We start from the raw sequence: 144,179 nt of genomic DNA, 5'->3' as shown, positions 1-144,179 counted from the left end.
ACAAAATTTTGACATAAATCATAGTACAGTACTTTAAAAAAAGATGAGGGGAAAGAAACCTACACTAAAAAGAGCTCCTTTAACTCCCGCACTCAGGAGGCAGAGGCAGGTGGATCTCTGAGTCTGAGACCAGCCTCATAAAGGCTAGGTTTGCAACTAAAATGTTGAGACGGTTCCCGGGAACCAGTGAGACCCTGTCACAAAGAAGTAAATAAGGTTACTCCATTCTTTATTCAGTTCAAATGATCATTATTTGTTGAGAAACTAAAACATTTAAGGGAATTATATGAATTCTCTAGACATAATCAACTCCCTTAAGAATTGTATTTATTCATTCATTTACAATCTAATATCAGCCCTTCCTCTCCTCCCAGTACCCCCTCACGCAAGTACCACCCACATTCCGTCTTTCCCTTCTCTTTCAGAAGGGGAAGCCCCCCTCTGGGTGTCACCTTCCCACCAACAGCCCCGTCATATACACCTGCCTTCCCAACACCCCAAATACTCCCCACACTCCCCACACCCCACACCCCCAAACTCCCCCATCTGGGCACATCAAGTTGCTGCTGGAGTAGGCACATCCTCTCCCACTGAGACCAGGTAGGCTCCATCATTTAGGGGCACGGAATCCAGACAGGCAGGCAACAAGCTCAGGGACAGCCCACGCTCCAGTTGTCGGAGGATTACTAGGCAGACCAAGCTGCTCATCTGTTACATATGTGCAGGGGACCTAGGTTCACCTGTGCTCGATCTTTGGTGGGTGGTTCAGTCTCTGGGAGCCTCCAAGGGTCCAGGTTAGTTGACTCTGTTGGTCTTCCTGTGGAGTCTCTGTCCTCTTGCAGTCCCTCAATCCTTCTCCCAACTCTTCTGTTGTGTTTTGTTTTGTTTTCCTTTCGGAGCTGAGGACCGAACCCAGGGCCTTGAGCTTGCTAGGCAAGCACTCTACCACTGAGCTAAATCCCCAACCCCCCAACTCTTCTATAAGACTCCCAGAGCTCCATTTAATGTTTGGGTCTCGGCACCTCTTTCTGATGGCTGCTGAGTAGAGCCTGTCAGAGCCTGCCAGTTATGCTAGGTTCCTGTCTCTGTAGGTTGTCCCAGGAAGACCTACAATAATCAACTTTTTCAAATAGCCCATGGAAACATTAGAAGAGAGAAACATTGCCAGAAGGTGGTGGTGCACGCCTATAATCCCAGCACCCGGGAGACTGAGGTAGGCCAATCCTTTGAGTTCTAGAGAAACCAGGTCCACAGAGGGAGTTCCATGGCAACTGGGATTACACAGAGAAACCCTATCTCAGGACAACACCACCCCCAAGGGAGTAGAGGGTAGAGAGAGAAAAGAGAAATGGGATACTACTTATTCTTGTTCACAAATGGATTGGTAAATGTTGAAACTCAACCTTTAAACTCAGATTCTGGGTTATAATGACTTTATACTCCTGGTGGCACAGTAAATGACATTGTTATTTTTATTAACTTCTGGTTAAAGTTTAACACCACCATCCCTCCAATGAAGATGACAAAAACACCTACATCCCTTTTCTTTGGATGCATGTCTGAGGGTTTTACTGCTGTGAACAGACACCATGACCAAGGCAAGTCTTATTAGGACAACATTTAATTGGGGCTGGCTTACAGGTTCAGAGGTTCAGTCCATTATCATCAAGGTAGGAACATGGCAGCATCCAGGCAGACATGGTGCTGGAGAAGCTGAGAAGTTCTACATCTTCATTTGAAGGCTGCTAGCAGAATACTGACCTCCAGGCAGCTAGGGCGGGTATATTAAAGCCCATGCCCACAGTGACACATCCACTCCAAGGCCACTAATAGTGCCACTTCCGGGGCCAAGTAAATATAAAACCATCACAATGCATATAAGTGAAGTTTCCCTTGTGGTCATCATCAAACCCACCTGTGGACTTCACATGATCTCCAAGTTCCTGGCTTCCAGATGATCCTGCAAGGGAGCTGGCTGGCTCTCTGTTGTCAAATATGCCCAGTTGCCAATGTCTCACAATAGTGACTCAGGGGCCTCTATTTTGATTTCTGAAATTCTTGTCTCTATTCACAGAGATAATGAAAGGAAGCAAGTCTAGGACACAGATGACTTATGAACTGCAAGTACAAACCTTGTAATACGAAGTAACTACATAACAGAGGCAACTTTCTGAAGTGCTCTTTAAAGAACGTGGACTGCTAAGATGGCCGAGTGGGTAAAAATGCTTGCCACCATGCCTGACATTCTTAGTTCAATATCTGGGACCCATGTGGTAGAAGAGAATGAAATTCTACAAGTTGTCCTCTGACCTCTCATGTATAAAGTGGCCTGGTTACAACAGCCTCCCACTTCCGTACACAAAATAACTGATGTAGTAAACAAATTTAAAAACAAAAAAACCTCCTTCCCAGATCACAGGGCAGCGGAAGCCACCCCTGTTGCACGGCCCAGGGCAGTGAAGGCCATCGTCTTACTGGCCTGGCTATTTGCTTCCTTTTCTCTGTTCGAAATGCTATGTGTTATACATAGTACCTTATACAAAAAAGATTTAGTCCATGAAGTTACTGAGTATATCGTAAATAACACTTTGAAAGGGTTATAAACATGATCAGGAAACACGCACATATTATCTTAATAAAGTTTTTGGTTTTAATGAACAAGAAGGAAATGTCCTTAGACTTCAGATGTCTAGGGCTGTGTAGGCCTTTTTTATGAGGACGCAAGTGACCTAAAGGACTCTGACAAACAGGAAGAAAGCTGAGACCTTAGCAAGGGGAAGAGGAGGAGGAGGAAGAGGAAGAGGAAGAAGAGGGGAGAATCAACGATGTACACGCCCATATTCACCCATGCGTCGTCACCTGGAGCTCTACCAAAGCCCGTTCTCTAAGTGCTGCTTCACTTGGCTCTTTAAATTCTTGAACGCTTCAAAAAAGGAATAACTAATATAAAATCCCCCAATTTATTTTGCGACTCAAACAGAGTAACCCTGATATCAAGAAAAGAAAGTAGTTATAAAGAAGAGAACTAATAAACTAATGAAACATACAAAATTTCTAGATAAAACATCGAAGTACAAAGCAGGTGAAAGTTCACGCACTGCAACCAAAGAGGAGGGGCGGGGAGGGGAGGAGGGGAGGGGGGAAGGGGAGGAGGGGCGGGGAGGGAAAGGAGGGGAGGGGAGGAGGAGGAAGCAGGAAGCAGGAAGAAAAGAAATGACTTAGAAACTTTAGAAATTGTTTAGGTATTTTCTCTAAATTAGGAGGTAGATCAAGCTCTGGGAGACAGACTTTGGAAGAGATGGGATAAGTCTTACTGTTGAAGCAAAGACAACAATTTCTCAGAGAAAGTAGGCCTGCCAGGTGTTGGGTCTTCTGGAGGTGAACCACTGCAGCCCCCAGGCAAGCTTTTCCTCCACTAAGTATCTGTTTAGCTGTAGGGCAGTGGGAGTTGCCAGTCTTCACTATGGACAGGTGTTAAGAAAAAGTATTTGGTCAAGCACGTGGCTCACCCTGTAATTTATTACTTGAGAAGTTGAGGAAGGAGGATGAAGTGTGCGTGCACATGTGTGTGTGTGTGTGTGTGTGTGTGTGTGTGTACGCACGTGTGTGTATGTGCGCATGTGTGTGTATGTCTACATGTGCATGTGTGCCTACTTGTGTGTGTCTACATGTGTGTGCGTGCGTGTGTGTGTGTGTGTGTATGTGTGTGTGTGTATGTGTATGTGTGTCTGAGTACATGTGCCAACGAGCGTGTTTCTGTGAGTCTTGTGTGTTTGTGTTTGTCTCCCTGTGCAGGGAGCAGAGCTTCAAATTTATTTTACTTTCTTACAGTTTCAAATTTCTATACCTACTATACTAAGTAGTTTTAAAACCTAAAAATGTAAAGTTACTTCCAAGTTGGAAAAATGTCATGAATAATTCCGTTATTTGGGAAACTACTTACTGTTAATGCTCCAATTTGTTTTCATCCGGTGTTTTTGATGTAAAAAAAAAAAAGTATTTTTTAAAAATAGAACCTTCATTGAACCTTCTGTTTTTTAGCCAGCTTCCCCACCTTCTGTGACATTAAATATTACTCTAGTATCATTTTTAATGGCTGAATAGAGCCTGCTTGTTAAATATTTATGTTTTATCCAGTTCTTGTTCATACAAAAAAAAACTTCCATAAAAATCTTATAGCTAAAATTTTGCAAACATTTATGACTATTTTCTTAGCATGAATCCCCTAAAGTGAAAACACTGGTTTAAAGGTTTTATACAAAATTCTAAGGCATTCAAAAGATATGGCCAAACTGCCTTCCAGAAAGATTTTTAAAAATTTACACTCTCACCAACAGCATATGACAGTTCTTCTTTTCATACCATTTTGCCAACACTGGAAAATACACTATTTTTTTTAATCTTAAAAATCCAGTTGAGGGACCAGAAGATGGCTCAGCTGGTAAAAACTCTTTGCCATCCAAGCCTGACAATCTGAGTTCCGTCCGGAGTCCAGATGTGTAATTCCAGCGGTCCTACAGCCAACACGCCAGGCCAGCGAAGGAGACAATACTAGCACAAAGCATCCCAGGGCTCATACCAAAGCAGACAGCACAAAACCGAGGCGGAAGGTGAGATCAACTCCTACAAGGTTTCCTCTGACACTCACATGTGTGCCATGGACGGTCTGTGTGTACTTGTACACACAAGAGATAAATACGTTTTCCAACGCAGTTTTTAGCATCACGTCCTTCAGAGCAGACTTCCGAGCTTGTAAGCAGATAACGTCTGTGAACTCTGTGGGGCTACGTGAAAGCGGGCAGCTGGCCTCTTTGGGTTGGAGGAATGAAGACAAGACTTTCATTTCTATTTGCAGACTTCTTAAAATTTTGGTTCTTTGCTAATCAGTTACTTTAAAAGACCAACCTTTCAGTTTTGAGAGTCTGGTGATCACTAACTCTATTAAAATTTAAACATTACTTTTAAAAGTGTGCCTTGGATCTCTGTGCCTTCGAAGGTCAAGTTCAAGCCCCTTATTTAAAAGAACACCTCCCTCCGAGACAGAGGGAACCCGTTTACCATTACAACCTGCTTTTCCTTTCTTCTTTGTTCATTGTAAAGCACAGTGATGTGGCCCAAGGCAGGAAGCAGCCACAGTACACTGTCTAGCCTCACAGTGGACAGTGCTCCCTTGAATGAAATTCACGTGCCCATCAGTGGGAATCCTCGATGTGTTATCCACCTAAAAAACCATCCATGACTTCGTTTTCAGAATGATACTGGAAAGGACCTATAAAACAGCAGTTTTGCCAGTTTTTGACTTTGAACTCACCTATGAAAGGAAATTGGGTACTAGATACCTCCTTATCCCTGTAAGAATCACTCCGTAAGTTTTCTAACACTGATGCTCATTCTGCCACAACCTTTAAGACCATGAAGTGATCCAAACACTTACAAACCCTGTTCATTTTATAAGTAGCATGTGGGCTGCGGCTACAGGAAGGCACCATTCCTGCGAAGAAAGAAGACCGGAGAAAAAGACAAGAAGGGTGGTTGCGAATGGTTTTTTTGTGTAAACAGAGCCACACTCCGTACATCTGTGATGGCAGTACTAAGTATTGCTGTTCACATGCATGTAAAAAGTTTTAAAACTGCTACAATGCTAAAGGAAAAAAGAGAGCAGCTGCGGAGATCAAAGACGATCAAACAGTGAGAACCTCTGGTGTCTTAACAGTTATCAAAGGAAATCACACAGCTCTTGAAACATTCAATGGTTATTACTTCATTAAAAACACACAACAGAAAAGGGGGAGGAGAGAGTGACAGAGAGACACACAGAGACAAAGGACAACAAAATATTACTTTCTCCTCATATTTAACCTAGGATCTTTGCGAACATATAAAAATCACAAAACTCTTAAACTAAAAACTTTATTTCTTGGACTGCTTACCTAGACATCACCTCTTTTTTTTTTTTTTTTTAACATCTCCAAGCTCCGATTATAATGGGCCTGCATTAACCACGTCTATTCCGTTCATTCCCAGCACAACTTATCCTGATATAATCAGGTCTATCAAAATACTAAATCAGTAGTTTCAGGTGGCTTACCACATTAGAGCCTTTCGCGGCACAAAAGAGGTACTAGGCCAGATGGAAATTTACAAAAGCCCTAGGTGAAAGTTGATGACATATTTACTGGAAACTTTGGGCCACCTGGAGTATATAGGTGTGTCAGATTTGAAGTTCAAAGACAGCTAGCTATGTAGGGAGAACGAATTTAAATGGAATTACCCTTGAATCCACCTCCCACGGCTGTGCAGAAAACTCTACTACCTTCCCCAAACCTGTTGCAAAGGTCTAAGAAAGAACCGGTGGCCACTGTTGAGCCTATGACCAAGGAGTTGAGCATGTGTGGGGCTGGTATAGTCGGACTGCTGCACCTCAGACTGCGTGATGAGAGGACCATTGCTAGCCTAGATAATTCCTGCAAATTCTCTTTGACAGAAGGAGTTTGAGGGGCAGGGAATACGGGGAAGTTGTTATGGGGAAGAGAAACAGAGTTCAGATAGGAGTAGGGAAATATTCTTCCCAAGAGGGCCTGTAGGCCAGATAATCAGAGACCCAGGCAGAGGAAGGCTAAGTGGGAGGTGGCTACACCTCTTTCAGATGCCACCACATCAAAAGAAGCTCTTGAGAGACCCAGAAGAGGAAACGTTCAACAACCCTCCACAGTGTCAGCAGAGAAAGTGTCAGTTTGTGATGTCTGCCCTTCGAGAACTGCACCATCTTAATCCGGCCTCAGTGAAATGGGCTTCTCGTATCCTCTGCCTCTCCCCTCCATGCTCTGGGGCTCATGGGCATTAGCAGGTTGGAGGAAGAAGAAAAACAAAGGATAGTATGGAGCTTTACAGCCTTCAGGTTGGAGACCCTGGCTATAATGCCCAGAGACGGGAGGACAGGAAGAATGCACGAACTTGTCTAAACGTTTAACCCGGGCAAAGAGAGCCACCACCAGAGCAGATCTGAGGAGAGTGTAGAGAAGGAGCGTACATGTGTTTATTAAGGACTGTTGTTACACATTCCACTGGGTTCACGTGTACCCGAGTTTTCTAAAATCAAGGATCTTTAAAAGGCAGACAAAGACATCTTTAAAAGGGCATTGCGAAGTAATAAGAAAAGAAGGCAAGAGCTGATTCTGAAATCTGAACAGCCTGACTAAATTCTGAACTTTTAAAGGTTTTGCATGAGAGCATTAAGAGCTTAGGATAGGGGGCTGGTGAGATGGCTCCGTGGTTAAGAGCACTGGCTACCCTTCCAGAGGTCCTGAGTTCAATTCCCAGCAACCACATGGTGGCTCACAACCATCTTTAGTGAGATCTGATGCCCTCTACAGACAGGTGGACGTACATGCAGCAGAGCACTCATACATTAAATAAATAAACTTATTTTAAAAAGAGAGAGAGAGCTTAGGATAGAATAGACTTGTTCCTGTTCTCAGTGTTGTTGGTCAAGGAAAAAAACCACAGGGCCAAATGCCTATTATCCTATCACTTGGGAGGAAGAGGCTTATATTTCCAGGTTCACCTTGACTTCAAGTGAAATTGAACTTCATAGTGAGTCCTAGGCCAGTCTGAGAAACCTAGGGAGAGCTTGTTTCAGCACACAAAACAAAATACAAACGACGAGACTCAGACTGAGAAAGGCATCACCTCGGGAGAACTAGAAGGAGAGAGGAGGAGCTAGGAGAGGAAGCTGATGAGGCCTGCATTACCCTGCCTCTTAGTTCTAGTGGGAACTAGGGACCTAGTAGGTGACACCTATCCCATAGAAATACAATGCAAGCCAGATTGGCAGCGTCAAACCTTTCCCTAGCCATATTAAAAAAAAAAAGAGAAAACCGTTAGCCAGATGTGGTGAGTTATACCTTTGACCTTAGCGCTTGGGAGGCAGAAGAATGCAAATCTCTGTGACTTCATGGCCAGCCTTGAATACCCAGTAAGTTCCAGGTCAGTGAGAGCTATATACTGAGGCTATTTTCTTTTAAAGTAAGCTGTTTTCTTTATTAATTATTGTATATGTCTTTAGAATAGGAGGAAGGATAGGAACTCCACAGGAAGACCAACAGAATTTACTAACCTAGACCCTTGGGGCTCTCAAAAACTGAACCACCAACCAAAGAACACACATAGGTTGGACCCAGGGCTCCCTGCACATATGTAGCAGATGTGCAGCTTGGCCTTCATGTGGGCTCTCCCAAAAGCTGTTGCCTCTGTGTGGAATATGTTCTTCCAGCCGGGCTGCCTCGTCTGGCCTCAGCCAGAGAGGAAGACTTGAAGCGCTAGGGGGTGGGGGGCACACCCAGGGGGACCCCACCTGCTCAAAGAAGGAGAGAGGGGGGGGCAGGGATGGGATGTAAAGTGAATAAGTAAAGAAATAAAAATAAAAAAGGAGCAAAGCAGGTTAAATAATTGATTTTATTACCGTTTCTCTTACACCATTAAATCCAACATATCACATTTCAATGATTATTTGTGATATACTGAATTTTTGATAGCCTTTGAAAGTAAGGATGTATTTTATACTTACAGCATAACTCAATTAGGATACCCCCACTCCATCTTGATGTGCATTTCCTAGCATGTATTTACTCTAGCCAAGGATTTTGTAATCATGCTCAAAAGATTTCCATATGCTGGAATAAGGGGTTTTGCTCTGTTTGCTTTTGAGACGGGGTAACATTGGCTGACTTAGAACTCCGTGATCCACCTACCTTACCTCCCAGTGGTGGAATTAAAGGTATGCACCGTCTTGTCTGGCGGGATTATTTTAAAATGTTGAATTAATAGAAATCAAGTGGGATTTAAAGTGGCATCCCTCTGGCACACCGGTCTTTGCTTATGTGTCCAGTATGTCAGTGGCTACTGTCCCAAGGGAGAACGTGCTCTGAGTTATTCCACCGGGGCAGTGGGAATGTGGGGTAATTACCCACCACGTGGATCAACTGTGGACCGCGGATGACAACCGAGCACACTGAGGTTGAGTACCCATGCTGATGGGCATGGGTGCTTGGTGAGAGAAGTTCTTTGCCTATAGAGGTGAACTCCGGGGAATGTGGTCAGATGAGGCGGGGCTGGCTGGCTTCATGAAACAACCATTTTAGACTCTAGACCGCTTTGCCAAGTCTCCTCTTCTTGAACAGCTAACGATAGCTAACCTTTAGCCTTCCTGGTACTGATGGCTTGGGGGAAGGGGAGTGGCCGCCCAGCACCTCCTTGAAGGCTGCAACAGTCTCCTTGCAATTAAAGTCCCGTGATTCAGGCAGCTGCCAAATGGCGGGAGCTTGGGGGTGGGGGTGGGGGTCTGTAGATACACCGTGTGGCCACGCCCACTGCAGTCTCTAGTCTAAGCAGGAGCTAGGTAGCTAAGCTCCAATTTGGTCCTGAAGGACTTGGCATGTCATTGCCTCTGTGCTGGGTTGAGCTCAAAGCCTAAGAGCTGGCTGGTTCTGGTCTTCAGAAGACCACGGTTCTGGTATTCACAAGACCAGTTCACCAGCTGTTGGATTCTCTTAGCTCTTCCCTGAAGCCCCAGGTTGACTAAGGGCTCTCTCCTAATTGCAGACCCCTGACTTCTCTGGTCACTGGGGCTTAACTGCTTGCCTTGTGGGCCTCCAGATGGCTGATGACTCTGCCCAGCCCCACTTTGTCCCTAGGGGCTTGTTGGTCTCAGTTATCTGCCTCTTTCTGGCTTGTGTGAGGCTAAGTCCTCTGAATACTGAGTTTCACCTGCCAGATTAAATCTCCCATCTTCTCCCGTCTGTCCTGAGTCACCTAACCGGATCTCTTACCAGGTTCCGGGCTCTTCCACCGTCTCAGCTGCGCGTAGTCAGGCCTTATAACACCCCATCCCCCAAGGCTTAAAGCACATAAGCTGCTATTCTTCTTCTTTCTAACTCATCCTGCACTATGAAGTCAGATTCATTTCTTAAAATCCTGTACTTGACATGTCAAAATTTGCCAAAGAAATAATTCATAACTGTCCTACATGGCATCAGGTGCCAGAGAGACAAAAGGAGCATATGACAGTGTTCCTGGCTTCAAGTAGATTTCAAGTGAATTTGAGAGGCAGGATTCATGTGCATGATAGAGTCGGCAGAGAGCTCAGAACAAAGATTCCGATTGGCAAATTTCATCTGTGCAGGGCCAGATAGTAAATATTTTAGTTACTGTGAGCCATATATTCTGTGTTGTAGCTATCAGCTCTGTTGTAGCGCCACGGCTACAGGCGGTTCATAAATGAATGGTGTGGTTGGGTTTCAATTAAACTTTATTGGACAATGAGGGGGTCACTAAAATCTGAATTTTATATAATTGAAGCATGCCATAAATATTACTCTTCTTCTGATCTTTTCCAGTCATTTAAAAGCGTAAGCATTATCCTTAGCTTCCAGGCCATACAAAAACAGGCAGTGGGCCAGGATTTGTTTGGCTTTCATAGTTTCCCAACTCTTGGTGTAGAATATAATTTAGTACTTAATAGGGGAGTTCAGATCCAGTGATTCAGATGTAAGGGGGGGGGGAATGGCTGCCTGCTTATACACCATGATATGGGATAATAAGACAGAAATGAGATGCCATTAAGGCTCCTTCATAGGAGAATCAGGCTGGAATCCCAGTCTAAAGGATAGCAAAGATTTTGGGGAATGGAAGAAAGGGTGTGTCAGGTCTCCTTGTAGAACTGCTTCTAAAGAAACACGCTTGTGTGTGTGTGTGTGTGTGTGTGTGTGTGTGTGTGTGTGTGTGTTTATGGTGCACATGTGGAGGTCAAAGAACAACTTGTGATAGTGAGTTCTTTCTTCCCACCTTGTGGGTCCTGAGGATCAACTGTGGGTCATTCGGCGGTGACAAGCACTTTTTATCTGCTTTTATGCACTGGTTCTTACTTTCCTAATGCTGTGACCCTTTAATGCCCATGGTATGGTGACCCTCAACCATAAAAGTATTTCAATTCTGCTTTGTAACTGCAACTTTGCTACTGTTATGAATCATAATATAACTATCTAACATGCAAGATATCGTATGTGCACCCTATGCCCCCAAGGGAGTCTCCATTCATAGGTTGAGAACCTCTGTGCTAAGGCATCTCACAGACTCAAGATTATGTATTTTTAACTTTTTATTGTTTCTGATTATTTTTCTTTCGGTATAGTGTAGTTCATTTAGGTAAGGAGCTGTATCTCATTCTCTCAGGTACGTCAGCAGTGCCTGAAGCTTAGTATGTCTGTGTAGGGCAGCAGTTGAAGAGGGAAGACTCTGGGAGCATTCTTATCTGTGCAAGAATGCTAAAACCGACTCCAGATCCAGAGCAGGACTAGCTAGGCCAGTGTTACTGTGTCTAGTGATATTGTAAGAAAGGGTAACCATGAGTGAGAGAAGTTATTTCTCACCAGGAAATAGTTCACCAAGGTATTCATGGCTTATCTGACTGATAGATGATGTCACTTTACTACTCCACACAACTACTTGCTTTGTTTTAGAATAATCACCTGACCTATTTATACTCTCTCTTTTTTTCTTTTTCAGTGTTTTGAGGAGCTAACATAATTTGTGAATATACTTTCAATTTTTAGGCTTTTGCAGTATATTCTATGTCCGTAATATAAGAAGTGCAAAGATTTATTCCTATGTATAAGTTATGTGCTGTGGCTTCCTTCCTTCCTTCCTCCCTCCCTCCCTCCCTCCCTCCCTCTCTCTCTCTCTCTCTCTCTCTCTCTCTCTCTCTCTCTCTCTCTCTGTGTGTGTGTGTGTGTGTGTGTGTCTTACTCGAGATCAAATCCAAGCCTTCATTCTTCAGAGGCATACACCCTAAAATTGAGCTATATCCTAGCTCTAGAATTCATTTTTCAAAGGTAAATTATTATTCTCTGTGGAGCATAAATGGATCCTGAGTGAATAAGTACTGTTGACTTGGATAAAGCCTTGTTAAGGGAGCTAAAGCCTCAGACCCAGGGAAAGTCTTCCTTTCATCCACGGGTAAACGTAGGAGGCTGTCAACCACAGCTTCCACCCCCAGGAAGACTGCATCCCGGGACCACTCCCCTACAGTCTTCCAAGATTAGCTATCTATCTCCCTGTTGAGTTGTACACCACGAGCCTACCTTCTTGATTCAAATGTGTACGATAAGCAAGCTGACCTCTGCATGTAGTTAGTGTTCTGCATTAGCACCAGCACAGCCCATCCCATCCCAGCTTTTCTGTGTGCCTATCTGCAGTGCCTTCACTCCCTCCTTGCCCCAGTTAGGTCAGTCCCTGAATCTGTGCAGAGTGAGGGGGTTCTCCTTAATGGAAACATAAGGCTGGACTGGCCAGACAGCTCAGCGAGTAAAAGCTCTCTTGCATGAGTTTGATGAGTTTTTAACCCCTGGACACATGGTGGAAGAAGAAACATGGCTCCAACAAGAGTCGATTCTCTCTTTCCTCTGGAGATTCTAGGAATGGAGCTTGGGTTGTCAGATGCAGCAGCAAGGGCTTTACGCACTGAGCACCTCAGTCCCCACAAGTCCTTTATCCACGGAGCATCTTGGTGCCCCCCAAGGGCTTTTCCCCCTGAGCCTAGTGACCCACAAGTTAGTTTTGAGTTTTCCTTTGGATTCATGATAATACTGTTTTCAGTGGTTACATATTTTTCTACATGACTAGCTCCTTTTGGTAGTGAAGAGATTTTCAGCTTAGATATCATAAGTTATTAAATGACTCTCAGTGCTTGGACATTCGTGGGTTTCCTACTTTCCTTTAGTGGATGCTATGCCAAGATGAACATGTTTGCTTAATTTTGAACACACTCATAATTGTTTCCTTTGTAGAGGAATGTTTTTACATGGATAGCCTCCACGACCACCCCCACTCCCCTTTTTAAAGGACCAGTGTCTCCCTCCCTATCAGAAATATTGTCGATCTACCATCCCATTCATTGGTAGTTGAAGCAATTTTCACACAAAATATCATTTTGTATTTTTTATAAAGTTTGTTTATTCATGCAAACATGCACATGTGTGTAGGTGTATGCATTTGAACATGCTGTGTGTGTGTGTGTGTGTGTGTGTGTGTGTGTGTGTGTGTGTGTGATGCACACCCCTGTGTGCTGTGGAGTCAGCTCTTTCCTTCCACCATACAGGGCTGGGGATTTAACTCAAGTTATCAGCCTTGGCAGCAGGCACCGTCTTCACTCATTGAGCCATCCTGGCAGGGACCACATATCTCTCTAAAGAATCTCACAAAAGGTGACAAAGTCAAGCCACACTTTCCTCTTCCTATTACGGGGGTGCTCTTTTGCCCTCTAACTTTTATTAATTTTTAAGCACTTGCTTCCTGAAACAAACGTCACCCACTGTGGGCTTCGCAGAAAGCACAAGGCCAAGGCAACATGGCTGCAGCTAAGAGAGGTGATGCAGCCCAACAAGTACGCTCCTAACTACATGTTTATACATTTCTTTTTTTTTTTTTTTTTTTTTTTGGTTCTTTTTTTCGGAGCTGGGGACCGAACCCAGGGCCTTGCGCTTCCTAGGTAAGCGCTCTACCACTGAGCTAAATCCCCAGCCCCTATACATTTCTTATCAAGGACATCATTTGGGGGTCTAGGTAAGATTGCCCAAGCAAGGCCCTAGATTCAGTCCAGAGTTTAGGGGGATAAAGGGGCAAAGAGAAGAAACAATTTCTCAACTTGCCTGACTGCTTTCTGTGTTCGTAGTATATTTGTGTTAAAGACCATATTCTTCACCTTTAGTTAAGATCCCTCAACTCTGCTTCTCAGAAACAGCAGGGATCAGCTAACAATTACTTATGCACAGAGTCCTGACTAAGGGATCGCAGTTCCACTTGCATAGAAAATGACTGTGAAATGTGATCACTTGCTACTTATTTGTATTTAGTTACACACTGAACTTTACACAAAGAATTTGAAACAACATATTTATATTTTATTATGTGACACAACACCAGATGAAATAATGGGTCAAATCTACTATTATAATGAACCAATAGTTGCAAGAAAAAAAATTAAAACACATCAAATATTACCTGTACTTGAACTTGGCTTTGTGACTCATTTGTTTCTATTCGAGACTCCAATCTTCATGGCTAATACACACATCAGACTTCTTGCTTGTAAAACATTAAAACCACATTTTAATAATTTATAATTATTGATATTTATTTCACAAGAAAAAATGAACAGCTATACTTCAAAGGGACAAAGCTGCCACAGCACACACCTTCACATCCCTACAGATAACCTCAAGCAAATAAATAAGATTTAGACTGCTTCCAAACATCTTTTTCAAGCCATGTTGCAGAAAAGCCAATCAGATTCTACCAGTTTGCTGTGCCTATCGGTAGTCGGAGAGGGGGAGGATGAGACACAATATACATTGCTTTTTCCTATTTGTACGATTCCAGTCCTAGGAGACTTTAAACCTCTTTAAAGGGAACGACCCTTTATACAAATGCTGCACTGTTAAAGGGAAATTATGCCAGGTCTTGGTGCACACCTCTAATCTCAGCACTACTTTGGAGAAAAGCAGGGAAAAGCACATGTCCCCAGGTAGCACTTCAAGGTTCGGGCGTGCACGTGTGCCCTTGGCATCCGGTTCAGTGGCAGGCAAGAGGCAGTAGGTTTGGAGTGAAGTCCAATATTATGATTTCCTCCCACAGACCTTATCATGCCAGACAGTTGCTGGGCATGGTATAGTGTGGGCCTTCTCTGTGGCAGAGGCAGGTAGAACTCTGAGTTCAAGGCCACCCTGGTCTACAGAGCAAGTTCTCAAACACAAGGCCACACAGAGAAACCCTGTCTTGAGAAACAAAACCAACCAACCAAACAAACAAAAAAATCAAACAACTCAACACAAAAGAGGGATGAGGCTGGTTCCTAGGGAAGAAGAAAATTTTACTGATCCCCAGAGATGCTGAGTAAGTGAAAGGTCAAAGGAGCTGAACAATGGTGGGAGATGCTTTAGGAGAATCTATCATGAACTTGACTCTGCCGTCGGGACAAAGGAGCGTATGTCAATTTTCTGAAAACTAGACGATACATATTTGGGGAGACAAGAATGGTTCCTTCTTTGACAAAGAAACTGGAGACAGAAGAATGGACGAACAATTAGGTAAGTTGGATGTACTGGGGTCAAGACGATCCTTCTATCAGTAAGTCATGAAAAGGGCGGCCAGAGCATCCATGGAATCTAGGAAATGCCTTGACATTTTTACCTTGGAAGAGTCTAGTTATGTAAAGTAAAACCACACACACACACACACACACACACACACACACACCAATGACACTTAATTATCTTCTAAATTCTAAAACATTTTTCTTGTTTTTCTAGCAATTTTTGGTTTTATTGATTATTCTTCTTTATATAATTTTATTATTGTCTTATTTTATGTGTATGGGTCTATGGCTTGCATGTAGGTCTGTGTACTACATGCCTATGGGGACCAGAAGAGGAAGCTCTGGAATTGGAGCCACAAATGGTTGTGAGCCGCCAGGTGAGTGCTGGGAATAGAACCCTCAGTCTACTTCAAGAGCAGCAAATGCTCTTAACCCCTGAGCCTTTATACTTTATTCTATGGGTTAAAAGTATGTAGTGAAAAGGGAATGTATTACTTTTCAGAAACTCTCACCCTTTGGAACGGGTAGGAGCTTCATGGTAGTCAGCACCGTGCAGCTCTGATTCTCTTCCCCAGTGATAGGGCAAGTGACTAGATCTAAGGATCCCTGCAGGGAACATAAGCTTGGGAGGCAATGGCTGCCTGGCAGGTCCATCACTGCCTCCACCCCTTCCCTGTGTGAGCAATAACACTGTTTCCATGAGTGTTTCTGCTTTAGCACCTTGTGTTGGGTCTAGCCTTCCTAAGTGTGCTCTGTTTGCTGTTTCCGGTGCTTCAGACCAGAAGGTATGTTCCCTCTTCAGACTCTGCCTCAGAGAGGGCCCACACTAAGCCACACCAGCAGCTATCTGACATTATGGGGCCTATGGTCGGAATTCAGAATATCAAGGCTCCTTGGGAACATAGGCTCTTCTCTCCAGTAGAAAGAGATGCTACATGAACAGGGGCCCATTTTCAGAGCGACGAGGGCTTACTTCTCCTTGCACAGATCTGCTTTCTGGGCATGTGACTGCCTTTGCTGCCCAAGGTTACCTGCTCGCAGGATGCAGAGATGAAGGTTTCTAGAGCAAAACCATAGAGAAAACAAGGGTTAGTATTTAGTCTATGAATTTCCAAGACACTCTTTACTCTGTAAAAAGATAAGAGACTCAAGAGCCAAACTTTGTTAAGAGGAAAGCATCTTTCCACGGTCCCTATCTGTTCTCCTTATCATACCACAAAGCAGGTGGCTGCAGAACAGTTTTCCACAGAATAGATGTTCCTTTTCACCAACGAGGCATGGGTCCTTCTTCATTCGCTTTACTTTGAAATTGTTTTATAGTTTTAGAAATGTTACAAAGACAGAACAGAGCGATTCGCCTGATGTCTGTATCCTACGGTAACCGGGTGCAGTGACTGAAAGTAAGGCGTGAGCATCCATTCATACAATGCTAGACTCCGCCCATTTCCCAAAGCTCTCTGATAGCGTCTGTCCCCTTCATTTCTAAGCTGTGGTCATTTCCTGACCGTGTCTTATCTTCTACGGCCTTGACTGTTTTTGAATAAACCTGGGCATGTATTTTGTATTCTGCCCCTCAGCTTTAGTCAACTGCTTATAGATTTCAGTGAAGAAAACCAGGGGTTATGTTAGGCTATGAGTGTTTATCTTGCAAAAGGCTAAGCTGTGAGAGAAACAGAGAGCCAGAAGTTTGTTCCTTCTGGTATAGAGAAGATAGGGAAGGTAACTAGGGTAAATGGCTGAGACGGTATTAGCAACAGAGCCCCACTCAAAATTCCCCTGAGCTGCCTACACCCACCTTGGCTCTTCTGCGTTCATATTCAGCACTACCTGCCGTCTGTCTCCACAGCACAGGGATAGCACACCAGACACGTTCCTGCCCCAACACAGGCTTTGTATGGGAAGGGACTCAAGGGCATCTAATTCCCTCTCCAGGGTGCAGATGGATCAGTGGGACTCGTACCCTCCAGCCAGGATATTTGATTCCAAAAGAAATTCAGCTTCTATAGTAGAAAGCGCCTGTGTGAAGAAATCTATGGGTGTCATAAAGGAACAAGGCCCCCACTGGGCACCCAGATATTGTCCCGAGAAAGGAAGGCTAAAAGTCTGAGCAAACCCATGCATCTTCCCTTGTCATCTATAATACAGTTACTCAATGAGTGTTTCAAAGACCAGTATCACTTTACTACCTGAAAATGGTCTGAAGTAAGATTAATAGAAGGGAGAACTTGTGGTTAGAAACTTATATTATGGGGTTGGAGAGATGGCTCAACAGTTAAGAGCACTGACTGCCCTTCCAGAGATCCTGAGTTCAATTCCCAGCAACCACATAGTGGCTCTCAACCATCTGTAAAGGAATCAGATGCCCTTCTCTAGTATGTCTGAAGACAGTTACAATGTATTCATATAAATAAAATAAACTGTAAGAATAAAACCCTTATACAACCAGAGAAAGGAAGGAGGAAAGGTTGGTTCTGCTACAGATTGATGTCATGACATCCTTGTTCTTTATCGGAGGACATGCATGGGTGATTAGGGAACAGCCCGGTTCGGGTGTGATGAACTGGCATGGTAAATTCCTTATGGCACAGTTGAGAACCTTCCCTATGTGGCTCACAACCAACTGGCAAGACCAATCAGTTTAAGAACCATCACTCTAAAGACTTACTAGGCGGCTGCCCTTGGCAGCTGGGACTTCAACCCCAAATAGGTTGCATTGGAGGTGCTGGAGTTTGAACTGCGGACCAGACATATCAACACTATCTGAGAACTTATTAGAAATGGAAATTCTAGGGCTCCACCCAAGATATCCTGAATCAGAAACCCTGGGAGGAGGCCCAGCAATCTGTTTTAACAAGCCCTCCAAGAGAGTCGGAAGCTTGTTTGACTCTAGCCACAGCTGTCTTCAAGGCTCCAAGTGAACCATCTATGTCAGGCTAGAGGAGAATGGAACTATTCATTAAGCGTTTATTGTCCCTGCTAGACTCTCGAACTGGGCCTAAAGAGATCAGATCGGGTAAAGAGAAATAGAAAATGGAGCTTTCTTTACATGCTGGAGTGACACCAAGATAGCAAGATGGCACAGTTAGTGGATAGGTTTTTTTGTTTGTTTTGGTTTTTTGTTATTTAATTCTGTACACGTTTACCCATATGGCTTGTCGATCCACTTTCCCAAGCTCAACCCACTTTTCCAGCCCACATCAGTTTAGAATCCTTAGATTCTAGTTACATAGTTACAAAATGAGCGGCTTGCTAGCTTCACCTCACCACACAATTCCTGGCTATCTCCACCAAGTTGGTTCGTGTTCTAACTTGCCTGCTGGGGGCAGGAGTTTTCTCTTAGCTAACTGGTACCATCTTCTCTTCTCTCTGCCTGGGCCATGAGCATAATCTTCCTGATGATTTCCTGGAGGGCTGATAATCAACCTGCACACTAACCATCTATGTACCATGTTATCTTACTAGGGGATGCTGCTTGCTAGGTACAGGCTTCTGAAAGCAGTCGCTACTGACAAGCACACAAGTCACCCAGGGCCCTTGGCAATGTGTAGTTCAGAGAGAGCAGGTCTAGGGTGTGGCTTAAGAACCTTCCTTCCTTTCTCACCCTCTTCCATGACTTTACTTTTTGTTGGTGGTGGTCTTTCTGTTTGTTTGTTTGCAATGGGTTTGGGATGTGGCCCCGATGAGCTAGAATTTATAACTTCCCTGCCTCAGCCTACTGAGGGTTGGGATTACAGGCCCACCATTACACACCTGAAAGTCTGCAGGCTCCCAGGCCTATGTTGCCAGTTGCTTTTGACAATCAAGGTTAGCTGCAGTCTTTTTTAGGCTTTCACCCGGCTTTCTCCCCAGGTTTTGAACACAGGTGGTAAGGCCTCACGTAGGGACCAACTACCCTTGTTTGACCTAGCCTGTCCTTCAAGTCTTTCTCAATTGGGTGTGCTGAGGCAGGGCTATACTCCCCGGGCAGTATAGGTTCCTGGGATGCCTATCCCCTGAGTAGTCTAGATGTGTCATTTAACAATCTCAGCTGCTCACACCTGCTTTCTCTGTGACCCACACAGTCACTCATAAAAATCGTTCTGTCATGACTCATCTTCCCAGTAGGAAAAAAGTTTCCCTGGAAGCTCATTTCTCTTCCAGGAAATGTGAGCCTACTTCTCACCCTAGAGTGCGTTCTGCAGGGCCTGTGGCGAACAGGTGTCTACTTGGTTTGGGCGGTTCTATTACTGTCTTACGGGGCCAGGAAGACTGGGGTCTCTCTTATTTCTACTGAAACTCCACCCTTACCAGATGCCACAGACCAAGCAGTTTCCCAGGGCTCATCCACTCTGGGCCTAGTGACGATGTGGATATTATTTGGAATTAGAAAAATAAAAGAATGGCAACTCTGGGGTTGGCACTCTATGTGTCTTTTGTTTGTTTGTTTCGGGGTACCCTTATGTACCTCAGAATGGACTGGAATGTCCATTGTCCTTTCTAAGTTAGAGTCATAGCACAGTAAGTATCTCTTAGATATAACCTCCTGCCTGTAGGGAGATACTAGAACTATGACCTTGATCTTGACCATTCACATTTAAAAACACTCATTAGCATGGGATTTACAACACAGCCTAACCCAGAGAGATTGTTAAAAGGTGCTGTGCCTACCCGGAGAGGCACATCCGGTAAGTGGGGGTTACATTTCTTTTAAGCTCCTAGAGATAAGAATGCTGACTGCGGTGGCTCTCTGGCCGCACTGCCCGTCCCTTTCCAGGAAACCACATCTGCATTCCTGACTCTCAGCTCTAGGTCACATTTTCAGGGCGGAAGTCCTCCTTCCCTGTTTTCACAGCCTCTTCTTCCTACTCCCGGCCTTCCTATGACTCATCCGTCAGTCACTCATTCATGGACTCATGCAATCGATGGATTATTATTTCAACAAACAGTTTAAAAACGTTTCATGACTTTTTAAAAAAACTGTGTATGTGTTGGGGGTGAGGAACATATACTATGTATTTGCTTAGGTGCATGTGTGGAGGTCAGAGGGCAACTTGCAGGAGTCCATTCTGTCCTATTGCCATTGCAGGTACTGGGCACCAAACTAAGATCACGGAGCTTGCTGGCCAGCACTCTTACGTGCTGAGCTATCTCACTGACCCTCACCAAAGTCTTTAGGATGGGAGTCTCACTGTGTAACCTTGGCTGGCCTGGAACTCATAGAGATCCCCCTGACTGCCTCCCAAGTGCCCGCATTAAAAGACCCAGCTCTGCTTTTGAAGACCAAGATGAGCAGTTCCTCCAAACATCTACCTTCAGCTTGGACTCCCTCGGTCCCTCTCACTCTGTTTCCCCAGGGCTCGTTTGTTTTGTAAGCCCGCTCGCACAAGTCTCCTCTGAGAATCATTCCCTTAACTCCCTTTACCAGTCCTTATTCGGCTGGCCACCTCCTTTGTTATAACCAGAGTTTACCCGGGGTCACCAATGTCCTTGACAACCTCAGCCCTTTAGTCTCTCGTGGGACCAGTTCCTCTAGAGGGCAAACTTACTAAGCTGCCCAGAAACAAATGAATGAAAGGTGAGAATTCCACCTCTTTTCAGGTTTATTTATGAGCTGGTCAGTGCTTGTCTTACTTTAACTTGTTGGGTGGTGTTCTGTGGATATCCCCTGGGAGGCCTGCTATTTTGTTTTTAAGGTAGGAAGAATGGATCTGGAGGAAAGAGGAAGTGTGGAGAGGGGCTGGGAGGAATGGAGGGAGGAAAAACTGCAGGCAGGATGTAATTGTATGAGTGGGGGGGGGGAAAGCTGGCCAACACAGGCCAGTTACTGACTAGTATGAGCTTGAAATTTCAGCACTCAGGAGTCAGAGTCATGAGTTCCAGGCCAACCAGGCCTACACAAGACCTGTCTCAAGCAAATAAAAAGATAGTCAGTAACAGGTGGCATTGTGTCATCTCAGAACAGAAGTACCAGAAAGACAATCACACAGCTGGCTGGAGAGCTGAATGAGCCTGAAAGAAATAATAGTTTTAGGAAGACACAACATCCTGACGTTACAGCAGCAGGCTAAATATTGACCATAGCACAGAACAGCGAGTACTGTGGACTTGCCTAGAGCTGGGAGCAACTCTCGTATGGAAACTTTGGAAACAGCAGAGCCTTGCAACCTCCCAGAAACACAACAGATCCACCAGAGGTGACTGTTCTCCCAGGTAGAAGACATCACCGTGTAAACTCTTCCTTCCTTTTCGATTTTGCAACAGACTCTCTAGTTAACCTCGGTTAGTTCAATTGGCCAAGGTTATTTCAAAGTCTTGCCATTTCATTAGCCAACAAGTTAGCTAACCACGAACTCTGACATCGATTAAAGATGTATGTATGTTTTTTTTTACAGTTTTAGTGAAGCTATTTCAAATAATGAAGATTTTTTTACCAAAAGCTTCCAAAGCTTCCATACCGGGGAAAAAAGTGTCAGATAGGCCTCAATTCACAGCAAAGGTCTTACATTTTTTAACTCCTTAAGAAAGGGTTTCTCTGTGTAATCCTGGCTGTCCTAAAACTTACTCTGTAGACCAGGCTGGCCTCAAATTCATGAAGATCCATTTACCTACCTCTGTCTCCTAAGTGTTGGGACTAAAGGGGGTCTTCTTTTTGAAGCAGCTTTTCCTGATACTCATTCAGCCCATCAGATGAAGGAGCTGGTGAAAGCAGACCTACGGGCTACCAGGAGCAGGGTGATGGAGATAGCTGTCATCTAGTGCTTGGTGGGGTTAATACAACGCTCCCTCCCAGGTTGCTTCAGTTACTCATGTGCATGTGCCCAGAGGTGGGATGCAAGCAGGAAGCCCGGAATGCTTGCAAACCAAGACCCAGGTACTTGATTTTTGTCAGTTTCTTTGAACAAACAGACTCTCAACTGAGGGTAGGTTGGTTGGTTCCTAGATATGCCTGTTGGAGAACCTACAGTAAGCACGGATTGAGAACCATGTAAAGACACACAGGTTCTTTCTATTTCGAGTGCTTACAGGTGGAAGAACTGTCATTTCTGCCAAGTCACCAAAGTACTCTAGAAAATGGGTTTGCTTGTAAGAGAACAACTTACCTGTATTAAGAACCAGACTTGAGTTCTACACTTTTGAAGGTGGATTTATGTTACAATCATCTCATTAGGTAGTCGCTGGAATAATCTTCATTTTTTTTTCATATTCACACTGGAATCTTAGGAAGAGTCTTTGCTAAGGCCATGCACCGAGACAGAGAAGACACATGCAACAACGCACAGCTTAAGCTGCGCTCTTGCTTAATTTACTCTTGAAACACGCAGGCTAATATGCACTTCCCATGTAAGAGATAATAACTTCTAAGATTTTGAGAGAATGAGGAAAGGGGTTGCTGTGTGACTGTCTTCATATCACCATGCTTACCTTTTTGAATATTTGTTTCCAATCATTTTCTTCCTATGTTGTAGCCAGAACCCAGGCATTATGTATGAATCCTATGCAATTGACATCCTCAGTCAAGGCATATTTATAATTTGTCTTACTTCTATGATTTTTTTTTCTGTTTTGTGTCAGCAGTAACCCCAATTCTGATAATGTTTAGGGTGATTTTTTCCTTCCTTCCTTCCTTCCTCCCTCCCTCCTTCACTCCCTCCTTCCTGTCTTTCAGACAAAAGCTGGGGACACAAAGGAGCTGCTATCCCAGGTTATAAGTCTTCCTTAGGGTTCCTATTGCTGCAATAAACACCATTACGAAAAAGCAAGTTATTCTGCTTACAGCTCTTCATCCAAGGAGGTCTGGACAGGAACTCAAACAGGGCAGGAATCTAGAAGCTGGAGCTGATGCAGAGTCTATCCACAGAGGGATGCTGCTTACTAACTTGCTCAGCCTATTTTCTTATAGAACCCAGGACCCCCCAATCCAGGAATGGTACCACTCACAACGGCTAGGGCCCTCTCCCATTGATCACTAATTAAGAAAATTCCTTGCCTCTGGGTATTATGGAAGCATCGTCTCAATTGAGGTTTCCTCCTTTCAGATGGCTCCAGATGACCTAAAACTAGCCAGGACATGTAGTGCCACAGATAGAACTCAGTGCTCTGGGTATGCCATCTCCAGCTCAAGACCATTTTTAATACTTACAAAAAACTCACACCCATTGGGCACACCTGGCTTATGTAGCATCTGTGGGGGTTCTAGAGTGTTTCCAAATGCCTAGGGCAGGCTCCAGTGTCTATGAAGCCAGACAAGCTCTCTATTCTTGACCACAGCCTCTATCACCTTGACCAAGGTTCTTGACCTGTCAGTTTTAGTTTTCTCTCTATGGTGTACTTAGTAACAGCAAGTCCACCTGGACTTGTTGTGGGCATTAAGTGCACCAGGATGCCAAACACAGTCTGCAGAGAGCCCTTCCTATCAGGAATCAGCATGAGTAAGTTACTGTCATGCATGAGACAATGCAGTATTTTATAAAGAAATAGCGTGTGTACTAAGTCAAAAGATAGAAATCTTTTATTGTTATTGGTCTTAGGGTTTCATTGCTGTGAAGGCACACTACGGCCAAGGCAACTCTTTAGGACAGCATTTAGTTGGGGCTGGCTGACAGTTTCAGAGGTTCAGTCTGTTAGCATCATGTCGTGCAGACAGGCAGACGTGATGCTGGAGGAGCCAAGAATCCTAGCTTGTCCGAAGGCAGCCGGGGAAGACTGTCTTCCATGGGCAGCCAGGAGGAGAGTCCCTCTGCAGTGGGCAGACCTTGAGCACCAGGAGTCCTCAAGCCCAGTTACTTCCTCCAACAAGACTACTGCTATTCCAATAAAACCACACCTCCTAATAGTGCCATTTTCCATGGGCCAAGCATATTCACAGCGTCGTATTATTGTTTCGTTGATTTATGTGGCCAGTCATTTCTAAAACGGGTGTGCTTACCACGGTGGGAAATTAAGGTTTAGAGCCTCTTAGCTCCTGGCAGGTAACGCTTCCTCCTGAACTCCCGGCATTCTTAGATTCTTCCCTCTTGAGCTCTCTCATCCTATAGCTCTTGACATCTTTAAATAAATCTTTGCTGGATTTCATCCATTTTGATCTGAACGTAGTAGCTGGGAGGATAAGTCCTTGACATTAATTTAAAGATAATCTATTAAACTGCAATACAACTTATTTTTGTTTCAGTGAACATTCACTCCATGATTAAGGAAAGATGTTTTTCTATGTTTGCAAATCTGCCACTCTTCATCCTCCGGAAAGTATGATTCCGTTCCTATGTCCTGAACTCTGGCTGGTCGCTGTTTTGAATCTACAGATGCTCATGTGTAATGAGCATACTGACTTTTCCTGCTATGTTCAGATGATTGTGGATAGGCTACTGTTGCTTGTTTTGGTTTGAAATGTAATCGAGTATATTTTATTGTTTTCTTTGTCCATACTACAACACTCTAACCCTATGAAAATAGCTCCCTCAGACTTCCTGTACTTTGAGTTTTGATAATTTATTATATATATATATGTATATATATGAGAGTGAACATTGATTTTTCTTTTTTGCAAATTAATCTGTCTGTACTTTGCAAGATGCTCATCTCAACATTGATTTGTGCTCTTATCACTATCAAACAATTCATTCTTTTGTAAAATTTATTTGGACACTATTTTTGTCTCAATCTTTTTTACTGCCAGTATCACATAGTTTTAACTTTTATAATTTTACGATACATCTTAACAATTTGATAAGGATAGTCCTCCTTACTAACATTCCTTCTCAAACAAACGAGGTTTGTTTGTTTGTGTTTTTACTTATTTTCTCTTTCAGAATTCTGTTAACGTTTCCTTCTCCACTATCCCAAGCTATGAAGAGAGCTTGCTATCAGATATTCACTGAATTCATTCTTTGGAAGAAATGAGCAATTATAAATATATTTTAGGTGGATAATCTTTTGTACATCCAGCACTTGGAAGGCAGAGGCTGGTTCCTTCAAGGCAGACTGATCTAAAATTATTTCAAGCCAGGCAGGGCTACACAGTGAGCTCCAGTCTCAAACAAAAACAAACACATATACACACATAAAAAATCTTTTAAATTTAGAGCCAGCCTTTGGACTAATTTAAGGTTACTATAATTCTTAAGATTTTTGTTTAGGGTCAGGAGTGCTAGCCCACACCTTTAATTCCAGCACTGCAGGCCGATCTGGGTGATTTCAAGGTCAGTCTGGTAACTTAATTCCAGGCCAGCTAGTTAGCTACCTTGTCTCAAAAACAAGGATACAAAGCAAACAAACAAATAACAAAGAGTCCCTGTGTTTCTGTATACTTATGGGGTAAGTATGGGTCACATACTTCTGGGTTAAAATCAGTCAGGGAGAGTCATGGATTTTGTTGCTCTTGTAAAAGTGAGTTTGAATTTTGCTCCAGTTAACGGTTGGTTGCCCTTGTTTTTAAATACTGTTGACTTTTGTTCATATTTATGACTTCTAATATTTTACTAATTTGCTAAGTTTATTCGTGTTTTCATTAAGGTTTCAAAGTGTAACTTTTTTTTCCCGGTACATATTCATCAGCCACATCATTTCTCCTTTAGATAGCTCTTCCTTCATTTCTTATTACATTAATCAGGGCTTTTAAAATTCTACTAAGTAACACTGTAGCAAAACTATTATAGTAACTTTGTCTACTTCAATTATGTAATTCCTAAAACCTTTGCATTCATTGTAATATTGATAGCAAAACTAAAATTTGATTATCATGTTGAGAAATACTTTCTTTTTCATATTTTATCTTTTCTATCAGGGATAGTTAAAATAATATTATTTAATGCTTTCAAAAATACTCCACCATGAGCCAGCAAAATGGCTCAGTGGGAAAAAGACACTTATTGCCAAGACCATTGCCATTTTCTTTAAATGCGACTTGCCTAACACAGCACCCAGCCACTAGACTTCCACCCCTCTCTTTCCATTTGAACAGGAAAGTTTAGATTATATGTTTCATATTTTTCCATCTTGATTGGACTTTTCAGTAGCGCTCTATCATTTCCTATCCCGTATTTTTTTTTTGTATGTGGACTATGTTTATTTACATTTGTCTCCTGAAATTATTAGGGAAAACAAACATCCCAAGTAGCGCTTACATGGGATGGCGGTCAAGTACTGTAAAGTGCATTGCTGTCTAGTGACTGAACGCTTTGCTTGTGGCCTGGGCCTGCTTGCCCTTGCTGGTTGTTAGTTAACAGCCTCCCGTTCGGAACTACACTGAACAGACTGCCCTCCACTCACGGTATCAGCTTTTAATCCACCGTGACGTCATCCTACCCGATCCACTTACTCCTCTGTCTTCGCCCTCCGAGCGGAGCACTCATCTTTTAAGCTGAATTTCCCATTCTTGAATTGTCCCCCGCCCCTGGAGTTCTGAACGACACCACGCCGCGGGTTTTGCAGAAGCAGCTCCCAGTGGCTGTCTTCTGATATCTGGAAGATGTAAAACGTTTATTTGGCTGCTTTCTCAGATAAGCTAAAACTGGGCGTGAAACATGCAGAATTAAGCCGGTTTCTCCTGTAATGGCAAATCTTTGAGTGAAAAAGATTGTGATCTTTTAAGAAGGCTGATGACAAGCACAGTGGTGCACACTTACCATCCATTACCTGGGACAAGCAGGGCAGCTGAGGCAGGAGGATTATGCGTTTGAGGCCAGTTGTGTTGTATACTGACTTGGAGCTAACCTAAGCCTGTCCGAAGAAGGGGTTGCAGCTCATTCTCCATGATGGGGCACTTGCCAGTGTCCTACTTGGGCTCTCTATTGCTATGGCGAATCACAGTGACCAAAAATCAAGATGGGGAGGAAAGGGTTTATTTGGCTTAGACTTCTAAATTATAGTGTATCATTGGAGGAAGTCAAGACAGGAACCTAAGCAGGGCTGGAACCTAGAGGTAGGAGCTGATGCCGAAGCTATGGGGGTTGAGGGTGCTGCGTACTGGCTTGCTTCCCACAGCTTGCTCAGCTTGCTTTCTTACAGAACCCTGGACTACCAGGCCAGGCGTGATACTACCAACCTTGGGCTGGGCCTTCCCTTACTGATCACAAACTGAGAACATGCCTTACAGCTGGATCTATCTCATGGAGGCATTTTTTCAACCGAGGCTCCTTCCTCTCTGATGACACTATCCTGAGTCAAGTTGACACCAAACCAGCCAGTACACCTGGTATGCAAAGGGACCTACATTTTACCTCAGCATTGCCAAACACCACATTTCAGGAGACATGCAGATGTGTGTCCCTCTCCCCTCAATGCACTTGCAGGAACGCTTTTGTTCTAAAAATTTAACAGTTAATCTCCCATGAAAGGCATTCATCTGAAGTCCTTCATTTTGCTATGAAGAACTTTACAATGTTAGCTGTTTCTTACAAGGTTTATTCTAAGGCTGGGTATGATGTTGCATGAGGCTGAGACAGGTGGATCTCTGTGAGTTTGAGGCCAGCCTGCTGTACATAGTAGGTTTCAGGACAGCCAGGGTTAGAGACCCTGTCTCAAAAAAACAAGCAAGTGCAAAATTTATTTATCTCTCTAATTACATGTATCAATGTATGTATGAATGTGTGCAGGGGGGGTATACACATGAGTGTATGTGCCCTTGGCTACGAGGTGTTGGATCTGGCGATGAGGTTACAGGGAACCGTGAGCTGCCTGCCATGATGCTGGGAACTGAACTCCTCTGGGGAAGCAGCAGGTGTCCCTAACCACTGAGCAATCGCTCTAGCCCCTCCATCAGCACAATTTTATGCACAAAATGATTTCTTCTGTTACAATGTTCATTATTTTATTCTAGTTGGTCTGCTCCATTTTTTAGGGGAGAACTCTTTATTTTATTCATAAATTAAAGACTCCTTCAAATAGAATACTGCTAGTATTATATGACACAGTACTTTGTGTAGTACCCCAGTCAGCAGTAGAGTGGTAGGAAAGTGATGTTTGCTGCCGGAGGAGGCACATTCTACACTGAAACACACAACTACATTCTTTTTTTTAAACTTTTATTTATTTTCTAGAAAGGACTCAGATTTTTTTTCTCTGTGTACCTCTAATATCTACAGAAATTTTCCTTACTGTATTTTTTAAATTTATTATTATCCATTCGTGTTTTTACCTGCTCTTGTTTGACTAAAAGCAACAATCCCTCTTGCTATGTTGTTCCAATCACATTCCTAAGAAGCCCTGGATTACAAAAGGTTATTGCAAAAGCAATTATTTCAAATGGGGAAATAGCCCAAGGCTAAAGTTTCAATGATAAGGTTTCTCTTTAACCATACTCCTCAGTGATATGGGTTTTTATGCCAACTCAAAATATAACTAATTTATCAAAGCAGTAAACTACAGTCTTATCCATTATTAATTACTAGTTAGTAGATGTAATCTACATTATTAATTAGGCCGTGTAAGCAACAATAGGTCTTAGACCGAGTTTCTAGTTGGTCACCGTACTAGATTTTTCTAGTTTCCAACTGGTCACCATAAAGGCAGGAGCAGAGCACTGGTGAACAATTAACATGTCCACAAATCTATTCCTGGTCATGGAGATGACTCTTCCAATAAAAGAGCTTGCTGCCAGGTTCAATGACCTAAATTCAATCCCTGGTATCCACATGATGGGAGGAGAAACCAACTTCCACAAACTGTCCTCTGGCATGGCCCGCGACCAATCCATAAGCAAATGTAAAAACAACTGAAAAATAAACCAATCTATTGGAAATCGTTTAAGGGCGCGCCTCCGTTTCTAACAGCTCGGGTCTTATTTAAACTAATATCAAATGCAGTGCAACCGCTTCTCTTACTGTAGCAGTGGTACCATCTCTAAATCTGTATAAAATCTGGAGAAGTCATGACCGAGCTTTCACTGGGGAAGCAGGCATAGCTTCTTGTGCTGTGCTGTGTCTGCTGTACAAGTGCAAGAGCTGTGAAGTAACCCATCCTAGTGAACAGGTGAGGAGCCTCGACTCCATGCTTTCCTGTACATCCAACGAAAAACAAAAACAAACCCCCCAAACCAAAAAAAAAAAAAAAAAAAACCAAAAAACAGTAGAACACTGCGAAGAAAAGAGTGGAGGGGACGATGTTAGTGAAGCGAACATATTTCAATCTACTGGGGTACCTCATCCAGAAGACCTCACAGGTGTCTGAGAGGAAGGTAGGGAAATGCAGTTCTGGCCAGCGGTGGCTTCATTCTGCAGGCGCAAGGAACTCCCAAGGCAGGTGAAGGAGCTCAGGAACACAGTGGAGAGCGAATGAGAACGTAAGAAACAGATGCCGTGTCTGCCCAGTATCTAGAAATGCTTATTTCTTATATTTTTATTGCTGATACATAAAATTATTTTTCAGATGATTCTAAAGCTTTTAAAAAAGTAATTCAATGGAAGAGTGTTCATATATTGCAACTCATTTGGTATCTTTCCAGAAGTTCCCCGAATTGGAATCTTAAAATTCGCTTACTAGGATGAAAAACCAGCTTAAAAACAGTTTGTCAAATAATTCTGGTTTTTTTTTTTTATTCAATGAATGATTTTAAAAATTAGCTTCATTGTTTTTTAATTTACCATCTGTTAACGCAATAAATATGAGTTCTTAAAGTTAACCTAATTGTCTTGGAATTTGCTGTTTTTTGAAGTTGATTAAAGTTATTTAAAACAATTTTATTGTATATTCAGACTGAAACAAGCATGTCTGCCTGTGGACAGATCTTGGCTAATATTTTGCAAATAAATGTGCCCATTCGTAAAATGAAGCACTGTTTATGGCTCTTGAGACGTATGAGTCAATTGTGAATATGCAAGATGCAGTAATAGTATGGCCTTGAAAGCCTACCACCACCAAGCACGAGGGACTCTTCCCCATGTTTTGCCGCTGATCTGCTTACAAACTACAGAAGGAATATCAACCGGAAGTGCTACTTTTAGTCTTACTTTCTCATGGCTAAAAGGTGCTGCGTGCTCCTGTAAATATTCTGCCTTTGGTCAGCGTATGAGACCAACAGTGGATGCTGGACCTAAGTGTGCCAGTCAGAGTCTTCTAGGAAACACGTGAGAGACAGAAAGATGCTCTTCTCTCTCAGTAGCTAACCACTAATAGGCAGCATGTCTACCAAGCACTTTTACCAACAGAGCCACTTCCCTGGCCCCAAGCGTCTGTGTTTAATTCTAGAATCTACAAATGAACTTTGAGTACGATGCAGGAAGGTAGTGAACTATGCCCACCCTCTCCAGGATCCCCAGTTATTCTGACACCGTTTGCTGAGAGCCCTTGTTGTTCATAGCGCTGCTTTGGTTGGTGTGGCTAAGCCATGTGAAACTAATAAATTCTAGGAGGAAGACTATACATATTAATTTTATAATGGGTTTTAGAAAAATCACAGTACCTTCACTAACAAAAAACGGCCTTGAAATTCATCACCAGAACTGACATTTTCCACGAACTCACAGGAAACACACACCTCAGATGTGTCTGACATCAGAGAACTTATAGTACTGCTTTATTTCAGACTGCTGCCTGATCATTGTCTGCTGAAGGATCTTTCTTGGGCTCTAAACACTTGAAAAAAAAAAAAAACCAGGCCTGAAGAGATACAGGCTGGGATAGACACTATATGTAACAGACTGTGTCAACCAAGCATTACTAAACACAGTAAGCAGGGGATAGTGTACATGCCTTTAATGCCAGCACTTGAGATTAACACTGGCAAGAGGCTTTCTCTGTTCAGGTCCACCCTGTATTCACAGTGAACTCTAAACTGTCTGGAACACAACTAGAGCTTTGGTTGTCTTTTCCGGTACCTAAACCTACCTAAACCAGATATTTTCCTGTGGGTCTTACTCCACAACCTTATGCCTCTGCCTCCTAGGTCTGGGATTACATGTGAGTGCTACCCTTCTTATCTATGTGTAAGAGAACTCAGAGCAAGAATGGGTCTTAAAGGCCACTGACTGGCATAGAGCAGAGACCACCTGGGTCTATGTTATCTTTACAGCACACTGTGGTGGCTTGAGTAGGAATAGTCTTCACAGGCTCATGTATTTGAATGACTGGTGTTAGGCAGTGGTACTACTTTACTGGGATCAGGAGGTGTGGCCTTGTTGGAGGAAATGTTTCACAGTGGATAGGCTTTGGGGTTTCAAATGCTCAAGCAAGATGTAGAGCTCTCAGCAGTACCCGCCTGCCTTTGTGCTACCATGCTCCCCGCTCTGGGGATAATGGGCTAAACTTCGGAAACTGTAAGGCAGGCCCAATGAAATGCTGTCCTTTACAAGAGTTCTGGTGTCTCTTCATAGCAACTGGGCATCAACTAAGATGAACACATAGGAGATATTTACCCTCAAATACTGCTCTAAACAGATGAGCTCACCTCGGACTGTGAGCGTCCCAGGAAGTCCCAGACCTTGCCTGGGGTCTTGAGATTTTCCTCTCTTGAGTTTACAGCTGCACTGTAGCATTCTGGGTCCTTCACGGAAGTATTTCTCAAAATACTTAGCAGTGAATGGAGGACTAGAGTTCTGACTAACAGGCACCCACTTTGCCATTTTAGAAAACTTTACCTTCATTTCCTCTGAAAAGCAATCTTTATTGATTTTTTTTTTGGGAGGGTGGCCATGTGCCCTACACCTCCAGCTATTTGAGCTATGGCTGCTCGGTAGCAAAAGGACCACAGTGGTGAGGGCAGGTGACGACCACAACACAGGAGAATATCCCAGTCAGGTACAAAGAGGCAGGGAATGGAGGCTGTAACGTGTAACCACCTCGGACAAACCAAGACTAAGTAACAGAAATCAGCAGATATTTTCCCTGTTAAAAACAAATCATGTAAAAATGTTGCATTCTAATCCATTATATAAGAAACCCTCCTTTTTATAATAGAATATCTCTACTAAAATCTTTACAAAAAAAGCCACAGGGGTATTTCTGTATTTGTGATGTGAGGCTGCTATCAGAAAAGTATCCTCCAAGCACATCACTAACTCATACTGGCAGCCCACTCCCACCCCCCACCCCCACCCCCACCTTGTACCATATTCAGTCCCCCCTGCTTTTCTTGTTCTGTCCTTGAATTTTACTTCTGTAAGAATTGGATAATGACAAACACAGAACTAGTGAGAAAGGAACAGCTGTTGTGTTTGAGCTCCGACTCCACGGTCCGAGCACTGTCTATCCAGCAGTTCCTACAGATGGATACACCAGCATCACCATCAGGCTAGGAGGAAACTGAGGCACAGAGCGCCTTTGCTTAAGGCCACACAGGAAGTAACTAGTTAAACTATGATTTCAGTCCAGGTAGTTGGACACCTTAGGCTGTTTTGCCCACGTGTGCTTGCTTCTTTTGCTTAAAATATGATTTGGTCATGTGGCCTTTCATCTTCAAAATTTATGAAGCACACAAAGGGGATAGTTCTTACTGTATATAATTTATACAATAAAAATCAACTTTATTGACTTTTTCAAGTCGAGACACCTGAAGAAAAGTATGACCCTTGGAGCCAAGTTATTAAGAATTTAAAGAGATGGAGAGACGGCTCAATGGTCGGGTGTTTGCTGATCTTCCAGAAAGCCCATTTTCGTCTCCCGGCGCCCACACATGGCTCACAACCATGTACAGCTCCAGTTCTAAGGAATGTGATAGCCTCTTGCTTCCCAGGACACAAGTGCATATGCACACATGTACACCTCCCCTACACACACACAAAATAAATCTTTAAAAGGAAAAATTAGATACACGTAACTCACAAGGAACTGAGCAGCAAGCTGGAGTGATGGCTCAGCGGTTAAGAGTACTGACTGCTCTCCCAGAGGTCCTGAGTTCAATTCCCAGCAACCACATGGTGGCTCACAACCATCTGTAATGGGATCTGATGCCCTCTTCTGGTGGGCAGCAACAGTGTGCTCACACAAAATTAAAAAAAAAAAATAAACAAAAGAGACTGAGCAGCATGCTTTACAAAGGGCAAGTTTCTAACATATTAGGGTTCATAAGGAAAGTGTGGGGGCATTGTCATGTATTTCTGGTATTTGAGTAGCTGAGAAATATGGCCTCAAAGCAAGAGAGGCAGAGAGAATAAGCAATTGGCGGATTACTTTTTGCTGACTAATTTTGCTATTTGATAATTTCACATGGGTATATATTTGGTTACTCTTACCCCCCCCCCCCCCCCGGCTGAGAACAAAACCCAGGGCCTTGTGCTTGCTAGGCAATCACTCTACCACTGAGCTAAATCCCCAACCCCCTACTCTTTCTTTTTTATCTCATCCATCTCTGTCTGCCCCAACCCTATCTGTCTTTTTCCCAGTTTTATGACTTTTGGTTTCACTTTGTAACCCATTTAGTTTAGCTAAGGCCATCTGTGTGAGCACAGGCTACGATCTATCCACTGAAATCTGTTGGGGCTATCACTAGGAACAGAATTGAAGATGACGGTTACCCTTTCTCTGAATCTATCCATAGAATGCAGCCCCACCGTGGGTGAAGAGATCCCTGAATTAGTTCCTTCAGGCCTGACTGTTGAGGAATCAATTTTTATTCATTAATTTTTTATAATAAATCTTTATTACATTTGTTTATGCATATGCTATGTGTGTATGAGTATATTTTGGAGCCATGGTGGTCTCCTTCTAATGTATACGTCACAGGCATCCAACTTAGGTGGGAAAGCTTGAGGGCAAGCCCCTTTTATCTGCTAAGCCATCTAATCAGTTCCTGAATCAATTTTTAAAGAAAAAATCTCAAAAGTCTATGGCATATGACTATGGGGAGTCTGAACTGAAACATACTCTGCTGTTATTACTGGAGAGCCTAGCCTCACTAGAAATGTACATGCATAAACTATACAAAATATGTCTACAGGCCAAAATCATCTTAGCACGTGTACTTTACCATGTAGTTAAGCTAATGATATTTATTTACTATTTCACTTTCTCATATAAACATGGGATTTAGTTTTTCTTTAGACAGAATCCATTCTTCGGACTACTGTGGTTCTTCCTTTGATGCTTAATCTTAAGTCAACGGGACAGTGTTTATAATTACCGTGGACACGCACCTCTCAGTATGTCTTCTCAACTTTTTTTTTTCTTTTTTCTTTTTTTTCCGGAGCTGGGGACCGAACCCAGGGCCTTGCGTTTGCTAGGCAAGCGCTCTACCTCTGAGCTAAATCCCCAACTCCTCAGTATGTCTTTAAGACGGTTTCCAGCGAGGCTTCACGGAACAGGGAAGGCCCATACTGGACAGCAGCATCCTGTGGGCTAGGGCCTTGGACTAAAGAAGATGAGAAAGTGAGGTGAACCCAATACTCATCTCTCTGCTTCCTGCATGGGGCCAGAGGCCTCAAGCTCCCCAGCCCTGCCTGCCCTGTTGTAACCCCAAAGAAACCCTTAAGTTGCTTCTCTGAGATGTTTTGTCACAGTGATGAGAAGAAGTAATTAATATGCCTTCACTGTTTAAGATCTTGATTTGGTCAGTTTCATTCATTTATGTGAATGCTTCACTGGATGAAAATTTAAAAGTTTGCAATCCTGGGGATATGGGATGGTCAGACTCCAAAGAACAAATGCAAAACCTTTCACGTTGAGGATCGGCTTGGGGTCAGTCTTTACATATATTCAATGAGGATCCAGTCTACAGTTCCCTAATCAAGGGCTAGTGGCCACACCGATCTCTGCTTCAGATAACCTTCCTGCCTATCCTTTCTATCAAGGAATCCCACTTTAAAGTGTTAGTTCCTTTAAGGAACTTTAAAAAGGCCTCCAGCTGGAATGCCTGCCTCACCCTAGCTCTGTCCTCCCAGAGGCCCCAGTGCCTCTATTAACATTGCAATAGTGTTTTCCAGCCCAATCGCGAATGTGTTCTTTGAGAAAAACTCTTAATCAAGTCCTTATCCCCAGCCCCCAGTAGAGCTCCCAACTTTTACCAGGTATTAAATGAGTATTTATCAAATGAACACAATGTGGGATAAATGGTGAATGAACACGTTTTTTTCATTACAGGGGAAGATAAGCCATTTGATGATCACAGTGTGAGGTGGGGCTGCTCAAGGTCAATGTTCAGATTTTGATAATGATCACATTTTTACAGTTCTGTTTTTATCATACCTCTGCCAGGAAAACAAGTCTTAAGAAAAAAGAAATGTGCAGTATTAGTCAACGTGAAAGATGCTGTGACTTTGGTGGAGGTGGGAGCTGTGCTTCACTAGAAGTCACATTATGTCTCCTTGTCAGTTGGTGCCCTTCGGGAGAGGCTCAAATAGGACAATGGAAGACTTGGGCCACAGAGTGATGGTTCAGGATGGCAGGCAATCAGAGGACAGGAGGTACCACCGGTCTAGAGTCCTTAGATCTGTGTTTCGAATACCACAGCTCTTCTGCACAAGGTAATGGGCACTATCGTATGATGAGTCTATAGGACCACACGAATCCTAGTTTGAGTACTGCTGAGACCCAATCATGTATGTTCCCTCACTGTGTTAGCATGCCACCCTCCAGAATGACCATTAGTTCCCCCTAGCACATGAAACTTTCAAGCTGTGATTTCCATTAGCTTGAATGGTGGGCTTGTGGCTGATCACGAGGTACAAGAAATCTGAATTGTTACTAAAGCCAAAAAGCCCACCCTGACAAAAATGCTCTGTTCTTTTACAAACACAAGACTATAAATTATGGTTGTGAGCTTCAAGAACACCGATTCCGTACAGCTTGAGAAAAAAAAAAGTCAAGCGCATAAAGATGGAATGAATGAAATTGACTCATTCTCCCACTAAATTTTGTGGGAAGTGAACTGAACTCTACTCTGTGTAAGCTCTGAACCTGGAAGCCCTGCCATTATGAGGGTATCCCCTTAAAGCATCTGATTAAATGCTCTGTAAAGGTCTGACAAGGCAAAGTAGCCATAAAACTAACATCTAACCCCATCTTCTGTGTTCTCCTTAAAAACAAATTTGAAAGTTACATTTGTTTATTGTGTGTGTGGGTGGGCCTGGTTCTTGAATTGAGGTCAGAGAGTAGCTTTGAGGAGTTGGTTCTCTCTTTCCATCAAGTAGGACCTGGGGACCAAACTCAGGTGGGTAGGTTTGGTGGCAAACACCTTTACCCACCACAGGCCCGGTTTCCTCAGCCCTAGAGACCAGGCATGTTCAGGGTTTTACCACAGTCAGAAAGGGGAATACGTCTTTTTCCTTGACTCAAAGCCTTCACTCAAATCAGTTATCATTTCCGTCTCATGCTTCTTACCCACCAAGGCCAATTCCGTTTTACCCCTTCCTTAGATGTAGTGTAGAAGGCAAAACTGTACTCTCTCTTTTCTGAAAGATCAGTGGCTATTGATATTAACTACTATGATCTATATTTTGATATGTTTCAGATTTGCGTGTCTTTCAACTACGTACACTACATCTGGGTCTGTTAGAAACGTGTACTAGGGGCTAGTGAGATGTTTCAGGGCTTTGGAGCACGGCGTGTCCTCAGAGACTCAGGTTCAATTCCCAGCACCTACGTGCTATCTCACAAGCATCTGTAAGTTCAGTCCCAGGGGATGTGATACAGATCTCCTCTTCTGATCTTCACTGGTATCAGCCATGCAGATGAACAGACATACATGTAGGCAAAAGGTCCACACACATAAGATGATTAAAAATACCTTAAACATAATTATCCCACTTCATGTTGGCTCCTGTACCAAAATACCTTAGACCCGGAAATTTTTTTAAAAAGATATGTGTATTGCTGTGTAAATTTATGCCACGTCAGTGTGGGTGCCTATATGCTTAGAGAGCCTAGACACTGCCTGCACATGGTTGTTAGGGATGTAAGGAAAGGGGAAGAGAAGAACATTCGGGAGGTTGGGAGCACGGTGTCCTCTTGTTTTAAGTCAGGAGAGATCTTACTCTAAATTATGGGGTTTAGCTGATAATCCGAGCTACCAGGTAAACATATGAGTGTATAAAGAGGGCTATGTTAATATACTTTTGGGTTTCTGTTACACCTCAACTTTAGGCGTTCACAATAATAATCAGTAAAGCCTCAGCATGCATGGCCTCCATGTTCGCTCGCCTAGCTCTTCTCAGTGGAGACACTGGTACTAGTTAGACCATTCAGCATTTTGGCAACCAAGGCAAGAGAATTTGATGTCACTCAGGACTTGCAGAGGAAAAACTGAGCCAGGAAGGGGAACTCATGGTTTACTTTGTTTTGCTGTTTGCTTTGCTTTGCAGGGGGCTCTTTGTCTTGGGGGGAGGAGGAGGAAGTAGTTCCCCAAATGAACACCAGTTCATATTTGTTTATATCCTTATGCCTTTGGAATGGTCTCTTGAATTAAAAAAAAGAAAAGTTGAGAAAAAAAAACGACTAGAGAATTCCAGGAGAATTCAAGGAGAGACGGGGGTGGGGGGGTGGTGTTGTTTCAGGAAGCAGCCAGCCCTATGTCATTTTGCTTCATTTAGAATGACCACACACACACACACACACACACACACACACACACACACTATCGACGTGTTTGCTACCAAGGCTCAAATCGCTAGTCACCCACCGTGTCATGTTTGATTCATAGGCAACCAACAGAAGAGGACCTGACAGAGCTTTTAGGAAAAACTGTATTCTCAGCCCACAGTCACTTTCCAGGAACTTGCCTGCAAACAGCTCTGCGCTGGAGGGATGGAACTCCTAGCAACCTCAATCCTGCCACCCTAACTGCCTTCGCTCCACATACAATTATTTATGGGGACTTAATGAGAGAGCAAGCCTTATGTGAAAGAACGCAAGAAAGTGCAGCTGCTGAAAACAGACCCAGGCAGTTCTACAGTCCTTATTTTTACCACTGAGCTTCTGCAATTCCTGCCACGAACCTAACAGCTCCACTCCTTGCCAAACACACAAAGAGAAAAGTAAAAACTGTTTTCGTTCTGCAATCCCCTTAACTTCGAGTAAACAGTAGTAATTTTCTGTCGTCACGTTCAATGCAAATTTCTTGAAGGCGACACAACAGGAAACAAAAGACCTGTTAGTTGATAGCTTCCTTAGAGCTGGGGATTGGAGGGGCCGGGGGAGTGGCAGGGGAGTGGGTTAAAGTTGATAGAGTCCAATTTCTCCTTAGCTTGGGGGTCCCGAGCCTCCAGTTAGTTTGATCTTTGAGAGTTCTTTGGAGCTTCACCACGTGGAAAGGTCCCTGGGCCCTGCCTCCCCTCCCACGAAATCCTCATTTCTTGACCTTTTGCCCCAGCTTTTGGGTGGATCAGAGTGGGAGAAGTGACTTGGACATCCGCTTAAGCATCTCCTTCTGGTTGGGTCTGTCGACCTACAGCTGCCGACCGGAAAATGATACTGATACAAATAACTGGGGGCTTCCTGCAGACCCCCTCATCCTACATCCACTATGTGTTCCTCAATAGGGGTGCCCAGGAGAAGAGGATGGGAAGAGGGGAGAGCCCATCAGCCTGAAGGGAAGGAGGTCCCCTCTAGGAAAGATCTCCATCAAACATTGAAGAGAGGGGAAAACTTGGCCTGCATGCCCCTACTGGGGAGCGACACACCCCACACTGGCTGGCTTGCGGGGTGCTGGGGTTGTTCTCAGGCCTCTCACCTGACTTCCTCCTCTGCTGGCACACACACCAATGCCCCGCGCTTTGCACCCCCAAAGCCCAGGCAAACAACGACAAGAGGAAGCGGCGGGCGGTGAGGGTGCGCGGCGGGGGCGGTGCAGGTGAGGGCCCGGGCGGTGGGGCTCCGGGGCTCGCCCACACTTACCCTGGCGGCCGCGGGGTCGCTCTCCCGCAGCGACCCTGCACCGGGGCGGCGCTCAGGGATGTGGCGGCCACGGTGGCTCGGGCTCGGCTCGGCTCGGGCTCCACTGCGCGCTCTCGGAGCCACCGGCGGCCCAGGATCCTGCCGCCAGGGGGAGAAGCGGCTGCGGGCGCGGGGGAGGCAGGCCGGGCCCGGTCGCTCGGGCTGTGGGGTCCGCAAGCCCCCCACGCCGGCAAGCGGCGAGTGCCCCAGGCACTCACGGCCCCCGGCCGGCGTTGGGGGGCTCTCGTGGGGGCGCTCGGATCGCTTGCGCTGCGCTCTACACTGCGGGCTCTGAGCGGCTCCCGCGCCCCCTCCCGCGCCCCGCCCCGCCCCCGCCCCTTCCCTTCCCCCTCGGCCCCGCGCGCTACCCGCTCGCTGCTCGCCGCGCTCTGCCCCCTTTAAACGCCCACTTCGGATGGGGAGAGGAGACAACTTGAAGTCAAGTTGCCATTAACTTCCGCGGCGGCCGCCAGTTCGGCGGCGGGGAGGTGGCAGCAGCTGCAGCCGCCGCCCGGGAAGTCCGCCGCCCGGCGCGCCCGCGCGGGGAGCCGACCCGGCCTCGGCCCGCACCGCTGGCCCGCGCTGCCCCGGTTCCACGCCTGAGTGAGTCCCGCTTCTTTGCTCCCTACCGGTGCTGCTCTTGCTCTGGGTCTCTTTCTCGGCTTGCCTCCGTTTTCTGCGGATGCGGAACCGATCCAAACTTCTCAGTGGCTCCAGCTGGGGCGACTCTGCACCCCTAGGGTGCCGCGGTCTTGCTAGCCCTTCTCTCGCGCCCGCTCTGGTACTCGGGGGGACTGGACTGGTGAAGTGAGGGACGTGGCCGGGATGCGGACTTACTTGGTGTCCTTGCCTCTCCCGCACACCTGCCCCGCAGTCCCTGGTTAGACACTTTCGTCCAGGTCGTGGGCATGGCCCGCTTGAGAGGACGAAGGCGGAGTGGGGGGAAGCCCTCGGCGGGCAAGCGGGGAAAGGGGAGCCGCTCCGTGAGCCCCGGTGTCGGGAAGGCGGCGAGGTGCCGGGTGGAGTTGGAAAGGTCGGGCGCCCGATCTAAGAGTTCACTCATCATCCTCTCCCAGCCCATCTCCTCCTGTTCTTTTCTGGCCAGCCTTTCTTCTGGTGGCGAGCGGAGGTGGAGGGGGACCTGGGAAGTTTGTGGCAACTTCTCTATCCCGGGAGCCACTCGGGCGTTGGGCGCTCAAGTTGGAGCCCAGAGTTTAAGAGCCGAAGTACAGCGCTCGTGCAGCCCACGCGGGCGATCGCGGGTCGATCCTGGAGGTGTTTGGGCTTGGGCGGGAAGCTGGAGGAGGTACGTGGTGTCTTAGTTTTGGGGCTATGGCCGCACAGGTGCAGCCCCAGGGTCAACTCTTCATTTCCCTGTGACAGTACACAACCAAGAGCGGCGGCCTTCTACAGTGTTCCTCTACTGCAGGGCTCCCAGAGTGGCCAAACTGGGGTTGGGGAGCCCGAATGCAAGGGATTAAAGGGCAAGTGGCAGGTTCGGACAGTGACACGTGCGTGTGCCTGGCCGAGCAAAACAGGTCCCTTCTGGGATGATCCCAGAAGACCGAGAGGACAGCAGCTTAGAGCTCAGGGTAGAGGTTTTGGCCCTGGCCTCCACTAGGGCCACGTTTTACTTAACAAGATGTCAGCCACAGGGTCATCTTCCAAAAATGCCCGGTTGACAATTTTGACCCCTGCGCCCTTCCTGGGAGAACTTTCTCTGTGGTATACCGGATTCCCAGGGTTAAGACTTGGATTTCACTTGTCCATAGGGACAGGAAGACACCTAATTCCCTGGAGAGAACCTCTTCTGCTCCCGATTGATTGGCTGAGGTTCCATATTTGTACCCTTGGAGGCCAGAGCACCCGACTTTCCCAGAAAGACAGAAGAGGGGAATGAGCTAGTCTGGCCTCTCTCCGCCAGGAGTCAGGTTCTGTCTTTAAGCAGTATCTGGGTTTTACAGAGTTTGCACCTGGTGACAGACTTCCAAACTTTACTTAAATTCACACCTTGCTCAAAGTGATTTTCTGAAAGAGTGAAATTTTATTTCGTAGTCAGATTCTCCAGATAGATAGATGGATTCAGTAAGTATGTAAGTTGTGGCCATAATTTAAACCCAAGGAAAGCGGTGTTGTGGTGTTGACTCTAAACCCCTTTATGAATCCTCCATGTAGGACTCGTGCTATGACTTAGCAGCGGTTCTTTATTTCTATGGCATATTATTTTTGTAGAACAGTAGTAAGTGCATACACTGGCTGCTCCAGTCTGCTGGCAAACATTAGCATTCAAGCTTACATTTTTGACAAATGTGCAGACAGGAATAGCATGAATAGGCATCTTAAATATTAACAACCCAAGCATCTGTTGTGAAACAAATTTAATATATTTACTCAGTCTTTCTCACATTGTTAGGAAAGGTTATAATAAGTGCTTAATTTCAACTTAACTTAGCAGAAGTAACTGGCGGCATCATTCACTACCTCCCAAGCTCTAACACAGTTACCCGGCAGAAAGACTTTAATTAACTTGGTTAAGGGCATTGTTAAGTAAATACACTTTAAGCAATGTGCATGCTATATAACATGCAAAAGTGGCGAAATAGCCATCCTGTTTGTGTGCATTTTAAATGACCTCATCTTATAAATATACCAAGTATGTTTGTTCTTCATCTCCATTTGACACTTATTAGTTCATTTTTCTAATGGCAACAATATTTTAAATGTAGAGTTGTTCAGTCATATGTAATACATAATATGTAAACAGTAGCAATAAAATACAAGGCATTGTTAAATTTGAATATGGCTACATGTAACAAGGTTATGCAAGAGAAATAAAATCACTGCTCAATTTTGTTTTCCTTTCTGAATAATGAATCCAGATGATGGATGAAAAAAGAACAAATAGGGATTTCCTCCCTGAAGTAATAGCTTCTTAAAATGTATGCGAGGTAGGAGAGGGAGAACAATGATAAAGACCTAAAGAACTTCCCAAATCCACACAGCTATTTCCAGAATCAATGCATTCCTTACTTTCCCACAAGCTGAAATATGTAATAAATAATAGTTCTTTGTATGTAAAAGTATTCACAAGGAATGCCTTTTGTTCCCTTGTAATAAATTAATATATTCTTCTTCAGTTGATAATCTACAAAAGTAGTTCCTTGTCTCTTGGCATTTTCAACAAAAGCAACAACAAAATGAATATTGGTTTAGTCTTCAAAGAAGTCTGTTGCCAGCTCTGTGAACCTGTGACTGAATAGGACATGCTGTCGCTGAGTGATAGCTGAGAAACACCACATTCAACTAGCAAGGGCTGAAGATCTAGGGGGAGTCTCAATGCTGTTTTCATGTGACAGGTTGTGGGTTGTAAATTAGGCCTAAAAGGTCAGGTGACAGGCACCTGCTCCTCATTATTGTAGAAATCTTTTGGTTACAAACAGCGTTAAGCTAAACACAACATGGGTATGGAACAGGGGCTGTCTAAAGCACTCCAGTAGTTTTACCTGCTTTGTAAATGTCTAAACAGCACATACACAGAAGCCATTTCTTCCCTACATGTTATCTTGTATGATTGCAATTAATATTATGTTAGTACTTGGAACTGATGAAGTACATAAGTGCATGACTAAATCAATCTTCTAATTATGTCTAGACATTGTAGTGGAATGTAGAAAATATTTTTCCTTAAAAGAAAAAAAAACCCGTTTTTCCTTTGCAAATTATTGATTGATTGTCAGAATCGTGTTCATGTTTTACCTGGAAAACCTTGCCAAGTCCAAGTGTCCTTTTATACTTTTTAGATGAATTCTCATTTAAAATGATACCACAAAATTTTGTTTCTCAGCACCCATAGATGAGGGGGAAACGAGTTGCTCTGTTTTGCAGTAGCTTCGTGCCATACATAGAATGGAAAGAAAAGCACATTGTACAGGAATGTAGGAAGGCTCTTCAGACCTGGCTGTTCTCTTGGGAGTATTCAGAGTTCTTCCTGTTGAAAGAGGGGAGCATCGCTTAATCCCTATAAGTGGCTTCCTTTTACACGTTCCGGAGAGCAAACTGTGCATGTCCATAGAAGAGACCACACCAGCATAAGGTGACAGAATATTAGAGGTGCCAGTTGCTTTTAATTAGCAGAGGAGGATGATTGTGAGTAAAGTAAATAACTCAGGTTATTCGGTTCTGTTATTAAAATATGTTCTTTATCCTTTTTGCCTTTAAATAGTTTGTGCTTATTATATGAAGCACTCCTTTTTGGTATTTGCTTTTGAAATTGATTTAGTTCTCATATTCTAAAACTGTGTGATGATTTTTTTAAAAATAAAGTTAATTAATAGATCAGGCAAAAAAAAAAATAACCCACAGTAGGGTATATTTTCTGGTAAAATGAAAGTTATGTTTCAGCATGATGAACACCAGGCTTCAGTAGTCTGCTCCTCGTGTGCACTGAGCACTTCCTACTTCGAGCTAGCAGGCACCTACTGTTTATTTACGCTGCATTAAACTGACAGCTCAGCAATCAGAGGAAAAATATTACTTACCTTCCTGAAGTAAATACCAGTTTATAGGTTAGTGCACGTATTTATATTCCTGTCACCACTAAATAATGGCTCTGTCTCTGTTTTAATATCTACCTGGGCTGTAACCCAGCGATTCACACTGTTTCTGGCTGGGAGGAAGGGGTCGACAGGAGTTTTTCTTCCCGTTCCCTGGTGGCAAAACTCTTAAAAAAGAATCGTTTCATATTCTCATCTCTGTCATGTGAAAACTAGTTGGGAGAGATGTTGGACACTTTTCCCGTGCACCCCCACTGCAGCATCAACCCCCCAGCATGTTGGCATGCCACTAAACACAGTCATCCTGAGGCCTCCCCTGGACGGATGTGCACAAGCACAGTCAAGTATGCCTTTGCTAAATTAACTTTCCACAGAGTTCCAAACAGATCAAACTATGTGATTCCTTAGATTGCGTCTGCGATAAGGACCCTTCCCTTCCCATTCTTGGGTGGAATGCTTCAGTTTTTAATACAGTTCTGCAAAGATACCTATAAAGTAGAATTTACTGTCTGGGCGATTGCTTCTTAGCTTTGCTCTAAACAGGCTGGCTTCCCTTCCTTCCTTCCTTCCTTCCTTCCTTCCTTCCTTCCTTCTTTCCTTCCTTCCTTCCTTCTTTCCTTCCTTCCTTCCTTCCTCACTTTCTCTTTATTGTTAATCTGCCATCCTCAAAATAAGTGTTGTTGCTACTTTTATTTTATAATACTGAATATACCTGTTTCTTCAATTCAAGGTCCCTCTCTTTCAGGGTCCCCTTGAGACCTCAAAAATCCTGCTAACGTTGAATGCTCAAACTCATGGTTAGCTCAAGAAAATGCTTATTGTTGTTTAAATTGTCTAAGGAGCTCTCGGACTTACTGCCTGTACACAGTTGTCAATCCCTAACCACATACTCCACAAACATCAGAGCAGACTCTGCTCTTAATACAGCAACCATGTAAATTAAATCTGTTACACAAGGTTCTTCCCCTCCACTCTCCCAAAGAAAAGTATCTCCCGTGTAATTTATATAGCATTGCTAACTGCTGTTCTCAATGGTGAGTCTATTTAAACTTGATGTCTTCATAAAGTGTGATCAATACATTAACACACATTATTTTGTACTTTTGATCTTATGCCAACGGTACCTTTTGCTGTTTATTTCTTTAAAGTCTTTTTTAAGATCAGATATTTCATTGTAGAGTAAATAGATACAGATTGTGTGTATATATATTCCGGGTGAGATTTAGTAGTAGAGAATTTCTCTAGCATATTGGCCTATTTTTATTCCTTCAAGTCATTCTGTATCACTTGCACAGTTGTTGCTGTCTGAAGGTTTGTAATAGTATTTCTAACCCCCTCCTCCTTCAATGGACTTTCAAGGATGTGATTCAGTTAGTCAGGGATTTAGTTCAGTTGTAAGAGATGAAAAATAGTTAGCTGATATCCCAGAATTTATGCCACTGCTTTCTGCTGGAATTTATTTGGTCCAGTTATATGACATTTAGTGGAGAAGTAGCTTGGAATCGAACATTCAGAATCTGCTCTGTTTCCAGGGGAGGGCATATCTTGCTGGATAAAGCTTTTACATGTGTATTATTTTATTTTAACCATCACTCATTTTGGAGCCCCACTTGTTGTTGAACACGGTTTTGAATACTAGGGGTGCAGGTCCCAGTAATGAGGGGGAACCCTTGCAGAGGAGGTAGATGTCTGGCTTCACCTGCTTGTGACTTTACTAGAATGCCTGGGGATCTAAGCCAGCCTCCCTCTGCTGCTCCCTTCACTCCCTCCACCTAGGTGTGCAGGAAGTAGAGGGCGTTCTACCCAGCTGAAGGGGGTGGACTCTACTCAGAGCTATGACCTGATTTGTGGCGCACCCTCAGATCTGCAGACATGGTCCAGCTGCTTCCCAGGCAACTGGTAACCACCTCATTTTGGGCGAGCCTGCCTTGCTAACGTGCCAGAGAGAACTTCGCACTGTCACCCCATCAAAGACTTTTTTCTTCTAGGGCTAGAGTCGGAGACCAGCCTCTGGTATTTGAGAGGGTAAGTGTCAGAAGTTACGACTTGGTTCCATGTGGAGAATCAGATTGCAGCCACCGGGACTGACAGACGGATTGCTCTGGTGTGTAGGTGGGCATTTGTCTGTGGGATATTGCTTTCTTCCCCTTAACTGTGGGTGATTTGGGATCAGGTTCCTAGGACAGGTTTCCAGTGTGCATTCAGCCCTCATTCTTCCTTGGATGGTGAGATGTGCTAGTAGTCTCCACGAGGGAAATTCGGAGACCTTCTTTCCTTTAGGTATTTAAAGAAAAGGCAGCGTGTCATCTGTGTGGTGGGGAATTCTTCAGATGTAGTTTTCCTGGAAGCCAGAGCTGATGGCTACAGATTCCTCTGTAATCTTACTCAGTATTTTCTAGTGTGCTATTAAAAGGGTGTATATGACAGTGTGGCCTTTTAATGTTTTCAGTATATTAAAGACTTAAAGGCAAAAGAAATTTTATGTTCTAAATATTTCATTGTAATAATTTTATAAGCAAAATAAAATCACTATGCAGATATCTTTTGAAGTGAAGGGATCCCTGAGTAGTTTGTAGCCATAATCAGCTGTTTGATGCTGAACGCAATTGAGTTTTCCTGTTCCAGGGAACCAGACAATGGGAATCATTGGAGATCAACAACAATTAATTCTATGCAATTCTTGATATTTAGCAAGCTGTTCCTTTGCCAAGAAAATATTTTATTAGTGATTGAAGCACAAAATACAAATGCTTACAGCTTTACATTTTCAGAGATTCTGTTGAAGTCACAAAATAATCTAAGGGAAACAACAGATGCCTTGCTTAATGGTAGACCAGTTCTCTAGTCTGTGGGAGGCACGAACTCTGCTTCCAAAAACTCTTCGAGGTGAGCTACTCTTCTGATGGTTTAAGAGGACTAAGAAACAATTTAGAACATTATCTTAAAAGTTTAAAAATGACAGCCTTACTGTGTATAGAGTCATTGTATTTTAATCATACTGTATGCTTATTAGTGTTATTAGAGCAGTAGACGGTTAATTACAGCCTTTTTCTGAGACGTGTTAACTGTATATTAACAGCCATGTTAAGAAAGAATGATGTATGCTCTTGGATACAAGCTGCTGCTTGCTAGATTCTTGAAAAATACCTTTACAAATGTATGGAGTCACATTTTTGGTCAAGAATCATCAAGGGTTTTCACTAAGATACTTTAATTTTAAAACTTCTACAAGTTATGGAATGCCTTTGTTTTCCCTTGTTCCATTAGCTTTGGCTCCCTGGCTTTTGCTCCTGGCATTACACGTGGCCATCACTCTGTAGTATTAGCTTTTCCATCCTGTATTTTGAGATGTCCACATGTTCTTGTTTCTGACTTTGGCCAATAAGAAGCATGAGAAGCACACTGAGTTGATTTAGTTTGATAAATATATTTCTTTTTTTGGTGTGGAATCATTGTAGCTAATGTTCTTTAGTCAAATTGTATTATTCTCAATTCCATATAACCCAATACTTGAAATATATTTGAGTAGCCGACCACAGCGATGATTTTATTGCTTAAATCTCAAACCTAGGTTTTAGCAATGGCTTCTGTCACAGCGAAACAATAAGTGAGTGGAACCACAGGGTTTTAATACCTAAACACTTCCCGTGGATTGGTTAACTGAATTCCCTTGATGGATCTGTAGACCTTGTAATCTCATAATATAGCATTTAAAAAACACAGGCGCATTCCTATGTTGGGAAGCCTATAGGTACTGCTGTTTTGTATTATCATACAAGGTATTAAACTAAAAAACGGAATTAAGTATAAGCTACACTTCTGTACCACACAAACTGAACTGAAGGGACAGTTCGCATTCTCTGTCTTGCATATAGCAAGCACTCATTTAAGGAGAGCAAAATTAATAATTGGGTAATAGTGAATATAGCTTGTGCTGGTAAAGGTTTATTGAAAAAAAAAAAGAGACTTTTCTTCAAAGCTTTTCATTTTTTGCTCATACATGAGCATCTGATCCTCCCGTGATCCAGTTGGGTAGATTATTTAATGTTTCCCTTTAAGTGTGTCCCTTCTTTAAGCGTGTCCTCTGTCCTCTGCTGGGTTTTGGATAACAGCACTAGAGTTTCTGTCTTATCCTTTCCTTTAGGATTATGTCAAGTTTCTGTTTAGCTTCATGGTGCTTTGCTGTTGGGCTGTGGTAACAAACTTCACCATAATCAACCCAAAGCAATACCCTGCATTTCAGGTTGGGCTTCCACATAGGGGTCAGGCTGGTATTCCAGAGCCCAGCAAAGGGCTGGTGAGTGGTGCCAGTCTCCTTGATCTCTACTCCCTCTTTCCAACTCCAGTGATGTTTTCTCAGGACCACACTATGTAGATGTCAGCCATGATGAATGCATAGAGACAAAAAAATCCCTGTAGTTACGAGCCTCATGTACCAATAGGATAGGATTTGGGGTGCTTATATGAGAGGCTTTCCATTCACCCCTTAAAACATACACAGGAGTCAACAATAGGGCTCCTTAGCTAGATGTTAACTTTTGCAAAGGTTACAGGCATTCTTTGAAAGTTATCTAAAAAAGAGACCTCTTTAAAAATTTTTATTGTGTTTTTAAAGCATGCGTGGGACTATTTGCAAGACATTCCTATTTAGTTACATTCCAAAAAATATGCTTTAAGTGGTGCACTGCTGTGTGACCTATTGCGTTATCACACACATTCTGTCTCTTTAAAAACACACTCTCCTCTATCTGCCCTATTAATTGTTGATATGTTGCCATCCACGAGACAAAAATTAGAGCTGTAATTAAATAATCATGTGATGCTCCTTAGTGCCAGTGAGAGCAAACTCATTTTTCCAGGCCCTGATGGTCACTGATTATTGTATTACCACTGGCTTGCTTGATTTTTTTTAACGATTCTCTCTGTAGCTTCCCTAACCACTGTCCTTTGCAAAATTAAAGAAACTAGCAGACATTGAGACAGTTAATTGCCTGGAGGGAGGTCCTGAGGGATAAAAGGTAGGGTTACCTTTTTTTTCTTTGCCTTTGGTCACCTGGTAGGTTCTTTGGGAAGGCTACATCACTAGTGTGGTTGGCTGCCATTTAATTTACACTGGTGTTTTGGCTGGGATGAAGGCATATGGGGAATGCCAGGAGAATTACAAAAGGAGCTGGGTATTAAAATTCAGAAATGATTAAAATTGAAATAAAAGGATGCTGCTTCTTTGCCAGTGCTCTGGCAGTCATAATGACACATAGAGATTCGCCTCTGCCTTCATCCTCTCCTACTTTCTCATTTCCTCTTGTTTATTGTTGACACATTTTCCTTATGTCTGCCTCTCATCTCTGTATCTTTTGTACTATTATGTGTTTCTCCTTCTCTCGCTTTCCTTAAGCATGGAGAAGCCTACTTAACCTTATTATAACAATAACAGAATAGGTTATTAATATTTAATATGCACATGATTAAAATTTCTCTCCCTTAAACATAGGTCAGCTGTATTATTATTAACCAGCATGTAATTTTTCATTTAAAATATTCCTACTCTGCCTTGCCGTTTCTGAAATGCCTTCTACTTTAGTAGTGATTTAATACATAATGTTTAGAAAACTGTGGACGGCTACTGAGAAAAGAACTTACCAGTCATGGATAATCAATTATGCATGAATTCAAATGTAGCAGATGGAATCTGGTGAGTTAAAGTTTCTCTATGCCTTAGCTTTTTTTTTTTAATTTGTTTGTTTGACACCTGTCTCTTATATATAGATAAACATCTAATATGGCATGTGAGACATTTCCTTGTGTCTTTATTTCCCTTTTAAAGTGAACAGAGTTTTTACATTCAATGTAAAGGCACAGACACCTTGATCTGTCCCTAAACATCTGCTTCTGTCCCTTTGTTTTATAGATGTGGAATCCCCCTTAGCTAATGGCCACTCAGCTGGATAGTGGGGTGGGAAGGAAGACCCACACCTAGTTTCTATTCTTCACTCTTGTTTTCTACTGAATCAGAGACCCTTTCAGTGGGAGTTGCTTAATAATAGGGTATTACACTAACTGTTGGTTTTAAAGGCTTTCTGATGAAAACAGCGGTGCCCCACTTTTTAATTGAGTAATCTATTCTTGCATGTTATGCAAGTGTTAACTGTACATTTATCATGTTATACCATGTGCACATTATATACACACATGATATTTATACATACTTAGATATAGGCCAAGCCATTGGGTTTTGCAAGTTTATTATGGATACCACAAGAGTTAGCTTTATATCCTAAACTGTAGCCACTTCCAGCCTCAAAGATACACCTGTTTAAAGCTGTGTAAACTTCTAGTGATAAATTCCCTTCCTACAAAGGGAACTCAAGACTTGGTTTCAAGGGCCTTACTAACTCAAGGAGAGAAAAGAAGTCTCATCTTTATTCAGTGTGCTTTGCTTCTACTGTAACAGGAGAAAAGTCAGTACTGAGCATCCTTCAAGCAGTACAGTCTCCAGACAGTTACAAGCTGGCCTCCATCAAAATTGTGTACAAACAAGCGCGTTGTCTCTCTCCCACGTGTTTATATATAAAAAATACAAATAAAAAAAGGGTTTTACCAAGTAAAAATAAATGATTAAAAAATAGCTTCAAGGCCCTTTAGTTCTTGAAAAGTATAGTGTAGTATTATTTATAAACATTTTGGTTCTTATCAGCTGGAAGTTTACATGGAAACTAGTCCATGTTACTTCTCTAGTAAATTAAGTCTCACAATGAACATGTTAATGAGAGGCACCTTCCAGACAGGTAACTAGGCCTTCCACAGCTAAACTGTCAACCTATTTATAATAATTAATGCTTTTATCATAATAAATATATCTTTAATTTAGGTCTACAACATATTAATATAAAAATGTATACTATGAGATCAGCAGGAATAGATGATGTAATACTCTATCCAGGGTAGCATAGCATAGGGAAGAATGTTTGTAATTGTTGGATTAGAAGTTAACTACATTGATCCCTATCCCTACCAGAGAAGTAACTGACTAAATTTGAAGTTAACTAAATTTAGGTTTAAGACCTTTGTTTTAAAAAATAGAGTCTAAAGTCATCCCATGCAGACAATTTATAGAATATTATTACACTTGTGTCAACCTCTCAAGGATGCTTTCCTACTTGAGTGATTGAGGGAAGGTGTGCTATTTTGTGAATGTAATCATTGTGCATTTCGAAAAGATACACAAAGAATATTTGGACTGACTGTTCTCATGTGTTCCCGTCTCCCTCCTCTCTTCCTCCTTTGCTAAGGCTCGGTGTTGAGTCAGTGTTAAAGAGAGCAGCATCTTCTTGCATTTGGAGGTCCTTCAGAACGGGTGAGATATTGGTTGGTGATTACCAGGCTAATATGTCCTTTGGGTCAGACACTCGTCCTATGAATCAGTTGTCTGTTACAGACTGGACTGTGGCTGTTGCCAGGTAAGGACAAAGCCCTGGGAAGTTGGTTCAGGGATGGCTTGTCCAGTGTCTTGGAGCCCATTGTTTCTCTGAGGCTTGGCGTAAGGTGTTAATGATGATATATTTCTCCTGCATATAGGAACAGCTGATTGGTTGGCTCTGCTATTTGGTTTAAATTTTTTTCCTGTGGTAAATATCTAACCCAAAACGTGCCGTTTCCATGATATTGAGGATACAATTCAGCGGCATTGATTATATTTACACCAATATAAACAGCTGTCACTAGTGGCCCCTCTGAATTCTACCAACCCAGTAGCATTTACCTTTGAACTGACCTCTGCCTTTGTCCATCAAATTTCAGGCATTAAAATGGGGGCAGCTTGTTTTCCAGCTGAGGATTTGTCTCAGGTCATGCCTTTCCTTTGCTCTAGTGTCCTGTGACATCGGTTTGCTCATAGCGGTACAGTACCAGATATTGCTTTTACCAGATATTGCTTTTGGCTGATGTCTCCACAAACATTACTTGGATTAGCATTTGGGCCTTTATCCCTCAACTAAACTTTTTATCCCTGCAACTAGCCCGGAAAACATTAATAATAATAATAATAATAATAATAATAATAATAATAATAATACCCGAATCTCCAAGGAAGTCTGATTGGTATATGTTGGCTAACGGTTGGCAAGGGCTGTCAGGATTCATTGGCATTAGAGTCCTTTCGGATTCCCAAGAGTCCTGCCCTCCTTAATTGAGGTTGAAGTGTCCCTCAGTGGCTGTAAAGGCATCCAGGACATGTACAGCTTGAGTACTTTGGTTCTGCTCAAATGCAGTGATAGTCTAGAAAAGAAAAGGACAAAGAAAAGTTTTCAATTATTAGAAAAGCCCACTCAAGGTTAAATAGTGGTTATGAGGGGAGGGAAAATAAAAATCACATTCATCTGTGCTGGAAAAAAGGGGCGGGTTAGAGGAAACTTGGATAGTTCTGGCTCCAGTAAATAATAGACTGGTTGCAGAACGGAGCTTCCATGTGTAATTTTGTGGTTAGTCGCTTATGTCTGCGATGATAAATCACATACCTGCATAGGATTTTTGGCACCCCAGTAAATCTCAAGCAAGTGCCCAAATGCTAATTTATCACGGTTCCTTGGACAGCATACCTCTTTTTACCAACTCATGATCTAATATCCTGTTCCTACCCTCTGATCTGACTGTTTCAAACAAATGCCTGCACATCTACTCCTTGAGTCTTGGAGCTCTCACTGCTGGTACTTAAAACAAACCTGCCTTTCTAAGTGTCCCCAGGATTAGGTTAAAAACTTCAGTTCATGGATAACCTAGTGGGCTTCTTTGAGTCCCTGCTTCTAAAATTTTACCTGCACTGGTGGATGCCTGACCTGATTACTTAGCAGAAACAATCCTGCAAACCTTAAAAACACTGCCTGGCTCACACATCTTCAACGATTCAGTTGCAGTAAGCTGTGGTCCCCATACTCTGCCTTTCTAAGATTCTTAAGGATCCCTTTGTGCAAAGAGTTCTGGGATTTCTTCGCAGGCACAGCGAAAGACTCCAGGGATATGCACACATGTGATACATTTTAAGATGTTTTGAGCCTTGCAATTTGGAGGTACCAGTTTAGAACGTGAATGCCACAGAGATAGTAGAATGGGTAGTGTGATAGAAGAGCAGGGAAGGGAAATAGCTGTAGCAGTAGTGGTAGCATAGCCATAGCCGTAGCTTAGCCCTAGCCATAGCCGTAGTCATAGCCATAGCCGTAGCATAGCCATAGTCATAGCTGTAGTCATTTTTTCCCCTGCAGTGTACCAGGTTTTGGACAGCAAGTCTAAACTAAGCTGTGCATTAAAAGAAGTAGCTGAAGGGTCCTATGAGAAAAAAAAAAGGGGGGGGTGTCTGAAGTTTATTCCAAGAGCCATAAAATCAAACCAGGCATCTAGAAACAGGCAGAATGGTGGTCCTGTACTAGGTGGGCTCATTGGCACTGCAGGAATCTTTACTGATCCTTACTCGGCTTTAGATCTGGGTCTAGATAGAAATACTAATTTTGATGAAGTTATTTCCACTAGGCCTCATGAAAGGTTTATATTAATGTCTGTGAAAGGAAAGGTAGCTTAAAAAAAAAATCTGTTCAATAAATCCTTGTTAGTGAAATTCCTTTTTGTTGGGTGTAGAGGCCCAGCTGACTTGACAGCCATGATAGCTAGCACTGCTGTGATACTGACTTGCCGAAAATGCATCACAAGTTACCTTTGCGAATTTGCATCCAACCTCAGAGGAATTGGGGGACATCTTTTCATCACTATCAGTCTGGCTAGAACCGAAACCCAGCTTCCTTGAGTAGGGAAAAGCCCAGAACCACTGAAATCTTGGACCTGCTCATCATCATCCTCATACTTTGCTCTCTCCTTGAACTTTTCTAGCCTTTAACATTTTTTTTTTTTCTGGAGTGTACTGTACCAGGTTTTGGTAGCTAGGTACTCTGTTTAAGTATCTCCATTACAAAACTCCATAGCTAAGGGGGTTTGTGTTAGCATCACAGGAAGCTGCAGTACAGGTGGAATGGCTGTGTGTCTCTTATAACGGTGTGCCTATGGTATTACAGTACTCACAGCAAACAACCTATATGGTAATTGCACATTGTCGCGAGTGTGTTACAGGACCCTCTCAAGTGCAGGCATGACTGGAAAGCTGTCTTAAATTGTGTTCACTAGTCTCATTCAGGCAACATTACAGATCTTTGGGCTAATTTTAAAATGGAAAATGGAAAATGGCCTGCATTCAGACATCTTTAGAACGTTTGAAAGCCAGTCAGCACCTCCAAGCTTCCTTCTGGTCAGATCCTGGGTTCACTTACTCACCTCTTACAGGAGTTCTTTAGGTAAATGCTGTCCAGTAGGACGTTCTGTAATGGGGAAGCATCGTATAGTCTACACGGTACGATTGTGTGAGCCACTAGCCACATGGGACCATGGAACACTCAAAGTGGGATGGAGGGACTAACTTGCAATGCTTAAAATTAGTGTCAGTGCAGCTACTGGTGAAGATTGGTTGCAAAGGACACCAAGGGCTCTTTGCTCTTCTCTATGCAGTCATAAGGCAAATATTTCGAGAATACTGCATTCAGTTCTCAATCTATGGTAATTAGTGGGGACTTCCTCACTGAAAGGGCTTGCAGCCTGATAAGGGAGATGCTTACCTCACTAATAATCACTCAGGTGGTTAGTTGATTAAGAAGGTGATGGCTGTTACAAAGGAGAAATGCAGGTTGGTAGAAGAATGTACACCAGGACCCATAACTTGTTATAGGATTAGTCAAGGGCTTTAGTACGGGAAATGATGAGGCAGAACACTTGAACTTTGCTAACTTCGAGGTGGGGTCAGGTTGGCTACAGGACCCACAGGTATCAGACTCAGTCAGTCAGTACATGCCCCGCCATGACCTCCAAAGACATGTAGTTTATAAAAGCTACACGCACACTTTGGGCTCACAAACTTGAGCAAGTAGCTGCTTTCTTAAACTGTACGCAGTTGTCATGATGTTGGTTATAGATAATATGAGATAAGAGGCTGCAGATATCTACAGGATATTGCATTTCCTCACGAAAATATGCCTTGATGAAGCTTCAGCCCCACTGTTCCCCACCCTGCTCAAGCAAAGTGGTGTTTGGTCCATTCAAGAAATGTGTAGAAATCAGTACTGACGTCCCAGACAGACAAAATGAGACACACGGCAGCAAAACATATGGCCTGGAATAGACATCCTTGTATGGCCAACACGGACCATATTCCCAGAAACTCACACATAGAGGACACCACCTGCAGCCGAAGCCAAAACAAAGGGTTGACATGACAAAAAGCAATGTGTGACACAGACTGAGCTACTTTGAGTGGAGACGGCCAACTGTATTTGAAATTAAAAAGATAAACACAAGGCAAACCATGTCCATAGAAAGCGTTTTGCTGGTGAGTGTTGCTTTACTAACAGGCACCAGAGGAACCGCAGTATCGGAAAGCATTCAGGGTCGAAATGCCTTCTCTGTTTATTAAGACTATACACACCATTCACAGCTCTAAATGTGTCTTAACGCCTTCGGAGAACATCTGAAGCACGCAGCAGTCCTTTCATGAAGTCTTTAAAAGTCTCGCGCATTTGTTATGATATTCCATGGGCCTTTCCATACAGTTCAGATGCCCTTTTCCATGCAAGAGAGGACTGAGGTGCTGTTCTGACGGTACCCATGCGCTGAATAGTTCACGCACTGGGGCTGCAGGACTTAGGCTGCTGCTGAAGTTCTCCAGTTCGATAGCAAGATTTATAAATCCTAATTTGTTTTAACTTTTCTTCAACAGTCGCTTGTATCTTTATGGCTAAAGATAAGATGTCCCTGTAGAACCTGGTAGCATTTTTGTCTCTATCCTGACCGCTTATGATCACGTAGGTCTCGGAAGCCAATATAATTTCCTTTCTTTTTCTCTTATTATTTTGATGGGATTTTACCGATGAGGACTTAGTACCTAGAGCGCGTTTACTAATGAGGATGGTTACACACATCGCATACTCTCATGAGCATGTATAGTAAGACAGCCCTTCACTATGGTGCATCATGAGGTCTTAGCCTGAGGGCCTTTCTCCCCCGGACAGTTTTCAGGACATATACTTTATTCTTTAAGAACTGATAGCTTTAGGAGTGACATATGTGCATGACTAATAGGTTGGTGGTTTTCCTATACTGTTACTCTTTATAACAGTTACTATTACATGGCATTTTGCTCCTTCATTCCGTCAGTTCCCCAGGCCACGTTAGTCCTTACTCCATACTTCAATGGCATTTGTTTATAAATAAATAGGTTGTGGTTCCTGGGTAAAAGGTGCTGTCAAGACTAAAATTTCCCAGGTTATGTCAGCATGGATCAGGTCCCCGGGAGGCTGAGGAAATCAGGAGGCATTTTGTCACATTTACTTGTGTAAAATTATTGGAGAAACATAGTATTTTCATCCCCTTGTAGCCCATCTCAGAAACCTTTTTGTGTTTTTAGTATTCTTGTCTTTCAGCTCAGAATTTGTTTTGACCAACAGTCTGCTCCTTCCTTCCTTCCTTCTTTTTTCTAAGAATTCAATTGAAGTTGACTTGCATTAGCAAGTGACATACTGCTGCCTTTGTAGGCCTGTATAATTTTTCTCTTTTTATTATTGTTTGTTAATTCATCCAGCATGACACTAGAACACACTGTTCCTACTAAGAAAGGTCAGGTTTCAGGGAAACATGTCAGGCATTACCAATTTGAAGGACTATTCAGATATCCACAGTGGAGACTGAAAGTTTAATGTATCCTATTGAAAAAACATCATTGTTCTTATCAAGATAATCACGTGTGTTCTTTTAAATATCAAATATCTTTCAAAATAAGCTTAGCCTCCAGTCACAATACAGACTCCCACACAGGTGCTATATTTGGCTGTATTTGTATTTTCCTTATTGATTACTATACTGTAAATAGCCTCCATATTTCCCACACATTTCAGCTTTAAAAAATGTCCTTTTAGCCTTTGTGGTGAAGGTGGTTTAAACTTCCCTTGTTTTGGATGGTATGTTTCTGCCTTGCTATCACATGTCCTTTTTTTCTTTCTTTTTTTTCTCAAGGGTTTGGTGCCAAGATTCACGGTTGCCTTCCTCAATTTTGACTAACCTTTCCGGTTTGTGGTCGAACCTGGGTGCTCTTGGAGCAATCTATTTTCTTTGTGCTCCTCCTAAACTTGCACCCTCTACCCCACCCCAAGGGGCAGTAATTTCCCCTACTTTACCTTCTGCTTTTTTTAGACTTCTAGTTGTAAACACTGTGCCTGAGAGTGTATTGGTCGCTTTAAAGAGCTTCATTTGCATATCTTCGTCCTTATCTCTGCGGTTGTCCTAACTTGTTGCTTTAAAAAAAAAAGTGTATCACAGTGTTTTTCAGTTCTACACATCTCTCCCCTAATCTATTGCATTCTTCAAAACAGTTCTTCAAAATATAACACTTGGCTCCTCCGGTGGCACAAACCTTAGTGATTAAAAGATGCATTTTTTTTTTAAATTTTAGGTGGATGTCACGGTGTTCATTTTTATGTGGACTGTATTTAGTAAATTACCTAAAGGTCGTACTGTGTAATAATGGCCAGTAATGTAACTGGGGATCTTTTGTCGATGACAAAAGTATTTATTGCTACAACAGATGAATTCACTAACCCAAACTTTCCTATATTCGCCCGATGGGAAGTATTTTAAGAGTGATGACATCTTTTCCTTTGTAATGGCAAGTCAGGTGTGTGTTTCCAGTGACCCAAATTTAGTTTAACTCCAGCACTACGGGCCGCGTTTCAGAAGTCCAAAGTATCTATGGCTCTGACTTGTTCGGAAAGCCCTTACTCAGTTGTTACTGCATGTCACTCTTGGCAGTTAAGAGACCACATTCCTTTGAGAATAAGTACTAGGGCGAGCGTCACCCGGCTTCTTGCCTCTCTTGCCCTCCTACCCAGGCACTCCGCGGGGCTCTTCTCGCCAGCACGACTAGCTGCTTGCCCACCTCAAGTGACACCTGCACGCCCCCGCCCCCGTCCCCCCGGGGCGGCTCAGGGTCCTCTAGTCACCCCTCCTTCGCGCTGCCCGCACGCACCTGCCCGGGGCGCCCCCCGCGTCCTCCCGGCGCCCCCGGCCGCCGGGCATTGTGTACACTCGGCCGGCCGCCCGCCTCTCGCTCGCGGCTCATTACGGATGCTCGCGCGCCCGGCCGCCAGCGCGCGCCCCACTCAGCTCTTCCCGGGCCGCCGCCGCCGCCGCCGCCCCCGCCCCTCCCCCGATCCCGGCCCTCCAGCCCGGGTTTTGAGCCCGGTCCCTCCCGGCCCTCCCGCACCCTGCCCCCGCCGCCCGCGCTCCCCCTCCCGCGCCCGGGACGCGGCGGCCCCGCCGGGGTAGCAGGCTGCGGGCGGCCGGGAGGAGGCTGCGCTGCCAGCCGGTGCCTCGCATTAAAATGAGGAGGAGGAAGAAGCGGCAGCCACAGCGGCGGCGGCGGCAGCAGCGGCGGCGGCGAGGGCTGCAGCCCGGGAGGACGCGCGGAGCCCAGCGCGGCACGGCAGCGGCCACCGCGGCCGGGATGAGTCAACTCCTGGTTTAATGGGGGCAGAGCGGCCGCGAGGGGACACGAGCGAACGAGCGAGCGACGGGCAGCCGTCCGGGGAGCTGCGCTCACACGAGCGCGCAGACCCCCGCGCGCCTCTCCCGGGCCGCCGGCGACTCCGGCCTCGCCGCCCGCGTGGGGACCCCGCCTGCAGCCGGGCACCCGCCGCCCTCCGCGCAACTCTGCATCAGTTTTGGGGGGCCTCCGGGCGGCGGCTGCGCCCCCAAGTCCCACTGCCATTGTCGACCTCCTTGTTTACCTCCGACTCGGGCTGAGTGAGAGCTTGGCGACTTTTGGGGGGGGAGGGGGCGGGGAGCGAGTGGCCGCCGAGGAGGCGGCGGCGGGGTTGCCCTCGGATCTCCCCCTCCCCCCTGCTCCTCCCTCCCCGTCGATGCTCCCGGGCGCTCCGGGTCCCCGCGTCCATGGGCAGGGAGAGGGTCCCCGGGGTTGTTGTCGGTGACGCCGGCCTCCCAAGTGGCCTCCTAGTGCCTTCCCGGGGCTCTTGGCACGACCCTCTACCCCTCACCCTCTCAGGCCCCTGCTAGATACCCTCAGTGGGGGTGCGAGGCGGTGGGGAAAAAGTTTAAGGTTTGTTAATCGCAGTCGCGATTGTTGGGGAGGGGGAGGGGGCGGCTGGGAAGAAAGCGAGGTGGCCTTTCCCTGAGGCTCCCGGGTCTCGGACTAGTCTGGCGAGGGTGACACCAAGCCGACTTTACGCGCTCTCCCAGGAGCTCAGCGGGAGGAGGGGGTGAGGGTACCTTTTTTTTTTTTTTTTTTTTTTTTTTAAATTCCTCTCCCCACCCTTTCTGAGGTCCTTGTCCGCAGTGATTTTTTTCCTTCTTTTAAAGAGATTCCTCTCACCACCTCCCCAGTACCACCAGTGTACAGCTCCTAACGGGTTCCGCTTTGTTTTTACGACTCCCCCCACCCCCCACCCCAACGAATCACTTGTCAGATCAATTTTACCTTCTCCCTCCTCCCTACTTCCCACTCTCCCCTCCTCCCCTCCCAAACCCCGTTCTCCGAGGTTAGACATTTTACTAGCTAGCTATGCTGTTTGTCGAATTGTGACTTTTTTTTTTTACCCCCTCCTCCCATATCTACTCTTCTAGACGTTTATTTTTGCCCTTCCCCCGCCTAGCGGGGCGCGGGGTAAGGGAAGAGAAAATAATACAATTTCAGGGGAAGTCGCCTTCAGGTCTGCTGCCTTTTTTTTTTTTTTTTTAAACAATAATAATAATAATAAAAAGGACATAGAAAACACCAGTCTTGAACTTCACTTCAGGAACCCCGGCTGCAAAGGAAATCTCCTTTGTTTTGTTATTTATATGCTGTCAAGTTTTGAAGTGGTGAGTTTCAGGTCGGTTTTGCTAATTTCACTCAGTAAAACTGCAGCTTTGCTGTTGCTAGATAGTAGTTTGTTTCTTTGTCTCTTTAAAAGGTCACAGTGAAAGCTTGGCCTGGATCGTGCCGGCCATATGGAATGGATAAGGGCACAGTCTCTTCAAATGTGCTTCTGGGGTTCTGTCGGGCAAGGAAAGGACCCTAAGAGGAACTCATGGAAGGGATCTCAAGATGAAAAAAGAAAAAGAAAATACTTGGTTAAAATCAGAATTTCGCGCTTTTATTTCCTGCTTTTTAAAGGAAATAATCCCTGAGATGGAGTTTACCAGCTAGTTCCAGAAAGGATCCTCTGGTCTTATTTTATGGACAGGGAAATGGGGCTTGGGGAAAGTAGCCTGTTTTCTGGGTGCCATCCACACACTGCTCTAAAATGGGTAAACTATGTAGCTCAGACTCTCGAGCTGGGCTTTGGTTGAGACCACAGTTAGCCCCAGCTGTTGTCCAGGGAGGCTTGTTGGCAATGGCTGGAATCAGCCCTATCCTGAGGTTTGGTGAACTTTTGCCTTGGCATAGAGTTTAAAGGAGCATTAAATTGAGTGTTTTATGTGCATGTAATTTTGCTTTATAATGCAAACCTTTTAGAGACTGACTTAGTAGATGCTCTGGGTGTGTATTCAAAAAACAGTTTCTCCAGACCTATATGATGTTTCGACGGTCAATGCATCAAACTGAAGTCCATCTCTTTCGTTTGCAGCTCACAGTGCTGCCGAGCCTCATGATTACCTAATATGTTCTGTAGTATTAACTTTGATGCTCTTATGAATTCCCCAACCCCCTTTTTTCTCATAAGTTGCCCCAAGGGTTAATTTTTTTTTTCTGTTCAATTCCTATGCTTTAAAATTTGTCTTCTGCTCTAGGGTTGGAAAAATTGGCTTTGCATTGTGATTCGCATGAAGCAAAGTGTTTCGAATAAGTTAATAATCATCGCTCTGATTTTGGCTTTAGACTACAGTCTAATATAATGGGGAAGAGTGATCTTGATAAAAGTAGTTTAGAAAACATGAATTTACTGTTAATGAACCTCAAAACCAAAACCAGATGGGACCTTGACCAAGGGTAAACCTTCAGTTCTTAGCTCGCCACCCTCAAGTACAAAGATAGATAACTACTGCTATTCCTCAGACTCTGGAGTTCTTGGATTGGCGTTCTGAAGGTTGCCTTCCGCCCCCAGGTCACATGCCCATGCCCATTTCTTGATCATACAGGACAAAGTAGGGTGGACTTCACAAGAGAAAAACGTTTACAGAGAAGCCACGCTAATACAAACTGGATCTCAACTGATCCGGATCCAAAGAGTTTGTACATAGTATTTATTTTTAAAAGTATCTAAGATACTTCGAAATACTAGCCAGCTGGAAAAAGTGATGTCATATTCTCTCTGGCTTTCCTAAATACCACCAATACTTCAAGGCTAATGAAAGTTTATAACATAGCCCTATTTAAAACTATAATTTAGAACTAACTTCAGTATATTGTACCAATTGCTTTATTATGAGCAGTATTCAAAATTGAAGTCTAATATTTAATAGAACTGAGAATTAACATTTTTCTGAAATTATTATGATGCTAACTCCCTTGCATACTAATTACTTTTTATTACTAGAGACTGTGTTTTGTCAATACTGTTAGGATTTTTTCTTGTGAGCTTCATATTTTCAGGTTTCTTGCTACTTGAATTACTAACAGCACCCAGTTAGCGTTGGACACCTAAATAAAATATTAACTCCAAAAAAACAAGTTGTCTTGCTAAAAGTCATGAGACATTTGAAGAAGCCCTTCACACCGTTAAGGATGTGCTTAGGGGTGACATGATCCAGTCACATGTTTGACCAGAGACTTGAGATCTTTAACAGCATGGAACTCTTGATACTCAGATAGTAGAAAACTTTTTGCTGTTTTAGTTCATAAACTAAGTGGCAAGCTAAAAAGCATTTGGGTGTTTGTGGAGCTCTGCTGAGGTTTTCGTTTGTAATGTAGATCGCAATGTATGTTAGAGGGTAAGCATCTAAGTTTAATCCTTCACGCTGGTGAAGGATCCTTCCATCCTTCCTTAAAAATATTGCGATCACTCTGTCATAATTTTTAATTTTAAAAATTGAGAGTGCATGGGTATAATTTGTTATTTTCTTCTTATCTTGTGGTTATTTTTGTTCTGAAAGTAAGCCCATGTTCCTCCTAGTTTTAGACAAGAAATTACTTTTTAATTCATGTACCTTGGTGCAGATTCCATAATCTTCTGTTGATTTATCTAGAAGCGCAGTCTTGTGCATCATTACATAGTTGCACAGATGTGTTTGTGGAGGGAAATGTCTAGGGATAAGACGTGCATGGGGCAGGCATAACTATAGACCTCCACCCACTGATAACGTCTTCTTTTCCAGTTCTGGCAGGTGATCTGTAAGACAGTGACTGAGTATGGATCATTTGAACGAGACAACTCAGGGGAAAGAGCATTCCGAAATGTCTAACAATGTGAGTGATCCGAAGGGTCCGCCGGCCAAGATTGCCCGCCTGGAGCAGAACGGGAGCCCACTAGGAAGAGGAAGGCTTGGGAGCACAGGTGGAAAGATGCAGGGAGTGCCTTTAAAACACTCGGGCCACCTCATGAAAACCAACCTTAGGAAAGGTAAATACTTGCTAATCAAATCCTGGAAATCTGACTGATGTCTGCCCAAGGCCGTCCTGTGTGGGGGTGTCGGGCTGGAACATGCTGGAAATAGTCTCTTTCTACATCTCTCTCTGATGGGGAATTAAGTGGCATTCTGGGCTGTGGTGCCAGTCAGGTTTTGAAAGCATGCGCGCTGGTTTTGAGTGGTGCCTCTTTCTACCTCAGTCTGGAAGCATTGAGTATTTGGATAGTTAAGTCTGAGTTAAGTGTCATGGTCCTCGTTTACACAGGAGTCATAGGCACTACTGCCGATGAGGATGCTCAGGGGCTGCTGACCCTGGCTGTCTGAGAATCACCAGAGGATTTTCCTGAGATTACTATGTAGAAGGGGATTTCAGGACATGGGCCTGACATGAGAACAAAGATTTGTGATGCAATTTATTGTGGTTTATTTTCTGAAGAGCAAAGTTTTCTATTTAACAGTTTAAAAAAAAAAGAACTTGCTGATTCTGGTTTTTAATTTTGAGTATTTTTGGTAAAGGGAAGGAAGATTTGGGCAAGTTTATACAGGGAAAAAATACAAACAAGTGATTTTCTACCAATATTAAATGGATGGACTTTTAGCAACTTTGCCTGTGTTAGACACTGCTGTCAGTTAGACACTGACTAACAAGTCAGTTCTGTGTGGGGTACCCTGTATGCCTCCCAGGGGCCTTTATTTGGTCATTGAGTAACATGTAGGACTCAGATTTTTTCTGCATTTGCTAAGCAAAGAATAATAATGCCATCTTTTACCCAGCACGAATATTAAGCAGAGAAAGTTAGGAGGCTGAGGAATTTCATTGTGTTTGATACATAACATTTATCATATTTATCATACAATCATTTATTTTTTTCGTTTGGTTTGGCGAAAACAAAGAATATATTGATCCTGAAATAAACAGACACAGCAGTCCGTATTGTTAGATCTTTATCTATTAAAAATGGAAAAACAGCCCTTCAGCAAATTCTTTGGCCTCTGCTCGTGATTACCCTATTTATTGATTGTTTGCCAAGAATGTATGCATCTTTAAGCCAGGGTAAGAGCATTAAAAATATAATTTATTATGGCTTTTCAAACAGAGTGCATTAATATTGTACTGTGTAGTGCTGAGGCTCTATAAAAAAGACTTTCTGACGCCTGCAAACACACAAGTTCCATAAATTCCTAAATAGGAGATTTCAGCTGTCTCTGGTATTATGTGATATTTGCACAGCAAACTTTAATGCCAGGACAGTTTTAGACAAGGATTCTACAGACTTCCCTGCTCCGTATGGCAGCCGTGCTGTTTACACAGGCTCATAAACCTCCAGCAAAAGCCTCTAAGACTGCCTTCAGGTTTAAATCATGTGGTATTTTTAGCTTTCAGCAGTGGCCAGTGCTCCCTTTCTGATGCAGGAAGCCTATGAAGTTGCAGTAGTTGGAAGTCTGGCCAAACACCAGCTCAGATAATCAGGCAGCCCAGCCCAGGCTCCTGTTTAACATTACTCCTCCTAACAGGAGGGCAAGCGTGACAGTTCTCGGGACGATCTAGCACCGGTTTTGTAATTAGATGATCCTGTTGCTACTGTATACGCAGCCACCTTTATTATCTAAGGGCAACTTTCAATGTGATCAATTAAACACAGACTCAATCCAGGCTGTTTCAGTGGTTTGAAAAGGTTTCAGTTATTTCCTAGAGCGGAGGTCTGAAAAGCTGCTCCCCGTTTGACACCTCTGTTTGGTTCCATGAGGGGGAAAAAACAATATACACATTTTTTTGGCTTGTTAACTCAACTCCACAGACATCAGGAGTGAGGAGGAGAAGGAGCTAGGAGCTAGAATGTGGTCATCTCACTTCTGCTCAAATGCCTTAGGAAATGCATTACATTCAGAATTACATATCTTAAAAATGCAGTTTAATTCTAGAAGGGTCTGTGCTTGATGCAAACAGTAAAAAAATTCAAAAGTCTTTTGGGAGATTTTTTTTCCATCTTATTTTTCATGTGCTTGGTTTCTGTTTGACAGGTGCTAGATAAAAATTGTGGCTAAGCTGAGAAAGCACTAAGAAAAAGGGGTTGGGTGTTTTTATTTGTTTAAGAGATTTTGCCAAAATACCTTCAAGCCAAGGAAGAAATCACCAGTTTGCATATTGCTATTTTTGCTGCGGTCTCCCCAAGTTCTCTTCTGATCCCTGACGGGTTCTCTCTCTGGTATAAAACAGCTGAATGAATGACAAGAATATTGGCAAGCTCTGCGGCTTGTTTTTCATGCCTAGCCTGCTGGTACTTCCGAACGAGTTTGTGAGCTTTTCTAAGTAAACCTAAAGGGGTTTAATTGTCAGAACTGGAATCTCTTGTGAACAGTTCACAAAGCTTCGGTGAAGACACACATGTGGAAAGATGTAGCCGTTTTATGGCCGGCTTTTGTTCAGCAGAAACAAGCAAACAGAGGATTTGTAAAGGGCCTCTCTGGCAATCGGAAATGCTGGTCGTCAGCAGCACTGGATGCGCAACCAACACCTTCAGAAGTTAGGGTTCTGCCAGTCCAGTCTAAGTCCAGAGTGTGGAGCCGAAGCAGGCAGGGATACTGTAGAACTAATTGGGGATCCTGGGTGCCCTGTTAAAGTAACCCTTGTCATCATTTATGCTAAAGATGATACTCTGCTGGCAGTGTGCCACAGTACTGTTCCGATGCATCTGTTTTTAACCCTTTCTGTAACTTGGCAGTCTGACAGTGTACTGCCTCGAGTGCCACTGCAGGTGGATCTGGCTTCTGGACCAAGCTTTTTTCCCAACAGCAGTGTGGCCTGTGCCACTGGGCTGGTGCCCTGGGTGAAAGTAAGCACCCAGGGGAAGCAGCACACCCTATGCAGAGGCTGTTCTTCCCGTGTAGCTCAGGAAGGCCAGTTTTCCTTTCACACTCGGCTATTTTTATCATATTTACTGTAGCAGAAATTATTAATGTTAAAGACTTATGGCTGCTGTCATGGCTTTTTCCCAGGTAGATGAAACGGGTAGTCATAGGTAGAAGTGTTCTTTTTGTTCCTTCTGTGCATTCAAACAGAGCCTGTGAGCATCGGTTTGGTTAAGTTTTGTGTTCCTTTTGTGGGACCAGTTAGAGGAAATACTGAAAACCAGGCAGAAAAACCATTTCTAGTCAGATAATTTGAGCACAGGCAGGTGAAGCCTATTATTAACAGAAGTGTGTATGCAGGAAGAAGGTGGGCTCTGCGAAGACAAGTGCAGAGGGTTCTGTTTGCGTTCTGTGTAGCAGTTAGAGCAAATCAGACCAGACACTTACCTGTCTCTCGTCAGCATTATTGTTTGATCAGGAAAGTAATTCTGCATTCACTGGTTTTGGAAGATGCACCGTTAGAATGAGTGGCGAGCCTGTGTTACCTTAGAGCAGGTACACGTGGAGGAAATTCAAGTCTTCCCTGTGCAACTTTGAAACAGTAAATGACTGCATGTTTGTCTGTGTGCCTGTGTCCCTCCCCAGACTGCCTGGGAAGCAACTCTCACTGTTGTCAAGGTTTATTTTCATAGCTTAGGTGTTCCTCCCTCCAGACTATTTCTGAAGATTGTTGGTTTTCTCTCTTTTCCCTCTGTCTTTTTGATAGGAACCATGTTACCCGTTTTCTGTGTGGTGGAACATTATGAAAACGCCATCGAGTATGATTGCAAGGAGGAGCATGCGGAATTTGTGTTGGTGAGGAAGGATATGCTTTTCAACCAGCTCATAGAGATGGCGTTGCTGTCTCTGGGCTATTCACACAGCTCTGCTGCCCAAGCCAAAGGTAAAGGATGCGCCCGTGGGGCTGGGAAGGTGCTGGTCCTCCTGTTCGCCTCTCAGACAAAGCAGGGAACATTTTATTCCAAGAGCTACAGCCTGTGTTTTATGTTGGTTCCTTACAGGCTGTGGCTTTAGAAATTGGCTTAATTCAGTTTGGTTTAGTTAACACACATTTTGCTCGTGCGGAATGTCGAGGTGAATTTTTTTTTTAAATTACTTCAGCTGAATCATTAGTATGCTTATTGACCTTAATAATCTGCCCCACTGAGGACCCACAAGGAAGTGAGGAGCGTGTTTGAGCAGATGGACTGTTGAGAGTCAATTTGCATTTATGACTGAATATCTAGTTCTGTTTCTTTTATTCTGTTTCTGATGGTTTTATGGGCTGTAAAGTATTTTTCAATGCTGATTCCCACTGCAATAGGGAATCTTATCTAAATCATAAAGCCATTTAGAACCGGTTCGGCTATGTCTTATTAGAACTTCCTGTAAGTTAGGACAATGCGGCTTGATGCACAGGTTTTATTGATTGGTATCTATATCCAAAATAATAAACAGCCGAATAGTCATTTGCATAATTTCACAATTTGGGAAGCTAAGCCGTGAGTATCTTCACTGACCTGCCTTTTTGAGGGGAAGGGAATCGTTCAGACAGAAGCAACACTATTGCTTGTGGTGGGGGCAGTGCGGAAGGGCACAGCAGTGTTTCGATGGGCCTGAGAGCCAGCACTAAGCATGTCCCCTCTCTATCTGGACCAGGGCTCATCCAGGTTGGGAAGTGGAATCCAGTTCCACTGTCGTATGTGACAGATGCCCCTGATGCCACAGTGGCAGACATGCTTCAGGATGTGTACCATGTGGTCACTCTGAAAATCCAGCTGCACAGGTGAGTCCAGGCAGCAGTCCTCAGGGGACACATTCTCCCTACTGTGTGGACGGAACGCGCCTCTGGCTGGCTTGTGCTTTTTATTTACTCAGCGTTTGAGACATGCTAATCCAAATTAATTTGGTAACTTCACCCCTTCTGTTATTTTCTCCATCTTCAATCTATGACTTTAAAAAATTCTACTTCCTCCCCCGAAATTTATGGCTTTTTTTTTTTTTTTTTTTGCATGCTATCAAAAGATAGGACTTTTTACTTTTAGTCAATTAAATGATGCATTACAAGAAGGCATTTTACATAAAGTTTACTTAAGAAAAAAATATTTTTGCATATCATGAACAGTGCCATCTGTGTACATTTCGTGAAAGAATGCCTTATTCGCTTTTGCCATGATCTCATTTATTTATATATGTATTTTTGCCATTTTAATTCGTATGAAGGGAGTCATGGGAGGAAATCAGTTAATGCGTTAATGCTTTTCACGGTGGCTTGTGAGAAAGCAGTATACCTTAAATTGTCTTCCCAAGTGCATCAGAGCAGGAAGGTAGAAGTAACGTGAAAAAATAGCCACCACAGGCAGCTGATGTATAATTCATGCATCGATACAGCAGATGTGTTGTATAAAGTAATTAAGTAATCGGAACAATCAGGAGGCCGAGAGCAATCTCCAGATGCATCTGTTTGATGCGCAAAATGAAATCTGTCTGTCTTAAAGGAATGTTCTGCAGCGGGATGCAATCCTGTAATAATCCCCTTTCTAATCTGTGTCTCAAATAGTTGCCCCAAACTAGAAGACTTGCCTCCTGAACAATGGTCCCACACCACAGTAAGGAATGCTCTGAAGGACTTACTGAAAGACATGAACCAGAGTTCGTTGGCCAAGGAGTGCCCCCTCTCACAGGTACTCAGAGTAGCGTGTTACAAATAATAAGACATCGTGCGCAAGCTACCGCTTGGGGTCAGACGGGGGATCCCTGGTTTCAAGCAACTGGTATCTGAAGCAAGAGTTTGCTAAAAATGCTAAGCGATCGACCACGAGTGACCTTTGCAAATCTGCCTGGCTCGCTCTGAACAGTTTCTTATGCCCTTTCTCCCCTGGTGGGGTGGGGGCTGTACCCACGGAAAACGTTGTGGGAGAAGACACTGCACTCTGCCTGCTTGTTCTTAGATCTACTCCCAAGTACTCTGAGCCCTCTCTGAGGTGGACTCAGAGTGGTGGGGCCTTCTCGTTGGGTTTATGGGATGACGGTGTCGGTGTTAACTGTGCATAGCTTCCAAATGCTGGCTACAGAAAATCACGGTACCATTATAGGGTGCTCGCTCTACTATAAAGAATGAGAAAGTGTTTGCTGAAAATAATTGTAAGTTGTGTATGTATGTTAATTATAAATATAAGAAATCTCTTTCCTGGAACAAAAGGTCCATAATTGTTTCCCATTAGGAGTTTACAACCAATTTTGAAGAATTAGTTCACTTTTTAGAAATGGACTCCTTTTCTTTTCTTCTTGAAATGAGACAGGTTTATTATTGTTGAATTTCATTTTCTGGAATGGATATTCAGGAAAGGGCTGAAACTCTAGGTTGTTGCCAAATGTAAAACCACACATCCTTTCTGATGACACTCAGCTGATTATCACCGTAGAGCGTGGTATAGCATCACTCCTCAGCTGAGGACACTAAGAGATACGGTAAAAATTGGAGTGCTTGCTTAAAGTTGTCTTTTAACTCAAGTTTAGGATGTAGTTATGAATATTAGTCTGCCAGTCCCTTGGACTTGTACGGTCCCCGCATCCGCACTTCCGGGGTGTCTGGTGCTTCAGAGCGTATTTTCATGGCTCTGAAGAGCTTGCATTCATTCCAGTCTTTTTTTTGTGCAAGGCTCCTGAGCATTCCTGGGTACCCCAAGAGCAACCCTGTGGGCTTTATGCTGCCATGTCCATGCGTTCAGCCTTGCTCCATTGCAGACCTGCGTTCTGCTGCGATGTTAGTTAGCAGTTCTAGGACAGGAGCGATTCTGGATTAAGCTATCGCCACACACTGCACAGACTCTCTGTACTATTAAACGTCCATTTTCTTTTTTGAGACCAAACTTTTTTCTTTAAAAAAAAAACAAAACAAAGCAAAACAATTCATCTACCCCGTTGTTCTCACCATTGAAATCAAAAGGATGTGATCCATAGCCAGACAGTAAGAGTAATTCGAATGAGTCTATCACAGTTAAGTCAGGCTGATGGCACAGTGGAGCGCTGAGTGGTGAAGACAACTCCAGAAAGCATGATGCCTGGTTATTAGCATTGAAATCGGAAGGCTGACCTAGAATGAAGCATGATGCTCTTGCTCAGAATTCTAAATACCCCATGTAGCAATACCCTGTGTCTTCATGTGATCTGCTGTCCTACTGACTTTGGAAGTCAGCTCAGGCAGAGACTAGAGGTCTCTTCTATGTGCTGGGCAAGAGGGTCTGGGACAAGTATTTACTGCTCAGTCACATTCAACCAGTGAGGCACTGAACTCCACCTTCTTGTAGCTTATATATTAGTTATGGATTTGCTTAATGCTACCACGAGAAATGAGTTGAGCGGAGGCAGTTGTCACAGTAAGCCGAGTGACAAAAGGGAATCCGAGGCTTAGTCTTGGAGCTAGTTGTACACTGGTGGATTTCTAAAGAGCAGTCTTCAAAAGAAAACATGGCTTTGCATAGCCAGAGGAACCATCACCATAGCTAAGTGACTGACCTAGGCTGAAACTGCAGCCCCAGCTACAAAGGAGGTCCTCCTTTTTTCAAAGATCTTTCTGGAAATAATCATGCACGTGTTAGCAGAAGCGACACATACTTGAAGTTAGTAATCTGAAAAGCCTGAACTCCAAATGAAGTGATTTCCTGTTCTGCAGCATCGTGGTCTGTTTCCCTAGGATGAGTCCATGGCTCTGATATTCAGAATGTTTTCATTGGTAGCTACTTCCCGTTGGGTTTTGTGATAAAGTTAGGAAAATGAATGACAAAGGCTTCCTAAGACCTGTCTACCTGAAATATACACTAAGTTTGACACAACTCCCCTTTCTCTTGTATTTGATATTGGCGATAGAAATAGTATGTTGAAAATTCCTAGCAAATGCTGTTCATGTACAAAATGCAGCTTGATACCCAGAGGTGATTTAAATCCATGCCTTGGAAGCAATATTTGCTTCACCTCATGAAAACATGTAGCATAATATTTAATGTTTGTCTCACTGTATGGACCTTAAGGGTTTTGCTCCATGTGTTAAGGCATTCCAGTAAGAAGCAGGATCTCTAAGTGGTATGTTGAGTTGAAAATCTTTTGGTAGTACAGGGTAGCAGGGAGTAGGATTGGGTCTTACCAGGACCCAAGTCTTGCCTCCAGCACTTGGAGAATTGACTGATGCGTGCTAAGCAAATGTCCAGGTGAACCTGGAATCTTAGCATTAAATGGCAAGGATTGGATTGTCTTTTCCCTAGTTTCTCCTTTAGCAGTGTGGGAGCTGGCGTCCCTCTAGATTAAAGTCAAGGTGCTGGTTAATGACCGATCTGAGACTGATTTGCTCTGTGTTTTTGCCCAGCGGGATGTTAAAAATAGGTGTTGATTCTTTACAATGGGTGCTCAGGTTTCGATGCAACAGTATTTATGCGGGTGTTCCTAAGGGTTCTCCAGCTGCAGAGAGATTCCGTGAGTGGGTATGTGGCTTGATTTACAGCTTTTATTTCTGTTGGTTCTTTCCTCCCATAAATCTGCCCAGACAGAGTGACATGTGTTTATTAAGTTCTCTGTATCACGTGCCTGTTTATTTTTGCGAGATGTTCTAGGATGTTAAAAACGCTCAGCTCATTACAGATCTGAGATTGGATGCTTTGTCGCCGCCTTCGCGTTTCTCAGTGGCTGTGGTTAGATAGGTCGGTTCTTGCATTCTGAATGGCAGCTACACAGAAGAAAACAGTCTGATTCCGGAACAAAAAAGCCTGTTGTCGTGAAACTTTTGAGGGCGATGGATTTAGGATGTAAATTGGGAGTTATAAAAGTAAATATTTTGATTTACAATAAAGCATTAGATTTGATGCTCGTTTTCCCTAGAGTTTTAGATACAGAATTCAATCAAACATTAGATTAAAAAAAAAAAAAAGAAAGAAAAGAAAAGCATGCCTTGGCACCAGAACAGATTATTTTGTTAAAGGTACCATAAGTTAAAGGTCAATTGTTATTTCTGCCTAATTAATGTTTCTTCCTAGAAATGTCGAGGGCAGATATTCCTGAGAGGTTTTGTTTCAGTCTGCGTTGTGCAGGGTTTTTAACCCCCACTCCTCTAGCACACTAGCTGGTGTGCAAGGGCACGCACACATCACGGTTCCAGAGTTGTAAGGGAGTTGGGACCCTTTCCTATTTCGTCTTCTTTTTTAAGCCTGGAGAAAAGATAGCTCCAAGCCGAGTCCTATGTAAAGTGAATGAGAATTGTCAGTTTTATTTTCAATTCATAAAGACATAGAAATAAGCGTGAGTACTCCATTTACAAAAATCACACCTGGGAAGTGATGTTCTAGTTCTCCCTTTCCTGACAGCATCTAAGAAATCTTGGATTTTAAAATTATTAGTATCAGATGCTTGCAAAACACATAGTGAAATACATTCCTCTCCTGGCACAGCCTGTAAGTAGGCGGGTTCCTTGAGCCTTGAGAGTCATCTCCACAGGCATTTGATAAACTTAGAGTCCACTTGGTTTTCTGTGTTAAAACCCTTAGGGTGTGAATATAGAAATGTTGTTTTTTTTTTTTTTTTTTAACCTGTACTTTGTGTTTTGTAGTTAACATGGACTGAAGTGACATATTTCTTAAGTTTTAAAATATTAATAGTCATTCTTTCCTAAGAGTATCATCAGTATTCATATATCGCATTTCACATAAGACTATGAAATGTATCACATATTAATACATTTGTTCATTCCAAAATATCTATTAAACTTTTCAAACATACTGACAGGCTGCCGGTGCATCAGGCTGCCTTCCTAGTGGCTGAAGGCAGTGTGTGGTTAACTCCTGTGGTACTTGTGGTGTACCCCGGCACTTCTCCCGTGCTTAGTGGCAGGGAATTCTAGCCCCATGTTCAGAGGAGGAGCCTTGGGCACAGAATGTTTGGATGGGTGCTGTGGCCACAGTAAACTCTTAGAAATTTCCCACTCAGAGTCCAAATGCTAAACCCAGAGTCTCTTGTGGTCACACACACACACACACACACACACACACATACACACACACGGATAAAGGTGGTTCCAGGTGTCCACGACACACCTTTTTTTCCTTGGAGTTCTGATAAACTTCAAGGTGTCCATTTTGTTTATTCTAATTTGGGATGATTTTCTCCCACATGTGTTTTGTACCTGTTTTTTTTGTGTTGCTCCATACCCCTAATTTAGGGCACATTTAGGCATACTTTAGATTATAGAGGTGGAGGTTGGGGGTAGGATTATCTGCTGGTTAAGGCTGTATGTAGGAGGGCCCAGAGTCACTCAGCTTTGCTCACTTCCCCTCAGCTCCTAACATCTGAGGAGTAGGTATGTACGATTGAGCTCATGATGGCCTTTTGATTTGAAGACCAGAGTTAAAGTTTAGCATTTTTATTAGGTCTAGTGGGCAGTTAAATTTCTCAGGTCTGTTTCAAAGTGTAAGCCTTTTATCATTGGATGGGTGGACTGATGGATAAGGAGGTCACTGACAGTTACCCACAGAACAGTTTTGTGCTTGGATGTCTTTGCCCCTTCCTAGTACAGAGCTGTAAATCTCTAGCTGAATGCCAGAGACCTTTGAGGGGAGCTCCTTAGAGGATCTTCTCCCCTGTTTTTACAATTACAAAGCTTTCCCTCAATCCTACTAACCATGGACTCTGCTTCATCTGTCCATCCATCCGTCTGTCTGTCCATCTACTTGCGTTCTTTTGGAGATAGGGTTTCCCTCTGTAGTCCTGGCTATTCTGGAGTTCTCTGTGAGACCACGCTGGCCTTGAACTCACAGAGGGGGTTCTGATTATTAATATTTGCTATTAGTATTTGCTTTGTCACATGCTGAAATCTTTGGTAAACTAATTAGCTGTTATTTTACTGTTAATTGGTGACCGCCATTATCAGTGGTGGGCTGCATTACGTAACTGGCAAGCCAGCCCTATTTAGTAGTTACGTGAATTAGCACAAAGTTCATAATTTAACTTTTTGTCCCTTTGAGCCACATCATTTACTCTCTCTGTTTAGCAATAGTAGAAGGAGACACCCTCCAAATTCTAAGAGTGTGGTCATTTTTAGCTGATTTAGATGTGTAGAAATTGTACAGTGACTTGGCTAGCTTTTCCTAACCTTGATATCTATTAATCCTAAAAACTAACTCTTAACGAAGCAACTGTCTAGTCTGAATGAATTGATCTCAAACATTTTATAGGCTTTTTCTTAACAGTAGTTACATTTGGGAAGTTCAAGCCTTGCCAATTTCAAGTGTTTAATAATTTGCAAGTACATCATTTTCACGTGATAATCTCTTTTGACCCACGCCTTGTATTAGATCTGGATAGGTTACCTTTGACCTTAGGGCACTAACACAAGGAAAATTACCATATCATGAGAGCACAGTCCTCTTCCTTCTAATGTATGAACTAATAATGTTTCCAGGGCTTTGAACAGGGCCTAATCTGAGAGAATGGTAGCTGTAAAACAGTGCTTTATAAATGTTAAAAAGATTGACAGGCAAATCATGCTAATTGCCCTGATTGTTGTTGTTGTTGTTGCTGCTGCTGCTGCTGTTACACAGAACTAGTTTTAGGCTGCTTTTGAGCCTTTTCTTTCTCAATTAGTACTGAAATGCAAGTTGGGTTTTATCTGGATTCCTTGTTAAATTCACTTTAGTTAAATGGCAGAGTTGGACTCCTAACAAGTGCACAAACAACTCCCTCTCTCCAGTTCAGAAGCATCACATACACACACACACACACACACACACACACACACACACACACACACACACACACCCAGTTTCTCTCTCTTTCATGGGAAACGGCATGGTTCCAGCATGCTCTGGTGTAAAAGCATGAGCAAGCCTTGATGGAACAGGAGAGAGCAGCAGCCTGGCTTTGCCGTGCATTGCCAGTTGAGGCAAGGGCCACACTGGCTGTTGGGACTTTTAAATCTAGACTTAAACAGTATTTGTTCTGTATAGCATTTTAAGATAGTTCTATTAGGAATTGTATGGGCTTCGGTTTTAATTTTAACTGATAACGATCATAAAACTCCCTGGGATGTGTGCATGAAGGGCACTAGAGAAATACAAATATGCAGTGTTATTTTGGGGTGCCAGAATGACATCATGGTTGGGTCGCTAGGCTGCAGAATCCCTTCTTGTATGTACAGGAAGGGGCTCATTGCCTCTCTCTCTCTCTCTCTCTCTGAAAACTTTGTTCTCTTTAATCATCTTTTTCATTAGAAAATATTCTTTCATTTTGTAATAGTTTCTTATAGAAATGCTGATTTATTAGTTTACTCCTCGGGTTAAAGATGCAAACCAAATGATCCCTTAGACATTAAGAGCTCGAGGCCTTAATGGCCACTGCTGGTTGAGATCTCATCCTTATCTGTGAAATATGGCTTGGTACCACTAACTGTCCCACACTTGCCACATTACCTGCTGTCCTAAAACTATCAAAAATGTGAAACAGGTAAGGGCTTTGTGATACACAGGACCTGCCTGTGTATTGATGCTTGGGTTTCATTGGCTTTTTAATTGTGCTGGTTTTTTTTTTTTTTTTTTTTTTTAGAATAATGCTTTTGTCAGCTACTTTTTTTCCTGTCTTTTTACATACATGTTTCCGTGTCACTGCCTTTCCCCAGCACTTTAGCAAGCTAGCGCAAGCTTCCTGACTGTCAGAAATGTGAGTAACCGACTCTCTGTGCTCTGATTTCCTCCTCTGTAAAAGGAGGAGACACTGGTACTATTGCTGCAAGAATGAGTTAGTGCCCCCCCAACCCCCAAAAACCAAGGAGAATGATTAATTCTCAGTTCAAAAGTGGACAATAACTCTTCCTTTGTCTGAATGCCATGAGAGGCTTGAAATCACATTATGTGTACTGTACATGCTTGTAGGTGGGTGGTGGGGGCAGCTGCCTTTAATCTCAACACTCAGGAGGCAGAGCCAGGCTCATCTCTGTGAGTTAGGGGACAGCCTGGTCTACAAAGCTAGCTATAGGACAGTCAAGGTTACACGAAGAAACCCTGTCTCAAAACAAACCATATAAAACAAACCAAACAAACAAAAAATGAAAAAGAAAAGGAAAATTTGTTTCTAGATATATTTTGACTCAGGCTTTTTTTTTTTTCTATGTTAATGTAAACAACCAAATCTTTTTATTCGTGAAATGTAAAAGACCACACACACACACACACACACACACACACCCCTCATTCAATAGATACTTTTTTTTTTTTTTTTTTTGGTTCTTTTTTTCGGAGCTGGGGACCGAACCCAGGGCCTTGCGCTTCCTAGGTAAGCGCTCTACCACTGAGCTAAATCCCCAGCCCCTCAATAGATACTTTTAGCATCACCCTTTAAAATCATTATAAAATTATGACACTTTTATGAAAGTGAGGGGTGATTGAAACCTTGTGTTTAATATATAAATCTGTTCTCAATTTATGTCCATTTGCAAATTAAGCAGATTGGATATCTTAGACAATGCAATGTCAAAAGGGGATGTTAACTCATTAAATACTTTCACCCCTTTCCCTTCATGCATGCAACACTAGAAAAGACCTATAAAGTAAGAAAACTGTTTGTAGTTAACTGTGTTAATAGAATTAAGGGTTTCCCCTCACATTGTAAAATGCTGTGTGTGTGTGTGTGTGTGTGTGTGTGTGTGTGTGTGTGTGTGTGAGAGAGAGAGAGAGAGAGAGAGAGAGAGAGAGAGAGAGAGATCATGCGATCATGCCGAGAGATTTGTGTGGAGGTCAGAAGACAGTGTTCTAAAGTCGGTTCTCATTCCCTACCCCATGGGTTGTCCTCAGGTCATCAAAAAGTGCCCTTACCTGCAGAGCATCACACAAGCCCTAGGACTAGGTTCTACTTGTTCCAACAATTAGCACCCAGCAAGAATTCAGGACTTTTTGCTAAATGGAGGCATCGCCATATGATAGTTCCATGTTTATTTCGTGGATGATCTCGGCAGTGTTGTGGTAGAGGTCTGTAGACATTGACGTCTACAGTATCCGACTTTGCAAACTGCTTTCGGATTGTACTTAGTTATTATGCATGGGACCTTCGCCTGACCAAGGGCAAATGACTTCCAAGCTTTTGCTTAGGAAAGCTCACTGTGATCCCAGGTTATCTTGTGCTTTTGTGTATTTATAATGTTCTTGATAGATTGTAGAACTTGGCTGTTTTTAAGCAGAATAGTAGTCTTGGGAGTACAGTGGCCCAACAGTATGAAAAATGCTAAAAATGTGCTAATCCTATATCATAGTTAAGTGTGAAGTTTGTTACTTGTAGCATTATTATTACACACACACACACACACACACACACACACACACGTACCTTTTTTAAAGGAGTTTTAATTGTGTCATAGACTCACGCTTTTTTTTTCAAATGAATACTTCAGTTTGTCCATTTTCTCAAATTTAAGGAAAAGGTTGAGGGGGAGTGGTCTGTCAGGTTTCAGAAACAGCCCTGCAGTTCACAGACAGGTATTGACACTGCCAACCCGGAGGCCTCACCTCGTGTTGGCTCATGTCTCCTCCACTGCTGCTCAAAAGCCAGTCTGTGGCATGGGAGACTTTGTTTAGGGCCCGAGACATAGGCTGTGTAGCGATCCAGACTCCCCTGCATTTAGAGAGCTGCAAGTGTAGATAAGTTGTCAGCCACTCTCTAAAGAGCCTGGGAGACGAGTGGTCAGTCACCTGCGGTGAGCACCCATGCCTCCAACATGGATGCAACTCTCTTCACTTTGTGCCATGCACTCCAGCCCAGTGAGATAGTGTACCATTTCCTTGCAGAGGTGATGACCAGAGGCATTTTTCCTAAACCGAAGGATTTTTCTAACATCGCTAGGGAGGAAGCCGGATCAGTGCTATGCTCTTTGTGTTTGATGCAGAGGTCATACTGGTTTACATCTGTGTAGTAGACATGGGGATTCTTGAGTGAGAGCTAACAATGTTAGCCCAATCCCTGAAATCAAGGGCCAGCCTACTCTCTTAGTTTTCTGTGAAACACAGTCATATGAGAATGTGGTGTGTAGACCGCATAGTAGATGTCTGAGAGCTCGGCCAGACTGATAGTCATAACCCATTTGGTTGGGGAGTGGGGAGGGGAGGGTTCTGAAAGGCTTGCTGAGGTCCTGTGGCCCAACACTTGGTATATGTTGGGTATAGCCCCTCCCATATACAAATACACAGACACTACACACACACACACACACACACACACACACCACACACACACACCACATACACACATACTCACACACACACTCACACACACCACACACACACCACACACACACCACACACATACACACACACACTCACACACATACTCACACACACACTCACACACACCACACACACACCACACACACACCACACACATACACACACACACTCACACACATACACACACTCACACACACTCACACACTCACTCACACACTCACACACACACCACACACACACCACACACACCACACACACACACACACACTCACACACATACACATACTCACACACACTCACACACTCACTCACACACTCACACATACACTCACACACCACACACACAAACACACACCACACACACACACACACCACACACACACCACATACACACATACTCACACACACACACACACTCACACACACACCACACACACTCACACACACCACACATACCGCACACACCGCACACATACACACACATACACACACTCACACACACTCACACACTCACACACCACACACACACTCACACACACACCACACACACAAACACACACCACACACACACTCACACACACTCACACACTCACACACACCACACACACACCACACACACACACTCACACACACACACCACACACACACACTCACCACACACACAAACACACACCACACACACCACATACACACATACTCACACACACACACTCACACACTCACACACTCACACACACCACATACACACACTCACACACACTCACATACACACACACACTCACACACACCACACACACACCACACACACAAACACACACACCACATACACACTCAGTATGGTCTGAAATTTAACTGTTTATATGAAGAAACAATTCAAAGAGAGTTGAGATTCTTGTGGATAGCTTCAGAGGCTAGCACACATTGTTATGCTTGGAAAAGTGAATTATTCAAAGTACTGGAGCTCTTGTCTTTATTTTGCACGGTAAAGCTTTTTGAAAGTACTCTGTTTAAGAGCTAAGGAAATGAGTCTGATGTCTTTCCCTGCTACGTTTAGGTACTAGAAATGATGTCCTCTGTAAAGATGGCCCATTCACCCATCTACACACAGGCATCAGAGAAGACATAAGCAGAAATAGCTGGTGTGTAAATGTGCAGTCTCAGATTGAGCTAAATCAGATCTAATCAGATTTTCCCAAACTTAGGCATATCTAAAGAAAATGCTCCAGTGAAGTCTACTTAGATTACTGTGATGTTTAACCCAATAACATTTACATTTTTAATAATTTTATCACACGCAAGATGCTAAGAGACTTTAAGCTTCCTGCAAACACAGCTCTAGTTGGAGACGTGTACAGGGTGTGCTTGTGGAGTGCTGTGTATAAAGCCCAATTGATTCTTCCCGAGGGCCTTCGAAAAGACAGTCCTCTCCCAGACTCTTAACCCTGGTGGAAGACACAATGAGGATTCAGATCTCTCTGTGTTCTGTGTACTTGCTTTGCAATATCATAGCCTTTACTCCTGACGAGAGACCTTTTACAAATGCTTCACAGGTTCAGCTCTGAGTATTTAAGTGGTTAGAGGGTTTTATTATAGAAGAGAGGAGGACAGAGTGGAGGATTTGGTCCAATGATATTATCTGGGGTTTGTGTAAAATTACTTTAACTGTGTGGAAGACACATGGCCACTGCACCAGCATTTTCTCTGAAAGCCATGGCTTATGTTATTAGATATTTAAGATATCTGCACTTTGCAAAATGATGGTGTTTCCACCTTCTGGAAATAGATTTGGGCACAGTGAGAGCAGAGATGGGTGTGCTTTTCCCCACTTCCTTTGGTATTCCGTCAGAACTCAATAATGTGTTTTCTTCTGCTGGCTCGTCCTGGCTACTTTGGATGCAAATGCCATTTTTTAGGCATCAGGATTGGTCAAGAATGACAAGAGCCCTCCCTAACTCTGACAACTAGGGTTTAAGTGAGATTTACAAATGGTCTCTCTTTTCCTAACAAATTGAGATTTCAAAGGTGTGTCCCTCAAGAGAATAACTTAGAATGTAGTAGAAGTTCCAGAGGAGAACATCAGCTAACAAGGACATCAGAGTGTGACACCTAGTGACCCTGTCACTTGCTTTCATAAATGGAAGCACAGTTCCCTTTTTCCTAGCCCCAAATACCAGATGGGGACTACCTGCTAATTTCCAACACTTTCAGGCCCTGCCACTGCCTCATAGGATATGCCTTAAAAAAAAAAAAAGATCCTACATGTGGTATTTTATAGCCTTTGAAATTTAAACAAGACCCCATTAACAAAGAATCCCTATCAGAATAGTGTTTGCATATGGTTGATTCAGCTGTGTTTGATGGCAAGTTCACGTTTGACTTTTGGCTTTTCCACAGACACATAAAGAACTGTTTAGGAAATGCAGCCATAGGTAGTCAAGCCTTGCCTAAGGAGGAAGGACACAGACTGGGAAATTGAGCTTCTCAAAAACAAACAAACAAACAAACAAACAAACAACAGTAAAGATCTGGTAGTTCAGCAGCTCAGAAAAAAAACGTTCTTTTTATTGGAAATTGCAGAAAGATGTTTATTCCCTCCTTGCCATTAATAAATGAAAAGGGTATGTCAGAATTCATGTTCTGGTACTGGAAATAACTATTGAGTTTATCCCAGCATTCGGGCTAGAGAGGAGTTAGGACTAATTATTTTGGTTTTGCTATTGTACATTTTTTTTTGTGTGTAGGTATTTCTTTCAGAAAACAATGATTTTTAACTTTATGACAAAGACATTAGCCAGCAGGAAAAATAGAATCCAGGTGAGACATAGCCGCGGGATTGGCCCCACAGAATCTAACCCGCGCGAGATTTTTCATTCGCCTTTTATCTCTGGAGTTTTCCAATTCCAAACATATATTCCTTCCACACGGAAAAGATACTCCGATTCCTTAGTTGAAATTAATTAGCATTCAGAAACCAGATCGCATGTTTTTGGGTATTCATGAGATCTCTGTTTGAAAAAAAAAATGTTTTTAACTTGTAGAAATGTGTTGCAACACACAGATGGGAAGAAAAAGAAAAAAAAAAACCTCTTTAGCAAGCACTGTGTGTAAAAGGAATATTACATTTTACACGCTCCTGATTGCTCTGTGTAAACAGTTTTTGACATCTGTCTTTATAGTTTCGAGGAGAGGAAGACTTTGTTAAAAGAATCATTTTTATACAGCAGCCACCATTTCAGCCTTGCTTTACCTGTATTATGAAAGCAGATGGTCTGCATGTCTTTTGAATATTTATAACTATCAAAAACAATCTCTTGCTATTCACCCTTAGGCTTATGAGATGTCAGGACTGTTCTGGTTGGAAAAAAAATCATCTTGGGTGTTTACAGAAAGAGGATTACATTAAGCTGAAATGACTATACATTTTCCAGTTTAATATTTGTCCATCAGCTGTTTAATCGTATTTAGATAATTGTGTAAATAAGATGTGGTAGCCCTTGCCCTCTCAGCTGAAGGAGCCCGTGAGCTTCCAACATGGGTGAGCCACCATTTTGTAGATGCTGTCTCTCTCCTCCACCTCAGTTAGCCCAGACCTGAGTCCCAAGCAAGTTATGATCCAGACATTTAAGTCCTGTTTGAAAAGCCCCAGTAGCTAGCAGAAGGCCAACATGGAGAGCTCAGAAACACCGGGGAGCTGCTGGCTGCCTGGCGTCTAGGAGTGTATTGTCATATGCAAATGCCGAGCAGCCGATTACCCCTTTAAAAGGGGCCTGGCCTCCTCCTCCTTCTCCCCAGTTTGCCTTGCTTCTGGGTATTTTGGAAAACTTTTGGAATAGTGGGGGTTAACTGGTTTTTTTTTTTTTTTTTTTTTTTTTGACTGGAAGCTGAGCAATCACAGATAACAGATTTTGCTGTGGTTGGTTGATTTGGCAGAAAAGCATGAACAGTTTTGGTTTAAATGATTGAATAACCTGATTAGCATTGTTTTGGGGTATTTTTTTCTTTTTTTTCTTTCTTCCTTTTTTTTTTTTTTTGAGGGGGGTTGTTAAAGGCACAACAAGCAATTTGAAGGGTAATCAGATTACTTGCCCTTCCTGGCTGACAACCTTGTTCTTGAGAAAGCCGCACTCTCTCCCAAACCAGTCCTCTTGGCCACTAAAGTGACCAAGCTGAACGATAAATCCACCTTGCTTCATTTTTCAGTGCGTTATACATATACACTACAGCCCGTGCGATTCCCTAGCAGGGGCTTGGAAGAAGCTAACATTTGCGGAAATTATGTAACCTCAACCAGTTCCTTGCATTTTTTCTTCTGTTTTCCACATTGAGAGAGAGACCTGCAGATTTTCGAGCAAAGGTTCAGAATGTTCCAACAATATGTAAGTCAGGCTTTAGAAAAATTCCACCCTTACCTTTTCACAATTAGAAAGGTTATAAATAATGTATTTGGCTGAAAAGGAGGCTCAGCCTGTGGCAGATGGTATCCTTCTAGAGGGCTGGGGTTTCTGGGAAGATGGCATTCTCACAGATCGGAACTTTAGCAGACTCAGAAAGAGCCAAGCTCCTCATAGGGAGTAGACATGTGCTTTATGGATCTTAGAAAAGCTTACAACTTGGCTCCTAGGATGAGAATATTGTGTCACACTGGGGTTAGGAGACCCACGGCCAATTTCTGCCAACTTTTAAATTGTATCTCCCAACACTGGGATCTGAGGCCTGCTATTAGGTTAGTGTGCCCTGTGGCAGCATTTGAACTCGGAATTTCTAGCACAGGAGTTTAGTCACTTGGATTAATTGACTCCCAGAATGTTAATGTTTTTACACCTACTGGCCACCAACTGATTAGGAAAGTTGCCACAGAAGTGTGGCTTTCAAAGTGCTCATATAAACAGACACCAAGGGAGCAGAGTGGGGACTACCAGCAGTCTCCTTGGAGATGCCTGTAGGGTTGATTTTGAAAAACCCGGAGAGGGATCTCTTGCAAATTAATGAACAAAGGCTCTCAAAGCTAAGAATTTGGGATTGAAAAGTTCACTTGGCAATGATGCTGTTGCCTTTGACCTTGAAGAGCAAAGGTGAGGAGGATGTCCCAGTGATCCAAAGGAGTGACTCCTTTCAGTGGTCCTCTGCCATCTCTAGGTGTGTTCAGCCTTGTGGTGAGATCAGTCTAGAAGAAGTGCTCAGTGTAGGAAGTGCTAACCACAGTGGCTTTGCCTGCTTGAGAGAGGGAAGGGAGGAAGGCCTGACAGAAATCAGGCCACAGTAGAGCCTGAAGAATGAACAGCTGTTCCCAGTCAGAGATACAAGAGCGAGGGGCTACCTCCAGGTCTGAGGAGTGGGATGAGTCTTATACTTGCTGTGAGGTCATCCCAGATCTACTGAGTGGAGATATTGAAACAAAGGGGAAGGTGGGTTTTTTTGGCTGTTTGCCCTTGTCAGCCCTTGACCTCACCTGCTATGACATTTAGCTAGAGCATCCTTGAGTTTCCACCTAAAACGACTTCTGTGGAGACAAGGCGATGTCTCAATTGGTAATGTGTTGGTGACACATGCATGAAGACTTGAAACAGATCCCCAACTTAAACATGACATATAGAGCCTCACATAGTGGCTTAGAATCCCCATACTGAAAAAGTGGAACAGGGCATCCTGGCGGCTAAGATCTGGTGAGAGACTTGTCTCTGAAAATACGGTGGAGTCTGACTAAGGAAGACATCTGATATTAATCTCTGGTTTACACATACACCCATGCGTGCGCACACACACAGACATCATTTTGAAAATTATAGATGCTACCTTCTGTTATTTAAAGCATTCTAATTTTTTGTGTCGCACGAGCACATTGTGTGTGTGTGTGTGTGTGTGTGTGTGTGTGTGTGTATGCATGTGTATGTATGTATGTGTGTCTACAGGTTTGTGTGTTAGTCAGAGGACAGTGTATGGAAGTCACTTCTCTACTATGTAATTCTTGAGGATTGAACTCAGCTAATCAGGTTGAACAGGCGCTTTTTCCTACTCTGTCATCTCAGTGACTATTGAAAGCATCTTTGGTAGATCCATGTTACCATATCATAAAGGTCCAGTGAGGAAGTAGGGAAGTGCAGGGGGAGGGTCCTCTAGCAAACAGTAAGTAAGATCATTTCAGGCCATAGCCTACAGATTTAGTGTTAGGCAAGGGCCGGGGAAGCCGTGGTGACAGGGCACATGTGGGTGCGTTTTCTATACGTGGATAATAAGGAACTGCACGGCACTTTCATACATGAGCTTTAAATTTACTGAAGGATTTCAGAATGTTTTCACTCATTATGCAAACTCTCCTTTCGCCCTCGACATTGGTGCAGAGAGTCATAGTATATTGAGAAGATGTAGGACATCCCTACTTCTTAGTAGGTGGCAAACTCCTTGGGCAGAGAGGCTCTATCCGCCATATCAGCCAAGGAAATGGGACCTGGAGAACCAAGGACAGCGAACCACACTGGTTATTTGTTGAAAACCTCTGCATGTTTCTAACAGTGTATGAACTTCTATGCGGTGTTATATTAACATAGGAAAGTGTTAGAATGTCTAGGTAAAGTGCGATAATTCCTTTTAGAAATTGGACTAAAGTGGAGGAGCCTCAATGGCATCCTCTGGGAATCACGGCTCGCTCTTGGTGATCGCGATAGTTGTATTAGAGTCTCACATTATCGATCCAGTGTTACAGTGGACTAACCGAGATGGAAGTGGTGGATTGCTAACTGGATCAGGTAGTCCTGGCTCTGCTTTTGGCAACTTGCTGAGAGTCTTTTTGCACTATGGACCGTGGGAGACTCTTAGCATAATTGCAAGTTATTGGATTAATGGCAGGGCTTTGAGAGCATATTAAGAATGTCTTTTTAGAGAAATAAAGTGTAAAATCAACTAAAAAGTAGAAAGTGTGGGGGACAAAAGCTGTCCCAGGGCCTCATTGGTGAGATGGCTGTGTTTTGCATAACTCCACCTTCTCTGTCACTCCCAGGTCTTGAGAGGATCCTAAACGTACACACCTCAGGAATATGTATGTGCTATAGAATTAACACGATGATGGATGTCGGAGTTAATAATAGCCCAAAGAGCTTTACATTTGAAGTAGATTAAAGAAGATAATGATATAAAAATATTCTTGTCCCCAAACTGGCTTTTCTGGTTGTTCCTTGCCTCCCAACAATGGAGTCTTCTGTAAGCTGTTTCCCTGTAGACCAACCAGTCTGAAATTTAAGCTCTTAAGTTTCTACTCACAGGACCAGGAGGCTCGGTGCTTCAGTCTTCTAAGACTCAATAGGGAGTTAATTTAGCTACTACAGACTGTGGGTGAACCAGGAATTAAGTCACAGCAATTACTATAACCAAAATTATCCGGGAAAAATGCTTTTGTTTATTGGAAGTGTGGTTGTGTGTGTGTTTTTTAAACCTTCTCTTAATGACACATTAACATTATTGTCTTCGTTTGTACTACCAAATGGCTGGCTATTTTTCAATACTTTTTTATTTTTGAATCAGGGTCTCACTATGAGTCTGATTCGGACTGGAACCCATAATACAAATCAGGCTGCCCTAGAACTCAGAGGTCTGCCTGCCTCTCCCTCCCAAGTGCTGGACTTGCAGACTGATGGGCTAAGCACCATAGCATCCAGCTCTGCAAGGCTTAACTTTTTCTTTTTCTTTTTTTAAGCAAGAGAAAATTAACAAATAGACATTTTCTTCTTCTTTTTTTTTGCTTTCCTTTTCTTTTGGGGGATGGAACTCTTAAAATGTTAATTAACACAAAATGTATATATCTAAGTATTTTCTGGTCATTTAAAACCATCATCTCAAGTTTTACTAGATAAAACCGGCAATCAAGTCTGAAGATCTTCTGAGGGAGGCTCCTGTAACAATTGCTTCCTCAGTGTGACCCCTAAAGACCCTAACTCACCAGCAGTAATCTATACATTGAGCATGAAGATATAGAAATCAGGTCTCCTACTTGACCATGCCTGGCTGCCCCGAGGAGTGTTGGAGGGCGCAGGTGCTGACGGGGAGGTCAGAGATAGGGCTCCAAACTGGATTTCACACAAGCTTCCAGGCAATGTCCATGACTCTGGGGACTGGGTATGCTTTGAACAGCAAATGCGGAGTTCAGTCACCATGCTGCAATGCTAGAAGCTTGTATCAATTTCCATCACGACGTCACCTTTGCGGGCTTGGACCAATTCGGATTGGTGCACATTTGTGAGCAGTAGGTGGTGTGGATGGAGATGGGAAGGGGGTGTAAGACCAGATACTGTATTTATGGGGCTGGGGCTTGCCCCTGTAGTAAGCATCTGGCGATCTACTTAGTGAATTCTAAGATGCTTAAGCTTTGCTCCCAGTTGACTTAGAAACACGAAAAGCCAGGTACAGGTCCCTGAGCAGAAGTTGAGGGCTCCCCGCATGTGCCATGGTGTGTTCTCACACAAGCTCTCCCCTTTCCACACAGAGCATGATCTCCTCCATCGTGAACAGCACGTACTATGCAAATGTCTCAGCAGCAAAATGTCAAGAGTTTGGAAGGTGGTACAAACATTTCAAGAAGACAAAGGATATGATGGGTAAGCAAAAGAAAGGAAAAAAGAAAAAGAACCCGTCCTTTTGCAGTGGCGACATACCATTGCATGTCATTTAGGGGTTTATCAAAGTCACATCGAAAGCCAGATCTTTTGATTGCCCAATTAGAGATCAATTTAGAATGTTTCTTTGGGGGTGGGGGAGTGGGTATGAGTATAATGAGATAATTAAATTCAATAAATGTTTGTGTTTAAATCAGCTACACTGACTCGGTTGTCAGACATGCAGGAAATCGAGGCGTGAGGAGGAGAGCTGTCATTTTGTAACATCTCAGTGAAGACCTAACCAGGCCTTGAATAACTAATACCGGCTGTGATTTCTCACAGAGATAATCATGCTTAAGGATTTTTGCTTTTGTTTGCAAAAAAACGAGAAAGAGCCTGTTTTCACACCAGCTTTCAAACAATGTTCAACTGCGAAAGACAGTTTCCACCATTGAGATGGAGTGGTTTTCATGGCTCCAGACCCCATAGGTAGACGCTTGTCTTCCTATCTGGAGTAGAACCAACACTTTGATTTCTGAACTTTCAGTCCAAGCCTAGCAGCCTCTCTGAACACACTGCTTAGATCAGCATTTCTTACTCAGGACATGCACAAGACAAGCTGAGGTCTCAAACGGCAGGCCACAGTTGCATGCTGTGGTCGAGCATGTAGAGCATTTTCTCTGTTGTGAATCCGCTAGAGCCCACAGGAGCAAACACCATGGTTAAGGTTACTGTACCTTCCTCTTTCATACGCCGTACCTTCCAGATGATACATCTCAACATTAAATAGGAATGCAGTGTCTCATAGATATACAAAACATTACATATGCCCTACTGTAAATCTTTGTGTGTCACCATTACATTCATTGAATAGTAACAACAATAGTAACTTTCCCTGGAGATTTAGAGATAAGAATTTTGAGCATGTTTTAGCTTTTAATATTTGAAGAAAAGCCATCCATCTACCAAAACGGATTCTTTTCCTTTTATAGCTTCGGGCCATAATGAAGACAATATATCAATTTCTGGAATAATTGCCTGAATTACCGTTCCATGTATATGGCCCACGTGGGCTGATATCACTGGTGGAAACTGAAGGCTTCTCCCCTTCTCAGCTATATGTTGCTTATATCATTGAGTATAGCAATATGACCCGTTCCTCTGATTATAACATCTGCATCTTTAACGAAAAGAGAAACGATGATTAGAATCCAAATCGAACTTACCCACGGGAAGTGTGGCCATTTGAAAAGGCTTACCTATTCATAGTACACTCTGGTCTCAGCCTCCCTCCAGTCTCTTCTGTGTAGCAGCAAAAGCATTTGACACACTTAGAGCTGAGTCTCAGCCAATCCACACAAGTGTTCTAGCCAGGGGAGAAGCATTCATCCCGGGTAGGTGGGAATAAATCGCAGAATCGTGACAATGCCACCACTGTACCAGAACAGCTCTCTACCCCTTCCTTAGCATCTGCCGAGAACCACAGCTTCTATTAAAAGCATTTGAGCTTTTAGCCACACTGGGTGTGCTGGCTTGCTCTACTCTAGTATGTGTTTGCTTCATCCCTAGAAGTATTTGCTGATATCCTTAGTGTCTGTGGTTGCCTTAAATGAACAGGCCACCTATGATGCCAAGCAGGGCAGCCAGCTCTTATGCCCATCTCATTACACCCCGTCTGACAGCCTGCTTCCTCCCTTTGCCTGGATTGCTAGAGTTAAGATAAGGAAGTATTTGTAAGTTTTTCACTACTTGTTTCGTACTTTATTTGCTTTTAGTTTAGCTCACGGTTTCTAGTTGCCATTTAGCAAACAGTGTACTTAAGGCCATCTTAAAAGAAGCAACCATTGCTTTTGAGCCTTCTCTTGCTTATAACTGAAAACCAGTAATAGTTTGACCCTAAAAGCAAATGTAAAAAAAAAAAAAATGTGTATACAGTAGTTTTTATCCTTAAATCAGCAAGCAGTTCTCAACCTTCCTAATTGCTGTAACCCTTTAATACAGTTCTTCAGGTTGTAGTGACCCCCCAACCATAAGTTTATTTCTGTTTCTACTTCATAACTAATTTTGCTACTGTTATAAATTCCAATGTAAGTATTTTGGGAGGTAGATGTTTGCCACATTTCAAAACGGGCTGAGTGTTGTCCTGCAGTGTGTGGCGTGTTCTTCATTGCTGTCTGAACTTGATTCTCTCTCCTTTTTGTGTACTTTAGTTGAGATGGATAGTCTGTCTGAGCTATCCCAGCAAGGCGCCAACCATGTCAATTTTGGCCAGCAGCCTGTCCCAGGAAACACAGCTGAGCAGCCTCCGTCCCCTGCACAGCTCTCCCACGGCAGCCAGCCCTCTGTCCGGACCCCTCTTCCGAACCTGCACCCTGGGCTTGTGTCAACACCTATCAGTCCTCAGCTGGTCAACCAGCAGCTGGTGATGGCCCAGTTGCTGAACCAGCAGTATGCAGTGAACAGACTCTTGGCCCAGCAGTCCTTAAACCAACAGTACTTGAACCACCCTCCCCCTGTCAGTAGGTCTATGAACAAGCCTTTGGAGCAGCAAGTTTCCACCAACACCGAGGTCTCTTCCGAAATCTACCAGTGGGTGCGGGATGAACTGAAACGAGCCGGAATCTCACAGGCAGTGTTTGCACGAGTGGCTTTTAACAGAACTCAGGTCAGTTTTGTTCCTTGTCCCGCCCCTCCTCTCCCCCTTCCCTTGTTTTGATCCTGAGCCCCGTCCGTGCTGGTGTTCTGTTCGTTCTTAAACGCTGGGTTCATGTCCCTTAACATGGGATCACATTGCCTGTGGCTATGGTGCCTAAATCCAGTCTCTTCCTCGTCTGCCCTGCTCCCCTTTCAGGAGCAAACGTCTGTCCTCATCCCGTAGAGCAGTCGGCGTTAGCGGTGGACGGTGAAGAAGGGTCTAGCCTGGTGTCCTTGTCCACGTTTCTGTTCACAGCAGACCTAAGGACATTAATGTGCTTCGTCGACATTCTTCAACTCTTTTTTTTTGAAATTGTACCACGTGCGAGTGGTTTCCGTCGTTTAACTCTGCAGCATTTCTTAGCCTGTCTTCCTTCCTCCATGATTTGTCCCTGTTCTTCATGCCTCCTTCTTGTTTTCCCCCATCTTTATGGTTGAGTGACATGCACTGTACGGTTTCTCACTGCACACTGTGAGGATTGACCACACTTCTAAGGTTCTCTCCTCCTGCTTCCTTTTTCTAGAGTCCTAGGATTTTTTTTTTCTTTCTTTCTTCCTTCCTTCCTTCCTTTTTTTTTTTTTTAAATCCACATAGTAAATATTTGAGAGCCATAAAATCTTTTATCACTCTGTAGCCCAGTAGCACTGGACAGTGGAGGAATGGGTGTGGCTTGGTGGTATCTCACGCCTGTCTATGTAGCAGACTTGTGCTTGGTTGGCCTGTAGGCACGAGTTTAAATGTTCAATTTAGATTTCTCCTGGAGGCCTAAAAGTGCCCCTCCCTGTTAATACCTTTTCTCTCCTGGGGCAGATTCCTGTGAGACATAATCTCTACAGGGGATTTTATCTTTATGTTTATAAAGGTTTATATGTTTAGATACTAATATAGTGTATTTTGAGCCAAGCCATACTACAGTAAGAACATTTAGCTTTGAGGACATAGTATCTTTTCAGTTTTCTTGTTTTTATTTTTTTTCTTTTGTTTTTGGTTTATTTGTCCTTTGCCAAACTCATTTTTGCCTTTAAGGTTATTTTTCTTATTATACAATTATAAGAATAATTTTTGGTACAAAAATAAGGTAGTATTGATTCCTTGTTAGCACAGTGCCTGATCCTGGGAGAGTCCCATCTGTGGCTTGCATTTGGCTGGCCCCGACGGGTTTTAGGTTCCGAAGGCCTGGTGGGGCCTTCCCGGTCCTTCCTACCAGTTCCCTCAGCTGCTTTTCCGTTCCTCATTGTTCTGCTTTTAGAAGGATGGCTTTTACACCGGGTTATATCTTGGGTTAAAAAACTTTGTATCATTTTTTTTACCAGGATCCGTGTTTTTCCAGCTTTAAAGTTATATTTATTATCAGCTAGTAAATTCAGTATGACTCTTAAATTCCCTTGGGCGATAATTTTTGAAAAAATGAGCAAATCACAAGCCAGTGTCTAGAAATTCTGACTTGCCATAGCACTCTTTATTTTGTAAATACAATAATTACTAGTAATGTTTAGTACTGGGCCAAAAACTGGGACTACATAAAAGTCAGATGTTTGTTGAATGCAATTAAAAGCCTTCAGACAAAGGCAGCCTTGACACAGACACAGATTATAGATTTACTGATAGGCGCTTGAAGAATTGAACAAATAGTTGTATGCTAAAGCACAAAGGATATGTATGGCCTATGTGTGCTTAGAATATAGGGGTGCGGTCAGCACAATTTCTAGCTGTGCCTGTGAAGTGCTGTCTTTGGTTCTTACATAGAACATTTGTGGCTCTCTGTAGGGTTTATTACAGGGAGTGCTGAATCCTCTTTTCATATGAATTAGCACCTTTCAAAAGGTGGGTCCCTGTAGTTTATATGAAGAACAGTGAGTTCATTCTTCTGAGCATGGACAACAATGGCAAAACTTCATCCAGATTCCAGTCCCTAAATGGGCAATTTTGAAAAAAGAAAAACAAAACAGAATGATTTGGAACCCTGGACTTATCAATAAACAGATTTAATTTTAAATATATAATTAAATATAAATACAAATTAAATTTTAAATATATAATATTTATATATTGGTGATGGGTGTTTTTCAGTGGAAAGAGATGTTGAGCCTTGTATGGATTTTTTAAAATATGTATTGTTTCCTGTGGATATATAAATGTGTATTGGGAGCCAGCTTTTGCACACACAAGCATGTATGTATCTTTCAGTGGTCATACTTAAAAAAAAAAAATCACACGCACGCGCCCACACGCAGCTGCATTTAGTTTGGTGATTATACATTCATAGGAATGCATGTCGTGTGTTTATTTCAGAGTGTATGCATTTCAATAAAAGCAGGTGCAGAGTGAGAGTAGGGTGTGAGCGTGCAGTACGAAAATACACATGCTGATGCATATGTAGCGAGAGAGCTCTGCACTTAGACTGCACATCTCAAGTCGGTGTGTGTTCACTGCAGCTCACTTCCAACCCAGCCGGGTTTGAGCGTTACTATAAAATCCGTGTGTAAAAAGGCGAAGCTCGGATATGGGTAGGGAGTGTGTTAAAACATTGGTGTCATAGGCAGCACGGTTAGGAATTGAGAATTATTTTAGTCATTGACAACTTTAAAAATCCTGGACTTCCTGTTTTAGCTCTTGAGCCTCTCCCATCATCTTAATAGGGCTTCCCAAATTAAACCATAATCCTCCCAAGACTGTCGTATACAGTGTTGAACAGAGAGTCTACCATTTCTGAAAAGTTAAGGTGAAATTTGTATGATGACTTGTTTAAAGGAATTCTCCCTTTCTGAATGATAGGCATATGTTATTTAATTGCTACTGAAGACAGTAGCTTTTAGCATATGCCATCCGTTCAGTTCTGTCTACGTGATATCTTTTTAATGGAAATCTATAGCCAGGAGTGAACGCCAGTGCCTCAACACTTACACACTTTTAAGTTCACCTCTCTCTGATACTGTCATTTAAAGGCTGTGCTACAAGGAAATGCATTTCTTTAAAAACTAAAATAAAACCCAGAGATTAACTCTGATCCTGCTCAGTGACTTCCTCCCTTCTGTCTTTGACACACTTTATTTTCCAGTAAAATAAAGAATTAAGATGGTTTATTCGAAACTGGTAACAGTAATGGACCCTCATATAATGTTTTATTGAATTTGAGTTCTGTGAATTATGCGGTGGAGAGAAATTCACCTGCTGAAGCATAACAGAAATCATTACTGTCTTCCTATCCTTCTTCAGTGTGATTTAAGAAAAGTCCACTATCCATGTCACTCACTATCGAGTAAGAAGCAAGAAGGTACCATTATCTGGTGTGACAGCTCTTGATGAACCTACCAAGGGACACAGAGATGAATGCATCTACTTACAACTTACTTGGCACAAGGCCATGAGCAGGTGGAGTTTGAAAATAGTCTTTCACCTGGACACGTGATCAAGAACTCACCAAACAGGCCGGTAGCCTGGAGAATATTCTGTCTTTCTCTAGGAGGGAGGTTTCCTCAATTTTTTTTTTTTTTTTTTTTTTTTTGTTTCTGAGAGCTTTGAAGTTCCACAGAGCTGATAAAATCTATTTTAATCAGTGATTATGTTCAAAGAGGAGACAAACTGGAGGCCAGACAGGCTTTTTGTTCAGATTGGCCAGCTCTTTAACTTGTCTGCTGTTTTAAAGAATTTATAATGAGCCTTTGGAAGTACTGATAATATTTATTGGAGGTTTTCTTTCTTCTGCAATCATTAATGAATTTTACTTGTAATAACTTGTGTAACTCTTTGTCGGAATGTAAAAAAAGAGAGGTTTAGGAATTTATCAGTAAATGTATTCTTTAATTGAAAAGAATCAGGGCTCTCCCTTAGCCACTAAGTAATGACAGCAGAATAATTTGTTTTCATACATAGCACACATATCTAATTATTTGTATGATCTGAAGTCCCAACGAATGCCAGATTCTTATTTCCAGGGAGAATAATATTTGTGACGTGTTGGGAACGCCTTTCATAACATACACTCTTCTTTTTACTTCTTTTTTAGAAACAAGATTACTGATTTTATCTAATTTAGTTCAGTGAATTTATTGAAGCACCTATGGGACACAGACTGGCTGTACTTTAACCTGGTACCTCAGCTGGTTCTGTGGTATGACAGGTGCGGGTGGCCTTCCGTACTCCTGTTTCTTTAGTATGCTGGATTGTCGATAGCGGATCAGTCAGTCATGAGAAACTAATACTAATGACCTTAACCGTCCCCGGCAAGACTGCACTGTATTTAACCTGTATAAACTGGGGACAGGGACCACACAGATACTGACTTCATCAGCCATTCAAACTACAACCAGAACACGACCAAGACTTCGACTCTAGTGTCTGTGTCCTAACAGCAATCATTTGCATCCAGATTATTCTACATTACTCCAATAATTTTTAAAAAATTAACACTAATCATATGGTGTCTAACAATATTTTCAGGCATTTCCACCAGGGGGCACTCCCCTCATTGAAAGCTCTGGGCCAAAAAGGAAAAAAAAAGTTTTCTGAAACACAGTAGATTGTCTACACTGGCTGCTTTGGAGCCCCTTGTGTGTCTGGGGTGTGGAACACTGTTGGGGAATTGGTACACTTCAGGCAGGAAGCCTGCCTTCACTCAAAGGGATGACTAAGTCTGGGGGAAAGGGCGCAGCAGGGGCAGCTCTCCTAGGCTTAAATGGGAAGGTTGGCCGACTTCAGATTCTCACCCAAGTGATGATGTTTTCTGCCTGAACCACAGCCCCAATTTTGTCTTCTGTTAACTTGAAGGAGAGTGTTTCTGTGGCTTTTTTCACGGGTTTTGCCGTGAAAGATATGTAAAATATTATTTTGTCATTTTGAGATTGTTAAATATCTGATGTCAAGTGCAATGTATGAGAAACCTAAATATCAACAGGGTACCCTTTGCCCTGATTTGTTTTTTAATTTACTGACTAGTTCGTAGGTAGCCTCATGCAGATTGATGTTTCACAGGGCAAAGCCACTGAGTGCCTTGGCTGAAATAGCCCCTGGCCTTGATTCTTTCGCCATAGCTTCTAATGACCATTTGAATGTATTCTAATGTCCCCCTTTTCACTTCTGTAGTCTATATACACATAATTATTTTGGTATTTATCAATGACTTAAGCACAAGGCATTGAATTAAAATGACAAAATTAACCATGCTGTTATCCTTGAGGATTTCGTGACATGCTATATATTACATGCATTACTGTGCAGTTGCTATATGTTGCTTTCCCACCCGTGTTTTTGTCTGTTTCATTCATGTGTGTATGTATGTATGTATGTATGTATGTATGTATGTATGCATGTATGTTTTTGAGACTAGGTCTTAACTGTGTAGTCTGGTTGGCCTCAAAAGCACAATCTTACCGTTTCAGCCTTCCTGGTGCTAGGACTACAGGCATGGTACCCCACCTTGATTCCAAGTAGTTTCTGTTTGTTTTTTAAGTATATAACATTTTGTGGGAGCAGTGACTTTGTGTGTGGCGTGTCTGTTTATTTCCATAAGACACATCAGAAATGGTCTAATTAGTTGGCCTCGTATAGGTTAAAGAGCTGGATAATTGACTGTTCGAATCTGAGGTCAGTTGACAGGATGTTTGTTCTCAGTGGACACAGTTTCAGTTACTCGTTAGTATCCTTGCCAAAAGCACAAGAGCTTTAGTTCTTAAGTCACATTTCACAGGAAAGTCCAGGCTTAAATCCAGGCTTTGGTTGCAGTAGACCAACTGAGAGGTTTATTTGTGACTAACTCAGTTCCCCAGAGCTTGGTGGCCATTTCTTACCCCCTTAAGCACCAGCTTATAAGTCAAATGATATATTTTAAAGGGGTAAATGTTCTCTTACTTGTAATGTATCAGGCAACGTGATACACTGATGAGAAACTGTAACAGTCTCCAAGCATTAAAACTCTGGGGAGTCTATTTTGCCTTCTCTCACTCAAATATATACTTCTGACCATTTCTTTAGGGTTTGGGTAGAGGTGGATTGTCAAATTATGCAAAAATCTGGATGTAATTCTACTGCGCTAACTATAACTGATGTAACTATACTATGGTAATATGTCTAAGTAAAGGAAACAGGCTGCAGATTGAAGATAGCTACCAGGTCCTGTCGCCAGCACAGCCTTTGCTGTTCTTGGACTTCAAATTACCCTCCAGATATATTAGGAGGAAATCACCCATTTAAAAAATAAATCCTCCCCGAGAGAAAAACAAAAGTATTGTAATACTGAGTTGTTGAGGGAAGAGAAAGACCCTAAGAGAAGTTTCTAGATGTTTGTAAGTTTCTGCCGTTGCTAATAGTGATTTTTAGTTCTCAAGAGACTTGATGATATCCTTTTCAATATGTCAAATTCTGGGATAGATTTTTACAGTGTGGAAGGGTAGTTAAGTATCTCATGTGTGATCTGTGGTTTCCTAAGCATCAAGTTTTCAACCTGTTACCTATCAGTGTAGCACAGAAAGTTTTACAGTTGCTTATGGTAGTCTGTTTTCCTTTCAACAGTAAATTCAAATGACTCCCTGTGACACTTTGTAAATTGAAAATTAAGGAATAACAAAATATGATCTGTATAACCCAAAACCTTAGTGGTCTTCACCGATGTGCTGCAGCTTGTTTTCTGGTGTCCCCTCAAATACTTGTCTCATCCCTCTAGACATGGCCTCGTGCATTAACGTGTCGAGCCGTCGGCCGCCCAGGCCTTTGTCTGGAAGCTTGAGAAAACGATACAGTTCAATGCTGTTCTGCTGTGGGGATTTTACTTAGTCCTAACTTCTCTCTGCCATCTCTCTGTGAAAGATTTCACGGCGAGTTAAGCTACTCAAAAGGAATGAGACCAATTAGGCTGGTTGAGTTTCTGCTATATGTAAAGCAGATGCTTAATAAAATCAAGGATACAATTGAGGCTCTCTTCCCCGCCACTCCAGTTGTAGCTAATATATTCCTCTGCAGACTCAGCCTCTGACTGCTCACTTTCCAAAGGCTGAGGAAAAGGCAGGGGACATCTACAAACACCTCCAACCCCCATCAGGGAGCAACCTCACCCTGGTATCTTTCTTCCCTGCAGGGATTGCTTTCTGAAATCCTCCGCAAGGAAGAGGACCCCAAGACTGCATCCCAGTCTCTGCTGGTAAACCTTCGGGCTATGCAGAATTTCTTACAGTTGCCAGAAGCTGAAAGAGACCGGATATACCAGGATGAGAGGGAAAGGAGCTTGAACGCAGCCTCCGCCATGGGGCCTGCCCCGCTGCTGAGCACGCCACCCAGCCGCCCTCCTCAGGTGCAGCCTTCTCTTTCTTGCAGTTCTTTCTCCTGCCCTAAAAAAATGCGATGATGACTGTCAGCCAGAAATTGGATAAATAGATGCAGATGTTTAAAACTTGTGTAGATTTGCTTGAGAATTTCATCCCAAATCACCAATTCTGCTGGAAAACAGCCCATTCCTATTAGACAGAGAGGGAAGAAGACTGATTCATGTTGGTCCGAGTCTTTAGGGTTGAAGAAGCAACTTCCGTACCTCCACTGGTTACTACAGAGTGCTGAGACACCACAGGACAGAAGTCACAAGGCCTGGTTGATGTCAGTGGCTTGAAGACTGCCATTTGAATAGTAAATAAAAATAAATAAATAATTTTACTTATATTAATGCTTTCTAGTACAGGATGCAGCTGATACCAATTACATATCGTCTCATTTGTAGTCTTTCATAATTAAGTTTAATACAATCCTTGAAGGACTGATAAAGAATGCTACCCATATTCCCAGAAATGGGCACATTTTCTATTTCTTCACATTTTTCTATTTTTTTAAGAAAAAAAAAAATCTACCTGCTACGTAACTTTGTTGTGCATTATAAACCAAATTTTAAAAGTACCTTATAACTCCTAGGAGGAGTCAAACAAACAAACTTGCAGTGCGAACTGTTAGATGATCTAAGTTTCATAACTTATACCTAAAGTCCACCATCAAATAAATTTTCTTCCATATTTAGTTTTTTGGCAAGTACAACCTGTAAAACTAAAATAGCTTTTAAAAAAAAAAAGTTGAATACAGAACACAAATTCAGAGTGTTAATGCAGTATAATGCCACAATCAAATCATGCGTTGATAGTAATTTCATTTCATCAATAATAAACAAAAAGTCCATATATTTCCGAATACAGAAGGATAGGAAAAGCCTAGTCAACAGTAAGAAATGAAGCTGTCCCAGGAGCTTACACGAGGCCTGGGCATGCTCTCCAGCTATTTGTCGGACTTGAACTGTTGACATACTGTTCTAAAGTAATTATTTCTGGAATCTATTTTTAATGAAAATCAATCTGTCTTAATGTCTATAGGAGCAGGCTGTGATAAGATAATGCTGTTCTGAAAGAGACAAGGGTCACCGTGTTCATACACAGCCTGCCTGCCTACACATAGCTACTGAATTGGATTGGTAACCTGGTCTGTAAAAGATTTCCTAAAATACAGAGCTGGGAATTCTGTATAAATGTGTATGATTTGTATGGGTGATTATGTAAAGACATATAAAACTCTCAGGGTTACCACGCCCTTCCTTTTTACAGCTGCCGCTCCCAGGGTGGTTCTGTACCCAGATCCATTAACCTGGCCTTATCTGTCTTGCTTTGAGGTGTTTAAATTCCATTTCTAATAACAATATGAATCTTAGCATGGAACATGTTTTCTTTTTAATCTGCCCAATTATTTAATTTAGTGCCTATACAGCTTTCATTTTCTAGGATTTGGGAGATTTTATTTTATTTTTTTCTAAATAGGATTCTGGTGATCACGTTAATCCTTATTCATTGAGGGGTGTCTTAGCCAAAGTTGTATTAGCTCTTAAGTAATAATTTTCGTATACTCTTAAGATACTATTCAATAGCTGCCCTGTGGGAATTTGAAAGACACCGCATGTCAGGATTTGTGACCCAGAAGATTTTAGTTATAGGTCTTGGGTGAGACACCTTTTGCTGTGTTTGTTTGTTCTCAGAGGGGGCTGAGACCAACCAAGCTTGTAGTTAGGTGGATGTTGAGCCAACGGCGAGCATCAAGCATGGGTAGATACGCTAGCTTCTTCGTGGGATGCTTCCAGATTTCTAGCACGGTCTCATTGGCCGTCTAACCACCCAACCCATAGGCGACTGTCTGATAATGTAGGTCTGTGTGTCTTACTTGTATCTCAGAGAATTAATTTCCTTTACTCAATATTGCAACAGTGCTCACTGCCAATTAGTTCCATTCTACCCTTCAAACAGCACATTAAATTTTACCAAGTTCTCGATCTGTTACCTCACTATAAAATGAGTAAAGTTGGGGAAAGCGTGCTCTCCCGCTTGTGAGTTAGAACTGTTTTCAATCAGCAGTTGAAGTTAAATAGATCCCCCAAGAGAGGTTTTCATATGCTTGCTTCAGGTAACCAAACTGGCAAGAGAAGGTGGGAAGCACCACAGAAACCGCCAGCCTACAGAACTGTCTTCAGTTTTGTATATTACCAGAGAAAAATCTTTGCAAGATCACTATGCATTTCCTGTAAAACACAGAAATTTGAAACCTATTTTGAGACAAATTTTGTGTTTAGCCTTGAACTCTGATTCTTTCTGATAAAAAGCACAAATAAAAGCATCAGAAGTGAAGGGAAGGTGCCGCTGGGGGACACCCACGACATTTCTAAGCATGAGAGACAAGAATCTCTTCAGCATCATTGTATGTAGCTCACACGTTGAAAGGTGGTTCCCTAGACCAAGGAGCTAAGCTGTTAAGGAACTTAGATTTTAAGTCATCTTTACCATGAGATTTACTTTGAGTCATCAGAAAGATGTCCTACAAGTACCTTACTGGGAGACGGCAGCCCAGCTGCTGAAACAGCAAAGCTAATGCTCACGCAGCCATGCTGCCCTGCGCCCAACGCACACCTGTCTCCCGTAGAGCAGCAGAGGTAGCCATGAACTGTCCTCAGCCCGGGCTGGGAAGCGTTGGGCTAAACCTAATTGTCAAAAGCATATTTTCATAAATCCCGTGCTGCAGTTTAAAGAGGAAAAATACCTTGCAGTATAATGGTTCACAGTTTTCTAAGCACCTTCTCATACGTTAATTCATTGAATCCTAGTACCACCAACCTTTTGCTAGGAGAAAAATGAAAAACCCAAGTGAAATGTTTTAATTAAAGTGTTCAAATCCTAATTAGATTTGTTGCATTTTCCTTTACCTCAAGACGTCTCAAAACACAGTTTTTAGGAGAAGGGTGAAAGTCAGGGGAAATGGGAATTTGTGTTGTTAGACTAGGAGGAATGTTCTAGACTATTGGCTGGATTCCCTAAATTAAATATTTGACAAACGATCCATTTGGAATGGCTTTGCGCAGTGACATTTCTGGTATGATGAAGAAAAGTCACCTTCAAAACTGCCATCATAAGAAAATGCCTTGGTCCGTCTTCTGGATTTGCTTTCCGACTGGGCAAAGTTGCCTAATGAAAACATTAAGGGTTTGCCCTGCAGAACAGATAAGCTTAGGCTAATGCCTTCTACGTAAGGTGTTTCCTTGTGTCTTTATTTGTGTATTTTCATACACGTTGACTTCTGGAGTTACTTTCCCAATTTTAACTTCTGTGAGACCTGTTTCACAAGTTGTGATTTTTTTAAAATGAGTTTTATAGTTCTTTTAAACTTCATGTCTTCTGTGTGTCTTCCTGGGATTTCTTAACTCCTTTCTAAGCGAGATGTGATGTTTCCTAGAAACGTATTACACCATGTTCCAAGTCCATATAAGGACTATATGATTAATGTGCCTTGTGTTGTTCTGTCTTTCACAACAAATCCCTCCATGATTCAGTGAAGCACAAGTTCATGTTGACTCAGGTTTGGTTCCAGGAGTGCACTTAGCGCTTGAGAATGGTGTTACTTGTTGTGGATTCCCTGGAAAGCCTTAACTTTTACATACTTGTGGAACGGTTCTCTTAATGTTACCTTTTATAGAGTGTGCCTTTCTCAGGTCTAGATTTAAGAAGCAATATTAATATTGTTCCTACAGAAAGTTCAAACCACAGTGCTAAGGCATTGTTACATAGAACCACTTTTCACCACCCCTAAATAGGTCTACAAAGTTATTAAGAAGAGGAAAGTGTTATACCGTGGAAAATAAATTTAGATTAGATTTTTTTAATGTTAATTATAAAACCGTTAGCTTCTCAAACTTTGAACTTAATAGGAAGGTTTAGCAAAAGGCTTACACAAGGCAGGCCCACTTTCTTGGTCACTACGTAGTTTTCTAACAAGACCCCACAGAAGAGCATATAACTCCCCAGTCTTTGAGAGAAGCCCAGATTTCAGGAAACTGAAGTCTAGAGCTCAGCCTGGAGCAGGAGGTTATTAGTTCCCCTGTTGTAACAACTTTTCCAGTTTTAAAGTAGAGTAGTAGTAGCACCTGCTGTAGGCTGTTAAGTAGTTCGAGAGGTTGATACGCATGCACACAAACCAGCCAATAAATATCAATACTCTCAAAATTAATTGAAGATCGTAAAACTTTAATTTGTGTAAGAAAGAGCTTGTGGGCAGCTTCTCCTGTACCAGGTAGAGTGTATTCACCACCCATAATAACAAAGGGGAGTTAGTCTTGTAAGCCTGTATGTAAGATCTGAGGCATTTAGCAATCGGTGAAGAAGCAACGTCAAATTTTCATATAAAATGTGTGCTCTCCTGTGCAATTTTAGTGCACAGTAGACCCTAGCCTGTCCCCTACCCAGGAGGGTAAATAGAAGCTCCCGTTCCTAACGACTTCCCTGGCGCCACCGTAATGATGGAGTTCTATGCCCTACCTTGATAAAAGCTCTTCCAGTTGCAACTGCGTTTATTTCACCTCCTGTGCTATTTGTGGAGAGTGAAGAGTAGTTTGTTTTGCCTGGGATGAACTACTTTATGAATTTTAATGGATGATATAATATTAAAAGCTAAACCAGGATTAAAGAAGATTTTTTTTCTTGTACTAAGCAAAAATAGTACTTAGTAGAGTGACGGAGAAAAGATTTTTGTTTCCATTTTTTACCTGGGGAAAAAATCAGCTTTCATACTTTTGAAAGGCTGCCCAAGTCGGTTCCCTTTAAGCAATCACTTGTGTTTAGGAAAAAATGTGGTTCTAGAATTCTAATGGCTTATCTGTGATAAGATGCATATCTGGGCCAGCAAGAGGAGCTTTGCTAAATACTTTTAAACTGAGTAATGCAGCCAGGTACTAACTGTATATTTTTAAAGACTTTCTCCACATGCTTTTCCTTTAATGCCTCTTTTTTTGCCTTTTATCTCCACCCCCCCCCACCCCAGCCCACCCCCAACAGACCAGGAAGCAGCTATTCGCTTGGGTTTTGTGCTGTAGGATTTTTGCTTCTCGGTTCAAGTTGTAACTGCTTTATAGGAAACTTAAAGGAAATTTTAGAAACAGAATCCCAGAAACTTAAGCTCCCCAATTTAATTTTTACAGAAGAATGAGAATTGTTAAGACCAGGCAAAATCCCAACTTTCTTTAAACCAGAGTTGTTGCTATACAGATTGTATCAAGAAACTGTTTCTTCCAGTGTGCTGGACTTCGGGGGCCCCCATTTCCATAACATTCAATTTTCAAAGCAATTGAAATGGCTTTTCTCTTTCATTAAAGCAGTGAGAAAAATAGGTATTAGAAGAGACCCCATGGGGTGATCAGATCTACCCCTCTGCCTCAGAGCAAGACCACCCCAGAGCAAAGTTTTAAATCTCACCAAAGCAACCTCTTGGCAATTTATGGTAATGTGTTAACTCTTCTAGCTCCTAAAGTGCCATTTAGCAGATTATGGCTTCAAAGCCCTGTGGGTTTCTAGTGGCCTCCAGTCTTAATGTACCCCTTGCTGGTATATACCCTGAGCTGGAAAAGGAGCCCCAAGATCTCTTGCCACTCCCACTGAGACCAGGTGACAGTTTTACTGAACCCTCTGTGCTGGCAGCCAGCCATCTCACAGCCAGATGTTTTCCTTCTGCTGCTGGAGTTGGGATGGAAGGTGTCTTGCTGGGTCCTGTCTCCTGGACATAAGTTAGGGAGAAATGTCTTGACCTCAAGGTTGGGAGTTAGAAGGATTCAGAAGGTGCATTTCACAGGGAACTTGCATTTACTTTCAAGAACTTAAATCATCCCCTTCTGGGCTAACCTCTGCTCACTTTCGTGGAAAGTGTTTTGGGGACCAAGTGAAAAACAATGGGGAGACTGCAGTTTGACATTTATTATCTGTGCATTTTTCCTAGCACATGCTTCATTTTTCTGTTGCTCAAAGTTGATTTGCAAGGTTTCTAGAGAAACCTCGGTGTTTAAAGGACCCCCCAAAAATGGGCTCCTTTGTCCTCTTGCTGTGAGAAGAAGCATGATCCTGCCTCTGGACTAAGATGTCAACTGCAGTTTTGTCAGTTGCTAGGAAAACATGGGCCTTTGGCTCATTTGAAGAGTATCAAGACTGCTCTGTATAACGGAGCAGGATAAAAAAAATGAAAGTTGGAATTAAAAATAATAGTATCAAATTTTTTAGATTGCGATTTGGTTTTCAGCCCCCAATCTTTGTCGGGAGGGGACACCTTTCCTCAGCCGTCCCTGCTGATCTGTTATCAAAGGCATGGCACACATTTTTGAGCGATTCTACATTTTGAGTAGTTTTGTGGAGTTCATTGATGGTGTCCATAGTGGAGCTCACAGAACTGTTCAGTCACTTTTTAAGAAACATTTTATTGTCTCAATTCTCTAAGTCAGAAGGAAGTCGTTGTATGCCGGAACGCCAGGAAACGGCGAAATAAGCAGGCAGAGCAGTTTGGACATCACGTGTGTACCGCAACCAGCCTTTATAATAATTGAACACGGCTTTCTACCTGCTTCATGGATGGATAGAAGATTTAAATGCGCAGTTCCATAAATGGCTTTATTATGGAAGATTTTAAAATGAAACATAAGAGGGAAAGGCATTTTAAAAAAGTCTGAAATTAAAAAGGCCATAGTATATAACAGCTATCAGTGAGCTAACTGTCTATTAGGCACCGGGCACCCGGTGAAGACGCAGTGCCGTGCGTTACGGTTTTAATTGTGAATTTCCTTTGTTAGGGCTGAAATGAGAGATAATTGTGAGACAATTAGTTTGGCGATTTCAAGTCCTTGAAGCTCCTCTCTTTCCCAGAAAACTTCCTTTATGGTGTTATTTTTCCTGGTTGTCAGCTGGCAGTTGCCGTCACATTACAGATGCAATCACCTGTGACAGTGTGACTTCCTTAACTTACGCTATCAGATCTCAGGGCAGTAACTAATGCCGAATGACCGCACTGTTGATCACCTTGATCGTAAAAGGAGTAACGCTGCCCAGCTTGGATGCCGAGCCTGAGAACCTCTGACTCAATTTGGCTAATGAAAAATGACAGCCACGCTCAAAATGTTTTGTAGGTGAAAACAGCTACCCTCGCCACTGAGAGGAATGGGAAGCCAGAGAACAATACTATGAACATTAACGCCTCCATTTATGACGAGATTCAGCAGGAAATGAAGCGTGCTAAAGTGTCCCAAGCACTGTTTGCAAAGGTTGCTGCCACAAAAAGCCAGGTAAGATCCTCAGACAGGCGTTAGAATGTTCGTCTGTGATGCCTGTCAGTGACAGCCATGCCTGTGTTCAGTGTGAGCCGGCATCACAGAGAGGTTGCAGCCTCTAGGACTATGTAGAGAACTCTCTTAGCAGTGTGTTGAGATGTAGGTTGTAGACATTGGGTTTCCTGGTCCCCCAGCTCCTGGACTAAAGATGTCTTGGGCATTCTCTGGGTCAGTTATTGGTTCCTTTCAGGAGTGGACTGTCACGTGTACAGTTTACTAGGCTGGTGTATCATAATAGAACATGTAACATAGAAGCCACGAACTGTTGCTTGGTTAATCCTCGGATGACCTTCAGTTTCATCCTAAAATCCCCATACAACTTTATCTGCAACTCGTCTACCCGCAGCTATTCCTCAGTTGCCGAAACAAATCACACACCCCATCGCATGTTAGTGATTTTGGTTTTTCTGTAGTTGTACACAAGGCAAATTGAGTTACACTCAGAACCTGACCAACACTGATGACTGCATAGAGTTAAACCGGCAATCTAAGACCTCTTCAATCCAGTTCAGAAACAACAGCTAGATCATCCAGCTTCTTACCAGCGTGACTCTCGTATGTTGGTAACTGCTCACTAGAGTCGTCTGGTAGAAAAAGCTCACGGTTGTCTATTAGCTCTTCCCCAGAGCCATGAATACAGACGTAGAGTACAGAATTCCCTTCCCTTCCACAAAAGGACTTGGTAACACCGAGGTGGGACTTAGAGGCACACAACGGCTTGGGTGAGATTTGAATAACCTGAAATGTTACACAATTCTGTTTTCGTAATTGCTGAATGCTCTTTTGTAGAACATCCTAACCATTGTCAATTGTGATAAAATATACAATTCTGGAGTAGTTGCTGCATGACAGATTTATAACACAATACTTTTTGACTTTTCCAAAAATTTCACTCTGTGTGCATTAATAACGGTACTTAATGGGAGCGTTCCTTGAGAAACATGTCGCTCCTGTTTAAGTTGTAGGCCGGATGAATACTTAAGGGGTATCTTGGAAATGTTATATAAAAATGACTGAACTCAAGCTGTGGACTGTAAAAAATTATAGCTTTATAGGCCGCATGCCTGCCTACCCTTCAATCACTGTCAAAGTGATAATTTCTACAATAATATGTTTCTTTTATTGTGAGATTCTAAACATCAAGTACTGTTTAAACATTAAACTGAATTGTTTATGTTAGTGCTGTACCCAGCGTGTCATACATCGGGCCACCGTAATCTCTCATGGAATGTAAAATTCTGTCATGAATCATGGCTTGCATATCGGAAATTACTGTAATTTTGATTGGAAATTACAGGGCTCTTGAAATGTTTCTAATTATGATAGAATGTTAGAACCGCTTCAAACCTGTGTGCTTCTTCAGATGTCTTCATTTACATGCCAAGACTAGGAGTTAAGGAGAACTGTCCTGTTCTCATTCTACCCCCACAACCCGGCACATTCTTGTTTTGACTACTTAGTCTAATTATGATGAGGATCTCTTATTTAAATATATATTATTTTGCCTTTCCTTCTGATTCTACATCCCCTCCACCCCACCCCACCGTACCCCAGCCTGTTCAATTACATAATAGACTGCCTTCCTACCAGGCACTTTCTCCAAATCTTCAAAATGGAGGAGCTAGATACACATTATTATAATCAGGTCAGCCAGGAAACAAAACAAACAGGAATTCATATGAAAACTTCTCAGTTTGCATCATCTAGTTGTCTGTCACCTGTCCTTGTACCCCTTCCTGTCGCCTTTCTGACCAGGGCCTAGCCATCACCAGGGCCTAGCTCCTAAGTGATAGCAGAGACCCCTCGCCTTTGGGTTGAGTTACTGGTTTAGGAACCACGCAAGAAGCAACAGTCGGCTGGTTCAGGTCTGTTTGGTATCCTGTAGAGTTTTTAAAAATTGTCACTTTGCCCTTTGCCCTTTGCCCTTTGCCAAGCCTCAGGTCTGCATTTCTACGATGTTGATGGGCAGCTTCTAAGTATCTCCCATCTCTCTGTATCCCAGGAACACCCCAAACTTCTACTCTCCCCTTTTAGTGTTTGAAGAAACTCCAAGGAACCCATTAGAAGCTGTGGGCCAAGTGGACATGTGTCTCCTATCCCCTTGAATAGCTAGTTATTCACAATTCCTAATGTATTCTACTTTATTCTAATGTGTTCTTATAGCATTTCTATAGTTTTTGTCTTGCTTATTCAGTTAGATATTATACCGCCCTTTGTGTGAAAATGCATGCAAATATTGAGAGGGGTTGTGTGCAGTGAGTCCAGAGCCTGTATCCTAACAGAGGAAATCTGACCAACAAGGTCATGAAGTTTTTTGTTCTTCTGGCCTCATATCTCCCAAAGGAAACAGAAAAGCTCATGAAAAGTCTTCACGTCACGTGGTAAAATGTGTTACGACTAAGACAGTTCTTTACACCTCACATAAGTGAGCTGGGGCTCACCAGAGGGCATAGCATTCCTCCGGGTGTGTAGACTGTAATATATACGTGTGGACCTTTATGTTGCAGAGCACTATACATAATGGACAGCATTTCCTAATGCTCAGTAAGTGACTCCGCTCTCTCCGTGCAGAGCAGTGATTTATCATGTATTTATGTATCCGAGTACCCCCCGTTTTAGAAGGTAAAGGACATGGCTACAAGTGACTGATGCATGGAGTGTTTTCTGTACAAGGAGCCTGCCCATGTTGAGCCTGCCATTTAGCCTGTTCTACATCATCTCGTCCTTTTGATGAATAATAGAAATGAGATTGTTTTAACTCTAAAAGGAGTGTCGGAATGAAATATGCCAGGGAAAACCGAAGGTAGGCTACTTTTGTGCTTGGTTATAAAAGCAGGCTAATGCAAACTTGAAAAAGATGATGGGCTTTGAACGCAATGCGAATAGCTACCAGCGAATACATTTTCCATTTCCAATAAGCAGCAGCGGCTGGCTTTTCCAGGTGAGTCAGATTGGAATTTTATCAAACGTTTAGTCTGATAACGTTCAAGTTATTATGGGAGCAGGATTTGCTAATTTCACTGTTTTAAAAAAATTAGTTGATTTGGGTAATAACCATTCCCGTGTCAAGGCTCCGTTACTGTTCATCGACTTCAGTGTTTTCATCTGGGATATGGAAGTGGAGGCTTTTCCTTAATAGTGGCAGATGTTGGAATCTAATTTTATTCCGCAGCAAACCCCCCGAGAGCTTTGAGACTTCAGGTGTGTGTCCAGCAAGGGGACATTAACTGCACCACAGGCCTTGCCTTGTACATGCAATTTTTACACTGATTTTTGTGTTTGTGGAGTGGAGTCTGCAGACCCAGCTGCATGGGCAGAGTTGAGGGCGTTTACTGTGTCTCCATTCATGTTAGCAAATGACTGCCTGCCCTCACTTGCTTCCCAGAGCAGTGTATAGGTGCAGTAGGGGGCTGCTGTGATTGCCCTCCGACTGGACAGACTTTCAATGGAATCCTCTTTAGGTTCTGCAAAGGAGACGACTCTGTCTACCATGGTTTGGAGCTCGATTAATAAGTAGAGTTTATTTTTATTTTTTAAACACATTTAAAAAGATAGTTTTTTTTTTCTTTTTAACCGAAAAGTAGCATGACTTGTAGTATAGACCAGAGAATTTAAAGCCATTTTTGTTTCTCCTATAAATTTCAGACACTTCTGTCAGTGAGATGCAGGACTGTAATGGGAGTAAGAGAGGGACCCAGGGAGAGGAGAAAGAGATTTTCAGGGTTCCTTTGGTCCTAGGTTTAAGAAAAAATTAAACATCACTCTTATTTGTAGGTTAGGTGAGTTGAGATGTCTTAAATACAATTAAACCTTCACAAATCAGGGGTGCGGGGTGGGCGGCGTGACATAGGGCTAAAAACGTAGGCTATAAAAGAATGTATAGTGGCAACACTTAGAGATAAAGCAGGGAGCTCGTGACACCGGATCCTAGCATGCTAGGGAAGGCATGGTTGGTTTTATTCAGACGGAGTTACACTCAGAACTGGGTGCTAATTCATTCTTTTCGAATGTTCACGTCACAGACGCTGCTGTGGCACGATTTCACCTGTGCAGACTCTTATTTAAGGCACTCAGGAGGCCCCGCAGACGTGTGAGTCACAGTTTCTCTTATTTCTGGTGCTACAACTCTGAGCAGCAGTGTGTGAGAAGATCCCGGTGCTGTGTCCTTAGAGCCCATCTCCTAGATGCTCATGAGTTCTCCGCCAAGGGCTGTTCCTTTGCAAACTGTACCTGTCTCGTCCTTCTTTCCAGCAGGGTGGAGCCAGGCCTTGGTCATTGGCAGCTCAGGTCTCTCTGTCTGCTTGCCTGAAAGGAGGAAGGGCAGGAGGAGCTTTGATGAGAACAAAGAGGAGAAAAGAGCTGGAAGCTAACACCTAACCCCTGCAGCTCCTATCTCTCTCCTGCTAGTCGAGCTTAGCTCATGCTCGACCAAGTCCCTGTACTAGATGCTTGAATAGGAAGGAGGGGTTCGCCGGTTTCCTCTTTAGAGTGTTTGTAGCCGTTTGCTGAAAATAGCATGTGTGTTAGAACTAGGGATCCGGATTGTAGTTTCCATGTTGATCTATTTCTAGTTGGATACTAATCCAGCCTAGTGGAGCTGGTGGCTTTAAGCACCAGCCACCCTTGACCACGAGGCAGGCAGTCACCACTGTATGCCAGATTACAGTTTTCAGGACTAGTTAAATCGGTGGATCTAAACAGGATTAGATTTCGGTGCTCTGAAACAAGTTATGTTTTGGTCTCTCAGGTCCAGCATTATTAAATAAAGTGTGTAATTGCCCATTTTTGACTAAAGAGTTATGTAAAGGGATATCTTACCCCTTAAATACTGTTCCTACCTAAGTCCGTCAGAGACCTTTGGCTACCTTGGTATTATTTTTAAACGGTTTAGAACCTCTAGAAAGCTAACTGGAAGCCATGTACTCTTCCTTTTGCTACCAGCTTAATAGGTTTAACTGTTGCAGATGTAGTGGGATTCATTGAGCTCAGTTTTTTCCGTTTTTAGGAACTTTAGGTAGAATTTAGAGAAAAAGAATTTTGTGACTCTTGGACCAGCTCTGTGAAGAAGGTCTTCAAGAGGGGAGACGAGGGACTATGTGGGTGCCATGCTACAGCAGCAAGTGAGAGTCGCTTTAGCGTCGTCTCCTTAGCCACAGGACTTTTTTTTTTTTTTTTTTTTTTTTTTTTTTGTCCTAAAATGGTGGCATAGGCCACACAGTGTGGACTGAGAACCTCAGAGGCCCCTGATCCGGAAGTTCTGTGGTATCCATGCTTCAGTCAGGTTAGCTTTTCCTAGACAGCATCAGCAAGACAAGGGAAAGGAGCAGACTGAAGGGTGTTAGCTCCCACCATGAGTGGGTGTCTCCCCTTAAACTCCACCCTGAATGCCATGCAGGTTTGATCTTTCAGCAAACTGCCTGATTTTTTGAGCCTTTTCTTGGGGGTCACAGCAGTCGTGCTTTATAGTTTGGATAATTAAGGTAGGTTTTAACTTTAGCTTTCCCCCCACCCTCACTGGGGACTCAAAATAAAGGCCCCATGAAATGAATGAGCAATGAAATAGGTTTATGCATAGTAATAATAGGAAAATAACCAAAGGAAACTACAGATTTTCACATCAGGCAGAGGTGCAGGAGGTCACAGGACCTGGGTAGAGACTGCGGATCTCACCCACTCCCCTGCCTCTTAGAAAGTAACCTTAGTACTTTAACTTTTTTTTTTGGTTGTTGTTCTAAGTATTTTTTTGTATGCGATTCTTTTGCTGTGTAAAATGACACGAAGCCCGATTACCAACTAAAAAGAAAAGTTCATAGCAACTTGCAGGGATAAAGCTGTTCTTTAATTGGCCGTTAGCTAGACAACTTGTACAATAGGAAGCCCAAGCCATTTGTGGAGTTGATTTCTAATTGTCAAATTGATGAAGTTGTTTTTCTCCCTAAATCTTAATCTACTTCTGTTGTAGGTTAATAGAAAAAAAAATCTATTCTCCTTTGATTTATTTATTTATTTATTTATTTATTTATTTATTTATTTATTTATTTAGATTCAAAATCTCCAGTTGCTTTCGTGGCGTTTTCAAGCAATTCCCCTTCAAGCAGCATACTTCAGGAATTGGGTTTAAACACACTGTTTCATAAACTGCCAGCCTCCTCGGCCGCCCCAGTGCCTCTGATTCCGTAAATCAGATCATAGGCAGCATGCTGTCATATAATAAGGTGTCTGATCCTTATTACCAGTTTGTTGATGCACAGACTCCTTCAAATTGACCATCGCAACACATGGTTTCCCTGGAACTAGCTGTGATAATTAGCGTGGTTCTAATGAGACAGAATGTCACTGATCTTGTGCTGAACTGTCGAGTATCGACACTACGGATGGGAACTGTCAGAGCCCGCCATCTGTGACAGCGCTTGGCATATTCCAGTGGCAAGGTAGAGTGTGCTCGGTAGAGTATTTTCAAACAAATGGCCCTTTTCTTGACGAGGCTCTGCGATCTGTTCGAACGCAGGAGAGTGGGCGACCCAACTTTGTCCTACATGAAGCCTATCTTGACGTCCACAGAGGACTATTGAGTATACTCAGTGTCACTTAAGGGAGGAAGCTTTTGTTTATCTGGTGCCTTTTAAGTGGCCATTCTTTCCCTGTTGCATGTGCTTGCTGGTGTGATGTGTGTGGTAGCCTCTCCCAGTTGCCCCATATTGTCAGCTCGTAGTAAAACAGTCACTTTAGATACTTCCCCTGATTTTAAAATTGCCTTGTTTAGAAGAGATTTGTTGGGGAGCTGAGGATGGCTTTTAGTGATGAAGTGGTCTGAGTTAGCAGAGGGAAAGGGGAAACGGAGGGAGAATTCAGAATGTGGGTAAGAACGCACAGGAAGAATTAGAATGGACAGAGCGCCGGTCGGGTCTGCAGACTCCGGAGAGAAGGAGGGAGGTTTTACTGGAGGAAAAGTCCAGCACTGCTTATCATCCAAAATATGCTTTGTTTCTCTTTATTTCCTCCTCTCTGGCAGACCACACAGGGCTTGTTCTGAAGAACATTTTCACTAATCTGATCAGGCAGCCAAATACGCCGGGAAAACTGCTTTAATGATCCCACTAATTACCTCAAGTCAATATGAACTGTATTATTAGACTGAGGGAAAATATTCCATTAGGTCTCCCCCTCGGGAGTTTCTCCGCTTTGTGATGTCACCGAAGCCTTCACCCTCTCGCTTGTAATTAATTTTATTTACACACGCAGGCACGCACAAGGTCACACCTGCAGAACCATCGCTGGCCAGGGAGCGTGTGGCACTCGGGCTTAATCAGATCTGTCATAATTACCATTCTGCATGTTTCTGACACACGCTGTGAAATATTTCAATTTAACTGCCGCTACCAGCACAACCAGATGTAGTGCGAGTGTGGCTGCACTGGAAATATTATTCCGCAGGATAAACTCTCTCCTCCTCCTCCTCCCTCCCCCCTCCAGCTAATGTGGCACAGAAGCTGATGCATCCTGTAAATCTTGAATGCAGCGCTAGATTGATAACAGGCGATTAGACAGTTTAACCACAAACAGCTTGTTCATTTTTCACAAATGAAAACCACATGTGGTAGAACTAAGATTTCAGCCCCCTTTTTTGTAAGGGTTGGGGTACGTGTATGTGTGGAAGATGTCCTTAAATAACAATAAAATGCAATCAAAAGAAGTTAAGTGTTTAGAAAAATGGAGACATTACCTAGTTTTCCTCCAGATTTATCAAAACCTCATCATTTCCATTTTAATACTTTTACTGAAACTTAAATGGGAATAGGAATGTGGTCTCTGGTGGACTTTCTGAATATTGTATTTTTTTAAAAAAATAATTTCTTTTGCTCTGTGGGAGTGTAATAGTCCTTTGACCTTATGCTGTTTTTCTTAAAAAAAGAGTTAACAGTTCCTTAATGAAGATTTTGAATGAATTTCTAAGGCTGAACATACAGCTTTCCAAAGATAGTTTTCATTATTGCTCTGGTTTTTTAGTTAATAAGTTGCATCAAGTTTTTGTGGTCAGATATCAGACAATCCCCAAACGAAACAGTCTCAGCCAGAAAACTTACTTTATAGATACTTGATGGCTGTCAGCCATTTGCAAAGAAAGTTGAAGAACAGTGCTTTTTGCACTAGTACACCAGAGCGCCCCAGAGGGTGTCAGAAGTCCAGAATTCCCACCCATCAGTATATAGAAGCTTCACAGAAGGCCACAGTAGGTGTGAAAGGAACATCCAGAGAGATGTGGAAACAGACCAAGGAAGGCATAGAAACACCCATTGCTCCGTGTAAAACGCACACATGGCTTAATGCCAGCATATGCCAGATAACATACTCTCTTTTTATCTTTCTGCTGTATGTACTACTTCATCTGTGAACTTTTCCGTTGCTTTGTCAGGCTCCATCGCGGTGGTTCTATTGTCTGGCCATTCTGGTTTCCCCTTCCTGTAGAACAGTGTCTTTCCTGAGCTCTAGTATCTGCTGTTCTCCCTCTTGCTTGGAAGTTCCTTAGACCACTGGAGCTAGCTTCCTTTCTCACCCGGCTGTCGTGTGTTTTCTGTTTGCTCTGAAATCTAACATTTTATGCCTGCGCACATACTCTTTTTGGTGTTACTCTAAAGGAAAATAAATCATTCATAAAGGATTTGCCTGTTACTTAGACCCTTTTTCTTCTAGCTGTGAAGATTCACAGAGTTATTTCAGGTCCTCTACCACTTTCAGTACTCTTCATCTATCTTTGTAGATTCCTTGTTTCCCTTGGTTTTGTTTTTGCAGTCTACTATGTCTTTGCAGTCAGTTCTCAAAATTGTTGTTTGTTCTTGTGGAAGATTGGACTCAACCTCCATCTTTCCTGCTGCCCATCACTTATAAAAAACTTCCTCCTGAGTCCAGGTATTACCCAGAATCCTTCTTGACACAGAAGTGGAGGCCCCCATCCAATCAGTGGATGAGCCCATCCCCGCTGCAGACCACCTGTATTTTGAGATTCCATGTCAGAGTTGGGGAGAATTAGAATCAGAACTTCACTGATACCGTCCTGAATATCCTGGAACACAACTGGTTCAAGTTACTTTGATGCACATTTCACAATCCCTGGCACGGGTCACCATTAAATGGATTCTTAGAGTTGGAGAAAAGATTGTACTCCACTGAGATTTCCTTCCCTGGTTCCTCCTGCTTGTAGACATTGCTCTGAGATGGACTTTCTTTGTGCCTAGGACACTTGGTGATACAAAAGGGAAGAGGGAAGCAGAGTCAGCTGACAGATACCATTAGGAATTGGTACTCAGAGTTTGGCAATGTTCAGCATTCTGACTGGAAGGGAAAAAGATCTTTTCTCATCCCATTTTGTTAGGTTGCCAGATCCCACTGTTGAAAGAAAATATATTACTTGTCTTTAGGATCTTGCTAGGTTCTATTTGTTGTGTGGAGAGTTTCCTTGTGTGTGTGTGTGTGTGTGTGTGTGTGTGTGTGTGTGTGTGTGTGTGTGTGTTAACAGGTCACAGATAAAGATTGGTGGCCATAACAATCTCTGCTTCATGCTACCCCAACTTAGTGCCCCATCTTCAACCATTCTCCTACACTCTGCTCTAGGCTCTCAGACTTGCATGCGTGCCACTGGAAAAATGGGTTCTTTTTAGCGCTCTTCCTACCTTCTTGTGGACTTAACTCTCCTATTTTCATTTGTTCCTGTTTTATCTCCTCCTTGCTGAAATCATTAATGTAAATCACACTTGCATTCTGAGCTGCAGGTATTGGAGGACCCTGCACTTCATGGGAAAAGGGTGTGTAGCTATTGGCACATTCCCAGGTAATTGGTGAAACACCTGCACATGAACTTCATCTTTCAAGAAAAAACCTTGAGACTTAAGAGCTGTGGTCCGGTTTTCCTAGAAATTATTGCGCTGTGTGCTTCCCTGAAAATTGTTTCTCATCTGAAGCTCTTTACTCTTCTTCAAGAGGTTGAGTAGGTTAAGTTACATTAGTTCTGATGTCCAGTGTGGAACCCTTTTGTGTGTATCTGTGACTAGACAGGTGTACAGTCTGAATGAAGATGCTGTTTTGATGGGCGGTGCTGCCCATGGGTGGTTAAGCTTGAGAATAAATGACATAAGAGGTAATGCCTTGAATACTGGAAAGGTTTTGTTTTAGGGGGATGTGCTGTCTTGGGGTCTGAGGTCAAGGAGAGTAAATTATTAGTAGCATGCGATGTTGGGTTCCCATGTCTGAACTCATTGAAGTGAGCCCAGGATGGATGGCATCTTCATTGGAGACTTGTTAGGGATGAGTGAAAGCCCTGCCTTTCATTATGCAGCACATTGGCAGGGTCCAGGCAGAGTACAGCAGAAGAGTGGAATTCGGTTGAAGCCTGGGCTTGGCTTTGTGGGTGCTGGGACAGTGACTGCCAGAACGCTGTGGCTCGAACATTGCTAATAGCTTCCTTGAGATTGTCAGTTTAGGTTTGTAGAAAATCCACCTTAACAGTCTTTATTCTTTTGGACATTTTTCTGAGAAGACAAGCACATTAAAAAGTAGAAATCAGGGCAGCATGAGGAACCCCAGGCTTGTGAAAAGACACAGGTTTGGGAGAGGTTAGGAAAGGAAAGGGTCCTGTAAGACAGCTCCCTTGAGAGGTGAGTTTCCACCCATATCTGCAGGCGCATGACTTAGAACACGGAGCATGCATAGCTGCTGAGAAACGTCCCACCCCCGAGTGGCTCCTTTGAATCTCTTACATTTCACTCCCAACACTGACATGAGTGTTCCTTGTCTTGGGTGCTACTTGGCTACTGCACTGGAAGTTTGTTTGGTGCTCCAAATGAAATGCAGATTAGGTGAAAATAAATTACTTTCAATAAGGTCAGGGAACTAAAGGCTGTATATAAAATATAGATTCACAAACAAATGCTCTTAGGAAATCCAGCTTAGTCCATGCCAAGCTGTTACTGCCTAAATTGCCTTCTTTCTTCCTGGCTGGCAATTAATTTTTTGTTTCTGGATTGGGGGGAGGGTAATAGCCTAATGCAGAATAATTTTATTTTAGTAATTTTGATTAAAGGAACTAAATAACTTGGACCCTGGATAATCATAAAGACTAAAGCTTATTCATCAAGCTGAATTTTCAGAGTTTGTGTTTTTGTTGCTGGGTAGATTTTACTTGATCATTGTTGTGATATAAAGTTAAGACATGGTCGTGCATTCAGTTATTTCCTACCCTCCGCTCCAATTTTCATGTTTATTTTTCAAATTCTTTCCCTTTTCTATTGGATGAGTCCTCTGCTTTGTACTGTCTTCTGGAAGGCAAATATCGGATGCCCATTTGCTCCTTTAGATCTTACTGAGCAGATCAAGTGCCCCGATTGATAGGCAGATTCCTGTGAGTAATATAGCTCCTGTCTTCCCTACCTACCCCATAGCCATACCCCCGAGTACCTCTGCCTTTGTTCTGTCCTCTATGCTGCCTCTCCTATGTCTGCCTTGCTCTCTTACCTCCTTCCATTTGGGAAAGCCTAGTTTGAAAAGTCAAGCAGTTCAACAGTTCTCAAAGCATGCACTCCGCTCTGCTCACCTGTAGAGTTACTCAGATGAAGGGATGAAGCTAGCCAGCTTAGAACACTGGTGCTCCATTTGGAATTTGCAAACTCACTCTTTGTTTGTGGCACAAACAAGAAACAATCATGCTTCATATACATTAGTGTAGCTGCCCATTGACATTGCTTAAGACAGAAATATCTTAGGAGTAGAACTGAATCATATAAATCTGATAAAAATTCTCTCTCCCATTGGACTGACCTAAGGATCTGGTGATGTGGGAACCATTTTATCACCCTCTCCCAACACCAACACACATACATATTCAAAGTACACCACTGAACGGCCCCTGGAGGGAAGCTGAGACACCTTGGGCTATCACCATCCTACTAGGAGTAACTGTTTAACTTTGCTCTACCTCTAAGAAACATGTTCCTTTGAGGTCAGGGAAGGAAATTATTTCACAAATGCAGAGAGAAAGGCTTTTGGTTTGCTGGGTCCTATCTAGATTAGTTACAAAAATAATATGAAGCATGTGAGTGTATATTTGAGATATGTATATAGATGCACATTTAAGGTTGGGGGCACATACTGTTCAGGGGTTCTTATCCTGTGTTCACTCTTTCCAAGGGGACAATGACATTTTGGTTGGGAAGAAATGATTTATTTTGTGACTTCTGAATGGAAGTTGGTGTTTCATGTATACCAGCAACAAATCCTGGCAACATTTGTAATACAAATTTGCCATCAACCAAAAAAAAAAAATCTTTATAGCATATCATGTCTTGACAGAACTCTTGAAATATTGGTTTTATTGTTCATCACTAGGAACCTGCTACTTTAAATTGGAGCTTGGTATGTTAACTTAAGCACGCACACACACACACACACACACACACACACACACACACACACACACACACACCCCTTTTACTATATCAGAACTTTTCAATAGATTGGTTTAGTCTGGTCCATTCCCCACCCACCCACCCATCCACCCCCACCCCCCGTCTAAGTTATCCATAAACCAATTATGTATATCAGTGTAATTGGGTTTCTTTGTAATCTCATGTATTTATTTCAAACATAGAAAAACCTTCCTCTGAAGAGGCACCCAGACTGCCAGAAGGGTCTGTGGCACCAAAGAGATGAGATCAATGATAAATTGTGTAGAGGGAACAATTACGTGTTTAACATATTAGCTTAGGAATTTTCGAATTTACCTGGGAAACATTTTTTTTCCAGTCTGTTTATTGCTTTCTCGTGTGCTTATTTTTCAAGGGCCCGTCACTCCAAAGTGTAGTAAGAGGGGGCCTGCAATAATTGTAGTAACATCTAAAACAAAACCCAAAACTGAACCAACAAACTTGTTTCTAGCATAGATACCCACAGTAAGTGCTGTACTTTATGAGAGAATGCCTTTGCTGCAGATAAAAAATTATTTACCAGTTGAGCTGTACTTTTAATAAAAATGTAAACCCGAGGCCTGGATGGCTCTTGCCTCATTGAATGAGATTTCTTGGGGAAAACAAGTTCCTAGAATATGTGTACTCACGTATATCCTTCCTCTGCAAAGTAGCCGTCTGGGAGATGGCCCCAGTGATGACCTGCAGATGGGTAGAGAGACCCGGGACTAGACTCCTCAAACCTTATATTTCCTAAACAATGTGGAGCAGTGGGAGGGTGCCCAGAAGGCAGAGCTCCCTTCAGCCTCTCCCTTGGGTGTTTCTGCTTTGGCTATCCCCAGTTATGCTGTCCTCGGGTGAGAAATAACAGACGTAGCTGGCGCCAAGGCTCAACCTTCCGGGTGTGGCCATTGTCACCCTGACCCGCATAGTATCCAGACATAGTCATGCTTTCTGTCTTTAATGGCTACTTGTGAATCATAAGATTTGATTCTCTCAAAGTAGACAAACTTCCGCTAAACAGGTTTGCATAATACAGGAGGAGATTCTGTGGTTTAAGCCATGAGACGGACTTATCAGAAAAATCCTAAGCAGGTTGGGGGCTCATAATGACCCCGACAGTTGTCCCTCTTGGGGTCTGACTCCCACGACTCATAAATCCCAGATTGCCTTCTCTTGGGTTAAAACTTCTTTGTTCTTTTCTCCTAGAACATCATAGAGGGAAGATTTAAATTTTTAATTCCCTAATTCTAACTATGCATAATGGAAAGTATAGCTCATTTCTGGAGCTGTCTGCAGTACTGAAAAGTTTTATATAAATCAGTTGAAAATGTAGTGCAGAAACATTTGTTTAAAATAATCTAGTGGCAACAATCTACCCTATCAGGTAAGTCACTTCAAAGATTGCTTATTTTATGAATTTTCATTTTCATAATTTTTCCCCCTCACACATGATATATGTCCACATTTAGCTTCATGCTTTTCTTAAGTTTTTTTTTTTTTTTTTTTTTTTTTTTAGAAATTTCAATAGGAAAGAAGCACTGTGAAATTTTAATAATGATTAGTAAGCCACACAGTGAGAACATGTACTTTGTAAGTACATAAGTGTGGTTGAGTTGAGGTCTGGGGAAAGTCAGGTTTCCTATCTATCTGCCTTAGGATCCTTTGTTGACCCTTTGCCTCCTCGAGCCTAGGAAACCAAATTCAGTTCAAATTTTACTTCTTTTAAATAAAGCATCTTCCTTGTACATTTACACTGCTGGACTTTGCAGCCGTATGTGAGACCCCAGGAATAACAGAGATGTGTGTTATCTTTTACTGTTGCCCAGGTTGGGCCATTTTACAACTCTGCCTCACAACTTACTGGCATTCTAGTGTGTTGTGGTGAGTCCTCTGGCAAGTTTTTACCCTCCCTGAAGTGTGAGCCTTGGGATAGTTCCAGGTCCCCTGGGAGGAGTGCAGAGAAGAGTTTGCTCCTCACAGGGCTACGTTCACATCTATTTGGGCTAAATGTAGCTCTGTCGGGCCAGGGCTGGGCTGGAATAAAGAAGCCATCAGGGATTAAGTCACAGAGGGCAAGACTGGAGGACCAGAGCAATAGGTGTGGAAGAAACTCGAGAGGCCTTCCTGAGGGCTAGTACTGACAGGAACTCATGTTGGTTATGGAGGAGACAGACAAGAAAAATTAGATTTTTAATTAAAGCCATTTGCTCTGCATATTTTTATTACATCGTCACTACAGAAAAATCAGAAAATCCAAGCATAAGGAAGAACATAAAAATATCCATAATCTCAATCACCTAGAGATATTCTGATTTAATATCCTGATTTAGGCTCTTTATATACACAGGCATGTACTTGTGTGCATATGTGTATATAGATGTATATGCGTGTGCTGTGTCCATTTGCATATTGTAGCAGCCATCAATTTTCCATCAGTAAATTTAGGTTCCTTCCAACTTTCGCTGTCACGAATGATATGAATGTAAACACTATTGCAAAGAATGTTGTGTCGCTCTCATTGTCTTGTCTTTGGAATAAGCATTGGAAAGTGATGTCACTGGCACAGGAAAGGCATTTATCTATCTTTTAAGCATCATTGCCGGACAGTTTTACCATCTGCATTTCCACCTTTCAAAAAAAGAGCGTCTGTTCTATAGGTTAGTGTCCCAGCCTCTGGGTGGAGTTGATAGTAGTTGATAGCTGTAAACTGGGCTGTGTTGTTTAGGATGTAACCAGGTGTGGGAGAAATACGCAGCCTCTCTCTGGCCACTTGAATGTGTCCCAGTCCCTGTGCCACGATGCACGTTTGGTTGCAACATGTGACAGTAATAGTTGGGATGCTTCTGAGGACTGAGCCCCTTCCCTACGTGTTCTGTTTTCATTCTCAGCATATTGAATTAGGTGATAAAATTAGACTTCCTTTTGCAAAGGAGATATTTGAGGTCTCAGGAAGTTAAGAAACCTGCCCAAGGTTTCTCGCCAGCTTCTTAGTAGACCTCAGAAGCAGAAACGAAGTCATTTTCTCAAGCCAGTGTGCTAAGGCTCATGGGAAGTAGGCATCCACTTGAACCAACTACATTGCTTATTTTCTCCCTAGCACTTTGCCAATCCCCTTTGGGCTTTCCCACCATTCTTCTGTTTAACCCCTTCAATACGGCCCATTCTTTAGAGCCTGACCAGCACCGCCCTCATCAGGAAAGGCGTTCTTTTTTCTTGCCTCTTTCACCCCATTTTTCCTCTCTCCTTTTGTTCTGCTTCGTGTCTGCCCCTTGCTGACCTTTGAAATAGTTTTGTGTATTGTGCCTTTCCAGATGGACTGTGTTGTTTAAGTACTTTTATTTAACTTCCGCAGTATTCCACCATCTCAGATCAGGCATCAGCCTGAATGCATGGTCTGGTTTGTACCAGCCACTGAGAGAGTAACACCGTTATCATCTTTAGTTTGTAGAGGAGGGGTCTTCGAGAGAACTGAGAGATGATTTGCTCAGATTTGTTTTGATGCTTCCCATCTACACACTGTGCGCTCCTCATGGTCTCCTGAGGTGTTTGGCAGTGGCTTGAGGGAGATGGAGGGGGAGAAAGCCTTTTTTCTAGAGTAAAAGAAATAGAAAGCAGAACATGATGCTTTGTGGGCAGTAGATGATAATTAGTCCCTCCCAGGTGAGCGTGAGGACTGTGACCAGACTTAGGACTGAACACAAGCATGAGGGCGTGAGCTGTGCTCTTGTGTCGAGAGTCTCTACAGGTCACATTGAACCACAGGACTGCGTGGACAGGCAAAAGGTAGATGAGAGCTCTGAAGGTTTTCATTCCGCAGCCTCATTCCCAAAAGCCTCTCAGAGGTGGTCAAGAGGATTCAAGAAAGCTAAATCAACCGGGTCTGTTTACCCATCTGGAAGTTGTCAGAGCTCGTCGACGTGCCCAGCCTGCTACCCATAGGCCCAACATGGCCAAAAATAGCTGAATGGAGCCCAGCATAGATATCATGAACTCATTTAAAACTCCGGGGTGTTTTTGCTTTGGGTGTGGGTAACTCATCTGGGGGTTTCCAGGTCTGAATTTTGTAAATGACGTCACAGTCACAGTATCTCACAGGAGGGCACACCTGCAAGTCCACAGACTGAATTAAGAATCACATTAATTTGCTTTTTTGTAGGACTCCATTCGTTCTAGGTAGTGCTGCTGATTCCTTGTTGATAAAAGCTGTCGTCACTACTGGTCTGATTCTCCCCTAAGTCGAGAGAGGAAAAGTTTTCCCCTGGAAGTAATTGAAAGAATCTGATGCTTGTAAGAATGGGTTCAAGAAGAGGTGCCCCAATTTGAAGAGGCCAGTGGTAGGCGGTTCCTAGTGCTGGAAGGAGAGGCTAAAATTAATGAGAATTCATGGCAGGAACCTCAGGAGTGCTCTGCACTTTTGAGACATCCTTTATAAAGAATAAGAATGAAAATTTAAGGATTGGAGGTCAGGTGTCAAAATAGTAGACAGGCTAAATAATATGTAATATCAAAAATGCCGTTGGTTGGTGTGTGTCTGGGGGCAGGGAAGATTCTCTCAGAGTCCACATTCACGTGTCAGGCATGTAAGTAAGATTTTGTCAGGTCTTAATTTGAAGTATAGGTGAAAATCAAAGTTTTATGGTAGGCACTTTCCAAATCTAATGTTTTAAAATAAAATTCAAGTCTTGTTTTGAAATCTTATATTTCTGTCAAGTGAGGTTGTTTTCTAAGGCCGGGGCGCTCAACCTTCCTAGAGCTGTGACTCTTTAATGCAGCTCCTCATGATGTGGTGACCCCAACCATAAGATTATTTCGTTACTATTTCATAATAATTATTTTACTACCGTTATAAATCCTAATGTAAATATCTCTATTTCCTGGGGGTCTTAAGCAACCCCTGTGAAAGGGTTGTTCGACCCTCAAAGCGGTCACAGCCCCCAAGGTGAGAATTGCTGTTTGAGATATTTTAGTGGACTGTTTAGAATTCTATTTTTTTTTTGTCTTAATTCTTCCTCTTTCACCTTTTCAAGTTCTCTCTTCTGAAAATACCTTTAATTTAGGAGATTTCCTTGCCGAGCAGCCTTTTAGCAAGAGCCGTTTGTGTTTCCTCTTGCCAAGTTGTTTTTTGATACTGCTGCTGTGACCTGAACAATGTGTGTGTAGCCAAAGAAACACCGCCATGTTCCTGCCTTGGGTGTCGGCGACTTAGAGAGGGGTAGGGAAGAGGCTGGAATAAAAACAGACGCATGAAAACAAGCTATACTTGTAGAAATTATTGTTATTATTATCTGATTACATTGTAAGCAGAATTGAAAGGTACAGATGGTGTGCAGTGACTGAGCACCCTTCCACCATCCCTAAATTCCAGGAGCGCCTTCCCAGGCATATGTAAATGCTGTTTTTATGCTAATAATAAATTTCCTGAAGCTGTGTTAGAGCTGCTTAACCTCCTAATAACAAAGGGGCAAAATGAGAAACTTCTAGACAGTCATTTTAGGACCTATTATTACCCCAATATAGAAACCCACAGATTTTTTGGCTAAGATATTATGTCCCTTAAATAAAGTGGAGAAGTGTAGAGTCTGGAAGGAGTGCGGGGGTAAAAACAACAATCCCAAGGGTTTAAAATAGCAATAGCTTAAAAATGTTTTCATTATTGCTTTTCCCTTTTAATGAATGTATCAGATGCCACACCTTCGAAAATGAATATCAGAGGGCCCACATGAATATTTAAGCTGTATTTCTTAATAAAACCGAGCTTAGGAGAAGGTGAACATAACCTGCCCCTTTGAATGTGGAAATGCTTTTACTGGTACATCTCTGTTCAAATTTATTTTCCATGTTTTCTTTAATAAACCAATGTTAACTTAGCAGGGAAGTTACCCCAGTGTCTGCTCAGACACTGTGCTACAGTTGGTGTTAAATGGGAGAGAAAGATGGGTGTACTTCTCACCACAGCTATGGAAGAAAACACAGGGCTTCGTTAGCGTTGATGACTGGAATCTCTCTTTAGTCCATAGAATAATTGGCTTGATCAGAGATTTTCCTTCTAAAGAACTTCGTGGCATTTAAGGTTACTATGTTAGGTAAAGAACACTGGTCTAAGACAAGTGTTTTTATTACAGGACACGATGGGGTGCTCTTTATTGAATTATATGATGATTTGAAGTGGGAAAGAAGGAAAAGTGCGTCGGCCCATGCCCTCAACTTTAATGCCTTTAATCAAATAATGACCTTCTGCAAACTAGCTAATTTTAAGCGATTGGAAAGATCAATACCACTTTGCCACCAAAAAATGGCCTAAATGATGAAATCTGATGTATTTAAAGTATCATTTCACCCTTTTAACCTAGTAAATAATTTAAAATGCTTTCAGTGTCGCTCCGCCCGGCATTTTGCTTCCCAGTGTTCCTTGTCAGCAGTGTTCGGTGTGGAAGATGGCAGGTTGGCTTGGCAGACAGGTGTCCAGGCCTCCCACTTAGATCTTGAGTATCCTGAGGTCAGAACTCCCTCAGATAATATCTTTAAGTCCTATGTTTGGGGAACCGTGTATATAAATCTTAAAAGATGTTAAAGGGGGCCTTTCTATGTTTGAGAGGTGGTAGAAAACGCAGCAGTCACGTGACACCTTTTGTTACATCTTAAGCCTTTATGCTAAAGGTGACAGATTTGGTAGTTCTGACAATTAGAACCCATTTCCCCATGTTATAGGAGAACTCTGATGTAAAATTACCCTTGAGTGCCGGCAGCTTTGTAAATAAAAAAAATTGCCCTCTATTAGCATGTTTGTGGGCAGATTAAAAACTGTCTTCATTTGCATAAGTAACACTTACAGATTCTTTTAAAAGTAGGAAATTATTTCCTGAATGATAAATTGCTAGCTTTATAGTTAGTTGTTGTTGAAAATGTACTCATTCAAAATGCCGGGTGTAGTTTAGTCTACAATAGTGAATTTTTTTGTTAGAAGTACTGTTTAATGGATTATGTACCCCGTTCCTGTTCCCACCACTTGCGAAACTGTAATTCATGCTTTGCACTAAGATGTTTGTATCAAATACTTTCCTATTTAGATTGATTTCTTTTAATATCGTATATTGCACGATATGCCCCAGAGATTGGAAGAGAATACTCCTGCAAATAACACATAAAAGATAGAAGGAGATGGGGATGGATACAGACTTTAAAATGTTTTGCCTTTTAGAACTCAAATTACCGTTCTATTTTTTTTAATGTATTTTTCCTTCTTAGGTGCGGCGGGAAAGCATGCCATTGTTCCTTCTCTTTATAGCTCCTAGTTTTAAAATGTATATGTACATAATGGTATTATATACATATGCGTATTGCATTAAGTGCCCCGCCCCCGGTACCAAAGTCTAATTTCCCCTTGAAAACTAGTCAAGTTAGGAGCTCCCCGCTTTGTCTCAGACCTTGCAAGCATGTCTGTGTAGGAGAGGGTTTGCAAGTATCAACAAGTTGATTTCTTCGGGGGCATTAGGTTCCTGCCTCGGAAACATGGGGCACCTCTTCTGTGTTGCAACGTCAGCTAGTAGTGGATTGACTTGAACTCACCCCGCTAAGAGAGAACCGTGTGGAAATCCGAGATTGAGTTCGGTAGGAAATTAGCAGCTGAGAGCTAGAGGTGCCGGGGTTTTGATTTAGATGCGGCACAGCAAGATTGTGTCAGCAAAGCTCATCATTAGAACATCGAGTTTGGAGCTGCTAACGCTTCCTTTAAAATGAGCACACAGTCGAGCGCTTCATGGACCATAATAAACGCCATTGTGTTGTCACACGGGCTTGGCAGTCACCCTGCTTGTTCTCTTTCCCATTTCTCCCCCAGTCTTACATCCTGAACAGGCCCCAAACCCAGACCAGGCAAGCGGAACCCCTCTGTCTTCCTTCAGCATCCTCTACACTGCTTCCTTGCTCACCACATAGCAAGGCGTTTGCAGATGGCTGGCGGTTACTGTAAAGTACGGAGCAGTGTCTTCTTTGTGGCAGATGGATTTAAGACTTTTAGTTCTCAATAAATGTAGGTTTACAATACATAACTTTACAGGATTTGTGTTGTATATAACAGGTTGAACATATTATCTCAGAATTCATCTGCATGGCATTTTCAGCTCACACAAGGGTCCATGCCAGGTTTTGTTGTTGTTGTCGTTGTTGTTGGGTTTTGCTTTTTTTTTCTTTTAAGTAATAGGGAAGTGCTGTGATTGATAGCAACCGCTCAAGGCGTGATTTTGAATAGAAACAAAGGGTTTGGAACAGAAGGTGTCAAATTAAACTTTGTCAGTTTGAAAAGTAGTAACATCCTGAAAGTTGTACTAATTTATTTACATGTGGCTACTGTTTGTATTTTGCCCTCATTAGATGCAGTGTGATGCCGCTTGGCAATTTACCACATTAAAGTTTAGGTTGTTCCTTGTGCCATTTTAGTTTTCTGAGAATGGATCGGCCTCATTATGTGAAGGCTTGTTAGGCCACCGTCTTTTCTACCATTCAAAGACTTGTGATCTAATTTAATTTTGAAAGCAGTTCCAGAGACTTCTGCCTCTGGTTGTACATGGCTCAGAAAATCCCAGAGATCTTTCCTAAAAGGATAGTGTTCACATTTCACAACAAAACATCATGTCTTCTTCTTCTTCTCTCTTTCCCGCTAAGCACCATGGTACTTCTGGAGAAGTCTTGGTTTTATTTGTCAGATGCTAGTAATGCTCAGGCCTCCAGGTCACCTTTCTAAACTCATTCATTCTAACGTTTGGGGAGCTTACCTAGGAAAAGGTATGCGGAATGAAGGCATTTATATCCTCTTTAGGATATAGTCACTGTCATGACTTATGGAGTGAAGAGGGATAGAATTTGAGGTTGTCACAAAGTGTTTAGTGTAAGATCAGGTTGGTCGTTTTGGCGAGTCCTACTTGGGGGTACATCAGTGTCTTTCTATTGTGACAAATGGGTGTGGGGGGAGGTGTCAGAAATGTGTTTCCTTTTAGTTAAGACTTCACACAAGCAAGACCCGTTTCCTTTTCTCCTCTTTCTTCCCTTTTTTGAACACCCTTGTAGAGTTTTAACAGTTCCCAGATGCACTGTCAAACATTTCTGTATGAAGCATCTGATTTCAGTCTCTTCAGCTCGTCCTGCCTCTAAAAGGCTAGCGGAAGCGCACATCAATGCACATCAACGCATTATTTTTAGATAAGGAATTAGAAGTATTATTTAAGGGCAGAGGTTAATAGCAAAGTACTGGAAGTGTTATGTTAGTCATGGGCAATTAATAAAAACAAGGATCTGTCTGGGAAGTGCAGGAGACACAGAAGTGACAATATAGGCAAAATGTTTGTTGAATGAGTCAGGGTTCTCTTTCTGAAATATTTGTTAAACCCTCATGAGTGTGATTATTTAGGAATTAGCTGTCATTATTAACTGTTTTAAAAGAACTAATGATTTTCTTTTCCAAAGAACATCTGTGATCCACATGTTTTTCACTTACATCCAAGAAACCGAGTGATCTCTGCCTTTACTTAAAGAAGTTTCTGAGGGATGTGAGACCATCAATGTTTTCAATGCTCTCCAAGAAGGTTTTCTACCCAAATCATTCTTAATATAACTCTTGGCAATTTTTAGCTACAGGCATTTGTTTCTAAAAAAAATAAAAATAAAAAAATAAATGTTAGCAGCTCAGCGTTTAGCACAGTACTCTACCAGCCAAATTTGAAAGCCTTTCCTCCCATGTTCTTCCCAAGCCTTCTCCCCTCTCTGGAAAGTCGAATAAGGTCAGTTTTCAGGCTTCCAGGTAGTGTCAAGGTTATAGTGGAAAGATGCAGACAAGGCAGTGAGGAACATGATCTTAGTCAGTTATGTTCATGCCTCCAGGGAAAAATACATCGAAAATCCATCCAACAACATTTAGAGACATGGTGTAAGGAAATTGTGTGGAGCTAGGAACACACATGATACGTTTTATGACTTGCTCCAGATAGAAAGTGTTTACCCAGAAGAAGTAAATAATATCTCCAGGAGACCGTGTATGCAGGTGGGCCTTGAATGCTTTAAATTCTCAAGCTTTGTAGTTTATAGTCTGTTCACACAAGTGGAGGCAAACCTCATCGGCCCACAGCAGTCTGGAAGTGGGCAGAGTAGCTGTGGTCAGATGAGAAGCGGGCTCCAGGTCCACTGTAACAACAGTGACGTCTTTCTTCCTTTTTAGTGACCGTTCTTTCAGGTTAGCTCTTCAGTGTATGCCCCTTCTCACTTTGAATTGTGTGTTCAGTGGCATCAGATAAGAGGATTCTCATATGAACATTCGTGTGTGTGTGTGTGTGTGTGTGTGTGTGTGTATACACATATGTAAGCATCCATATATATAAATATATGTGGGTGTGTGTGTATATATATATGTGTGTGTATATATATATGCACATGAGCATTCATATGTGTATATATGTATATACACAGATGTGTTAATATTCATATATATACATGCATATGCATATGAACATTTATTTGCATGTGTGTGTGTGTATGTGTGTGTATTTGCTTAAATTAGAAACAACTGCTAAAAGTTTCCAAACTTTTTTAGAGGTATTTCACTAGTTTGTCTAAGGCCCTGGGTTTTATACTGAGCCCTACAAACAAAACAAGAGTCAAATTTGAACAATTCACCCAAAATCATGAGTATTCTGGCAGGCTAGTAGGAAACTAATGTGTCAGTCCATGTATATATACATACACACACACACACACACACACACACACACACACACACACACACACACAAACCTGGGAGAAGAAGGCCTTATTTCTTTTCACCACTATCACAAATAGAAATTTCTTTTGAATGGCACATTCAGTTTGAAAAGAGAAAAAAGAAAACTATGTAATTTCCTGGCTTCATCTCACAGTAATGTGAAAAGCAGAACCCTCCCTGGAAAGATCTAAAATTTGTGTTATAGAGGTACAGCGTCTGGACTATTCTTATCCAAAAGCTTCCAGGGAATTTCCAAGAAAGCCATTCGTTTTAGACCAGTTTCCCAAAAGCAGAGCCCCAAATGGGCAATGGGGCTTGTCCATGCAAGGAGTGGGGGGAACAGGGACTGGGAAAGGGTGTAGATGGCCTCTGTGAGGTCTGTGGGGAGGGAGCAGAAGAATAGGGAAGGGCATCTCTGGGGAGTGCTCAGAAGGGCTAGGCTGCTGTCTATGAGACAGGGCAGTAATGCCAGTCATAGGTCACCTCTGGGGCAATGGCCCGTGAGGTGGTGGAGCTGCCCCGGTCTGTCCGGTCTGTCCGGGTGAGCCGTCCTGTCAGACGCAGTGCACTAGCTGGAGGGGTGGCTGCTCTGGCTGCCAGACTCCAGTTGTGCGCTCTCCCCTCCCACCGCCCCACCCCCATTGCTTGTGGTCCAGTAGGGTAGTCAGGATGAAGGCTTGAGGTGGTGGTAAGTGTCCTCTGTTGAAACTTTTAGGGTCACCGAGGGTGGCATTGTGACCGTGGTTGAGTTTGTTCTTCACTTTGTGTTGTTGATTTTTTATTTTTATTTTTATTTTTTTGTCCTTCATTCTTGTTTCTGAAAACTCACTGAAGTTCTTCCCTGAAAAGTCATATACGTGTGCTACAGCTGACATAAAAGTGACTCTGAGGTTCCCTTTAAGAAAGTTTCTTGTTGAAGAATTCTCCTAAATGCCTGTAATAAAACCATAAATCCAAATATGTTCATGCCCAAGCTTGCTGGCACTGGTGCTCCCCTCCCCTCCCCCTCCCTTCCCTTCTCCCTCCCCTCCTCTTCCCTTTCCTTCCCTTTCCCCTCTCCCTCCCTCACTCCTTCCTTTCTACCACAGAAAGTATAAGCTTAGGAAATCCTTTGAGGACAGTTTGTTTCTAACACCAACTTGCCGCCTTGGTTTCTTCCTGGCCAGTGAACATTGACAAGCAAGAAGGCTGGGCCACACAGTCCTGCCCTTGGTTTCCTTCTATTCCGTCTCTCTTACTGCAGTCTGTGGTGAATGGTCTCTTGCTCTTGGCGTCCTTACTTTCCTCCAGTGTGTGTGTCACATACTTAGGTACACAGCTGTTGAGGCAAAAGCTTGATGGCTGATTGTCTTTTATTATTCTCCACCCTATGTTCTGAGTCGGGGTCTCTGTTGAGCCTGGAACTCCCTATTTTGACTAGACTGGCTGTAGGCAAGCCTTGGTATCCGTCTCCATACCCCATCACTGGAGTATCAGGTAACAGGCTTTTACGTGGGTTCTGGGACGCATCTGCATGGTGGCACAGTAAGCAGTTACCCACCAAGCTATCTTCCCAGCACATGTGTCTGCTTGTTAACGATGAAATTCTGAACATCTGTCAGAAACAGAACCTGCTTCCTCCATTGCCACAATTGTCCTCTCTTAACGGGTTAAAAGGGGGGGGGGAACATAAAGCAGATTGGAGTGTGATGCGTGGAGGGCTCTCCATTTTAGCATCCACAGATGATTCCTGCCCTAGCACTGACTGACTGTTACCCTTTCCTCCTAAGGGATGGCTGTGCGAGCTGCTGCGCTGGAAAGAAGACCCTTCTCCAGAAAACAGAACCCTGTGGGAGAACCTGTCAATGATCCGAAGATTCCTCAGTCTGCCTCAGCCTGAGCGCGATGCCATCTATGAGCAGGAGAGCAATGCCGTGCATCACCATGGCGACAGGCCTCCCCACATCATCCATGTTCCAGCGGAACAGCTTCAGGTTCGTTTACCTTGGCCAATCCAGTGTAGCATTAACTAAACAAAGCCTTCAGCTTAGCAGGGGAATTTGTGGGTCTCCTCCCCCCGCAGGAGACGACCATTACACTGCCATCTTGCTCAGGGGATACATTTCCAGCTATTGTGTTGTAGTGTCCTCACCTTAACATGGCAGGGGAACACCGGCTTTTGAATTTGAAAGCTTAGAACATATTTTTTGGTGTGTGTTTTTAAAATTTGAATTTAAAACACCACCTACTCCCTAATGAAAACCATCCCGCCCTGGAGGAAAGGTACCAGCTTTGTGCTGTAGAAGGTCACACGTTTTTTTACCTTGGAGTCTGTCCAGAGTGAGGGGGAGGGAAACCCACCCACCATCTTGCTTTATCCTTCTGGTCTCATCCGGCCTTTCAACTCACATAGCCTCCCCACCTATCCCAGGGCAGCACAGGGAGAGTCATGTTTGTTTGTCTTTCCTTAGAGCCCCTCTCCCAGCACCCTTGGGAAAGGAGAGTCTAGAGGCGTTTTCTTACCAAGCCTGCTGACCCCTGCACCATGGCCCCATGCTGCCCCTCAGGTGAGCGGGCACCAGTCTCCTGTGCCAGGAGAAAGGGAGAAAGGAGGGTGTTGTGAAGGCCAGTTCCTTCAGTCTGGCTTTTTAGACAGACAATGGACAGTGATAGAATGGCCTTGCCTCTGGCCAAAGCCCACAATGCCAACAGTTCAGCTCGTGCTTGATGTAGCCTATGCTGGACATGGTGCTGCTAAGAGGCTGCTGCCCATGAAGAACGTGATTAAAAGGCCGTGGATCCGACCCCGTACTGGGGCTCCTGTGGCTAGTTGAATTTAAGCTGTGTAACTTGTTTCTGCTAAATGCGAAGGTTGCTTTTAGCTTTCTCCTTTGAGGGAAATGTCATTGCCTCTGGGGTCCCAGAGACCTGCCTAACACCTTGGTTGTATCTCTTGCATCCCTTCTTGGTATTGCTGTATAGATATCTGTAGATAAAATAATAGAGTTATCTATCCACCAGGAAAAAAGTCCTTGAATATTTATTAAAGATAAAACAAATTGAAAAAGAGAATCCCTTAGGATATTAAGCACCAAAATAATCGTGGAAGCCTGAAACCCAACTGTTTCAGCTAAAACAGAGACAAGAAAGATATATGCTAAGTAATAAAAATAGTACTTGTTTGAAAATGTAAATTGTTTTTAATAAAATTGCTTCTTAGGGGGATAAGAGGAAGTGCTTAAGCACGGGACGAATGTTCTGATATATGCGGCTTTGCGCACCCGGGGTTGATTGGCTTGGCTGCTAAGAATTATGGGTGTCGAGTGCACAGTAGACACACGCCACACGTTTGTTGCGTATAATTGTGTATAGGAATTACAGCACATATGCAGATACTAATTATGAAAAAGTGTCTGTATACATTAAATTTAAAGCCTAATCACATCGTAGTTTACTATAGACAAAACAATTCGCCAGCTGGCGGAGAATGGAGTGAACCTTTATTCGAAGGGGGTAAGGAAAAAAGCTTAGCGTTTGCCTAGTGCAAACACTAGGAAAGTGTGTGTGTAATCGGAACTGTCTCATAGAACATCCTTGCACCTCCAAGAGGTATGCAGAATGAGAGAAGCCACTGCTGTGCTCCTGTTCACGGAACAGCCACAAAATGCAGCCTAGCCATGCTTTCCCTGTGGTGAATGCAGCACGGCCAGGCACGGCCGCCTTTGGTGCATATCCTTTACCAGAGAGTGTGAGGCTCACCTCTTTTTTCCAGTTGTTTCCTCTCCACAGATCGGTGTGGGCACGGCAGCCCTGCAAGCTGCGTGGCTTCTTAGCTGCCGGGCTCTGAGCGCAGATGTGTATTTGTTTATTTAATAAGGGCTGTGGGCTGTTTAGCTGGCCTGGTCTTTCTCAGTGTGTCTGTCTGTCTCCCCCCCTTCCTCCAGTACCCCCACCCCCAGACACTGCACAGGCTTGGCAAGCACCCACTCTCACCTCTGCGGGCTCCAAGCAGCTCTGACTGTCTGCTTGTCTCTTTGCAGCAGCAGCAGCAGCAGCAGCAGCAACAGCAGCAGCAACAGCAGCCACCGCCACCACCTCCACAGCCACAGCCACAGCCCCAGGCAGGCCCCAGGCTCCCACCCCGGCAGCCCACCGTGGCCTCCTCTGCAGAGTCCGATGAGGAAAACCGGCAGAAGACCAGGCCACGAACCAAAATTTCCGTGGAAGCCCTGGGCATCCTTCAGAGTTTCATCCAAGATGTCGGCCTGTACCCGGATGAAGAGGCCATCCAGACCCTGTCGGCGCAGCTGGACCTCCCGAAGTACACCATCATCAAGTTCTTTCAGAACCAGCGGTACTACCTTAAGCACCACGGCAAGCTGAAGGACAACTCCGGCTTGGAGGTGGATGTGGCTGAGTACAAAGATGAGGAGTTGCTTAAGGATTTGGAGGAGAGCGTCCAGGATAAAAACGCCAACACCCTTTTTTCGGTGAAACTAGAGGAAGAGCTATCCGTGGAAGGGAGCACAGACATTAATGCCGACCTGAAAGACTGAGAGAACAGTACTGTTTCCAGCCGCGCCACTGGTATTTCCTACCAACATGAGAAGTCAGTCCACCTTGTGTTCGCTCAGAAAAACCTTCATCGTTTATCGTTTGGCCAATGAATCTTCGGAAACTTGCACAAACAGGAAGTCAGAAGGACAGGACAGACTGCACTCGAGGTTTTACTCTGTTTTACAAACTGCTTGGCGGCCCCAGGTGAAGCGTCAAGGATTGTTGGGTAGAATTTGTGTTCAAGGGCTGCACCCAGGTGTTGTACCCTGTCAGCATGATACCAGAAATTGGTTTTCCTTTTGGTTATTATTCTGGAGCCTCAAATAAGCATTATAACTTCTGTGATTATGATTGCCTTTTCTTTAATTATTTCTGTAACACTCCACACTAGTCTTTGGAAACCGGCCCCTTATTTTAAAGAGAAAAAAGAAAAAAAAAAGAGAGAGAGAGAGAGAGAGAGAGAGTTTGTTACTCGATTGTATGTTAAAGAAGAACTATAAACTGTGGAATACAGTTTAAAGATGACATATGCCAACAAATGCCTTGTATTATATGGCACTGCCGTAATTAAAATTTGTTTTTTATTTTGGAAATAAAAGTTCACTGTAATTTTTTTTTCATCCTCATTGTTACATGATTTTTTTTTTTTTAAGGAAAAGAAAATGTGAAACACAATTTAGTCCTCGTGTTATTTATTTGTCGATCCTGCAGCATCATGTCATAATTAAGTTTTTGGAGATTTCTGTTAAATGTAATGTTGCTTCTCTTGTTGCCATACTGATTTCCTTTCTATTTATAACTGTATTTTGATGGGCAGTAAAACAAAGTGTCTTAAAAGTTTTAAATAGAGAAAATGTGCTTTACACAGTTGCCTATAAAAGTCTATGTTATCCAAGCAATTCACTCTAGAAGCTTCAGTCCCGGTTGTTGTATGCAATTTTTACTATCATGCAAATAAGCTTAGGTAAATAAAACTAATAGATCACCTTAGAAAATTATGCAATTAATGTGAAAATAATCGATGTTTGCGGTGTGTCTTCCTTTGGTTTACAATCAATTTTAAAGCGACATCTGTATAAAGTTTCTGTATAAAGGTGTATTTCTTTTTTATGAGTTTATGGCTATGAAAACACCAGCTATTTTGTTACAGCTGCTGTTTTTATAAGTGTATCACAGTTTTCTTTATGCAGAAATGTGCGGATTAGGAGTGGTTATTGACTGTAACTACATGATTAAAATTGTTTGTATGGTATGATATGGCAGAGTTTGTCTGCTTATGTGAAGTAACTAACCAAGCTCAAGACGGCCGTGCCACGGAGGTGCATGCTCATGCTTTCTTGGTGATAGCCTTTGGGTTCCGAGGAGAGCAACCGAACACTCCCTCCCTGAGGTACTAGATTCAGGCTACACGTATGCTCAGTTCTCAGTAGTTGTGGGATTCCACAATGCAGATGGTGATCTGCTTTTGATTATTACACTGGACAATCAAGGACTCCAACTGAAATGCTACTGTAGCAGTTAGATACTTGGAGTGGCCATATCTGCTTTTCCCACACAGTCGTCCATCAGGGCAGTATTCTTCTTCAAGCTAGGGTGCATTTTTAAAAGCCATCAATAACAGCAGGATCAAGGGAACAAATGAATCCTTCTTAGAAAAGAGTTTGAGGGGCGGGGGCTGTTTGGTTTTGATTTGGTTTACAAGTTCCAAGTACAGAAGGTGAATTGCTCTGACTCGATTTGCCTGCCTTTGTCAAAACTCCATGAAGAAGGTAGGAGGAAAACCCCTGGATTCCGAGTCTTATTACCTGCTGCATCGTGGCCCAGACATGGCGTGCTGTGGTTCCAGGGAAACTTGCGTTTACTGTGTTTCTGTTTGTCTTTCCTAGCTATCCCTTGGTTAGGGTTCCCTGAGAGTTGAAGTGGATATTTAGGTTCATGGAGGCAGCGCTCTGTAGCTACCCTCCTCCTGAGGAGCATTTCCTCAGGCGTGGGGAGCTCATGCCTGGGGACTGCAGGACCTTCCTGTTGGTCTAGAACGGCTCCTTGAGGCTTCCACTAACGCTTTACTTTGAAACGCAGCTGCACACCTCAGAAGGCTGCTGTTGCTGCAAACGAATCTCTGATTCTTTTTATTAAATGAGAAAACAATGCAAACTTTCTTGTTTGCTGGAGTTTAGGAAAATAATTACTTGAGCCAAAGGCATTTGAATTAAGATAATGTAGGCTCGTTTTAAATGTTAAAAAAACAAAACACCAAAACAAGTAACTACAGTGCCGCTAACTACAGATTATCATCTGTGGCCTCCTTTTCCCAGGTTTAAGAGTGGACACAGCATCGAGCAGAATCGATGCCTTTTTTTTTTTTTTTAATTTAAAACAGCCCAACACTTAAGATATCAAATAGATGTAAAATCTGATAGGTTTTTGGAAGGAGAAATTGAGTTTCGAGGAAGGTTTTTCCCCTTCCTAACAGTCTGAATTATTTGGAATTGATGCACCCTAAGGAAAGGAGTATGTTGGAAAGCAACGTCATTGTGCCAACAAAATTATCAGATATTTTAAATTTCAGGTCAGCCTAGTTTTGTTACTTTAGGATAAAGCACATGTTAGCAAGTCACAGTGGTCAAAATGGAGTGGGCCAAGTTGTCCGATACAGCATATTTCAGAAGATTTCTCCTAGTGATCTGGATGGTGCCCCCATCATCACTGTCACCCATGTCTCTCTTGTTGCCTATGGCTGTTGGTAAGATTTCTTTAACAAGCTTCATTGTGTCCCAGCGTTTCGGAGGTGTCTGAACGCTGGCCACCACATAGTGCTTCGTGCTGTTAGAACCTTAGCAGAGTCAGGTAATTTCCGGGTAATAGTCAACCGTGTGCATCTGAGTCTGTCATAGATTCCTACACTCAGCACTTTGCCACTAATTTGTATTACACTCCGTGGCCATATAATACCTGCACATTATGCAAAAAAATGTTGTCGATAGTATCTTCTTGCCACACAATATGCAGAGCTGACACATAACCTTTGAAAACGAAGGCGACTAGTGTGTGTGTGTGCCCTACCTGTGTGGCACTGAGTTACAAAGTCTGTACATATGTATAAAATGTGTATTGACTGGCATTTAGTACTAAGAAATTCTGAGCTTAAGCGTCCGCCCCTAGTAGTATCTATAGTTAACAATGCTTATCGAAAATACATAGCTTGAATAGAAGAAATTGAAATGGCTCGGGAGTGAGTGGAAATGAGGGACCCATACATGCTAGTACCAAACTCTTCCTAGTCCCACTGGTCCACCTTTGGTCCTTGCCTGTCACAATATTTTCAATAAATGAGATATTATGAACTGCCTGGTGATATTTTCAGCAAGAGCAATTAAAATGTGTGTGGCCTGCACTCTAGCAATGGAGATGGGACTATTCGTGCTAAAGCCAGCCAGAAATGTGGATGGCAGTGTGGGGACCGAGCAGCTCCATTGCAGGAGCCATGAGAAATGTTTGTAGAAGGAAGTCTCTCAAGGGATTCGGTGTCCCCCTGAAGCGGTCCTTTAAATGTAAATAGTGGATACTTGCATGTCTTTGGACAAAAGCTGAGCTACAATCTATTAAAACGCACAATTTTTGATAAAATATAAAGTGCCCTCTAACAAAATGTGGTGGACGGTGTATGTCAAGAGTACTATACCTGTTTAACAATACCATATGTTAAATAAAAATAGTTTGGAATTAATGTTTAAAATATGAGCAACATTTTTAAGCCTTTCTTATATTCTTCTACATATATGTATATTTATACACACATTTAATTTTATGAAGAAAAAAATAACACTAGTAAAGTTAAATTTCGGCTGTTTTCTTTGAGCCAAAGATGGGTATGAAGTCATCTTTTCCTGTGGGCTATTTCCGGCTGCTAATACAACTACTGTAACCAAAGCACTTGACTTGGACTTGGCTTTAATTGTGGCTGCTGAGAGACACAGTGGAGCTGTGTGCAAGGGAAGAGCCAAGACAAGCGGTCTATTCTGCACCCAGTTAAATGCTGACCATCATTTCATTACTGAGAGCTCAGGCAGAAATACATTCCAATAAGGCTTCATTCTAGTGACAGCCTCTAATTCAGGCCACAGCATCTTCCAAGAAAGACATGATGGCTGCCACTGTCTGGTCCCCCCTCCCCCCCCATGAACGATCTGACAGTGCCTGTTAGGTCAGAATGTTAAAGTACACATACTTCAACGTGTGTGTGTGTGTGTGTGTGTGTGTGTGTGTGTGTGTGTGTGTGTGTGTGTGTGTGTGTTAATGCACTGCCTCTGTAGCAAGACAATGCAAAGGAGCGTTTTGTCCAGGGCACAGAAACTGCTGAACAACATCTCCATTGTGGAGACAAGTTTCCCTCCCAGCCATTTGCACTTTTAACTTTGTCTGATGCTGGCTGAGGCCTCTCTGCTAACATTGTCCTCCAACATGTTTAAGCTGACAGCAAAATCTGAAGAGTGCATCACTTTCTAAGACATCCCTGTGTCTTATTTAAAACTCTCCATTCCGCTAGGAGGCACTTCTGGCAGACACCGACATTCTCCCTTCGAAGGCACGTGGTCACGAAAGCTCAAGTATGTTAACTGACTTGCTCAGCTACAAAGAGGCCATGTGAACCTCAAATCCAATCCCCCATCTTCTCAGTGAATTTCTCCAATACAGTGAAAATTCAACACAATTTGGTTCTTCCATAGACAGAAAACAACACATAGCTTGTTAAAGATGGAGTTGAACACTGATGTAAACGAACATATGAGACGTTTTTACCCTGGAAAACAACCCTAAATTCTGCTGCTGTCTTCGTGTGAATGAGAGACATACACACCAGTTTTCCTTTCATAAGAAACCACTAGGAAAATTGTAAAAACAAACCAAAAACACAAAAAAGAAAATGTGGGAAAGAGAAAACATATAGTCACCCTCCAAGTCAACAATCTTAACATTTTTTTATTTATACTTTATGAAACTCTGAAATTAAGACAAAGCACCTACAAAAGGAACCCAGCTGTTTGGCAGTTTTTGCGTATCATAATCCTGCAATGTTATGTTACAGTTCTGTCAAGTAATGAGTCTTCTAATTTCTAAAAAGTAAATAAATAAGTAAGTAAATAAATAAAATTAAATATTGGTGTTTGTTCCCCAGAGCTTTCTGAGAATTCTCCAAAAGCCAGGTTTTAAGAGGGGAATGCAGGAGAACCCCACAAACATTTCTAAGAGAAAGAGCAGAGGCAGGCCAGCCTCCCTTTATAAACAGTCCGTGCTTTCAAACTGTTTCGGAAAACTAAAGTACATAATTTTCAGTTCTGCATAATAAAATATGTAATTAAGCAACATTCCACGGTGGATTAAAGAATTAAAAGCTTCAGGTGCAGAAAAGAATTTGTTGGCATTTTCCCTTTCAAGGTGGTATTTTGAGGTTGCTTTTTGCTTTCCTTTGACTTCTTATACACAAATAAATAGACAGAGGCAGGTGAGAGACAGAGAATGAAGAGTTGGCTCCACTACAATAGACCTGAAGAAACAGGGACGATGCTTGCAATGTGCCCGAGGAAAGCAAACGGAAGGACAGGCTCCTTCTTTGCCTGAGGAAATAAAATAAAATCTTTAGACTGGGTTTGTTTATCAAGGAATCCCAGAGAAAAGCCAAGCTGGGCTGGACAGCGCCTACATCCCAACTGCACTCACAAATTCACACGCCAAACGGTGCAGTTCAGAAGAAGTCAAAATAAGACTCAGTTTCATTAAGAGATACTGAAGTTCATGGAGGCAGTTTTCTTATTTTTAAAGGATAATATGTCAAAAAAAAATCAAACCACTCATGTCAGAATCCTGCAATTCTCATTATTCAGGTAATACATAAATCCATTCAAATAAATTTACTATCAGAGATTTGTATTTTCAAATCTTGCCCCAGAAATACATTTGGCGGAGAAATAGAGGAATGAATGAGTGAATTAGTGAATGAATAAGAACAGACAATGTAGGAAAACTTTTGATCCCACAGAATGGAATAAGAATCACATTCTATGGACAGCCCCTTTACCGTGGATTTTACTTTTCTTTTTGAAATCATGTTTACTATTGATGTGTGTGTGTGTGTGTGTGTGTGTGTGTGTGTGTGTGTGTGTGTGTGTACATCCTTAGGCATCACAGCACATGCGTGGAGGTAAAGAAGAGCTTGTGGTGGTTGGCTCCCTCCCTCCACCATGTGGGTCTTCGGGTCATGGGTTGGCAGCAAGTGTCGCACGCAGCAGGCTGAGCCAGCTCACCAGCTTTTTACTTGTGTTTTAAATAGACAGATATAAAGAGGCTTCTGGAAGTCTTTAAATGTCATATCTTATGATCTTGAAAAAAATAGCAACATTACTGCATCTTACTATAAAAAGAATTTGCTGAGACTGTCATATATATCCACAGGAAACGGTATTTTAAAAGTAATACAGAATTTCTACAGAAAACACAAAAAGGTAAAAGACAAAAACACACAAAAAAGAAAAAAAAAACCAGCAAAGGTAAATGACAGAGAAACACATGAGATCCTATACATTTTACTAGTGGGAACCATCAAACTTGTAAGGTATGACTGATATAAAAAATGCACCTCTTGGATGTACGGTGTGGTACACTGTTGGATGTGCATCCAAGTCTCACATAATGCGTATGTACACACACAGAGCTGACGGTGTCCACTATCAGGCAGCTCCCAGTACCTCTGCAGTTGTCCTACTCACCTACCCTTTCTGCTCGTTTTTTTTTTTTTTTTTTGAATTTTTTAATGCCCATTGGTGTTTGAAGGTGTCAGATTCTCTGGACCTGGAGTTGCAGACAGTTTTGAGCTGACATGAGGGTGCCGGGATTTGAACTCAGGACCTCTGGAAGAACAGCCAGTGCTCTTAACTGCTGAGCCATCTCTCCAGCATCCCCTTTTCTATTCTTGACTGGCACTATTCTCACAAACTGGCTTGTACCCTCCCTCCCTGTTATTAGATCATGTTTTATGTTACTGAAATTTGACGATCCTCTTATATATCATGTAGTTTGCTAGTGTTTCCTGTCAGACTATGGCATATCGTCTCAACCTCCTAACTATCCTTTGAAGCAGGTGTGTCCTTCATTGTGGTAAGTTCTAACTGTATGTATTTTAAAGGTTCTGTCCCGATGTCGTGTCGGTTGCCTAGTTTAAGGCCATAGAGATTTCTTCCCTGTCTCTTCTCTTAAACATTTTATAGTCTCTGAAGGATTAGGTGTCTCCTCTTCCACTGAGGCCAGACAAGGCAGCCCAGTTAGGGGAATGGGATCCACAGACAGGAATCAGATTCAGGAGAGAGGCAGATATTGGGATATAAAGTAAATAAATAAATTAATTAATGAACAAAGTTTTATTATTTTAGGGTTTACCTCAGGTCTACGGTCTACTTTGAGCTATACATGCTACAACATCTATATTACAGCTCTCTCTAGTCTTCCAATTTTCCTTCCTCTCTCTCTCTCTCTCCCTCTCTCTCTCTCTCTCTCATTCTGTACATTTCGTTTATTCTTTCTAGAATTAAATAGCTTTTGCGTCTTTCTCAAAAATCGATCAACTGTGCACATGTACACAGTTCTGAAGTCTGCCTTGATTTTTTGCCCTTTGTTTTTCTCCCTGGACTTCCCTTGCTAGCTGCACTTCTACAGGCAGCCTTGAAGCTTTGATGTCTGTACCTTCAAAGTTTCTTCAAAGCCATTTTCGGTATTCGGGGCATTTTCAGTTCCTGTCAATTCTTACCAAAGGCAGGGTGGGATCAACCAGATTTTAACGAATGTCAGAGACAAATTTTAGGGAAACACGATTATCAACAATATAAATTTTGAAAACGATAAAAACAATTCAATCTCGTTTATTCAGATCTTTGATTTTTTTTCTAGAATGTTTTATATCTTCCAGTAGGCAGTCCTACATCCCTTGCTCATCTTTATTTCATATTTTTATTCCGATGTAGTCATACTTTAAAAATGTATTACCATGGTTTGTTTTTAAATATAGAGAAACAATGTATGTTAAACTTTTATTTATCCTAGGATTTACGGTAAGATCATTTAATAATTTTAAGTTTTCTATACATCAGCTTACAAATAAAGATTTGTCTGTTTGTTTATTTATTTATTCACTTACATTTACTTTTGGTTTTTCAAGATAGGATTTCTCTGTGTAGCCAAGGCTACTCTGGAACGCGCTCTGTAGACCAGGGTGGCCTCTAACTCAGAGACCTGCCTGCCTCTGCCCCCTGAGCACCTCCACCTCTGGAAAGCACTGTGTTTTCCCTTGAGGTTTTTGTTTGCTCTTTTCTTCCTCATAATGAGGGACATCACTTTCACCCACTGCTCTTGACTAGGGTGTCAGGTTAGCTTACAATTCCTACTGGGCCAATGGAAAGGAAAGGAAAAAGTTTGTGATGAATGAACAAATAAATAAATGAATATATAATAATGAAAGGAAGAAGAAAAAGAGCTAGCAATATAAGAAGAAAAATAGTGAGACTGGAGAGATGACGCAGTGGTTAAGAGCACTGTCTGCTCTTCCAGAGGTCCTGAGTTCAATTCCCAGCAACCACATGGTGGCTCACAACCATCTGCAATGGGATCTGCTGCCCTCTTCTGGTGTGTCTGAAGACAGCAACAGTGTACTCATTTACATAAAATAAATAAATAATTCTTAAAAAAAGAAAAAAAAAAGAGAAGAAAACCAGGATGTGTCAGAAGACAGGGAGGCCTCGGCAGTAAGTAACAGCATTCAGAAGAGAGACATTCCTTCTACAGAGTCCGTTCTTGTATGAAAAACTTCTGGAAACTGCATGCCAAGACGACTTATTTTAATGCCTTTAGTTGCGTAGCTTATTCATAAGTTTGATACATCCAATAAATGCCCTAACTTGTGGGGCGATAGACTATTTCTCTGTATGGGGGTCAGAGCTGAAATGGCTAGATTAAGGCTCTAGTTCAGGGTTCCCATCTACCTGCCACTCATGATGTAAATAGAGTCTTTCTGAACACAATCATCTCTTTCACCAGTACCTTCTCTGTAGCTGCTTTTGTGTAACAAACAGGTGAGTACAGATGCTTGTAAGAGACACAGTGTAGCCCACCGAGCCAGTGATGCTTTTTCTCGGGCCCTCTACAGAAAAGGTCTGTTAGCCTCTATGCAAGTCATTAAGCTAAGCTGTTCTGTGTGACTTGAGAAAAATGAGATAAAACAATCATTTCAGTATTTTGTCTGAAGCATTGTAGCACACATCAACCAGAAAATCTTTCTGCTCCCAATTCTACATTTTGCTTGATGTGCATAAAAACAACTCATCTGTTGCTATTAATTACTTTGGCCTCTGGAGTATAAGTCCAAAACCCCTACACCCTGTTGCTCACCAGTAAATAATCTACAAATTTAGAAAATTATTGAGTCGAAACTTCACCCACTTCTTGATAAAAGTCTAGAAGTGTTAATATTCTTGGCAAAATTATTTTTGCACTAATTGCTGTATCCATCTGCTCTGTGATATTGATAGGACTGTGAGGGCATTCCCCTGCTCCTGAAATCATGCTTCCTTGCCCCTACGGAAGCTGGAGCCTGTTCCTTTCCGTCCTGAGCTGCCAGCACCATGGACAACGGAAAGCTTTTCCTTGGAGGACTTCAGACAAGATTGACACTTGTCCTGGAGGTGGCCCTCTGGGAAACAAACCAGTCTAGAAAAAGTTCTATAGATGTAAATAGAGACTGTGGGGAACTGAGAGTTTCTTTCCTCTACAGAGAACCCTTATCTTCCCAAAAGCCTAGATGCGAGGTGAATGGTCTCCCAACTGCTGGAGTCACAAAGGCTCAGCCTTGGCCTATCTCAACCCTGACTCCAGAAACCCAAAGAGGCAGGATGACGCATGCTGTCAGTGTGTCTGACAGAAAGCTGCTACAGAGCCCAAATTCACTGGGATGGCATGCAATATAATTTTAATTAGATATGTATTACTTGCTTTAAAAACTTATGTAGCACAATAACTCCTAGGTTTAAAAGGTGGGGCCGGAGGTATGCAAGCACAAGAAAGAAAGATAAAATTTTACACACACACACAAAATAGCAACAAATAGGAGCTGGAGAGTTGACTTAGATGCTAAGGCCATGGACTGTTCCAGAGCGTCTGACACTCGTACACATAAAAAATAAAAATAATGAAAAATGAAAAATGAATTTCTACATTAGTCTTTCTCAGGGGTACGGCTTAAGGTCTACCCTATCAGACAATCATTCTAGAACCTGGGCAGGTATGGGGTAGTGTCCTGAAAGAACAAATCATTTGGGCTTCAGAAGTCAAGTATGAAAAAGAGCTTCTCAGGCTGGAGGGATGGCTCAGTGGTTAGAGCACTGACTGCTCCTCCAGAGGCCCTGAGTTCAAATCCCAGCAACCACATGGTAGCTGTAATGAGACTTGATGCCCTCTTCTGGTGTGTCTGAAGACAGCTATTATGTACTTATAGATAATAAATTCTTTAAAAAAAAAGAAAAGAACTTTTCTGTGATATGTTTCAGAGGATGAACAGGGGAGCATCTCATTCAAAATTCTAGACTCCTTGTTCTATAAACAGTTTCAATCACCACAGTAGCCATGTCGTGAGAGCTGGACCTCCTGTTTGTTTCCAGTCATTACCTGGATTGCCAAGGACCAGAGAGGTAAGAAAAATAACCCCTGATCATGCCATGTTTATACATTTGATAGGGCAGCACTTTCTTTTCAGATTATTGACCAATGTGTGTGTGTGTGTGTGTGTGTGTGTGTAAATAATCTTTGGTGAAAAGATGCTGATACATCAGAAAATGACCATTTGTTTTCGATTGGGTTGATGTCGCTCTGTTGGCGAAAGTGACTTTATTGAGATCACATGTAAACATCGTTTTGTGTTGTTGTTTTGTTCTGCCTAGTCATAAAATCCTAAACGTAAGAATCCTTGAATTCTCAAATCTATTCACATCATGATTCCTTATGGTCTTAAAAATGCTCAATGCCCAAGGAGATGGTGTAGCCACTAAAGGTATCTGCCACCAAGCTTGAAAACTCGAGTTTGCCACCCAATGTCTACATGATAGAAGGCATGAACTGACTCCAGCACACTGTTCTATGAACTCCACATGAACAGAGTAGCACCACACACACAATAAGAAGATACATAGATGTACTCTTTCTTAAATGAGATGGCTGCTTTTAGTAAAGGAAGATGCATACTTTTTTAATAATAATAATAATGATAATAATAATAACAACAACAACGATAATAATTTTTGCTAAGCACAACTAAAAAGCTGGAGTGTTTATGATAAGCGAGTTTAATAGGAGACAGCAGAGAGCTAGGGGCCTTAGGTCAAGGAACAGCGTAATCCTGTATTCTGTAGGTTTTCTTCTTCTATCTTTAAACAGACACTCACCTTTTCTTTATGTCTGATACCACTAGAAAAGGGTGGTTGATCTCCAGCAACTGGAGTTGCAGATAGTCCTGAACCACCATCTGGATGCTGGGAACCAAACCCAGATTCTTCTGCAAGAGCAGTAAGTGCTCTTAACCACTGAGCCAACTCTCCAGCCCTCCCTGGGCTTTCTCTATGCTTCATCTATCCCAGACTTACAAGAAAGAAGTCAACAGTTCAGAGATGCTTTAGGACCCTAAGATGGTACTGGATGGCACAGTCAAGTCTTCAAGGCTTTTATTTCTGCCCCAGGAGCATCAGATGAAGCTGCCAGAAGAGCAGTGACAGGTACTGCCATGTTAGCTAGCCAGGAAGATTGCCTGCAGTCCTAGAAGGAAGCTGGATTTGCTGCCAGCTTGCCAGAGCAGTAGCCCAAGGAAGCTAGTGAAAGCAAAAAATGTATTTAAATAGAAACTCCCACAGTATATTGTCCAAAGAGTCATATTTAAGGAAAAAGATCATACCAATATATGGAAAAATTTCAAAGTGGATGTAAGACCAGTCGATAAAGGCTGGAGGAGAGTGAAGAATGAATAGGTAAAGCACATAGGATTCTAGGGCAGAAAATGATACAGCACTGTATATCAAGTCCACATTGTTGTAAATCTGTCTGAACCCATGATATGCACTGCACTAGAATGAGGATTACTGTGAATAATGCGCTTCCAGTGACAATGATGTGTGTGATGGCTGACATCTTCATTGTCAACCTGAATGGCTTTGGAATCACCTAGAAGACACGTCTCTGGGTTTGTCTGTGTGTTTCCAGAGAAGTTAAACCAAGGAGAGAAAAACCTGGCAGTTGGTGGCACCATCTCATGGATCAGATGAAGGGGGAAGCAAGATGAACACCAGTATTGATGTCTTTCTGCTTGCTGCCTGCAGCAACATGACTAGCTGCCTCATTCTGCTGCCAAGTTCCTGTCACGGTGGACTTCTCCCTCTCTGAGACTGTTAGCCCAAGTATGCCCTTCCAGCCATAAGTTGTTTCTGTCATGCCTGGGTCAGGGCGGGGAGAGAGTTCACTGATACCATGTGTGAGTGTGAATTTCCAGTGTTGGCACTCTTGGGGGATGTGTATGAACACAGGAGATAGGGAATATCTATGCCTCCTAAACACTTTGGCTCTGAGCCTAAAACTGCTCTATAGTTGAAAGTGTATTAAACTTTTAGATCAAATAAGTTTGGATTAAATCAAAGTTGTCAGTAGACAATATTCTAATGTTTTTCATGACTTTCAGATACAATGAACAATTTCTGGCCTAAAAAAGTAGATCTGTAAATGACAAATTTAAATTACAGGATATGTTAATTTTATCTATTTTTATAAAAAGGATTCAAATTTAAATATTTTAGATATAACTATTCAACTCTTTACAAAGTAAATAAATTACTTAAACACTAAAAAGACAACAGATATACAAACAATGAGATTACATAGACATTAGAAATGTCTAAGAAAATGTGTGGGGTTTTTTAGTTTTTTTAATTTTATTTTTTATTGGATTTTTAAATTTACATTTCGAATGTTATCACCTTTCCTAGTTTCCCCTCCAGAAACCAGCTATCCCATCCCCACTCCCCTTGTTTCTAGGAGGGTGTTTCCTCACCCACTCACCCACCCACCTCCTCCCATCTCCATGCACTGGAGCATCAAGCCTTGACAGAACCAAGGACCTCTCCTCCCATTGATGCCTGACAAGGCTACCCTCTGCTACATGTACAGATGTAGCCATAGGTCCATCCCTGTGAATT

General features: G+C 42.7%; 1 protein-coding gene and 1 long non-coding RNA gene across 22 annotated transcripts; one reads left to right on the top strand and one right to left on the bottom strand.

The window, feature by feature from the left end:
- The first annotated feature begins 38,763 nt into the window (after positions 1-38,763).
- On the top strand, positions 38,764-132,165 carry Satb1 (SATB homeobox 1). 21 transcript variants are annotated; one of them, XM_063267070.1, is made up of 13 exons: positions 39,355-39,523; positions 45,462-45,498; positions 61,864-62,108; positions 65,732-65,908; positions 66,664-66,790; positions 67,565-67,688; positions 85,726-85,837; positions 88,048-88,502; positions 95,602-95,814; positions 102,970-103,125; positions 128,142-128,345; positions 128,823-128,918; positions 130,392-132,165. In XM_063267070.1, exons 3-13 carry the CDS (start codon positions 61,898-61,900, stop codon positions 130,905-130,907), a joined length of 2,391 nt encoding a protein of 796 aa, XP_063123140.1. In that variant the 5' UTR covers positions 39,355-39,523; positions 45,462-45,498; positions 61,864-61,897; the 3' UTR covers positions 130,908-132,165. The 21 variants fall into 21 exon arrangements, with proteins under 21 accessions (XP_063123149.1, XP_063123144.1, XP_063123145.1 ...); XM_063267068.1 differs by having other exon boundaries at positions 130,389-132,165; XM_063267071.1 differs by having other exon boundaries at positions 45,462-45,585.
- Positions 42,665-57,683, bottom strand: LOC134480317 (uncharacterized). The gene is made up of 3 exons (XR_010054681.1): positions 57,578-57,683; positions 51,546-51,747; positions 42,665-42,908 (listed from the first exon to the last, which is right to left on the bottom strand). It is a non-coding gene; the product is annotated as an uncharacterized LOC134480317 (long non-coding RNA).
- Positions 132,166-144,179: the final 12,014 nt, after the last annotated feature.

Source organism: Rattus norvegicus, chromosome 9, assembly GCF_036323735.1.
Source record: "Rattus norvegicus strain BN/NHsdMcwi chromosome 9, GRCr8, whole genome shotgun sequence".
NCBI classification, from domain to species: domain Eukaryota; kingdom Metazoa; phylum Chordata; class Mammalia; order Rodentia; family Muridae; genus Rattus; species Rattus norvegicus.
The sequence above is the reverse complement of the archived record's forward strand: the minus strand, read 5'-3'. Positions and strand labels throughout refer to the sequence as shown.

Coding starts and splice junctions, on each gene's coding strand:
- Satb1 (XM_063267068.1), top strand. CDS start 61,898: ATGGATCATTTGAACGAGACAACTCAGGGGAAAGAGCATTCCGAAATG. Junction 67,689..85,725: donor AGGAGTGCCCCCTCTCACAG/GTACTCAGAGTA, acceptor CTTTCCACACAG/AGCATGATCTCCTCCATCGT. Junction 95,815..102,969: donor CACCCAGCCGCCCTCCTCAG/GTGCAGCCTTCT, acceptor AATGTTTTGTAG/GTGAAAACAGCTACCCTCGC.